Source organism: Peromyscus eremicus, chromosome 11 (assembly GCF_949786415.1).
Source record: "Peromyscus eremicus chromosome 11, PerEre_H2_v1, whole genome shotgun sequence".
Classification (NCBI taxonomy): domain Eukaryota; kingdom Metazoa; phylum Chordata; class Mammalia; order Rodentia; family Cricetidae; genus Peromyscus; species Peromyscus eremicus.
In genome coordinates this window covers 8,429,142-8,573,320 of record NC_081427.1, presented here as the reverse complement: position 1 = coordinate 8,573,320, position 144,179 = coordinate 8,429,142, and the positions used below count along the sequence as shown (strand labels likewise).

The 144,179-nt window shown below is 46.7% G+C and overlaps 1 protein-coding gene and 1 long non-coding RNA gene across 2 annotated transcripts; both read left to right on the top strand.

Annotated features, from left to right (window-relative positions):
- The first annotated feature begins 26,356 nt into the window (after positions 1-26,356).
- On the top strand, positions 26,357-30,517 carry LOC131921541 (uncharacterized). The gene is made up of 2 exons (XR_009382026.1): positions 26,357-27,728; positions 30,085-30,517. It is a non-coding gene; the product is annotated as an uncharacterized LOC131921541 (long non-coding RNA).
- Positions 30,518-71,502: 40,985 nt separating this feature from the next.
- Dap (death associated protein) lies at positions 71,503-126,006 on the top strand. Its single transcript, XM_059276336.1, has 4 exons — positions 71,503-71,625; positions 83,031-83,127; positions 124,207-124,249; positions 125,315-126,006. The coding sequence occupies exons 1-4, from the start codon at positions 71,571-71,573 to the stop codon at positions 125,426-125,428; spliced, it is 309 nt and encodes a 102-aa protein (XP_059132319.1). The 5' UTR covers positions 71,503-71,570; the 3' UTR covers positions 125,429-126,006.
- Positions 126,007-144,179: the final 18,173 nt, after the last annotated feature.

The following is a 144,179-nucleotide window of genomic DNA, read 5'->3' as shown; positions in this document are numbered from 1 at the left end:
TGGCTGGCTAACATGTATTTTCCATGTAGTTCTAGTAAGTTAAGGCACCTCCAGAGTTCAGGGGGATGGCCCACCAGTGCTCTTGCATATGAAGGCTCCAAAAAAACAATGAGACTTCACAGATGAGAAATCCAGAGTGCAGAAGTCACTAGAAAAGGTGAATGAATTATTGCCCTTGAACACAGCCCCCTATGGATTTGAACCTGCTCCTATTTGAAGGAGTGTAATGAACACCAAGTGAAATATATTAAAAAAAAAAAAAGCTATTTTCTCCAAATCTCTGTGTGACAGTGAGAGCACAAGGCAGTAACTCCTAAGGATTTCTGCTCAGTGAAGGATGCCAAAGCAAGGGAGACAGATGGTCCACTCAACAGAGGTACTTTCACTGTATAAAACAACAAGGGATTAATGTCTAGAATAAACAAAGACTGTCTTTAAATTATTTTTTAAACCTGTAGGTGTTTCTATAAGTAGGGAGCTATCTGATAAGTAAGTGCACATAGAGACACTGGAAGTTCCCTGCAATATGGAGAAAATGAAAACTATGATGAAAACGCAGAATATAGGCCACCGGGAGGGGCCTCTTCCAGCTGTAGAGGGCACGTGAGGGAAGCATGTCACTCGCGTGAGCCAGTGCAGCCATGGGGAGGCATCTGTGGGGTTCTGTGAAGTCAGGCACACTGTGCCCAGTCTTGGCATGCACACCTGATGACTGCTCACCCAGGCATCTGTCACTCCAGTCCAAGGCTCCAGATGCAAGAAAATGCATAGAGGCTGCATCTGTGGTCACATCAAGGAAGAGGCAATATGTTGTCGTTTGGTAAGTGGCTGTATTCAATGGTAGTTCCACTTCGAACAGGAATGAGAGAGCTGGATGAGTGAAAAGCACCAGGAGAGGTCCTGGACAGATAAAGCTCAGTGGGACACACAGAGAGTGTGAGCATGAAGAATAATATTCAAGTAGGTTTTACACACACATACTTACACACACATACACACTCACACATATACACTCATATATATATATATATATATATATACTCATACACACATACACACTGACAGACACACACATACACAAACACACACACACACACACACACACACACACACACACACACACTTACACTCACACATGAGTACACATTCTATGCAGATACCCTCTACTTGAGGTCCCTAGAAGCAGATCCTGAGAGAGGGCTGGATGCTGGCACCTCCCTGAGGAAGGCCTGCAGGGAGAAAGAAAGAAGGGAGCAGCAGAAAGCAGAGGAGCAGAGCAGCAGGGGTATGGGAGAGGGGCTAGAAAGGCCTCTCGGAGCAACTGTGGGGCATTAACCACATCCCAGACTTGTCCTTGTCTCAAGGGGACTGGCCTTTCTCACCCTTTATCACAGGAGGCTCTGTTGCACCCGGGGAAGGACTCCAGCAAGGGTCACTCTTGCTGCAGCCTGGAGTCAGCAGCTGTGAGGGCCCCTGGAGCCAGCTCCTGGGACAAATGGGGAGGGCACTGGGAAAGGACAGAACTGCAGAAACTATAACAGAGCAGCCCTCAGGCAGTGGGGTGGTGGGAACATGCCAGAAATAAGAACGCAGTTAACCTCAGGACTCAAGCCCCTGCCTTGTAACTTATAATAGAGAGGGAGGCAGTCAGGACTGACAGTGCTCAGTGCAAACCCTGGAAGCAGCCATCAAAACAAGCAGAATGGACGCCCTGCCACCTGCTGGCAGACGGCACAGTACCGATTCTGTGCTTCTGGAAGAAGCAGGGCTCCGGGCCCAGGTTTATTTGTGAACAAAGAAATCGGAGAAATCAAATCCCCTCTGTATGAGGTAAAATATGTATAGCCTCAAAACAAGGGACCACAGAGGGGAACAGCAGCAAAGGCAAAAGGGTTCTGAACTTCCCTCTGTGTGACCCACACAGAAAGGCAGAGCAGAAAGAAAGGCTGACTGGGGAGCTTCGCTGGGTCAGTGGGAAGCAGCAAATGCAAGGTCTTCAGGAGCCGAAGATGAAGAGATCTTTCACACAAAAATAGATGCCACAAGTGGAGGGCAGGATAGATGGATCTGCTTGCCTCAGGGTGGGGCTCTTGCAGCCTTGGTGGAGGGGCTGCAGGGGCTGGTGGCTTTGTCTTGCCCAAACAAAAACACTTGTTGAGACTGCATTATGCCTGTGTCATCCCCAAAACATGCCTGCACACAGGTGTCTGTGTATTCCTGCACACAGTTGCATGCTTATCCACATTCACGTGCATGCATGTGCACCGGATACACACAGTGATACATGTGTGCACACATGGAAATTCACCTTCCTTTTTTATGAATCAAACCTTGTCTTGTCTGCCCAAAGGGGTTGTATTGGGGACTCCTGGTTCATAGAAACCATCACTTCGAACTTCTGCCCAGTTTTTTTAAAGACAGACACAGGTCCGGGAGCTGGGCTCAGAAATCAACCTTTGACATCATGGCAGTCTCAAGGCACACACAGACTTCAGTATGATTTCCCAGCATCAGAACTCCCGCATGCAAATTAGTCTCTGGAAACCCCTTTTCACAGACTTGCCCTCTCAGGCCGTCAGTCCTGCCCAGACTCGACCTGGTGAGGTCCCATCAACCCAGGTAGCTCAAGCCAGTGAGGCTCCAAGCGTGGTCCCCAGATTAACAGCCACAACAATAGAAACTTGTTGGAAGTGCCAGCTCTCATATTCCACCCCGGACTTAGACTCTTTAGGGTGGGGAAAGTGTGAGCCTCAGAGGGAGAGAATGGGCTGTCCTCAGAGGACAGCTTCCCTGGAAACCTAGACAGAGATGAGGATTTGGGTGCTCAGAAAGGACCATGGCATTGTTGACCCTCCAAAAAAAGGAAGAGGAGGAAATAGGCGGTGAGGGAATATTGGAGTATAGGCTCTGCAAGAGAGCATTTAGGCCTGATTCCTTGGGGAGCGGCTAAGTATGACCTTACCCAAAATCTTGTCCCACAAGAGAGGAGACAGCCTCTGTCATCATGACAGCCAGTGGGTCGTGGGCTAGAGGCTGCCCTCCAGGTTCTGCAAGACCTGGGTAGGGCAGCTTCCATTCCTCGGCATAAGGACCGCCAGCTACAAGAATGTGTGGACCAGCAGCAGCAGCAGCAGCAGGCACATGATTCAAAAGAACAAGTAGTCCCTCAGATCTGTGTGTGGCAGCATCCACAGGACCAATGACATCCTGTGAAGCCAGAAGCCTGTGGTGGTGAAGAGGAAACAGGTTCGCTTCATCAAGAGCTGCTGAGCCCCACACCCCAGAAGCAATAATGAGTCCACTGAACCACCACCAAAAAAAAAACAAAAAACAAAAAAAACAAACTAACCAAAACCATAAACATGTTCTCTCATGGTTCTGGGAGTCTGAAGGCTGAAACCATGGCATTGACAGGACTCTGCTCCCTTCCAAGTCTCTTCAAAATTCTGGGGCTCCCTGCCCCTCAGCTTGTAGATGTGTCTCTCCAATCTCTGCATGCCTCTGCCCAAGCATCTCTGTCCATATGTGGCCTCTCCTTTTCCTCTGAAAGGAAAGGTAGGAACTCTCTAAAGTTGATCCTTTACACCTGCAGAGACTCTATTCCAAACATGTTCTATGGAGTAGAACTTCAGCCTGTCTGTGGGACAGATACAATTCAGCCCAGAACAATAAGGATGGCTTGAAATGCTTAATAGATGCAGAGATTGCCATACCTCAGGGGACACTACAAGACATTCAAAGTTGGTTCTACAACAAGAAAGCTGCTAATGGAAAATATGAGGGCTGGTTTTAAGTGGCTGACCTTCTGGAAAAGATGCTTGTGGGGTGGGAGCACTCCTTCCACGGTGATGCTCCTTAGGAGAGCAGGCAGAGTTTGGCCCCACAGAGTTTCAGACAGACAGACAGACAGTAGAGGCAGTTACTAACAATCAGGCCCCACGAGGAGTGAGATGGGCTAGCGCTCCCAAGGCTGGGAGAAGACTAATGACTTTCAGAGCCAAATCATGCTGTAATAGCTCTAGAGTGCCATTCCTCCTCAGTAATTCTTCTGCGTTATCATTTCTGCCCTGAGATTTCCTGTCCACTAAAACATGACAGTGGGGGCCAAGGCTCCCAGCTGCAGGGAAGAGCAGGTCTTGAAGAGGCAGCAACATGAGCAATTGACCTTTCCACGTAGAATCTGGATAACCAACATCTGGAGATGGAGAATAGAGGCGGGGTCATGGAAACCAGGGATGTGGCTACAAAGTGCAGGCAGGCAAGACAGAAAGGGGGGCTTGTATTCACGTCAAATCAAGATCCACAGTAAGGAAACCTAGAGCAAAGAATCCAGCCCAAGACACATGTGAGGACAAATGCTCTTCCTGGGCTTAGAGAGTTCAAGGGGGCCAGAGCATAGCAGATTTGTCTGGATATCAGGAGGAAGGAAGCTGTCTCCCAAGGTCCCGATGGCTGTGCCCTGGTTTCACTGGGTCGGGAGCAGAACCAATAGGAGATCCAAGTGTACATGGAAATGAGAGGGAGGGCAAGGGACAGAGAAAGAAGAGAGGGGAGAGAAGAGAAAGAAAGAGGAGAGAGAAAACAGGGGTGGTTCCTGGGGGACATAGAGCTGCCGTACCTAGCAGACCCAATGCCTCTCGCCCACGTGAGAGGGACAAAGACCGAAGTCCCTGGGGTTAAGGTGGAATGAGAGGGCTAGGATGGGGAGAGGACTTTGCTGGGAGCCCAGGGATGACGGGAACCCAAGCTGGGCACAAGAAGAGGGCCCGTCAGTCTGCAGAGGCTAAGCTTGGACGTAGGCAGGAGGAAGCCTGCAGGGATAGCTGCGCAACTCCGCTGCATGGACCGCAGCCTGCTGTCCGACATGGTCAGAGGTCAGCCCCCCCGCACAGGGAGTTTGCCTCCCTGCCATGCTTGCTAGGAAGCACATCACCCCCGCCCCAGGAGGAAATGATTCAGAATCATGAACTAACTTATTATCCCCCTAACAGATACTGAGCTTTAAGCCAGGGCTTGCCAGAACAGGCAGGAATCAGCAAGATAAGTTCTCTGCCATTTGTAGACATGAGGGTCTGTGAGCTAAATTAGGCTCAATTATAGAACAATAAAGAAAGTTGCATTTCTCCAAGCCAGAGTTTTATGGTCATGAAATTTGCACCTACCATGCAAAAGGACTGGAATTATAAGTCAAGACAGTGTGATGTATACATACCACCTCTACCAGAGAAGCAAAGTGGTTTACGAATTCAGGAAAAGGGGAGCATGTGCCTAGCAGAGCTTTAGGACCTGTCTCTGCTTATAGTTCAGCCTCTCCGTCTTACAGATTACCTGACACATTCACTCAAACCCAGCTTCCCATAACCGTATTAGTTATGACTCTTTTGGCTGCAAGTGACAAAATCCCTAACTCAAATAAGCTTAGAAAAAGAAAAAAGGGATTTCTCTGCTCACAAAACTGAGGAATCCCAAGGGCACTGTTGCTTCAGGCACAGCTTGATCCAGGCTGCACAAGGCCTCTCAGGGCTGGAGCATCTACCTCTGAACTTCTCATTCCTGATGAGTCTATGCTCAGGACCCGTGTGCTCACAAGAAATCGGCCACAATTCTAGCCAGTGACCCTTTCAGATACATGCCAACAGGAAAAACAACTGTGCCTTCCTGATAGGTCCAATGAAAGCCCAGAAAATAACTCTTGTCAAATGTGGGTATCAGGTGACCACCAGAAAGCCAGCCTCTCTGGTGCCAAGGGATGGAACCTGCTGATGGGCTTAGACAGAGAGTTCGCTTTGCCCATGGGCCTCATTGGAGAATGATGGAGCATTGACTCTCCAGGGGGGATAGGGGGTGTGTAGGGACAAAGAAAGTGTCTAATATTCTATCTCAAATTACAGTTCAGAGTTTGGTTACTTACTGCTTCAAGATAGACTACTCCTGAGCCCAGGCTACGTCCCAGTTGTTTGATCCAGATGAAGCTGGGATAAAATACTGGAGAGTCCCTTGGATTTGTTAATGTCACTGGCTGAACAGAAACACCCACCAGTGCAGGCTACCTTAATGAAAACAGGAAGGAGGATAGATGCAGGGAGAGGGGAAGAGGAATGGAGGGCGGAGAACAGGGAATAGGAGAGGAGAGAGGAGGGCAGAGGACAGGGAGAAGGACAGACAGAGAGCAGAGGGAAGAGAACCGGGAGGGGCACACAGGAGAAAGAGGAAACAGACATATTGTCAAGTACAGAGGAATCATAGGGACTCAGACTGGGTCTTTATTGAGCCCCAGGTGCCAGGCCACAAGAACCTTTCTCTCATTCTTTCTGTGTGTTCACGTCAGTCTTCCTCTGTGTCTCTGCATGGTATCCATGGCTCCTGAGGGTTCTGGACATTTAGCAGCTAAAGCAGTCTCTTGATGTTGCTTTTTCTGTTTTCCAAGCTCTGGACTCCAGGCCTAGTTCCAGGTGGGCCACTGTCAGAGCCTCACATCTTCCTAGCTGCAGGGGTTGGTGTAGGTGTGGGCAGGCGATTTGAGCAAAGCCAGTGAGGTGGGAGGACATTCTCGGTGGGACTTTGGGGAAATGACAATGCAGTACACAATATGCTCTTTAACATGGGAGTCATCAACTGGAACTTCTGTAGCCTCCTTGGTACCAAAACCTGAGGTTTCACCACCCTGTTGAAGACAGAGGCAAGAAATGGAGCGAGTCTTTCATCCTGGCATGATTAATTTGGCCCTTGGATCGAGCTAAGGCTCTGGGGAGTCCACATTTGGGTGTTTTAGTCAGTCTAGAGATCTCTTTCAGTGTAAGCCACTCAGACTGGACACCAGTCTCCTCCACCTGAAATAGCGCTTTATAGATGTGTTCCCACTCCAGTGCCACATGTCACCCCCTGCTGAAAACACAAGTTCTTGGTGAAAACACCTAATTGTCCCAGTAGAAGAAGATGCCCATACCCTGTCCATCCAATTTGGCCAGAGGATTTTGTAATGCACTGTGGTAGGTACGGAGAATTCCTACAGAATGAAACACACTGGCGGCAAGGAAGACAGCCTTTTGTATGCAACTCATCCTGTGTGTTTAATGCTTAGCTGTCCTTTTTGTATGTGAGTGGAAAGGGTAATTCTTCCTACTACATTTATATTCTGTCTATTAGTGAATCCCACTGCAGGAAATCATGAAAACCAAAACTGTAAGTGAAAGAGGTATAATGTGATAGATAGATAGATAGATAGATAGATAGATAGATAGATAGATAGATAGATAGATAGATGATGCATACATGATTGATAGATAGATGATAGATAGATGATTGATAGATGATAGATAGATAATAGATAAATAGATGACAGATAGATTAGATAGATGATAGATAGATAGATAGATAGATAGATAGATAGATAGATAGATGATACATAGATGATTGATTGATAGATGATAGATAGATAGATGATTAGATAAATGGATAGATAAATGATAGATTAGATAGATGATTGATAGATGGTAGATAGATAGATAGATAGATAGATAGATAGATAGATAGATAGATAGATAGATGATAGGTAGATAATAAAGAGATTGATGATAGATAGATAGATAGATAGATAGATAGATAGATAGATAGATAGATAGATAGATAGATGATAGATAATAGACAGCCAGATAGATAGAACCGTACAGAGACATTTCCCTTCGTGGGCATCTCCACTAGCAGAGAACTTGGTTGCTGTATTTTACTCTTCATCATCAGCATATTCCCCACTGGTGTCCCTGTCTGCAGTGGTTCCTCCTCCATGAAAACACTTTGCAGTTATTACATAGTATGTTTCTCACTGTGCACAACTTTCCTCGGCCTTAGGAAGCTGGAGATGTTCTCCTTCAACTCTAACCCCCCTGCCCAGTAAATATAGCAGAGATGCCTATCAACAGACAAATCCCAAATGCACTCAGCCATGAGGAAACATTTAAATCCTTCATCAGAAGTCTCCATAGGTTAATTGAATCTGCTTCTCTTTTTAAATTTCATTTAGAATCAGTGTGCTAGAGCGTGTGTGAGGGCACATGGATGACAGTGTGCATGTGGAGGGCAGGGGACAACTTTTTGTTTTCTGGTTTTCTCCATTCACCCTTGTATGGTTCTAGGAACCAAACTCAAGTTGGCAGGCTTGCATGGCAAATGGCTTTACGGGCTGAGCCATATCACCACCCCTGGATCTGTTTCTTATCTCTTGTGATGGATTGAGTGTCTGTATTCAACCACTACCCAAAAAAGTTTATATACGGAAACTCCAATCTCTGACACAATGGTATTTAAAGGGGAACTTTGGGGAGCAGTTAGACTTAGGTGAAGGCACGAGGTTGTGGCCTTAGTGATGGAATTGATATCATCAGAAGAGAACAAAAACAGCTCCCCTCCCCTTCCTCCCCTTCCTCCCCTTCCTCCCCTTCCTCCCCCTTCCCTTCCCCTTCTCCTCTCCCTTCTTAATTTTCTCTCCTTTCCAGTCCCTCTGCCCCTACCTCTTTGCTCCCCCATGTGAGGACACAGTGAGAAATGAGCCATCTACAAGTTGGGCCACAGGCCTTCTCCAGGAACTGGCCATGTTAGCCCCCTAATTATGAATGCCTAGCCTTCGGAATTGTAAGAAATACAAGTTGTTTAAGCCACCTGGTCTCTATAATTTTCTCAGAGAAAACCAACATCTCTGGGTCCGAAAAGTTAAGAGTCATCCAGGTAAAAGGAAAGAAGGAATCTTTTTTCTTAATGTCAGTATTTTCAGGGTCAAATTTAGATATAAATACATTCTGATATACCAAAGCGAGTTTTTCTCAGACACAGCTTGCATTCAAACGTTATTTAAATCATCAAAATGTATTCAGCTTTGCAAATCAGTGAGGATTGCAGCAGTTCCGATGTAAACAGGGAACAGGTGCAGGATGCTGGGAGCAGTGACTAGAGGCAAATGGTTGTGCGATGCTGAGTGGCAGACTGGAGGGGTAAAGTAAAGCAGAAGAAAGCCTCACTATTGAGATACGTGTGGAGGCAGTTGCTATGCATGTCAGTCAGGTGTCACTCAAAGAAGCAGACCCCTGGGAATGTATAAAAGTACCTACGTGTGTGTGAGTATTTACACTGCATATTACATGCCATGAGCTGCATTTATATGTTAGACAGCATGTGTTCTATGTTTTTCTTTTTTTAAATTTTTATCAGTTCTTTGAGAGTTTCATAGGCTGTGTTTTGATCACATTCTTTCACTCCCCAACTCTCCCACAATTCGTGCCCTTCTCCTTACCCACCCAACTTGGTGGGGGTTTTTTTCGCATTTAAGACCAATTTGTACTGCCCAAATATTCTTGGATGTGTGGTCTTTCACTGGAGAGTGATTAACTTACCAGAGAGAGTTCTGTAGCATGAATCTTAAGTGGTCTTATTAATAAAAACAAACCTGGAGCCAGGTATTGGGTGAATGCTGGAAGAACAGAGAAGCAGAACAAGCCACAGCCACCTCACCATGCCAATTCCTCAGCTGATCCTGTTTCCTCAGACTGGAAGCTTCCGAGTCCTCATCCAAATGGATCTCAGCTGAACTGTGCTGCTCAAAGCCTAAAAGCTTAACCAGGCTCTAGTTCCTGGTTTTCACGCCTTAAATACCTTTCTCTTTTCTGCCATCACTTCCTGGGATTAAAGGCTTGTGTCACCATGTCTGGCTGTTTCCAGTGTGGCCTTGAACTCACAGAGATCCAGGATCTCTGCCTCTGGAATGCTAGGATTAAAGGCATGAGTGCCACCATTTTCTAGCCTCTGTATCTAGTGGCTGTTCTATTCTCTGACCCCAGAGAAGTTTATTAGGGTGCACAATATTTTGGAGAACACAGTACCACCACAGAGTTCAGATCAACTTTCACCAGACAGAAAAGATTATCTCTTCCTCTCCCAGCAGCTACCAATTGTCAATAACGTCATGGCCTGGGGTGGGACTGTGTGCCCAGCTCCCCTCTTCATGCTGGAATTTTATCTGGCTTGGGCTTGACTAGGCTTTGAATGGGCTGTTACAAGTGCCATGAGTTCATCTGAGCAGTTGCTTGGATGTGTCTAGAAGATAACGTTTTCTTGTGGAAATCTCTGTTAGTCATGGTTCTCTAAAGGGGCAGAACTACTGACAGGATGAATCCACACATATATGTAGATATATTGTATATATAATATAGAGAGGGGTGATTTATTAGAATGACTTACAGGCTGTGGGCCAGCTAGTCCAATAAATGGCTGTGTACCAACAGAAGATCCAAGAATCCAGTCGTTGTTCAGCCCACTAGGGCTGGATGTCTCAGCTTGTTTTCAGTATATGCCTGAATCTTGGAGAAGTGGGTGCTGTGGGATGTATGGCAAATGTGTTGCTAATTAATCAATAAAACACTGATTGGCTGTTGGCTAGGCAGGAAGTATAGGCGGGGCAAGGAGGAGAATAAAGCTGGGAAGTGGAAGGCTGAGTCAGAGAGACACTGCCAGCCGCCACGATGAGAAACAGCTTGTGAAGATGCCGGTAAGCCACGAGCCATGTGGCAAGGCATAGATTAATGGAAATGGATTAATTTAAGCTGTAAGAACAGTTAGCAAGAAGCCTGCCACGGCCATACAGTTTGAAAGCAACATAAGTCTCTGTGTTTACTTGGTCGGGTCTGAGAGGCTGTGGGACTGGCAGGTGAGAGAGATTTGCCCTGACTGTGGGCCAGGCAGGAAAACTCTAGCTACAAGTGGGATCTGATGCCAGTGAAGAAATGGACTGGCCAGGCAAAGAGTGAAAGCCTCCTTCTTCCACATCATTTACACAGATTGCCAGCAAAAGGTGAGGCAACCTTTTTACAGTAGATCTTCCTACCTCAAAAGATCCAGATTAAAAGTGTATCTTCTCACCTCAAAAGACCCAAATTAACAGATGAAAGGTGCTGACCCTCCCCCTTACCAGCTGCAACACTCAGGAAAGCGGGCCCTGCTCCTCGCCTAGGCAGCACAGCAGAGCTACCCAGTAGTTGGAGGTGAGGGTGACCCAGCCCCAATGTTGTGAGCAAAGGAGAACTGTCTCCATTACTCATCTGACATGTGGCAGCATGGGCGGAGGAGAGACGCGCTCTCCCCAACTCCCTGCCCATCAACACCTGAGACAGGTAGAGGAGCTGGCCCTGTGGTCATAAGAGCAGTAGGGCTGTCCCAGCTCCTCACCAGCTGCAGCACTTGGGAGAGTGGCCCCTGTAACCTCCCCGAGGCAATACAATAGAGCTAACCCTGATGGCGTAGGTGTGGGAGAGCGAACTCTGATGGTATGAAAGCAGGAGAACTGGCCCCATTCCTTGCTCATTGTGGCAAGAGGTGAATTAGCTGGGACAATGCTGAAGAGCTTACCCTGGTGGTGTGCAAAGGGGAGAACTTGAGAGTGGACCAATCCTGCAGCTGCCCAGGCCATAACCAGGGTTATGATTTGATCCACCCCAACATCCACCCCATCTATGATCTGCTGGAGTATGTGAAGGGACCTGATCCGAAGACCCAAAGCTGCAGGATCTCCACAACACAGGGAAACAACAGGATATCCAAGAAGAGTTCCAGTGAGGGCCCAGCACCCATAGGGTAGTAGAAACCAGAGACCTTTAACCAGACCAGACTCTTTGCAATGAACACGTACAAGTAAAGATATATGGACAAAGAGGTTCAGGGTGTGACTCATAGTGTCACACTACAGTTTCCATGATGAGATTTTTAAATTTTTTCTCTTTTCTTCTTCTTTTTTCTCTTAAACTTTGTTTTATGGGGAGCGGGGTGCAGGGGAGAGGTTGGATGTAAAGGGGTGGGGGAAATGAATGGTTTCAAGATACATAATGTAAAAGACATGTAGAAAAAATAAAAAGAAAGTTTTTAAAAAAAAATTTTTAAGATCCAGATTTAAAGTGAGTCTTCCCACTTCAAATAATTTAATTAAGAAAAAAAAAAAAAGCATCCCTCACAGGAGTACTCAACCACTTGGGTTTTAGTTAATCCCAGATGCTGACAACCATAATAGCCATTACAGCATTCACCTCAGGCTCTTACATTCTTCCCACTCCTTCTTGGAAACAATCCCTGAGCCTTGGGAGGGGGGGATAAGATATATATATATATATATATATAATAATGTAATTATAATGTATATATATATATATATATATATATATATATCCCCTTTAGAACTGAGCATTCTTGTCTCTTATTCTCTGCCTAGTAGATGTCGGTGTTAATCACCATCTACTGCAAATAGAAGCTTGGCAGACAAGGGTTGAGGAGTGCATTGACCTATGGGTATAACAGTAAATCATTAGGAGTTGGTTCAATATTATGTCCATTTAGCGGAGAAACAGTAGTAGGTTCTCTCCTAGGGTCTATGACCTATCTAGTCATAGACTCCTACACAATAGTGGTTCCAGATGTGAATTTCATCTTGTGGGGTAGAATGTAATTCCAATAAGAAAGTGGTTGGTTACTTCCACGGTGTTTGTGCCACTACTGCATGAGTGGGCATATCTTCCCGGGCCAGTCATTTCTGTGGCTTGCACAGCCCATAGGTGGGTATTATTGATGATTATCTTTCTCCTCTAGGAGCTTGTGTAGCACCTTTCAGCACTGTGAAAGCTAGCCCATAAGAATGAAGCATCAAGAGTCCAGAAGTCTAAGATAAAGGTATGCATGGGGCTGATTCCTTCAGCCGCTGGGATGTGGATCTGATGCAACCTTGCTCTTGGCTTTGAAAGTTGGCTGGCAATCTTTCTTGACTTAGACAAAGAACATCTCACTTGCTGCTTTCATGTCCACGTGTACATGTGTGTGTGTACATGTGTGTACATATGTGTATGTGTGTGTGCATATATGTGGTGTGGTGTGTATGTACTGTATCTCAATTTCTCTTTATAAAGAAGTCATTCGTGTTGGCTTGAAGCCAACTGTAATGCCTATTTACCTTTATTATTTTCATGGGGATCCTCTTGCTTTATAAGGTCACACTCTGAGGTTATGGCAGTTAAGGCCCCAACCATTTGTGGAAGGGGACACAATTCAATCCATGTTCTCATTTCAGAGTAGAGAGGGTTTGTGTCTGATGTGTAAGCCCACTTAAGATACAGTCAGTATGGCCTAAAATCAACAAAGTCTAGAAAATTCTCAACGAAGACATTTATTTTCTTTTGGATGCCATTAACATTTTAACCTCTCACTGAAAGAAAAATTCAGTAATTCTCTACTGTTAACACAATACGACCATTGCATGTCTCTTAGTTGTACAGCTTTTATTTAGACATTGTATAAGAGGTTCCCATTTCTATAGTACTAAGAATGAGCAAGCACAGACCCACCTAGAAGTGAAGGAGCCAACAGTACCTGTGTCAAAATAATAATAATAATAATAATAATAATAATAATAATAATGTCTCCATACTGCAATTAAAGTCTGTGTTATCACTTAGCTACCACGTGTTGAATAAGTCACTGTGATCTTTATTTATTTGCAATTTTTATTAGTTCTTTGAGAATTTTTTCAATGTATATTGAACATACACTCTCTCTCTCTCTCTCTCTCTCTCTCTCTCTCTCTCTCTCTCTCACACACACACACACACACACACACACACACACTTCACCAACACCTCCCAGATCTACCACCATCCCCTTCCCTATCTACCCAACTTTGTATGAAGACAATACTCTACCACACAACCACCAGATACTATATTATATGAGATTGCTTCAATACTCTACCACACAACCACCAGATACTATATTATATGAGATAGCTTCAATACTCTACCACACAACCACCAGATACTATATTATATGAGATTGCTTCAATGCTCTACCATACAACCACCGGATACTATATTATGTGAGATTGCTTCCATGGACAAGTGACTCTGTCTTATAATAACCTCAAAATCACCACAATCTTGGTTGTCACTAAACTGTCACTTACCCATACTGAACAATCTCCTATAAAGTATGTTATTAATGTATTAAAGCAATAGGTATTTTTGTAGGATACAAGATAAATAAAAAATACATCATGGATATGTAACCTGGAAAGGAATCATGTTGTTTCCTCTGTGGTTGTGACCATTGATTTTCTTTCTTTGGTGGGGAACATGGATCCCCAAGATTATGTTAATTCTGCTAAATCTATTGGTCATGGAGTCACTGTTCCCAGCAGTCGGTGATAGATTCTCATTGTCACACACAACTGTGATTATTTGCTAAACAGCATTACTGTGACACGAGATGACAGCCCCATCATGGGAAGCAAAAGAAGAGAAGTACCACTATGTATGTATTCAAAAAGGAAAAGCACAGAAAAACACATGGAGTCTCCTTTGTGTTGGCCAACTACTCCTGGGAATGACTGCCCAGAAGTGTGGGTGACGGACCCAGTGTCACTCCATTGGTGCAAACTGGTTTTTCCGTTCCCAGCGGGTATTAGTTACAAATGGCATCTTAGTTAGGAGTGGGACTTTGTGCCCATTTTGCCTTTTCTGTGCTGGGATTTTGTCCGGCTGAAACTTGTGTGGGTATTGTGTGTGCTGTCACAGTCTCTGCAGTTTGTAGAAGCTCCACTGTATCTGGAAGATACTGTTTCTTTGGAGTCAGTCTCTGCCTCTGGCTCTTACAATGTTTCCGCCTCCTCTCCTGCCTAGATTCCTGAGTCTTGAAAAGAAAGATACGAAAAAGACATCCCATTTGCGACTGCCTGATCCAAGGTCTTTTACTCTCTGCACACTGAATAGTTGTGGGTCCCTGTGTTAATTACTATCTACTACAAGAAGAAGTATCTCTAATGGGGGTTGAGCAATGAGCTCATTGGCACAGGAAAGCTCTTTCTAAATAGTACATCAATACTGCAGGCATTTAGGCCAGCAATTAATAAATGGGACCTTATGAAGCCAAAAAGCTCCACAGAAAAGGACACCATCATGTTAGTAAAGACGCAGCATACAGAATGGGAAAACATCTTTACCAACTATACATCAGACAAAGAGTTAATATCTAGGATACACAAAGAAGTAAAAAAAGCTGAACATCAAGAAAACAAATAACCCAATTTTAAAATGGGTTATAGAACCAAATAGAGAGTTCTCAAAAAATGAAATGCAAATGGCTGAGAAACATTTAAAGAAGTGTTGAACATCCTTAGCCATCAGTGAAATGCAAATTAAAACTACTTTAAGGTTTCATCTTACCCTAATCAGAATGGCCAAGATTAATAAAACAAATGACAGTAGATGCTGGCAAAAATGTGGGGAAAGGAGAACATTTTTTTCATCGCTGGTGCAGAGCAAACTTGTACAGCCACTATGGAAATCATGGTGGAGGTTAATCAAAGTGCTGAAAATCAATCTATCCCAAGATCCAACTGTCCCAGCTCCCGGGCATATACCCAGAGGAGTGTGCACCCCGCTAGAGAGACGTTTGCTCCTCTCTGTTTGTTGTTGCTCTTTGTTTATCAGTTATCATTTATCAGTTCCATTCTTCAGCTCAGCTCAGCCAAAATCTCGGTGGTTGATTTTGGTCGGCTAGTGGCTACCTCCACCCTCTGACGCCAAGCAAGCTTTATTTGTCAGAACATGATCAAAATATCACACAGCATTTCCCCCTTTTAGGAAAGGAGCAGGTAGGAGGGGACTGGTGGCTTCTCTGCTTCTCTGATCCTTCAGGTTCTTACTCTAGTATCTGACTCCTGAATGTTTATTGATAAAGAATAACTAGAATAATGCTTCAAAACCAACCATTATTATTCTGCTTAATGAACATAGCAACAAAATGACTCCTATTGACATATTGCTATACCATAGATTTCATATATAAAACTGTAAAAACAAGCAAAGCAAAGGTACACTGTTGGCACTCAGAGAAAAGTTGACCACTCCCTTCGGGCTGCTAACTTTCTATTTCTGTTCAAGACTGAAGACGCATGAGTGTGTTCCGTCATTGAACATTAATTGCATAAATTTTTTTCTATAATTGGTATATGTTAGCATATTTTTTCTCATTTGAGTTGAAGTGAGTTTGGAATGACCATATTGGAGAGGTTAGAGAATTTGATGCAGAAGGCATTTATGGCTCACATTTTGACCTTGCATTACAGTTCTGTTTGAAGAAGAAAGAATTGAAAGCTTAAGACAGTGAGGCTCTAGTCATTCCAACTACTCAGGAAGCTGAGGTGGAAGAATGGCTTGTGCCCAGGAGACTCTGTCTCCAAAACAAATAAATTGTAGATGAATTTCTAAATGTTCTTATTAAATAAAAACACGGAGCCAGATATAGGAGTGAAAGTCTGGGAGAGATCAGGGAAATAGGGAAAGCCACAGCTAACCTTACCTCACCAACTCTGTAGCTTCAAAATGCAAGTTACTTCCTGTCTACCCACGCCTGTATGCCTTGCTGTTCTGCCATCTGATTTGCTCTCTCTCTTCAGCTACATCACTTCTTCTTCCTTCCCAGCTCTGTCACTTCCTGTCTGTCTGTACAGACCTCCAGACCTCCACGGTAAACTAGTGTTGAAATTTAAGGCATGTGCCACCACACCTGACTGTTTCCAGTGTGGCCTTGAACATACAGAGATCCTGCCTGCCAAATGATAGGATTAAAGGTGTGTGCTACCATTGCATGACTTCTGTGTTGTGGTTGGCTTTTTCCTCTGATCTCCAGGCAAGCTTTATTTATTAACGCACAGATAAAATATCACCACAATAAATGACTGTAAACACACCTTAGAACAGGAAGAGAAACAACATCCTTTATAAATTACAGACTTCATAAAAGACACTCATTTGGCTCGCTGGCCTTTGTGGAGAACACACACACACACACACACACACACACACACACACACACACACACAGGAGTGGAGGGCATCGTTAAAGGAAAGGAATACAGGCAACATCACTCCTCTGCATGGTAGGACACTGCTAAAGTCCAGGAGGATCTTCAGTCTGCAAAATGCACGACTCTGTTCAAACCCTAAATTTTCAACTCCCTCACTATAAAATAAAGCTAAGAACTCCTCCCGTGCAGGGTCGTTTTAAGGAACAAATGGCATCAGCTGTTAGAGGGTATCTTTCAACTACAAGGGACCATGCAATAGAAGGTATCCACTTTAAGAGGTTTTATTTTGTGCTTTTTGCAAACCAGATGAAAACCAATAAGGCCACTCTTGGTCACGATGAGCTTCTGATCTGAATGCTGGAGTGAGCTTTTGTACTTGAAGTTAAAATTATTCATCCCAAGCAATCCAGCACAAGGCATTGGAATGCCGTTCCATCCCTCATTCTCTAAACTTTTATTTAAGACACAAGATGCCAAGACTTCGAGACAACACCATTTTAATTCAGAATTGCCCTTGCTAATCCTTCAGAGAAGTGAGAGATTGCCTCATTACCCAGCGCTGTACGACCAGTTCCATCACTTGGTGATCAGCATTGCTTGCATTTTCCTTTTTTACGAGGCCCTCCTTCCAAGACTGTGGCACCTAATTCTAATTTAGTCTAATTTTGGAACCACAAATATAAACTTGTGTGGCATTTCACTTACCTCCAAAGGAAAGTTATTGCTCTGGTTCTAAGTTCCTTTTTAGAGCACATTATTGTTTGTTGAGTTATTGATCTTACTTGGAAAATTAGAATATTAGCGTTCGTGTCCTTTACATTAAAATGTCATTTGTTAATTTGCATTAAATAGCTGGCATTATGGGCCCACTGTGAATTAATTTTGCTTCTAGCTGTTACTAATTATTAACATTTTTTATCTTTGTGCTTCAAGTGTTTGTTTTGATATCCTACTTTCCTATCTGTTCCAAGTCATAAGTCATCGGGGAGGAAGCAATTAATCCACCAGATTGCCCGAATGGCATTCGTCCTGGGAGACCATTTATATTATGAACTAGAGATTACCTTTTAACAACTGGTAAAGATCAATCTGTTTCAATATTGAGAATTGAAATACAGAGACTTCTTGATGCTTAATTATCCCACGTAGGAACGGCCAGGGCCTTGGGCTTGACTTTGATTTCTGTCAGTTGGGGGAGAACAAGCTGCCGGGGACATCCACTTCCTCCTAAACTACAGAGAAAGCCTGGGGAGTGTGGACAATATTTAGATGAGTTCACAAGTAAGAGAAGGGCTGGGGGGACGCTCAGTTGGTGAAGCGCCTGCTGTGGAAGCTTAGGGACCTGAGAACAGCCCCAGAATCCATGTAAGAGACAAACACGGAGCCATGAACTTCCTGGGAAGGATGAATCTCGGGAACTCACTGGCCAGTCAGCCTACTCAAACAAGAAGGTCCAGGCCATGAAAAATCCTGTCTCAAAAAACAAGGTAGACAGCCCCTGACAACTGACCTCTGGCCTTCACATGCATGTGCACACATGTTCATATGCATTTTGTACACATATGTACCACATGAATGTGCACACACACACACACACACACACACACACACACACACACACAAGGGAGAAAAAGAGGGAGGGAGACAGACAGACAGTATGTAATATCCAGATGTTTCTAGACACTAGGAAGAGGTTATGTGATGCCCAAGAGGCAATCCATATCCTGGTGTCCCATGGCTGAGGACCAGTCCTAAATGCTTGTGTTTAGAGAGAATGAATTCTGGCACCTTTGGAAGATGGAGATAACTGGAGCTTGTAGCTTTACTCTTAGTCAGTGTGCTCAAAGATCTTTTGCCTCCAAAAAAAAAAAAAAAAAAGTGGTTCTGTCATCAGAAGTAAAGTTGCTTAAAGCCAGGATCATGAATGATCTCACCGTTTCTGTCAGCTCTGTTTGCATCCTGGGGTGGCTGAGTGGGGCCTTCCACACAGTTTCTCTTCCAAGGCTCCACTCAAGGTATGAATGGACATGGATCTCTTCCCAAGATGGCTCCTATCGGTAGGGCTGATTCTTCATCACCTGTAAGGCATTGGCAGCCACTGACTAAGGCTTTCCTCTGCTCCTCACCACCGGGCTTCAACGCAGAGACCCTTGCAGCAGAGTAGCCAGCTCCCTTGAGAGTGAACAAGCAAGAGGAGTCAGTTGAGACTCATCAAGATGGAAGCCGGAGCTTGCTGAAGCCTCGTCTCAGAAGCGGCATCCCCTCCCTTTCCTTCTGCTCCCATCCAGCAGTTGCAAGTAGCAGACAGAGATGATTTGGGTCTACCCAGCACGGGCAGCTACCGCCCATCACACGTGTGTTCTCACCCAAGGATGAGATTATTAGACACTAACATCCTGGATTAAAGTCCACACACAACTGGGATGCAGACCTCAAAGAAAGGTGCTACCAGCTGGCACCGATGTCTCTGACGCTGGACTGGATACTTTGAAAAGAAACTGGAAACCAGAACGTCTGCCATCCCTGAATGAGCACTGTGACTGAGTCAATGGGTCGGGTATAAGGACAGCCAGCAGGTGGCAAGTCCTTTCTCTCCTTCCTTCCTCCATTCTCACTCTGAGGACCTATCTGGCAAAGCTAAATGAGAGTTGGTAGTGAAGGGTACATGCTACTTGTAGGACTGCAACCCTGGGGTCATAATGCAGAGGGCAGGCCGTGAGGCTGAAGCTAGGAGCTAGCCACTTAATGACTAGCATGTAAGGTAATGGGAGGGTTCTTCCCATTGGCCCAGTGATACTGGTCTCTGTCTGGGGATCAAGGCAAAAGATAGAGGTCTTCAGCAGGAAGTCAAAGCAGCAACTGTGTATATAGCTTAGGTGTAGAGTCTGAATTGATACTATCAAAACTGTTCGAGGACCTCAAAATATAAGAAAAGAACAACAAACTTCCCAGAGCAGTGAAGCCCTGAGATTCCCCATAGGGACAGCTGTGAGCTTCTCCTGATGCCAAGGTGAGTGGGCCTTCATGTCAGAAAGGAGAAACAGGCCAGTCGATGTGATAGCAGTGGTTCAGCGATCACTAAAAGAGGCAAAGGAGAAAAGAGGACAAGAAGCATTGTCAAGACCTTGAAGGACTAGAAAAGCAAGGTAGAAATGGCAAAGTGCATCAGCTAAAAATGATCAACGACATAAACCAGTGGGATCACCATGGAAGGGCAAGAAAAGAGGGAAGGAGGGGATGGGCTCTCCCCACAGGACAAACAGGGCTTCCAGAAGAGAGAATACACCTGAGAAAGGTGACAGGCCAGTGGCAGGTTAAGTGACAGATTAAACAAAACTGGAAACGGGATCAATGGGAAGTTCGGGATCTGAACAAATATCCAGTCTGTGGCAGAGGATGACCAAAAGAGAGACCATGCAGAGAGAGATAGAGACAGAGACAGAGACAGGAAGAGGGAGAAGGAGAGGGAGAGGGAGGAGTTTCTGTAGGGTATGTTGGCACATACCCCTAGCACTGAGGACACAAGGGCAGGACTGGAAACTTTAAGCCATGCTAGGATACATACTGAAATCCTACCTGGAAAAGTATAATGTGTATATATGTGCATATATGTGTGTGTGCATGTGCGTGTGTGTGTGTGTGTGTGTGTGTGTGTGTGTGTGTATAGAGAGATATTATATATTATATATATATATATGTACATAGATACCATCACACACACACACACACACACACACACACACACACACACACACACGAGTCTCTAGCTTATGAAGTTTCAACTTGAGTTTTCAACCTTATAATGAATGCCTCTAAAACAGTATTTATCCAGTAGAAAATATGTGTCCAATTTCGATCTTTCCCATGGCTAAATATGTGTGGTGAGGTGCCCTTCAATGAAGTGCTGGACCCCATCAGCAAGCTGTCCCTTCCCATCAGCCCTGAACTCATGAAGGGGGTCAGCCAGCTAGCTACAGTGTCCTGTGTGATGAGGGCAGGTGTTCTGTGGCCAGATAGACTGAATGCATCTGCAACTTGTGGTGAGTATCTGAATATATCCTAAAAGTGTTCCTATGAGGCATGCAGAATAAAAACAGGGAGGTGCTGTACATGCCCACAAAACAAGTGCATCGGTGGAAAGACATCTCGGGGCTCAAAACAGGAAAGGGGAAACTGGAGAGGCAATGATGGCATTTTCAAAAAACAGACTCAAGTTAGACAACTCAAAACCCTACAAGCCCAAAGGGAAGTGTCCTCTACATCCTGGTGACATAGAGACAGCTAACCACTAAGCCCCCTGGTCCTAGCCAGGTCTGCTGTCCCTCCTCCATCTGTGACACATGCAGAACCCCATGAACTGCAGCGGTGGCCGTGGTGCTTCTCAGTAAAATCTCCCTTGTTCCCCTTATCTTCATTCCTGCAGCAGAACTAAGCATCGCTTCTTCCTGGTCTCATGTCCAACACTCTCTTCCCATGTCCACCCTCTCTCTCCTCAGTCTGCTTCCTGGGCTCCTTAGCCTGCACTGACCTCTGCATGATGAGTGTTTCTCACTCCTTCTCCCCAAACACCCTAAGCTCTGAGCACTAAACCCACAGACCTGGCTTCAACTGTTGCTTCACGCTGACGGTGTCTCCTGCCTTTGAATGGCACCAAGCTGAACACCAAACCTTTAACCCATGGGGACATTCCAGATCTGAGGACTCAGTCAGCTCTGTAATCCTGAGAGTCCCACATGGCATGGAAGTGTTCGGGTGTGTGGAGCCCGTGGTCTAGAAGCACATGTACCAGAGGCAGCCAGTACAGTTCCTCATAATGGGGGCGCCTGGAACAGCCAACAGACAGGACAGTAGCTCTTCCATTCCTCACTCACGGTCCAGAGAACTGGCCCTGTGCCCCAAGCCACTGCGAGCTCACTCGGCAGCCAACAGCACTCAGAGGAGCACAGAGCAACGAGCAGTGTGGCCCAAGGGGACAGACGAGAGAATTCTGAAACAACCATTTTCCTTTGTTTGAAATTGTATGGCTCTTTTTTTTAAACATCATTAGTTCTTTAAAAAGTACTTTTAACTTAAAAAAAAAATAAAGCCTGCTGAGTTTAACAGGATTTTTTTTTTTTTTTGCAGACATGTAAGGTCCAAATGTATTGTATCTAATGTTTGCCCAGCACTTTCAAACCTGCAAATGTGTTTGGATGCTTACATTTCATTCTCACAGTACTGTGAGTTAAGTAGACCTAGCTGAGCTACTTTCGTTCTTAGATGAAAAGACTTGGACATGGAGAGCTTAAGCCCATGGCCTCAGATCAGGTGACAAAGGAGCGGTGACATAAATAGCCACTTTGAGATTGTCACTGCAGTCTTGTCCATCATGCCACAAAGACTGCATTGACTGAGCACAGGTCTCCATCATGCCACCATGATCAGGTCTCTGCTCCTCCTGAGAATCTGGTGTTCCGAGAGATGGGAGAGAGGGAGCAAGCATATCAAAAGCAATAGATTCTGTCTGAACTTGAAAAGGTAGAACAGGAGGGGGGCGGGACAAGAAAGACAAGGCAGAATACAATTGCTCGAGCAAAATCACATAATTCTTTAAAATTCCAGCTAGACAAATATCCATATGTCCATCAAATTTTAGACCGATGTGAAAGCATTGGGAACTTAGCTATTTGCAGATGGGTGGGGCCGCAGAAAGCCCCGGGAGTTATCCAACAGATCCTGGGTAGACGCTTTGAAAAAGGAGGGAAGTTAGAGCATGGCTGAAGGGTCTGGAGAAACTCAAGAGTCCTCAAGGCTTCCCAATTCCTTGCCCTCTCGTCCCTCATATGCGATGACATGTGCAGAGCCCCGGTGGGAAGATAGTCGACGGCTTTCATTTTGAGATGTGGCCTGTGGGAAACATGGGCTGCAATGGAAAGAACTGTGCAGATCAGGAGCCCCACTGGCCCCACTTCTACTTTTGGCCAAGCATCATCCTCTAGAGATGTTCAGACTTCACTATAAACGGTGGATTGAAGCAGCTGACCTTTAAGGTAACCTTTGCTTTGAACTTCAGTAAACCAGGGAAGATGAAGAGAAAGGAGATAAATCCCTGAGATTTACCCAGGTCCCTAGGAGCTCTAGCTTTCCTTTTTCCACCTTTGTCCAGGCAGTGTCTTTACTTTCCCCTCTTAAAGCAGGCTAGGGTCCAGCTCCAGCATCTGAACATGGACAGACAGCCTTTCGTCTCCCACTATGTTTATATTTATGTTATAAACTCTTGGGTCTACACTCAATTAGACCAAGGGAAGACCAAGAGTAGGAACTTGATGTACACTATGAAAGGCACAAGAATGATGTTTTAGCTCTTTCTAAGTTTTATCCTAAGGGCAACCTGGCTGGGATCATTTCAGAAAATCTGAGGCTGAGCCAAAGAGAAGAGTGGAAGAGGGTTGCTTTTTCTTGCCTCCCCTGCTTTTCCCTTCTCCAAACCCCATCTGTCCCTAGAAAGATGCTGCAGAGAATAGCATGCATGCAGAGAATTCCGGGTACCCGGACATGTGAAGAACCTTCTTGCCCTTGGAGCTTGAGTTTCTAATGTCCATCATCCCAGGTCCCCTGCATCTGAAAAACTGTGTGTCTACGCTATTCAGGAGCTAGGCTGGTTTATAATAGACTTTTGCCCTGTCAACTGGAAATAATAAACCCACCTCCTTGCTCAGGGGCATATAACAAATGCACTGAGATTCCAGGATGCTGGTGTGTCTCCATCAGAGTACATGGCCTATCCAATCCCAGCTTTTCCACATGTGTGTCTGTCTGTCTGTCTGATCTTTCTTCCTTCCCTCATCATTTTGGCCAGGTCAATCTCTAAAGCCATGCAGGTTGCAGCAGCTGGTGGATATTTTTTCTTGCCATTTTTCACTATTTAATTCCAGGATCTCATTTATACGCATGTCTATACCCCCAAACATAAGGATTGAACTATGTGTGTGCACGAAAGTTCCCTTTCACAGAATTTCTGCTTCCTAGGATTTTCCGTGTTCTGCTTTAGGCTGCCAAGCACTGTCTTTCACACGCCTGAGTCTTCCAAGCTCTACCCATGTACTCAAATAGAAGAGATTTGTGTTCTTGCCTAGAGATTGTCTTACACCAGCCCCACTAGGGGCTCTGTTCCCAGCTCACTGCATGTGGAATTTAACTAGGAGATGATCAAGAAGGAAGTGTGTGGCTCACAGGAAGATGGTGAGACTCCAAGGCTTGGAGGGCAAGGCGCTGTCCTCTGATTTTTGCTGGGCCTTTCCCTTAACCTCATTTCATTTACGTCTCTCGTTTTCTTTTTAGTGCAGTAGCTGCAATTAACTGAGGAAGTGTGTAAATCAAAACACCTGGGTAATTAAGAAGAGTATAGAATTCAACCCCAACTCTAGAATCTGGTGGCTTCTTGGGAAACTGTTCCTTACAGATAGATATTCATTTTAGACCCAGTGATCAGCCGTAAACAATTTATCCACAATGATCAGAAGGGCATCTTTGTAGGAGTGTACAAGTTCATAGCCCAGCTCAAAATGGAGTGGTCTACAGGAAAAAACATTGGAAGTTGGAAATGAATATAGAAAGTTTTTTTTTTTGAGGGGGGTATTGTTTGGTGTTTTTTGGTTTTTGGTTTTTGGTTTTTGAACTAAAGAGGCCACTCCCAGTCTGGAAGCGACTTTGTCGTCATTTTTAGAAGAGAAGCAGCGGGGATGAGAGAAGATACTATGGACTGTTAGTAACACAGATAAATAAACACACCTCCCAAAGAATAAGTGTGAATTCTCCCTTTTGCTAGAAATAGAATATTTAACACTTACACTCATACAAGAAAGAAAAAATTAAAAGAGAGGCATAAAAATGAAAAATAGACACATATCAGAATCTTTTAAAATAAAGCAAAAACAGTGAATGCGTATTAATGAACTGGAGATGCAGCACATGCAGCTTCCCGAATAAGTAGTTCATAATTTCTGCACTTAGAGAGCAGAAGCAGAGGGGAGGTGTCGCCTCAGACTCAGCGATCTAAATAAAACAGTGTTTAATAAAGCGTCGGCAGGCTCCCGCTGTGGGAGTGCACGTGGGCTCTGGGACCCTGGAGGAAGCAGGAGCTGTAGGCACACTGCAGTCTGAAGAGTCTGTCTTCTCCCTTTGCTGAGTCATTCCAGCTCTGAGAAGAAAAGACAAAAATGACAACTGTCTCCAGTTTACTTCAGAAACATCAGTGCTGTCTGTCACAGCCATCAGCGGTTCCAATTATGATACAGAGAATAGATTCTGCATGTGTGCACATTTTGAGTAGAATCTTAGTTACAATATTTTTACAGCACATTTCTCTTTATATAATTGAATATCCAGGAGGCTAACAAGATAGCTAACATTTCAGGGTCAGAATTTCTATCTTTCTCACCCCTCTGTTTCTTTCTCATTTGTGTGCCTATACATTTACATACACGCGTGTGTGTGTGTGTGTGTGTGTGTGTGTGTGTGTGTGTGTGTGTGTGTGAGAGAGAGAGAGAGAGAGAGAGAGAGAGAGAGAGAGAGAGAGAGAGAGAGAGAGAGATGCAATGTATGACTCCTTTCTTCCACACACAGTGTGGGAAACTTATTCCAGTATGTCTGGAAACCTCAGTTTTGGTACTGGAAGTTTAGACATGTTGCTCACCCTAAGCCTCTATCTTCCCATGAGTTACCCACACTGTAGCATACATTTCATGGAGGAAGTCCCCCCCCATACCTTAAGGAAGATATATTCATTCCCTGTCCTGACAGGACAAACCTACACCTACTTTACTTTGAGGGAACTGGAGGCAAGCTACTAGAAGACGTACAGACAGTTCATATACCTGCCCCACACTTAATCTCCTGGGTTCACAAGGCTTCACATTGTCTACTCTTCACAAGCTGTGTAGGATGCTTAAGGCAAAACCCCATCTAATCCTTCACAAAATTCAGGGAGTGGCCATGACAGGTTCTGATGACCTGGTTCTTCTCTTGGTTCCACTCTAAGTAGTTGTGTGACTTTGATAAAAATTGTTTCATCAATGGTTGACTGGGCTCAGGGTTCTCTTCTCAGGTGCCTAACCGTGGATTATCCTTGGGCAGTTGTTCAAAGATATTCAAACATTATTTAGATGACCTTGTTATCTGTGTCCTGCCTGATTCATTGGGGAGATTATACGTGATACTAAATATCATTGATTTTATGAAAACTGTATTCCAGAGCCATATCTAAATCCAGACCATTTAAAGTGCTAGGATGTGCTACTACTCACAAAATAAATTGCTCCTTCTATTAAGTATCTAATCACTGTTTCATAACCTGATGCGTTTCTCTGCGCTGTTGAACACGAGACAACAATACAGACCTTCACTAAGACATTTTTCTTCAAACTGCCGATGAGGCTCCAGGGGGGTGATGAGGTTACTGACCAGCAGCGTTCTAGAACACCAGTTGGCCTCACCATCTCTCTGAACACTCTAGGATGTCAACGTCTTCCACATGGCGACAAGTCACCGACTGACACAGTGCCTCTCTGTTTGTCACTAAGAAAGAGACGGCAGTGGGGAGACAGCCAAGCAAAGCAACAATAGGATGGCCTCTGTGACGGAAGAGCTAACACTGCAGTTTCAACCCGTGACCTTTACATCCAGGGCTCTCCTGTATTTTTAGCTTAATGTTGTGAACTTTTTCCCATTAAAACCCGATTCTCCTTGTTTATGTCACAAGTCTCAACATGGCCTCTCATCTGAAATTAAGCTTTTCTCACACGAGGTCGAAGTGATGCAGAACTGAGATGAACCTGTGTCCCCTGTGGCTGGCCTTCAAAGCTGCAGGTCCCCACGCCCTACAGCTCTGTTCAGAGTGAAGGGAAGCAGCTTCTTTCCATCTTCACACCCGGCTTCAGAAGCTCCGAGAGATGCCTTCCTCATCTCTTCACACCTATTATGTTGGAGGAGGAGTAGGTCAGTGGAAATTAATTAAAAGAGTTACTTAAGCATAAAAGTAAAATTTACCAAGCAATTTCCCACTTCTCAGTGAAAACCTCATCCTAGGCCATGTCCCCTGAAAAAGTGGCTTTATTTTGTGATTTAACCGTAGGACAGTAGGGTGTTTCATAGCTCATCCAATCTGCATCCGTTTTCACACTGACTGAACAAATGCAATTAGCTTGCAGTGAGCCAAGTAATGGTTTTCTTCAAGGACTGGGAACATTTTCTTAGAGTCTCCTGTGTACAAACGTCTGTGGTGGCTTCTTCCACCCAGGCTCCTGATGGTGTAACCGCATGTCTTTGCCACTGGACCAACACAAAAGTGTTGTTGCAAGGAAACAATCCTATGGGACCGGAGAGCCAGTTGAGATTAAGAGGCGATGGGCCTCTCTGCCATTCCTAGGTTGTGTCTTGACCTGGAAAAGAGAGGAAATTAACACTGCTAATGCTGGGCACTATGTGCTGCCAAAGAACAGAGGAGCACTCCAGAACCTCAAGTCTACCGGGTCAGAGACTGCATCTGACCTTATCACCATTGTATCTACAGCAGGCGTGGGCAAGTCCTCAGAATGTTTACCACGGAGCTGTTCCCAACAGCCAAGTCCCAGTGGCCTTCATGGGATGAGTGAGTAAAGGAAGTGTGGTGTGTATACACAATAGAGTGTTATTCAACCTCAAAGAAAGAAATCGTGTCAATGGCAAGAAGCATGAGCATAATTAGAAATTATCAAGAAAAGTGGAAAAAAATCTAGATACAGGGGAGCTGAAGAAAGAAAGAAAGAGAGAGAGAGAAGAAGAAGGAAGAAAGGAAGGAACGAAGGAACAAAGGAAGGAAATTGAAGGTGATTTTGGTTTTATTTCTTTTTTTTTCCCCTTGGTTGGGGAAGTTAGCCTTTCCTGAAAGGATTTTGTATACAGATGCCAAAGACAGGATTCCTAATTGTAACATCTAAGGCTGAATCTTATAGATTTTTAAGGTATAAAAACTTAATGAGAAAAGTAAAGCATAGTTCTTGAAAGGCTCCTGTAGCAGTATCGCAGCAGAGACACCGAGAGAGAGAAGCAATAGGCAAAAGGATGACACTCCTGAACCCCCAGCCTCCCCCAGCATCAGTATGGGTGCCTTGTGTAAGCGCTTGATATCTATGTAACGAATGAATGGGTGGAAGAATGAATGAATGCATGCATGCATGCATGAATGAATGACTTGAACATTCAGTAGTGTAAGAAACAGCTTTGTTAAGCAAAGGATAACAGTTCCCAAACCATACAGTATTAAGAATAACTGTTCATCGGGATGCATGATGTGAAAACCACAAAGAATCAATAAAAGTTAATTAAAAAAATAATTTAAGTGAGCCAGGCATAGCTGCACACAACTTAAATCCAAGCACTCAGGAGGCGGAGGTAGGAGGATCATGAGTTCAAAACCAACCTGATCTACACAGAAAGACCCTATCAAAAAAAAAAAAAAGGAGGAAGGGGGGGAGAATAAAACCCATGTGGATTTTCACTGTAGGGAAAGACTTAACTGGCTAAGATGGCTGTTTCTGGGATGGCCATGGGTGGCGTACTGTGATCTGTAGAGTGAGAGAATGTGAGTGTTCACATAGACTATGGAAGCATACCAAGCAGAATTGGAATGAACTTCCTAACAAGGATTTTAAGAGTTCTAAAAGTCAGGTGCTATATATAGTCTTCTGGTATAGATTTTGCAAGACACAAAAGAAGCCCACAATGCATTACAAAGCTAGAGGACATCACCATTCATTTCTTGGAGAGTGCACAGCCCAAGGGAAGACGATGGTCAAGATCAACGTCAAGTCCATGAATCTTTACCGAGACTATGCTCTCCAGTAGAAGGTGCTTTCTTGGACTCCTGCCGTTGGCCTCACTGTCAGGTCTGAGTCCTGAGAACAGCTGAGATAGTGGCCACAGGTGATCAGCAGAGTCTCTAGACTTAGTGTTCTCTGTTGGTCATGTCTCATCTCTGCATCAAGGTGTGGGCTGTAGATTCTGGCCTTAAAGAGTGGAGCCCACTGCGTGAAGCTGCCGGTGAAGGAGGGAGTCGGAGGCCCCAGCCCATCTCCTTTTCCTGACTAACACTTCGCCCCCTGGGAACTGCTGAGCTGGTCCAGGCTTTGCCGCAGGTGTTACAGACGGCACTGTCACTTAAGCAGGGATTGCTGAATCTTTATTCCTGGCAATGAGGCGAGAAATAGAAAGTGCACAGCTGGATTTTCCGATCACAGGTGGGGTTCGCGAGGCTTAGGGGCGTGGAGAGGAGGTGTCTTTTACTGTGCTGACTGAACAGTCAGCCTGGGAGTCAAAATCCATAAAATCGAAAAGGAAATCCCACGTTTCTGCACGCTTCCCCTTCTCAGTTGGGGAGATTCTTGGAACAGAAGTGGCAATTTTGTTTGAGGTAATTAAATGAGACAAGCAAGAATCCCCCCAAAGTGAAAATCGTTGAATATAAATAATTTCAATATAACTCCTGTCTTCTCTTTACAGACAGTCTATAAATTTCCTGAGAGAGGGGATATTTGTCCACCTCTTTTATTGTCCATGCTACAATTTATCATGACACACACACACAGGCAGGAATGAATATTTATTTTTGGAAAGAGTGAAAAAACCACAGCTGAGACACAGCCTCCCTCTCCACCAAAAAGGGGAAAATCGTAAAACAGAGACATTGGAAGTATACATAATAAAGTGCTTGTACCTAATACATTAGGGAAGAAACACTGTGGCAGACAGGACAAGGGCTTCAGATAAGTAGACCTCAGTTCAAATCCCAGCTCCATAAAGAAGGTATTCTGTTTCCATGAACCCAGGCTAATGACTCTGCAGGGTTTCCATGTTCTATGGGAACATAAGTAAGAACTGTCAGGACCCTGCTCTAAGACCTCCTCCAGTGGCTTCATATCTCCCGGCAAGTAAAAGCCAATGCTACATCAATAATAAAAGTCAAGAATAGGAGCTCATGTTTGTACTCTGTACTTGGAACACTGAGGACGTAAGTTCAAAGCCCACCCACATCACATAATGAGTAAGTTATTGGCTAACAAAATGAGAACTTAAAAGTTTTCATTTGATCCACCCCTTACCTCCCTAAGTTCATCTGATGTATCTCATCCCCTTGTGCACTCTGACATCCCTTTCGGTCACAGACTGCCTTCTTTTCTTTCTTAGTCGACCTCTACATCTGCCTCATCACCATTCAACAGACTGAGAAACCAAGAAGCACAATCCAGAAGTGAAATGGACTTAACACCCTGTGGCGACCTATCAACAGAAAGAGTGGGAAGAAGCCAAACTAAGGGATTCTGCTCTTCAATGAACACACCAAGAAGCTGTTCTCCTCTGCACTTCACAGAGCTCTGACCTGCTGAGGAGAATGCAACCTCCTGTGCTGTTGGAGACTCGTGATCCTGTGGCCAGCTGAGGGCACTTGGCATTGTTCACCCGGTCCCACACACATATCTCTCTCTCTCTCTCTCTCTCTCTCTCTCTCTCTCTCTCTCTCTCTCTCTCTCTCTCTCTCTCTTCCAGCTCTGGCCTTGCACCTGCAAAAGCCTTACCCTGTGGTCTTCTTCAGCATATAAAGCATATAATTGATCTTCTATATTCTGCTGGTTTGCTATTATCTTCTATCTTCCCTCTAGAAAGCAAACCCCAAAAGGGCAGAGGCTTCATCTATCCACAGCAGGTAGAACAGCACCTGGAACTCAGCATTTGCCACTGAGTGGGTGAGTTCATGGCATTACATTTGCCACTGAAGATCTCTTCCCCAAAACTGAGACTGTTAACATTTCCCGAATTTCGGTGATATTCAGGATAAGTTATACCATGTATTATGTCCTACACACACACACACACACACACACACACACACACACACACACACACGTTTTTTCCTAGGAGTAAAATAAAGAATGTGTTAAGAAATGTCTTCATGTTTTTTAAGACATGCTTTTGTCTTTTTATCTTATTCTTAGTTGTATATTATCCCCAGTATTCTTACAATTGTATACACACACATGACCAGTCAAAGGGGACAGAGCATCCATCGTCCTGTAGACCAGTCCTTGGGAGGCCAAGAAGCTAAGGGCGGGGAATTTGGAGACAGCCCTGGCGACGCATCAAGACACTGTGGAGAGAAAAGGAAACAGGAAACAAAACCAAAGAGTAGAGAAGACCTTGAGTAAGCTTCGTGGAGGAGAGTTACTAGGGTCCATGAGAAAAGAACATTCCTGACTGCTGGTAATCTATATGAGGAAAGAGAGAAAGCGAGGGAAAGAGGGAGGGAGACAGACAGACAGACAGGCAGGCAGACACAGACAGAGGGGAAAGAAAGAGAGAGGAGGGGAGACAGAGAAAGAGAGATTTGTACAGTGTTATTTCAACTCCACAAACTTAATGTTGTAATTTGAGCACTTGAAACTTGCTTTACTTTTCTTAGTGTTCTCCTTGTGTTTCCAGGAGAGTTCAACAGCTGCACTGGCCCCACTCTCCAAGAGGCACACTTTCTCAGAGATTCAGATTCCAAACATTTGAGTTCATAATACAAATACGTTTATGATACACAATAAATAATAATATATAAACTTATTAATATATTGTTTATTAATGTAAATATAACAACTAAACAATGTAAATAGGTTCTTGATATAAATAAGGTTTTGCTTTATGATTGCACATGCAGAAAATTCAAACACATCAAAAGAAAAAAATACCATGACATCAAAAAAATTTAGTGAGATTGCAATACTTAAAATTAACAAGTAAAAATAGTCATTGTATATTAAAAATGAAAAATAGTAAAAATATGTAATAAAGACTGTATTTCTATTATTTTGTCTGTTTAATTCTATATTTATATTTGTTTTCCTGTTGTTGTTGTTTTTTTAAACAAGATCTTACTGTGTAACCCAGGCCTTCAACTGCTTAGTTCTCCTGCCTCAGTCAGCCAACTGTTGGGATTGCAGATATGTACCTTACCTGCACTCCTGGCTTTGAAGACCACATTAATGACAGGGAAAGACACACAGTATCTAACTCTTACTACGGCGGAGTTCAGGTCTATGTGAAGAAAACCAGTAAACATCCTGAAATACACAAAAATGCACTTGATCCAATGGGAAGATGCCTGTGTTTGTCCATGGGAACACTGTGCATAAATAAAAAAAACCCACTCTCAGTTAATACGTAAGTCTAATGTGATTCATATTTGAAGTTACCAGGAATCTTAGGTGAGCCAATGCAGTCAATCTGAACTTATTAGTAATAAACTGGAAGTCACCAATAATGAGTTGGCACCACGTTACAGAAGAGTGGCCCAGATTTGATTCTCTAGCTCACTCTTTTCTGTCTCCATCACCCTGTCTGTCTGTCTGCTGCGTGAATCTGAATCTGTGCCTGCTTGGATACTGTCTTGTGAGTCTGTCTGCCCTTGTCTCTGTCTGCATGTGTCCCTGTGTGTCTGTCCTTAACAAAATTTCTTTCTCTCTCGTTTATTGAGCAGCACAGAAAACATCGCATGAGGAAGTAAGAAGGGATGCTTTACAAAAATCTCATTAAGAGTTTTACAAGAGCTGAAGTCTCTGACCCAGATAACACACACACACACACACACACACACACACACACACACACACACCAGCAAATGATTATCATAACACACATGCGTGCATTACTCTTGGGTCCAGGCATGGAAGAGTACATAATTTAAGATTACAGCTTTTCACGGACTTAGGTTGTAAATGTTAGTTACTTTGGAAATCCAAGGCAAGTAAGGTTGATTACAACATTGTTCCCTTAAAGGCAGGTTAAGCCAATAGGCTGAGTAGCAGTAGGGTAGCAGTCTTAAGTGACCTTAAGGTGTGTTATTAACTCTGGCTGTGAGGTCCAGCCAGAGTTCCAGTCTCTTAGAATGTAGGAGATGTTTTCCTAATAATGCATCACCACAGGCCAGGGAGCCTGATTATACAGTTCATTTAAACAACAAACGAGCATGCCTAGCATCCAGAAAGACTTTTCAGGTACGAAAACACAGTGTGAAGCTTCTGTCATTCAGAAAGCTTTATGTAGGTGCTCAGACAGACAGATTCAACATAGAAGAGACAATCCAGACTTACATGACTGAAAACTTAGCACACAATAAAACCTGACATCTCACTAAACCTGTAGAAACCATCTTTCTTGCAGGTGGAAAACCAAAAAAAAGAAAAAAAGAAAAAGAAAATGCTGAACCTTTATTTATGTTGTAAATTAGGACAAATGTCCAATGTTAGGTATTTAAATGAACATATATATATATATATATATATATATATATATATATGACAAAAATGTGGATAAATTCCTTTTTAAACTGAGAATAAGGAAAATTTCTGTAATTATGATCTGGAATCCAGAAGAAATGAAGGAAATATCCACAGATGGAAGAAGAACCAAAAATTCCAAGACCTAACCAGCTTTCTCTTGAGTCTGACTGTTGATTCTGTGAGCACATCATGCTCCCGCGAGGTCACACACACACACACACACAGTTAGTGTATGTGCAGCACAGACTGGAGCTGATGGCTGAAGAGAGAAGAGGGTGTGGCGTTGGGTGGGTTAGGAATGAGAGTGGATCTGGGAAGGGCTGGGGGAAGGTGAAAATGATCAAAACGCATTGTACAAAAATCCTCAGAAAGCTAATTAAAAATAAGGGAAATTTAGTTCATTTAGTTATCTTTAAAACCTTTTTGTTTCCCTACTCACTTTTGAAAACTTCACACATAGTTTACAGTTATATTATGATGATATTCCCCCACATTGCTTTCTTTATAGGAAAAAACCCACAAAAATGAAAACAGCTAATACACTCAGAGGATTACAAAGATCCATTAACTTGATGTGTAAAGAAATTCTAGTAAAGCAAGAAAAGACCAACACTGGTACTTCACAGTAACCTAGAAATATTAAGCAGAACATTTGTGGGGAAATGAATGCAGCTGACCCACTGACAGATGAGATGTTCCACTTCACTTACAATAAGACAAATGCCAATTAAAATTGTCCCAAGATAACATGGGATTGAGATGCATTGATGCTAAATGCATATGCTTATGACAATACAGACAGACAAGAGAAGAAGAGCGTCCTCGGTCGCCTGTGGAGGATGCCTGAGAGCCGATTCATTACAGTAAAAGTCAGCCAGCAAAGACAAAGACTCAACCACCAGCCCTGACTTGATTAAATGCCTGTCATTGGGTGCACTCAGAGATGTGATAAAGGGAATCTTCTCCAGATTATGAATAAAGAAAGATGGAGTTTCAACATCACCATTTGGCAACCTCTAATGAATTCATGCATTGGCAGAAGCCCAAATTGACAAGATAAGTACCTTTAGCCCACTTTGGGGATCTAACCCAACGAGCTCCTGGCAAGAATTTGAAATAAAAATTCCAAAGGCTATTCATTGCAGCATCTTTTGTTAGATGCACAAAGCTGAAAACAACCCAATTGCCTATCTATCAATTTCTCAGAAAATTATTCGGGGACCACAGTACTGCATAGTACTCAGGTATTATGCAGCTATACAAAATGATGAGTATATTTGCATTATGAGATGATTTCTACAGTCAAGTAGGAAGAGTAAAGATGGAAAGAACAGTGAATGTAGTAGGCTAAGGAAGGAAGAAGATATGAATATATGGAAAATTCACTTAAATTCTTTTAAACACAAGAATATAAACACTTATAAAGTCACCTATAGGGGAAAAAAGAGGTAATAAAATAGAGGGATAGAAAGAGAAGCTAGAATCTGTGGAGGTGGTTCAGTCAGTAAAGTGCTTGCTGCACAGTCATTGGGACCTGAGTTCAATGCCCAACACTGATATTAGAAAGAAGGACAGAGAAGGGGGATGGAGGAGAGAAGGAAAGAAAGAAAGCTGGCCACAGCAGTGCTCATTTGTAACCTTAACACTTGGGAGGCAAAGACAGGAGGGTCCTTGGGGCTGGATGGCCAGCTGGTCTTGCGTTATCACCAAGCTTCAGGTTTGGAGAGAGACCCTGTCTCAAAAAATCAAGTGGAGAGTGATGGACAAAAGCACCCAATGTTGACTTCTGTCCTCTGTGGTGATATTGTGTTCCCCCAAAGTATTATGCACCCTAATAAACTTATCTGGGCTCAGAGAACAGAACTGCGACTAGATATAGAGGCCAGAAAATGGTGGCACACACACCTTTAATCCTAGCATTCCAAAGGCAGAGATCCATCTGGATTTCTGTGAGTTCAAAGCCACACTGGAAACAGCCAGGCATGGTGACACATGCCCTTAATCCCAGGAAGTGATGGCAGAAAGCAGAAAGGTATAAAAGGCATGAGGACCAGGAACTAGAGCCTTGTTAAGCTTTTAGGCTTTTGAGCAGCAGTTCAGCTGAGAATCATTTGGATGAGGACTCAAAGACTTCTCTTCTGAGGAAACAGGATTAGCTGAGGAATTCACAAGGTGAGGAATCTGTGGCTTGTTCTGCTTCTCTGATCTTCCAGCATTCACCCCAATACCTGGCTTCAGGTTTGATTTTATTAATAAGACCTTTTAAGATTCGTGTTAGAATCCTCCACACACATGCACGCAAACATGACCTTCTACCCATCCATATATACACAAAGAAATAGAAGCTAGACTTATTTAAACAAAACATATTTGGTAGACTTAACTTTAAGACATAATCTAAAACACTAATTTTAAAAAATAATCCTTAGAAATGGAAAAGTAAGTGAACCAAAAAGAATTCAATAGCATCCTGTCAACAGCAGGGACACACGGGGGGACTATCCAAGTGCTGCTGGACTTTCCATCTGCACATCTCTAGCAACAACTTCACAGTGTGAAAATAACTAACAGATCTGAAGCTGTTTTCAGTCACAAATTGCTCCTCGAGTGTTGATGTTGTGAGGACTGTGGTATGCGCATGCACCCTCTATGACATACACTGTGTCTTTCCCACTCATCTCTAGCTGAATTTTACAGTACATGAGCCCACGTCCTGGGCAGCCTCATTCCACAACATAGAACCACACATACACACACACACACACACACACACACATACACACATGCACACATACACACACAGACAGACACACACACATACACACACTCACATACACACACATACACAAACACACTCACACACACACTCATACACACACACATACACACACATACACAAACACACTCACACACACACTCTCACACACATACACAAACACACACTCTCACACACACACATATACACACATACTCACACAATGTTGAAATGTGTTTGCTTTAGTCAAGGGTAAATGGTCATTCTCCCCGTACTACAACAAGTCAGAGTGTGTTGGAGTCCCAACCCCCAGATTTCAAACTGTGACCTTATTTAGAAATATTGTAGAAAATTATCTTCAAGCTTTGTTTAAAAGGTATGTAGGGACATAAGTGTGTTTCTCGTTTGAACTTGGGTCTCATCTCCAAAATTTCCTAATATGTGTGTGTATGTGTAAATATTTCAAAATCTAAAATAACACCCAACACCTAAACACTCTTGGTCCCAGGCACTTCAGATATACTTCGTGCTAACAGCCATGGCAGAAAAACACAGCCAAGAACTCCCTATTGTTCTCTTCCCTGACTCATGTTCCACCCCACCCCTGGCATCACTGCCAGTGATGTGACCAGCAGGGACAGGTTGTGTGGCCTGATTCATGATGCAGTGCCACTCTAGGACCCAGGAGAAGCTGATCAGACACCCTTTGTGTACTTAGCTTCCTGCCTGCTCCGTCCTCCCTTCTCCCGAGGGCCTTTCCTTTATAGATCCTTTGCACAGGCCCCCTGACGGCTTACAGTCAGGGAACCAAGTTCTGAGCAGCTGGCCTGTAAGTCAGGCCTTTTGGTACCCACAGACGCTTCCCAGCCCGGAGGCATCTGCCTAGTCCTGCTGTTATACCAAGCCTATCTCCAAGTCTCCAGCTTGACATCCTCACTGCCAGCTGTCCTTCTTCCCAGCAGTCCTTACTCATATGACAGGCCAGGGGAGACAGAGAGGAAAAAAATTGTGGGGAGGGGTCCTTAAAGTCATGCTAGTTTCACACTCACTGGAGCAGGAGGGGGAGCGGGGGAGGGGGAGCCAGAGAGAGAGCAAATGATGCATGTACAAAGACTCACAGTTCAATCCTGGAACTTGAAAGCTGGGTGTGGCAGCACACGCTTGTGATCGCAGTGCTGGGGAGGTGTGTCTCCGCTGGATCTCTAGGGCTTGCTGCTCCGCCAGCCTAGAACACGAAGGCAAACTCCAGGCTGCTGAGAGAAACGCCCTGGAACAAAAAGGAAAAACAAAGCTGGATGATGCCTAAGGAATGACGACCAAGATTTTCCCTTGGCTTCCACATAGGCGAGCACACGTGTGCACAGAGAGGTATGTATAAAACAAAAGTCTTCCTGGGACAGAAAATCCACCTATCTTCCTACCAGAGCTCACAAACCCACGTGGCTAAGAGTCCAGATCACAATTTACTTCTTAAAGAAGTGAGGAAAGTGTGAAAGTGTGCTTGTTACTCTCATGCCTGGGCTCTGAGTAGGTTTCCACCCTAGGGAAACAGCCGGGGAACAAACAGGAAGGAGATTCTGCAAACTGCTCTGCCTTTGATCAGGTCTGGGCAGTCTGCATCGGCACAGTTAACCGCTGTTTTCCGGAGTCCGTGTTAGCCCTCAGAGCGCTCCTCCTTGCCCAGTCCCGGTGCTCGCTCGGTCTCCACCAGGACACCTCAGAAGCAAGTCTAAGAGTAAAACCACTTCAGAACTCCTCCAGCCGGCCAACCAGCTTTCCAAGGGAGGCTTCTGTTGAGCCGTCTCTGGGCATCAAGTGTTTTCCTTCCAGAACAATAGTCCACACGTCCATCTTCAGCAGCCTTAGATACATTTTGATAAGCCGCAGTCAGGGAAGATGTGACTCTATTCTATCCAGACAGAGTTGCCCCTGTTCAGCCCCCGGCTTGCCCCTGCATGGTCCTAGAAGCCTTCTCTCTCTCTCTCTCTCTCTCTCTCTCTCTCTCTCTCTCTCTCTCTCTCTCTCTCTCTCCCTCTCTCCCTCTCTCTGTCTGTCTCTGTCTCTGTCACTGTCTCTCTCTCTCCCTCTCTGTCTGTCTCTCTGTCTGTCTGTGTCTCTGTCTCTGTCTCTTTCTATCTCCCTCTCTCTGTCTGTCTCTCTGTCTCTCTGTCTGTGTCTGTCTCTCTCTGTGTCTCTCTCTCTTTCTCTCTGTCTCTCCCTCTCTGTGTCTGTCTCTCTGTCTGTCTGTGTCTCTGTCTCTCTCTATCTCCCTCTCTCTGTCTGTCTGTGTCTGTGTCTCTGTCTCTCTCTATCTATCTATCTATCTATCTATCTCCCTCTCTCTATGTCTCTGTCTCTCTGTCTGTCTCTCTGTCTGTCTCTCTGTCTCTGTCTCTGTCTCTCTCTATCTCCCTCTCTCTGTCTGTCTGTGTCTGTGTCTCTGTCTCTCTCTATCTATCTATCTATATATCTATCTCCCTCTCTCTGTCTATGTCTCTGTCTCTCTGTCTGTCTCTCTGTCTCTCTCTGTCTCTCTGTCTGTGTCTGTCTCTCTCTCTGTCTCTGTCTCTTTCTCTTTCTCTGTCTCTCCCTGTCTCCCTCTGTCTGTCTCTCTGTATCTGTCTCTCTCTGTCTCTGTCTCTCTCTTCCTCTCTCTGTCTGTTTATCTGTCTGTCTCTCTCTGTCTTTCTGTTTGTCTCTCTCTGTCTCTCTCTGTCTCTGTCTCTCTCTCTCTCTCTCTCTCTCTCTCTCAAACCCCAGCACACTCACAGAGTCTTCAGACAAAGGAAGGGTGGCAGCCGAAAGCCCAGCCCCACATTCTCCACAGCTATTGCAGCCTCCTCCCCCAAAGTTACCAGTCACCCAAGTCCCCACCTGAGCACTCAGCTTTGACTGTACTCGGCGGTCTCATGTGTTCACTTATGGTGGACACATCATCACCCCTCACCTATAATCTATAAAACTTCCCTGCCCTGGCCTGGGCACTCGACTTCTCTGGACTGGATCTCTGGGACCAGAGAACCTGCCCGGGAGTTGCTTTGCTCCGTTTACCTGTTACCCTTTTTCAGTTCAGCTTGATCTGGCTTACTGCATGGGCGGAGAAGCTCACTATGGGGGAGGGCGCAGTTTTTCACTTTCTCACGGATCACCCTAAGGTTGACCTCACTTTAAATCATGGTTGCTACTTCCGTTTTCATTTCTGGCCTGATTTTTGAGCCACTATTCTGGTCAGGCTTGCCATTTCATCACCCACATGTGTGAAAATTATGCTACTCGTCCCACCCTTCTACACAGACTAAAAGACGGATGGAGTGAGAACCTGACCTTGAGAATGGCAGGAAATAGGGAGGCAATCTGTACATCTGAAAGATGAATGGGATCTTGAGCATCAGATGGATGGCTGTCATGGAATTTTACCGAGGGATGCAGGGGAGGCGGAAGAATGATCTCACTCACTGTGGATTTAGGAAAATGGCGCTGGGTCATTCTGAAAGACTGATGTGTTCCAACAGATAAAGATGGGGAAAAGCAAGGAAATGAGGACTGTTTCCCGTGAAGAGGACAAGCTACGAAAAGGTGCAGGGTCAAGTCCAGCCTGCAGGAGTGTAGACAGGATCCCAAGGACAGAATGGGCGGGTTAGCGCCAAAGCAGCAGGGCCCCCAGACTTCAGTGGGCATTCAGCCTCACTGTAAAGAACTTGGGAGCTGTTAAAACACCTTGGAGAGAAGAGTAAAGTGTGAGTCTCGGCTGCCGTAATGAAATGGCACAGGCTGAGAGACCTGGACCACAGACACTTGTTTCTCACAGTCCTGGAAGCAGGGAGGTTGCATACCAAGGTGTATGTGGGTCTGGTTTCTTCTAAGCCTCTTGCCTGGCCACGTGGGTGACAGTCTTCTCCCTGTGTTTACACATGGTCACCCTAAGCATGCCTGTACCCTAATCTCTTCTATAAGGATGCTGCTCACACTTGACTCAACAACACCTAAAGGCTTCAACAGCCTTCACTCCATTTTCAAATATAGTCTTGATTTGAGGCTCTGGGTTAGAACGTCTACATTTCTCCTATCCTGTGATGACTTTATTAAACTGATAAATTACAAGAAACTAGACATCGTAATACCGAACAATCCAATTAAAAAAATGGGCTACAGAGCTAAACAGAGAATTCTCAACAGAAGAATCTCAAATGGCTGAAAGACATTTAAGGAATTGCTCAACATCCTTAGTCATCAGGGAAATGCAGTGATATTTTATTTGTGCTGAAATGTGGTGATATTTTATTTGTGCTTTAATAAAGCTTTCCTGGAGATCAGGGGGAAAGGCCAGACATTCTAAGTAAACAAGAAGTCAGGCAGCACACACTCTAAATCTGATCACTTATCAGGCACGGTCTCTGTGTGTTCAAGGCCATACTAGGGAACAGAGCCAAGTGTGGTGACAAACGCCTTTAATCCCAGTACCAACCATAGAGACCTGGAGGTCTGTATAGACAGGCAGTGACAAGGAAGTGAGGTAGCTGGGCTAAGAGCCAATGAGAGGGCAGAACAGCAAGGCAATAAAGGCATAGGTAAGACAGGAAGTAGCTCACATTTGGAAGCTGCAGAGTTGGTGAGGTGAGGTTGGCTGGTGGCTTTCCCTATTTCCCTGATCTCTAAGGCTTTCACCCCTATATTTGGCTCCATGTTTTTTATTTAATAAGACCTTTAGAAATTTGTTTACTGGGAAATATAAATCAAAACAACTCTGAGATACCATCTTACACCTGTCAGAATGACTAAGATTAAAAGCACTGAAGACAGCTTATGTTGGAGAGGATGTGGAGAAAGGGGAACATTCCTCCACTGTTGGTAGGAATGCAAACTTGTACAACCACTGTGGAAATCAGTATGGTGGTTTCTCAGAAAATTGGGAATCAATCTACCTCAAGACCAACTATACCACTCTTGGGCATATATCCAGGGAATGCTCAATCATGCCACAAGGACATTTGCTCGATTATGTTCATAGCAGCATTATTCATAATAGCCAGAACCTGGAAACAACCTAGATATCTCTCAACTGAAGAATGGATAAAGAAAATCTGGCGCTGGGCATAGTGGCGCATGCCTTTAATCCTAGCACTCGAGAGGCAGAGCCAGGCAGATCTCTGTGAGTTTGAGGCCAGCCTGGACTACCAAGTGAGTTCCAGGAAAGGTACAAAGCTACACAGAGAAATCCTGTCTTGAAAAACAAAAAAACATAAAAAAAAAAAAAAAAGAAAAGAAAATGTGGTACATATACACAATGGAGTACTACTCAGCAGTAAAAAACAATGACATCATGGAATTTGCAGGCAAATGGAACTAGAAAATATCATCCTGAGTAAGATAATCCAGACTCAGAAGGACAAACATGGTATGTACTCACTCATAAGTGGATACTAGATGTAAAGCAAAGGATAACCAAATTACAACCCACAGCTCCAGAGAAGATAGCTAACAAGGAGGACTTTAAGAGGGATGCATGAATCACCCTGTGAAGGAGAACTAGATGAGATCTCCATGAGCAAACTGGGGGGGGGGGGGCAATGGAGGGTAGGGGATGGGGGATGAGAACATAAAGGAACGGGATATTCGAGCTGGAAAGGGACAGAGTGGGAGAGCAAGGAAAAAGATACCATGATAGAGGGAGACATCATGGGGATAGGGAGAAACAGGGTACTAGGGAAGTTCCCAGGAATCCACAAGGATGACCCCAGCTTAAATTACTAGCAATAGTCAAGAAGGTGTCTGAACTGACCTATTCTGGTAATCAGATTGGTGAACACCCTAACTGTCATCATAGAACCTTCATCCAGTTACTGATGGAAGCAGATGCAGAGATTCACGGCCAGGCGCCAGGCCGAGCTCCAGGGGTCCAGTTGATGAGAGAGTGGAGGGATTCTGTGAGCAAGGGACATGGAGATCATGATGGGGAAACATACAGAGACAACCAGGCCAAACTAGTGGGAACTCATGAACTGTTTTTGTGGATCAATAGCTGTGGAGCTCCCATGGGACTGGACTAGGCCCTATGCATAGGCAAGACAGTTGTTTAGCTTGAACTTTTTAAGGGCCCCAGGCAATGGGATCGGAATTCATCCCTGGTGCACGAGCAGGCTTTTTGGAGCCCAGTGCCTGTGGTTGGACACCTTGCACAGCCTTGGTGCAGGGGGAGGGGCTTGGACCTGCCTCAGTTGAAGGTATCAGGTTCTGCTGACTCCCCATGGGAGACCTTGCCTTGGAGGAGGTGGGAATGGGTGGTGGGTTTGGGAGGAAGGCTGGGGGGGGGAGCGGGAGGAGGGAGGAGAGGGGGATCTGCGGTTGGTATATAAAATGAATAGAAAATTTCTTAATAATAAAGAAGAAGAAGAAATGATGAATTAACTAACTCTGGTCTTCACCAAGCTCAGGACATCTCTGTGAGGGCTAACTAGTGGCCTCTTTCCTGAGCGATTCCTTGTTAATTAGTCTATTATAGCCCACAACACCCTCATTGGTAGAAAATCCTTTGCTTCATGGGAAAATCTCTGGGTCCTCCTTGGTTAATTTCTCCCTTTGTTTTCTTTGCCCAGATTAGGGGTAGATCTGAAGGGTTCCTGGTGGTCTTCCCAGGAGAACATGTTGTGTGCCCATGAAGCATCCTCTTGGAAGTGTTAGCCACTGCATACAATGACCTATGTTTGTAGCGACAGGGCAGGAAGGGAGGGCCTCTTAACTAAGGACTGTTGACTCTCCTACAAAGTGCCTTTGGGTTTGTTTTGGCTTCAGTTATGGCTCTCCAGAGAAACAAGAAACAAGCCCAAATCCCTGAGTCACTCTGACTCACTCTTTGCATGATCTAGGTCAACTCGGCTTATTACTAATGCGGAATTTTTTACCCAGAGGCCAGCCACAATTCATCATCTTTTCAGCATGGATGTATGACCTTTACCTGTGCATGCTGACTTACATGCCTGCTTCTACATTTGCCAATCAGTCTTTCCTAAGAGAGTATGTGTGGTTTCCCCTCAATAACAGCCCCTGGCTTTCCTAGTTTGAGGGGTACGGCATTGAGAACAGTCCTTCCTTACTGCAAGTAATAAACTCTGGCCCACTCCAGCTCCCCTGGCTCTGCTTGTCTGCTATGCCCTCAGATAGAGAAGAACTTGAACAAGCCAGCACACTTTCCTGGTAGTCAAAACACATCTGCTCTGCAGTAGCTGTGTTGAGTCTCTCCAAGGGACAGTGTAAAAAGAGAAAGTCAAAGGATCAAGAGAAGGAAGAACTCCCTCATCCTGGGATCTAATTTGTTTCCTGCTGGCCAAGTCAAGAAGCTCCACACAACAGACAAAATCCAAACTCCCTACACAGACAGTGCTTATCTTCCTAAAGACATCTCAAACAAGGGTGTGTTAAAAATCAATAAACTATGTCTACTTATGGCCAGAATGTTTGTGGCCTTGTGTTTAATTGTATTAGTAATCCACCTTACAAATTCATTTTCAAAGGGAAATTCTTTAAGAGAAGAGAAATAACCTAGGGCTGGGGAGACAGCTCCGTCAGTAGAGTGCTTGCCTGGACAGAATGGGAACCTGTCTGTGGTCGGCAGAGCCAATGTAAAGACAGCAGGTGTCAATGAGTATGCTTGTAATTCCAGCACTGGGAGAGGCAGAGATAGACAATTGCTGGGCTCTCAGGCAGTCAGAGTAGCCTATCTGTTGGGCTCTTGGCAGTGAAAGATCTGTCTTTAAAAAAAAAAAAAGGGTAAGACATCTGAGGAACAACATCCAGCATTGACCTCTGACCTCCACATGCATGGACACACACATTCACCTGTACACATACGAATATATACCCACAATGAAGAGAAGATAAACAAAAAGCTCATAGTTTTCTCTTAGCTCATTTTTAAGCTTTGTTTATTCTTTAACCTTGTTGTGGATTGCATCCTTGAAAAAAATGTAATTAAAAAACCAGTCATATATGTTTCTATCATAAAGACTGTGAAACATAACACTTTTGTGTTTTCTCTCTCTCTCTCACTGTCTTGCTCTCCAGATCCATTTGTTGGTGTGCACTGTACTTGTTGCATGTGTGCGTGTGCATGTGTGTGTGTGTGTGTGTGTGTGTGTGTGTGTGTGTGTGTGTGTTCTAAGTGGCACTGCTTAAATCCAAAACGTGTTCTATCCCTCATCTCTACTCAACAAACTCGCTAACATGATGTCATTCTGACTTTTTCCTAAGTTGTTTTCAACAGAGCAAGATCCCACTTTGCCTAAGCAGAGGTCCTAAGGGATGCTGGGAAGCACTCCTTGGGATGCTGGTGGCACTGCTCAGCTGCATCTCACTGCTGTGACTGACACTGGGACTCCTCCCCACATCTGCATTACCCAGGAGCCCAGGTTCTAAAGCTGAGACAGAGCTCCAGCTGTGATTGGTCAGCTTCCTGCAGCTCTCCGTGTCTGCCAGGCTGTTTTTGTGCTATGAGCCAGGACGTTTTTCCATTGAGAGGCAAGTAGGTAGTCTTGCCACTCTGCCACCACTGGGCCACATGCTATTCTTCTAGGTCCATTCTCCTGGTGCGGACATGAAGCAGGAACAATCATAGTAATACTTCACGTCGCATCACACCGTCCCTCCGTAGTTTACAAAGCTTTTTCACACATGCCGCTGAACTTCATCCTCAACGTGATGACCAAGTAAAGCACACGTGATTGTTCTTATTTTACAGAAGAAATACATTGGTAGAGGAGGACTGGTTGGACAGAGGTTGAAGGGTAAAGATTTGGAACAAGTAAAGAGCAAATCCAGAATCATTCCGTTTCTGCCCTCCAGCTCAATTCTACTCCACACACACTCAGCCGATCTCCCTTTCCTACTCAGCACTTTTGGGATTGCCTGGGATGTCTGTGAGGAGGAAAGTGATGCTCGTGAGGAGGAAAGTGATGCTCGTGTCCTGCTTCAAAGAGAAAGAAGGGGGTCGGGTTGGTGCCAAACAGTGGCAGCCTTGCACGTTGATTTGGTGTGCTTCATTTAATATAGTTCCAAGAACTGGTATATTCTATTAAGAATTCCTTTGAGCTTGTTTGTTCTCGAGCTCTATATAGAAATGGGGAGCAGAAAATAAGGCTAGGTAGTGTTTATAAAACTGATGAATGCCTGTGCTTAGCAGAGGATAAACTCTGCAGAAACTCAAGAGGAGAGTCACAAGGATGGGGTGGGGGCACAGTGAGGGGTGAAACTAAGATTTATTAGGGGAGAAGGGGAGTCACACAGTGATGAAACTAAGATTTATTTAGTAAGCTGACTAAACAGCAGAAAACATTAACTATATTTACAAAATGCTTACCGTTCTTCCAGAGCATCAATGAGTTATTCATAATTAACCACATGCCTCCAAATTTTGTGCCTGCAAATCAGACTCAACCGTTCTGAGTTGGATAGTTGGTTCTGCTCATCTGGGGAGTTTTATTTTGATTGGTTCATGCACCTACAGCAGGCAAGTGGCTAGTAACAGGCTGGTTGAAGCTAACTTCGCCTGAGACAGCTTGGTGCTACTTCCATCCTCTAAGAGGCTGGCTTGGTCTTGTTGTCATGGCAATCCACGGGCCATGAGAGTGAGTGGATATTTGTCAGACATCTGTAAGCCCCTGCTTAGGTCTACTACACTGCCATATTTTTTGCCTTATTGGATCAAATGCAAGTCATAAGCTGGGATGTACCCAGGGGTCAAGAAACTAAGTCACCTCCTGATATAAAGAGCTTTAAAACCTCATAACAAGGGGCTGGGGAAGAAGGAGAGGTAGGAATGGGGTATTGATGGGCATGAGCTGAATTTGAGGGCCAGTGGAGCACTGTGTAAGACTGATTGACATGATCTTTTTTACTCTATAGAAAATAATCATAGTCAAGTGGTGGTAGCACATGCCTTTAATCTCAGCACTCAGGAGACAGACAGGTGGATCTCTGAGTTTGAGGCCAGCCTGGTCCACAGAGTGAGTTCCAGAACAGCCAGGGCTACACAGAGAAACCCTGATTACAAAACAAAAAGAAATAACAAAACAAAACAAAAGCCAGAAAAAGAAAAATCCCAGAGCCAGGAAGTAGTGGTGCACGCTTTTAATCCCAGCACTCAGGAGGCAGAGGCAGGCAGATCTCTGTGAGTTCAAGACCAGCTTGGTCTACAAAGTGAGTTCCAAGATAGAGTTGTAACAGAGAAACCTTGTCTTGAAAACCAAAAAAAAAAAAAGAAAGAAAGAAAGAAAGGAAGGAAGGAAGGAAGGAAGGAAGGAAGGAAAAGAAAGGAAGGAAGGAAGGAAGGAAGGAAGGAAGGAAGGAAGGAAGAAAGGAAGGGAAGAAAGAGAATAATTACAAGTCACTTTTGTGACGTGTTAATGCCCACTGAGGAAGACTTCCTAAAAGGGCACCAATGAACACGTTCGTGATGGTTAGTAGGCCAGGGATAGGAGACAGCTAGAGAAATGGCTCAGCATCTAGGAGGACTTGCTGTTTGTGGAGGACTCAGTTCTGTTCACAGCACCCACTTCAAGTGGCTCACAATTGCCTGTCACTCCAGTTTCCGGGGCTCAGATAACCTCTAGTGGCCATGTGGGTACCCAGGCATACTCTCAGTACACATACAGGCACACGGGCAAAAACACCGATATACATAAAAAGTAAATTAAAAGTTAATCAGTTTTATATAAGAGAATGCAGTGTAAATTATACCCCGAAATAAAAGAACAGACCAAGAAAGCCATTGTAAGTCAAGATCAGGCTATCAGCAGCTCCTGGTATATTGGCATTTTGGGACTTCAGCCAGCAGCCCATATCCCAACATGGTCTGTGCTGTGTGAAAAGTGTAGCTGGAGTTTTTCTGGCTGGCCCATGATCAGGACAAATTTCTCTCACCCGCCAGTCCCGCAGCCACTCAGAACCAACCAAGTAAACACACAGAGACTTAGATTGCTTACAAACTGTATGGCCGTGGCAGGCTTCTTGCTAACTGTTCTTATGTCTTAAATTAACCCTTTTTTATTAGTCTATACCTTGCCACATGGCTTGTAGCTTACCAGTACCTAACATCTCGCTTTTCATGGCAGCAGCTGGTAGCATCTCTCTGCCTTAGCCTTCCACTTCCCAGAATTCTCCTCTCTCCTTGTCCCGCCTATACTTCCTGCCTGGCTGCTGGCCAATCAGTGTTTTACTTATTAACCAATCAGAACAACACATTTAACATACAGAACATCCCACAGCAGAAAAGGGCTTTAAACACATTGTTGTGCGTGTTGTTTGTTGTCAAAGCACACAAAAGCAAGAAATATTCTAAAATCTGTTGCTGGGTTTCACTTACCACCTTTCTGAGAACCCTGATGCAGAGAGCATACTTGGGTTTATCTGAGATGTGTAGAGGAACGTCTCCTCTACAGAAGTTAAAGAGAGACTTTCTATGCTTTGTGTTGCACAAAAGGGAGTGTTGCTATTTCTAACCAGGCCCCTCAGAGCTATCAAATATTTTAAAGTTTCATATCCTTTTATTCAAGACCAAAATATATGGTCAGAAAAAAAATAAGAGTATCTGAAACAGGTTGCTCTGAATATATTTTTCATTGTATAATTACAACTAGTCAACGCTTTCACGGAGTGCTAAATCTCAGACAACCCAGAAACAGCAGAAAATTGGTCATCTCTCAGTGAATCCAATCCCACCTGTGTCTTTGTTTCCTGTGAGTAGTTTTCTGATTGACCAAATAAGACATACATTTGCAGCAACTGTCAATAGATGGAAGGTATAGATATAGCAGGGAATCCTTGGGGAATGTTTTTAATTATGAAAGTCACAAACATGTAACATTCAAGCATGTTTGCTTCTGGTAGCCAACAATAAAATGCCATTGCATGCCCAGACAAACAAGGGATTGCAACTAAGAGAAGGAATGTAGTCAAGTCCTGATTTGACCTCTAAGAAGATTCCTGCTTGGGGGGGAGGGAAAGTGCTTCTTGCTTGATGGAGGCAGACAGATGGCACTGGACACTGCTGTTGTGTCTTTATTGAGTTATTTGTTCTTTAAAATGCTGTTTGAGCACCTGATTTGTACAAGGCAACCCTCGGAGATTCGCCCCCATGTCTGAAGCTTTCTGTGAGGTCAAGGTGTATGGGAGCGCAGCGGTTGACCTCAGCAGTCATTAGCATTTGCCTCACTTCAACTGTGCCTACACGAATGTCGGTCGTCGCGTCTACAGCCCCAGCATGCATTGGGACATTTTTTCCCTCTGTTCAGATATGTTCCATGCCTCTTCCTGTAGCTCCTCCCATCAGCCAACAGTCACATTTTGTCCCCTGCCAAGGAGAACCCTTGCACACAGTATCCACCCACCAGAAGAACCGTCTGTATCCTAAATAAGAGAAGAATATGGAATAGACAGGAGCTGCCTTCGCTGAGCCTGGGGCCTGGTCTCTCTCTGTCTCTCTCTGTGTCTCTGTCTCTGTCTCTGTCTCTCTCTCTCTTTCTCTCTCTCTCTCTCCCCCCCATCCCCACTTGTAGATGTAACCAACCATCTTATTAAATAAGAAACACAGAGCTGATTCAGAGAAGAAAGCCAAGAGGTCAGAGCTAAGAGCCTTACCCTTCCTGCTTCAGCCAAGAAAGCTCTCTGAAAAGGGACCTACTTCCTGTGTGTATGTCTTTATATAGTCTAGCTGTTCTGCCTTCTCATTGGTTGTAAACCTAAGCACGTGACTGCCTCGTCACTGCCTGTATGTACAGCCCTCCAGGTCCTCTATGGTATTGAGATTGAAGGCGTGTGTCTCCAATGCTGGCTGTATCCTTGAACACACAGAGATCTACCTAGCTCTGTCTACCAAGTGCTGGGATTAAAGGCGTGCGCCACCACCGCCACGCTCTTGCTATGGCTCTAATAGCTCTGACCCCCAGGCAACTTTATTTATTAACATACAATTAAAATCATATTTCAGTACAAGTAAAATACCACCACACCACCTCTCTCCCGAGGTAGAGCAAGAGGTTGACTTAGCCGACAGACACTTCCTAGGGTATTAATCTGTTGACTGGGCATGAAAGGATTGCCCTCTTTGCTCCAAAAACTCAGATATCAAATGGTGCTAGTGTCCAATCAGCACAGCAGGATCCACAGTGATGGAGTCCATGCCCGTATCCTCATCCTTTCCTGGAAAGACAGGACCCACTGAGTGCACTTGAGTTACAATATTGGTTAAGAGATACTCACATTAGAGGTGATAGAAAGTAGCAAATAAATGGAAATGTTTCTTCTGGTCCTTAAATAAACTTAACTGAGAACTTAGAACTTTGGTTTCCAGTTGTTTCTGTTGCCTGCTGGCTATGAACCAGTTACTTCCCCTCTTTTTAAATTTTCCACAGACTTCTCAAGAGTCCGTAGGAATTTTAGTAGCCTTCCCCAGTGGGTCTCTGTAAGGTTTCAAGTGATTATCACCCATAAAGACTATGGAGAGAAGAGCAAGCAAGAAACCATAAGCACACTCCAGGGCAGAGCAGCCTGGTCTCGGAGCACAGAGAGGGGTCTAGTGTTCCGGCCCATGTCTCTAACAGAGACCTCCACTCCTCCCAGCCCTGAGGGCGGAGACCACAGAAACCAAGGACTGGGCCAAAGCTCGGGTCTTTGAGGCCAATCTAAGTTCCACTGGTCAGAAGTCAAAAGGCTTATGGAAGAGTGCAGGGAACCTGCAGGGCTCTGACACTGCTGTCTACCCACAGACTGCCCAGCACCGAAAGCTAAACAGATGATGTTATCGCTCTTGACCAGATATCATTTCCTCTTTGCAGTTCCTAGATGTGCTTTTGAGTGGTAAGAGAGGAGTGGAGACAAGAAGAGGGAGAGGATGTGGAGGAGTACTTCCCATCTTCCCATTCTTCCGAGGATCTCCAGCCCTCAATGTCCCCTGCACCAAAGACTCTGAGCAGCTGTTTCCCCAAGCTAGTGGACTCCAGCTGGCCTGACACTCTAATGGGAGAGAAAAAGAGAACATGTCAGGGAGGACAGAGGCTGCTGGTACTTGCAGATGCAATAGGGCATGCATGTTCATATGCTTATAGGTCCACATGCGAGCATTCATGCATGGATTTGCCTACACATAGGTCCATAACATTTTCATGCATATACATGCACACATACTCATGCTATAAAGAAGCACTCATGCACATGAGCATAACCACACATCTATGTGTCTAGACATAAGTACACATGGGCACAGTGATGTACAGAAGTATTTTAACGAATGAACACACACATTCAAGCCCATGCAGTTGAACACAGACATCTGTGTACACATATGTACAACTCACACTCACATATATGCTCACATAGGTACACAAAGATAAATACAAACTCTCATATACGGGTACACAGGCATACAGACACACAGACACAGTACAGACACAGGTACGGGCAACTCCCAAATGCACAGTGACACACACAGGAGGCATGATGAACACACACATAGACTCCCGAATTCATACAGACACACACGGGTATGCTCACACAGGTATACTGGAACAGCTTCCAGCTGAGGGTATGCTCACACAGGTATACTGGAACAGCTTCCAGCTGAGTGTATGCTCACACAGGTATACTGGAACAGCTTCTAGCTGAGTGGTGGACCAGACCGTGGCAGTAGGAATGTCTGGCTTGTGACAGTTGTCTTCATCTGGTGATGAAAACCCAACTCCATGTGACAACATGTGACATTCAGGGTTTGAAACGTAAAGAACTGATAGCCATAGGCACTGAAGGGGGTTACCATCTAGAATCCAGCTCTCCGGGTTAGGTGTGAAGCAGCCTTGGCTTTGGTATTGTAGAGTTGGCTTATTTCCATGCTGTAGATAAGTCCCCCGAGGACAGGTTCAAGCTATCAGTGTGAGGTCACTGAAAACAGAGCTAAAGACGCTAGCAATCAGCTCTTGTGAACAGCACCAGCTCACGTAGGTACCCAGAAGCCATGTGGCAGGAGTTAAAAGACAATGTCTAAAACCAACAGGAAACGGAGATGCTACACCCTCTCATTTGCCAGCTGATGCTTACTTACTCTGTTGACACTGTTTATCCAGTAAACCAAAACAGTAGGGGAATCTTTTGGAGGAAAGCTTCCCTCTGACTCCTGGCACAGTGTACAGCTAACAAATGCAGCAAATTTTCCACGCAGAAATTGGCAAAGTGACAAATAGTACCGAGTAAGGTCTGAGAGACAGCCACTCTGGGGAGGTTGGCTTGCTTTGCTCTGATTTTGTTTATAGTAACTTTGAACACCTTTATGTCGTATCAAGTTTAGAGGGAGTGCAAAGGAAATCATATTAGAAATGCAGCTCCATCCGGAAGACACCAATGTGGAAAGTCTCCACAGCATGTGTGAGGTAGTTTTGCAGATTGATGGTCACCTGAGCCCCCGGGAACGGCCGACTATGTGGACAAAAGCAATAGCCCCTGCCTAAGAAATTGACTCAAGCAGCAGCCTTGCACTGTTATTTTGCAAACTGCTCACGAAACAACTTCTCTTCATGCCTCTGCTTCCCCAGGATTGTCTGCAGCTCGCACTATTAGGCTTTCTGGATGCAAAGCTGAGATGGTTCCCAACACAAACAGAGAGAGCGAGCTCCGTTACAGTCCATTTAAAAAAGATGCGCACTGGAATAGGGGAGTAGAAAACATACTCTGTGTTTATCCAAAAGCAATGGAGCCTCAAACAGTAAGTTAAGATTGTATTCTTGAGGGAGACAAAATCCTCAATTCTAATATAAACTACACGGCTGGTTATCGCTCTATATCATTAACGAAGTTCCCCAGCCAAATGAACTAAATATACTCTGGATAGAGGAGATCCTTCACAGAAAATCAGTCAGGTCATAGACAAAGGAGAGATTAAAACCAGAGAGCCTCAGCCTGCACTGACCTCCAAGCAGAAGGCTCAGGCCCAGATAAAAGTGTGTTAATACAAAACAAAGCTCTTGACTCAAAGGAAATAGAGATGCTTTATTCTGTAAGCTCAAATATGAGTGACCATGCCCCAGGAACATCAATTTAGGTAATCCCAAATACAATGTTCCCACATGGAAGGAGTTTCATGGAGTTTTTATGGTAACAGAACAAAGAAAGTTATAAATCAAGGCTGTTTTTAAATAGATGGGAACATCAGAGGTAGATTGCCATAGGATAGGGGAATCTTCACCGAAGACTTCCATTGTTACTGGATAGCGTTCTTAGCCCTTCCGTCAGTGGAGGATAGGGCTTTGTTAAGTTAATAGACTCCAAAAACGCTTACCTGTTTATTAGGACGTTAGGTCTGACAAAGAGGTGGGCAAGGATCGGCTCTTAGTGTGGAGGGTGAGGAGGCCAAGATAGTCCAAGGGAAATTGTAATTAGGCTTTCAACCTTACAATACACCAAACTCTCCACAGTCATTGGAGCTTTAATTGGCCTTTGTAGACATGGCTCCCTCTCTGGAATTCTACTTTACAAGTGTGAATGTAGCCTACTGTACCCTAGCCATTGGTTAAAGGATCTGTGAGCCTCAGATAAATATTTAAACCTCATTCTGTCAGAAAAAAGAATTCAAGGACGTTGGGTGTGACCACTTGAAGCGACACCCAAGCCTCATGCCCATAACCACAAACAAACAAGGAAGGGAGAGTAAGGAGCCAGTTCCTTTGGCCTTGGTCAGGTGCCCAGGGGGCACCGTAATGAGGAACCCAAGTCTTGGGAAAGTAAATTTCCACTAAAACACCCATAGCTGGGTTGGCCTGGCTATTAGATGAACTCTTTCCATCTGCTGATGCCATGTGCCATGTTATTAAAATATTCTCTAATTGTCTCTTTAACAATAATGCCCCCTTCCTGGCTTTCAAAAGAGCAAGCCATTAGGTCCAAAGGAGACCCCGGTTCCTAAACTCCAAAAGGCAGCCCAAATATCCAGAAATGGGCTTAACCTTGGCTGTAGGAGGATTTCTGGTGGTTAGATAAAAGCCAGGTTCATCAGGAACTTGTGAAGCCGGTTCCCCTCAACCAAAAGAAGTCATTTCCCTTATCACTGGCAGAAGGGACAAACGGCTACCTGTGGTGTCACAAGTACCTGTTACACATTTCAAAGTCCCTGCTAACATCCTAGCTCTTCTTGCCTCCTTACCTACACTAAACTCCCTCTAGCCCAGGGCTTCCAACCTCCACAGATACTGTCTCCTTATAACCCCCGCTATTTTCATACTTTCCTCCTCACTCACTTTCTCTGCTCTACCCCTGCTTCTCTGACTACGTTTTCTCTGTCCTCCATTCCCTGTTATTCTCCCCTCTCTTGTAGATAGCACTGGTCATGTCCAGTCTGCTGGCCATGCTCAGCCTACCTCTTTCTCTCTCTGGTCTGGACTCTTTCAGATGCCTCTGGCTGTTCTCCAACTCTTATAGCTACAATAAAAATCACCCCCTTCACCTGACCAGGGAGCGGTCATGTCATCAATTTACACACAAGCATTTTATTGTATGGACATTCTAGAACCTGTGCTTTACACAAACTGAGACGAACCACCTGTCTTTCTAGGTAATGGGTTAGTACAGTGCGGGGCGGGGGGTGGGTAGGGGAAGGAGTGAGTTAGAGATTTGTAACCTTGAGTTTACCAGAATGCTGAGACAGAGAAATCCTGGGACCTTGAGGGGGTTCCCGTTCCCAAGCAGGGACTTGTGGACCTTCCCTTGACTTCAATTCACATTACATCATGTCTCTCCTAAACTCATTAACTCAAAGGTGCTACCATGATGGGAGCTATGAAGCAAACAGAGGAGGAAGAAGGGAGGATAAAAGATGAGGTTTAATCGAGGTAGACTATGTGCAAGAGCAGAAACATCACACTAAATCCCATTCATTTGTACAGTTAATACGTGTCCAGAACTGAAGGAGCTGAGATGGAGACACTAAGGAGGTCACTAAAAAGGAGGCCTCACTCAATATGGCTGATGCCCTCATAACACAGAGACATCAGACAGAGGTGTGCATTAGAGGAAGACAGTCAGGATGTACAAAGGAGAAAATGGCTTCCTACACCTCCACGGAAATGTTAGCACAGACTCTCCCTCAGAGTGAACCAACTGTTGCTACAGTTTGGCACTTGACTATCCTCAAAACGCCCCTGTGTCAAAAGCTTGGTCCATAGCCTGTGGCACTTGGGGATGTAGTAGAACATCTAAGTGTAGCCTAGGAGAAGGAAGTGAGGTCACTGGAGGGATGTGCTCTTGAAAGGGATATTTAAACTCTCCTCTCTCTGGTGATCATTGTGGCTTGCAGCTACCATGAGGTAAACAATCTCCCCTACCACGTGTCTCTTCTGTCATGATTTAGTTTGTTGCCGAAGGCACAACAGGGCCAAGAAACTATGACAGGAACCTTCTTTACAAAGTCTGTTGTCTTGGGCATTTTGTCACCATGTGGAAAGCTCACACATCTGCTGACACATTGTTCTCAGACTTCCAGCCTCCAAGTCTGAGATACGATCAACTTCTGCTGCTTCAGCCACCAATCCGAGAGCTATAGATAGTATAGACTGGGTATGTCTAACACACAGCCCCCAGCAGCATGCATCCTAGCACAGCAGCATGGATGTGGCCCAGTGCTTTTGAAGATTACAATTCCACATCGCAGTGTTGAGAGGCTGAATACCCCAAGAGATGGCCACTAGACCCTCTCACCCAACCATGTCCAGCCTGGGCCCTGACTCTGTATTTTTTACCATCTTAAGCTTACAGAAAGTGAACAGTTGGCTTTGTCTTTGCTATCTGTGGACACAGCACCAAGAAGGAAGGTGTGTCTGTGTGCTACTCCATGTCTAGATTGCTCTAAGTTCATGCCCATTTCAAGTATCTTCATTTCCATACATGTGGATAACTAGAGAAAAACAAAGAGCATAGATTGGGTTGATTTCTCCTTGTCATCCTGGTCTCCATGTAGACCCAGGCCACAGTGGCAGCCCTTAGTCCTGCTCTTCCACCCTCACAGCTCTAGCTAATGGCCACAGAGATTCCATCGACTCTGCTGGCCACTGGACATCTGTCGGGGCCTAATAAGCAGCAGGAGCCAACAGCATGTGGGGCTGGCAAGGACACTGGGCAGTGACAGTTGCATAGGCCTGGTTGCTGTGGCTTCTCTGCCAGGCCACCAGAGGTTCTAGGAGCGGAGAGATGGAGCATGAGAGCTGTTCAACAGACTGAATACAGGTTCCAACTTGAGTTTGTACACAGTCCAGTTTCTGGAATCTGTGATGTGCGTAGCTTCATTATAAAAAATAGATACAGCCTCTTAGTCCAAAGTGGGCATTTTCTGACAATTTGTTCCACATAAAATTAGCCCATTTTTGTGCATGAGGCTATGATCCTACATGTGTTATAAAATTACATCTGTACATAAAGACTTGAAAACCTGCCTGAGACATTTGCCCATTTTCAGAACAGTGTGCAACTGTTCTGAAGGAGAGGAGAGTTGGGCCCTGGGCATGTTTGACAAAAGGTGGAGACATGTGAACTCATGTTGTGACAGTATCCACGGATCCACATCCATGGGTTCAATCAACTATAGTTTGAACATATTCAAAACAGTTTTAAAGTGAAAACTGATCTGGATTTTAAAAACATAGCAACTGACTACATAGCACTGATACTGTATTAGGTATTACAAATAATTATTGTTTAAAAGCATAACAGATGATATGCATAGGTTGGATGCCAATGCCAAGCTGTTTCATGTAAGGGACTTGCATGGGGAGGATATTCATGTCTCTCAGGGGTCATAGAACTGATTCTCTCTGGATATCAAACTATATATATGTATATATACTATATATACTAAAATATACTATATTATATAGTATATACATATGTGTGTATACATATATACAATATATTGCTTTATTATACTATATAATATTGTATGTTATAGTATAATATATTTATATAGTATATAATAGTATATAGTATATATGCATATATGTGAATATAATTCAGAAGAGTGATGTTCCCAATACAAAGACCTACAACTGTACCATGTACAGAGAATAGGAGACTTTGGAAAACCAGTTCTACATGGGATATCTCCATCAAATCCCTCCCCTCAGGGGTCAGGGAACTCTGCAGAAGAGGAAGCAGAAAGATTGTAAGAGCCAGCTGGGATGGAGGACACCGAGGAAACAAGACCTTCTAAACACCGACAGATTAACACACAGAGACTGTTATAATTCCCAGCCACCCCCCAGCTTCATGACCGCACGTGCACTGTCAGTCAGTCAGGTAGAATGCTTAGTCATCCCAGGACGTTGTGTCCTAAATAATCCGTGTGTTATGTGATCATGTAATCCATAATCCATGCGTGTGGCATACCTATGTAAGCCCATATGCGCAAGCGGGGGGGGGGGGGGGGGGCTGGGATGGAGGCGGGGGTGGGGGTGGGGGTAGAAGTGGGGGGGGTAGAGAGACACACCTATAAAAGCAGATTCCACCCGTTCCCCTGCCCCCTTTTTCCACACCGTTTGTTTCTAGTAGACTTACTGAACAATCCCTCTTTACCCTCCTCTAATAATAACTCTTACAGTGGGTTTCGTTGTACCTTGTGTTTTCTCTTGCATGGTAAATAGCACCGCAAATAAATAACAGAGACTGTGGCAGCATGCACAGAGCCTGCACAAGTCTAAGCCAGATGGGGGTTCCCAGTGCTGAGAGGGAAGTATTTTTTGCTAGAGACCTGCTTTGGCGAGGGAGGGGGGCTGCCAGTGCATTAAGTGAAAAGAGACTACACTTTTTCTACTCTGTAGTTGCACATAGGACTAAACAGAGACAAGAGGCATGTGAGCTGGGGTGTGGCTTAAGATTAGGGGTGAAAGACGCTAGTTTGACCTTGACAATAGACACCAGTTATATGTTAATGGAAGGGCCACAAGTTCCTCTAGCCAGAGATAAGAAGAATGACTGTTTTATCAAGCAGGAACTTTCCTCAAACCCCCAAGAGAATGGAGACCCTTGTCCAAATGTCTGACCTTGGGAAAAGGACTTCTGGGGAGCAGACACTATACTATAGTTTCTTAGCCTTACTATATGGGCCTGTTCCCCTCATAACACTCACGCAAGGAAGGTCCTGATGTCTTACTCTTTTCGCATTATATCATACCATTCTGATTTCTCTGTATTTATTAACTGAACTCTTGCCCGTAATGGCCTCAGGCTCTGGATCTGAATTGTAGGCATTTCATCCTTGGGATCAGGTATGTCTAGTAAATCTCTAACTTTCCTGTTCTTGGTGTAATTAGGAGGGCACACTGGAATTCCTGGTTCTACCTTGGCGGGGATTTTTTTTTCCAAAGTATTATTTTGTTTAGAGAAGCTACCAGTGTACACATTTTTATCCTTTTACCAAAGCCCCCACAAAATTTCTCAGAGGAAAACGCATTAATATTTGAGAATCATTAAAAATGAAAGTTAAAAGGTGCTGGAGAAGTGTGGTCTGTAATGTTGAATTGATGGAATTTTGTCAAGAAGCAATGGTCACCATGCAGTCCACGCCAATTTTTTGAAGCGATTTTTTTTTGTTTGTTCTTTGTTTTTGTTTTTTGTCTCATAATGCCTTGTCTGTTTTTGTAACCTTACAGATAATTTACTTATAAAACGTTATGTTGCCTATGTGATATTTTTCAATTTGTATGTTGTGTGTGTGTGTGTGTCTCGCATATGTGCAAGGGTGCGCAAGTACACACCTGTGTATGCACATGCAGGGCCCAGAGGAGGATGTCAGGTGTCTTGCTCATTCTTTCATTAGTTCAAACTGAGCTATCATTAGGTCTAAGGTTTTATTCAAAGGCTCAGCTGGGGTTGTGAGTATGGAGCTGCTTCCAAGGCCACTCAAGACTACCTGGCCCTCATGGTGCCCTAGGGTAAGTCATGAATACATGTAGAATACTACAGCCTGTCTAATTTATAATAATGTAAATTATGAGAACAGCTCCCAGAGGTTTATATGTTTGAATACTTGGTCACCTGTTGGAAAAGGTATGTCACTGAGGGTGGGATTTGAGGTTTCAAAAGACTGGGTCCACTCTCAGTGCCTTCTCTGCCTCCTGGCTGCATATCAAGATATCAGCTCTCAACTGTTCTTGCCACAATGCCTATGTTCTGCCATCATGGACTCTAACCCTCTGAAAGTGTATTTTACTTAAGGTTTCTATTGCTCTGAAGAGACACCATGTCCACAACAACTCTTATAAAGGGAAACATTTAATTGGGGTGGTGGCCTACAGTTTCAGAGGTTCAGTCCATTAGCATCATGGTGGGTGGCATGCAGACAGATGTGGTGCTGGAGAAGGAGCTGAGAGTTCTACATCTTGATCTGCAAGCAACAGGAAGTGATCTGTCTCACTGGGCATGGCTTGAGCATAGGAAACCTCAAAGCCCACCCCCACAGTGACACACTTCCTCCAACAAGGCCATACCTACTCCAATAAAGCCACACCTCCTAATAGTGCCACTCCCTATGGGGGCCATTTTCTTTCAAACCACCACAAATCATAAGCCTAATTAAAAGCTTTCTTTTAAAAGTTGCCTTGATCTTAGTGTTTTATCACAACAATAGAAAAGTAACTAAGACAGACAATTATTGGTTCATAGTTCTGGAGGCCAGAAAGTCCAGGATTGAGATGCCAGCATCTGATGACAGCCTTCCTTCTACATCACCCCATAGTAAAAGGTAAAGGAGTGGGTAGAGAGCAAGACTAAGGACATGAACTAGTCCTTTTGTGTGGAACACATATATTCTAACACCGGGTCAGACTTATCTTGCGGTCCCTGCACAGACAATAGCATGTATTCTGTATGAAAACAAGGCAAAATTTAAAGTTAAATGTCCAATAGAACTAATGCACCACAGCTTCTGACAAAGCATTAAGCGAACACACACTTTTAAAAATGATTTACCATAAGGAAGAAGAAAGAAAGTTTACCATAGCATCTACAAATTTTATATCAAGACGCCGTATTAGCAATCACTGTCCAAATGCTGCAGGTGTGACCCATGAGCTCCATCATCTATAATCATTTAAAAAGTGGTATGAAACTGTTGAACCCAAGAGGTGCAGGTGGAAAGATCTGGAATTCAGTCTAATGATGAATTTCTTCCTAATCAACTAGACCAATGGAGTGATGGTTAATCTCGATTTGATTGCATGGAGAGCGTGGATGGGGGCAGTAAAGCACACCTCTGGGGATGTCTGAGAGGATATTTCCAGAGACGATTAACATGTGGGGTAATAATTGAGCGGGGCATTGATTGTCCTGAATGTGGGTGCCGTCAGCCTGCAGTCTGGGGGTGGTGAGATGAAGCAAAGGCAGAAGGAAGCCCATCAGTGCAGACCCCCGTCTCTGCTCCCTCTGCCTCCTGAGCACCAGGGGATGAACAGCCTCCTCTCCCACATACTCCCTGCCATAACATTTGCCTCACTACACCAAGGCCCCAAAAGCGATAGGTTAGTAATAAGGTTAACATCTCTAAAACCATAAGTCAAAATCAAATTCTTTCTCTCTTGTTATTTTCTCAAGATGATGTCATGGTGACAGAAACTACCAGAAGTAGTGCCACTGCATTGCTTCAGAGGATCACATGACAGAGAGTCATTGGGAGATCCATCTGTTTGGGGGGGGCACAGTTAACGTAAGTGAAGTCTCATAGTGATAATTACGAAAGCCGTGAAGACAAAGGAAGAGCCAATTTGGACAACTTCTTTCGAATTTTAGTGTCTAGAAAGAAGAGTTAGGCAAGTCAAATATTCAACAAAGTCTGGAATCTTCTCACTCATTATCTATCTGTGTAACCAGAGAAGCTAGTTATTTCAAATAATGACCCAATCACCTATCCTTCTATTTCCTCATTCTGAGTGTGTCTTCAATATCCCAGACTTCTAAACTCAGTTTGGTATATCACCATGGTGTGATTTCTCTTCTTTAGAGGAGCACGCTGCAGTTTGAATGCGTCCCTCAAAGTATACACATTAGAAAATTAACCTCCAATGCAACTGCCGTATTGAGAGGCAGGCTCTTTAAGAGACAATTAAGACTCTAGACAGAGCCCTCCTGAGAGGGTTAATATGATCAATGGAGTACATTCATTATCACCACTGTTTGTGTAAGAGCAAGTTCAGGGCTCCCCGTGTACTGTCTTCCACCATGTCCTAATACACACAAGGCCTCACCTTGACTGTGATCTTTTGTGCCTCCGTAACTGTAAGAAATAAATCCCTTTCTCTGTGAAATATCCGGGCTGTAGTACTCTGTTACACAGGAAAAGGTGAGCTACGACCAAGCACACTCAGGAAACATCCTTGGATGCAGTATCATGAATCATCTCAGCCAGAACTGATGTCTGTGCCTTTCCAGTACCTTTCACGGGAGTCTGTGAACCAGACTCGTTCCCCACCTCCCAAGACAGTGTAGGGAGCTGTTACAATCACTGCACACTAACACACAGCCTGTTCTCATCTTCTGAACTGTAACAAAAAATGAATTGAACAAGCCTTAAAAGGGACATGAGTATGATGATGCTCATATACCAAACAACTAGATGTCAGCCTGTATGCTATAGAATCAACTAATTATTTGTGGTAAACACATTCTCAATCACTCACACCATTATATCTGTCATCTCTAAAAGTAAGGCGACACCTACCAATCCCAAACTCCTGCAGGCTTCTCACTTTGTGAAAGTTCAACTCTCCTGAAAGCTATGGATTGTGTGATGTTCTGTAGTCCTGAATCCTGACCACAGACCAGAATCACCAGTGAGTATCATACAGTGAGCATCAGAGTTTCTGACTCAATAAGCCTGAGGCTGGATGAGAACTTGGAGAGCTTTGCAAGCTTTCAATGACATGCATGCTGCTGGCCTGGGAACCACACTCTCAGGACTACTGATGGAAGAAGACAACTGCAGACTCAGTAAAAAGCCAAATAAACACTTCAGTGTTGCAGCCCAGACCACCTCTCTTGCAACCACTCATGCACTGTTAGCAGGGGAAACCACCGTTGGCAGCACATGTGTGTGGTGTGTCTCTGCTCCAGCAAGCTTTGAGTACAAGCAGAGGCAACAGGTTGAATCTGGCCTCATGCCACAGTTTACTGATCCCTCCAGGGAGAATGAAGGACACTTCAAAAGACTCACGTGGAGGGGCCACTGAATGGGTAAAGTCTACGAAGGCAGTACCTCCCTACCCCATCCTTCTTCCTAAACACATACAATTAGAACCACAAATGCAGGGGCACCTGACTTTTACCTTTGAAACTCTGTCCCAAGGAACCATAGCGTTTGATCACAAACAACTCACCATATTAATGTCACAAAGCTTCAGAATGTGAGGTGTTATTCAGCTTTGAAACTTGTTTCAGAGAATATCATAGCCTATTTCTGTCACTTGTCAACATGCCATGTTTGAGCCTCCAACGATCAAGACTATAAAGGCAGTGAAAGTGGAAGCCTTACTTCTACTTTCTAAAAAGGCTCTTGGCATTCAGTGTACATTAAAAATATTTGTTGAATGAAAGAAAATCTGCAAGATCAATATTCTAGTCTTATGATAACAAATTTGGCCTTAGAGCCTGGTAGCCAACTGTGTTTCCTGCCTCCTCACCATGACAATCCCAGGATTATAGGAGAAAAAGGGCCCATAGGATCGGGTGTGTTTATATAGCCAAGACCACCACATTCAGAGATGACAAGGACAGGGTTCCTTTTGTTCTGGAAAGTTTGGGGAGCCCCACATTAGATGATATATGTCACAATGGGATTTGGAGTTTCCTCTGTAGGTCCTTGGCCTCACTAATAAAAGAATTCAAGAACAAGTTCAGAAGGAAGTCATGGACAGTTTTCTTATTGTTTAAAAGAGAAGCAGCAGGTCAGGCAAGCTGGAAATCTCAGCGGCTGTCAAGACAGGGGAGACAGAGAAGAGATAAAGCCATGCCGTTTGAGTTAGGAGGTCAGTCATGTGGGAGACAAGTAGGCACATGGCAAGGATAGAGTGAGCTTCAGAGGAAGTGTGAGCACACCCAGAGGGTCAGAGACAGAACAGCTAGGCTCTGGCAAATATTTGAAAGAAAGAAAAAGAGATACGGGCTGGAGAGATGGCTCAGAGGTTAAGGGTTAAGAGCACTGGCTGCTCTTCTAGAGGTCCCGGGTTCAACTCCCAGCAACCACAAGATGGCTCACAAACATCTATAATGAGATCTAGTGCTCTCTTCTGGCTTGCAGGGATACATGCAAGCAGAACAGTGTATACATAATAGTGTTTGGGAGGGGAAAAAAAAGGAAAAGAAATACAAGGAAGGAAAAAGGAAAAGGTGTACTTTTCTGAGTAACTCTGAATAGCAGGCAGGCTTAACAAAGCCAGAGGTAGAAGATCTGCTAGCAGCTGGGCTGAGGGCAGGAGTCTGGGACAAAGGCTGAGACCCTAGGGCCGTTGGTGGGCAGGGCCTGGAGAGGTGTGCAATCCGATGGGACAGGTCAGACTCAGGAACAGAGTAATTACGCAGCTGCGTAATGCTGGCCGGTGGGAGCAAGGGAAGAGTCAGTTGCCCAGAAGCAAGAAAAGATAATTGAGTACATAGAGCCGTTGAAAAAAGGAAACATACCCTATATGTAAAAGGCGCAAAGAAACTGCTTGTGGAGGATGAAGGCCTGGAATCCCTCCTTTGTTTTACATCTGTCTCCTTTGTCTTATTCTGCCCAACTCTGCCTGCTGGCATGCTACCCACTCAAAAGGTGACTTCTCTAGATAATGGGCTGCCTGGCTAGCTCAGCCAGTGAAGCGTGAGGCTGAAAACCTAGAGATATCTAACCTATTTCGGCCCCTTCAAGGATGAAAGCACAAAGATAAGAGTAACCGAGACGTCTTCCCATCGGCTTTGACAGTGTGTGTTCCATCCTGAGAGTCTGCAGTCATCCTCCTGCTCATGCATCTCCCTGCTGTTCTAGGAACAGCAGAGCCTCACAGACAAGATGATGCAGAGCAGCAGCAGTCATCTCGTGGAAAATGGGTCATCCCCTTGAGAGATGAGAACAGCTTCAGATCATCTTGCATAACCAGAGCTGAGATAAAGACTACTCAGCCCACACTGTGACCAAGACTACTTAATCGTGCACACCACTCACCTCTTACCTCAGTTCTCCCTGTATTTGAACCTAAATCAATACTCCAAAGGTGGGCTGAAGTAGTCATTTTTACTGAAACCCTGTCTTTGTTTTTCATCACTACTTTTGTTGGCTTTCTTTGAAGGCAGCTAGATCCGGCATTTTGGAACCAGCGAGGAATGTAGTTACATATGCAACCACTTAGATGAACCTGGAAGGAACTGTTTCAAGTGAAATAAACAGTCATAGAAGGGCAAATACTGTACAATTCCACTTAAAACAGAAGTGTAAAGTAAGTTGGTATGGGCTGGTGGAGGGAGGTTCATGGAGATGCCAATCAGCTTGATTGGTATGGGGCTACATCTGTCCAAGATGAGTACATTCCCAAGTGCAACACTGGGCCTGTCAGGGACAATCCTGTGCTGTACACTTGCTTTGTTAAAAGGGTCACTATGATGTTTAATGTCCCTACTATATTTTAACAAGCCACCAGAACTTCATTTTAATTCTGTGAGGTTCCAAAGTTAGGAAAGGGTTGGGGGGAGCTAGACTCTGAGGTCTGAGAATCTTTTAATTATCAAGAGGATGTACACCGACGTATAATCTAGTGATTAGCCAAATAACTAAATCCAGTGAGCTAGCTCTTCATTAACAGTAGGCACCCCTGTGAATAAGAACAGTTCCCCACAAGGACCTCATAAAATGCTCTTAAGCTTACTTTCCTACTTGGAGCTACACAAGGTATGATGAGGTCCAGGAGTTATGTTCCTAGAGGGTAAAGGCAGCCCCAGAGGACAGAGGTGTTCTTATCTCCCAATATCAAATTACAGAACAATCGGATAGGGTGCATCAGAACCTTAGAAGAGATCCCCAGGGAATAAGCAAATCCCGCGTGACCCGAGACCTGATTAATCGGCTAACGAGGCTCCTGCCCTTGCTTCTGTCACTGGGTTGTAAGTGTTCTGCCTGCTTCTGCTTACTACTGATTAACACCCAGAAAGATGACATAGCGTAGATCTCCAGTGAGCCAAGGCCCCAGGATGCTTGCTGCATGCTCTCTGGAGTAGAATGGGCATTTCAAAGAGAGGAATGGAATATATGAGTAAGGGTTCTCCAGAAAAGCAGGATCAGGAAGGATGTGAGTATGTGTATTAGGCACATCTACACACACACACACACACACACACACACACACACACACACACATACCCCAATGGTATGGGTAAAGAGAGGCAGAATCAGATCCCGAAAGACACTTCATTAGCTGCTTTTCTCATCGCTGTGACCAAATACCCAGTAAGAGGAAACTTAAAGAAATATTTATTTTGACCCATGATATGAGAGTACAGTCCATTGTGGTAGAGAAGGCACAGGGACAGGAGTGTAAAGTGATCAGTCATACTGTGTCCACAGCGAGGAAGCAGGATTATGGGGGTGTCTGTAAACGCAAGAGGGTCTTCTGAAGTGGAGAAAAGCCCTGCATCCTTCAGCCTGAGGAAAGCCCAGGAATCCCTGAGCATGCTAACAAGCGTGTCTACTCTCTAAGATATTAGATATTGGACAAGTATTTCTTTTTTCTTTTACTTTTTGAGACAGGGTTTCTCTGTGTAGCTTTGGAGCCTTTCATGGAATTCACTCTGTAGAACAGGCTAGCCTGGAACTCACAGAGATCCGCCTGCCTCTGCCTCCTGATGGGATTAAAGGCTTGTGCCACCACTGCCCAGCTTGAATAAGTATTTCATGAGGTGGAGCTGGACTATAACTTCAAGGCTGCAGCCCAGAGACCCACCTTCTCTACCAAGTTTCTACTTCCTGAAGATCCTATAACTTTTCAAAAGAGCCCCAGCAGCTGTGGACCAAGAGTTCGAACACAGGACCCCATGGGGACACTTCACATTCAAACTTCAACAGACACCAGCAGAGAGAGTTGTAAGAAGCTGGTTTGTAGCATTGCAGTTGGGTGTTGTGGGAATCCATTCTGTTCAGCCAACAGCTTTGGGGTAGAAAGCCCTAGGGCATGGTCTTGCCCGCATATGTGACCGCTTAAGAGCAGAGGAATAGGGGTCTGCACTCTCTCAGGTGGTCGGAGGAGAAGCAAGCCTTCCAGTTGGTCCCCATCGCCTTGGGCAGAACGACAGGAGAGCAGCAGCTGGATCAGCAGGATCAGCAGCAGCAGCATCCTTGTTCTAGTTAGTGAGTCTATATTTCCATTGTATCCCTTTAACAAATTATTAAACAGACTTCTGTGGGTTCACAGGTCACTTGGGCACACCTTCACCATGGCACCATGGAGGGTCATCACCTTTACTCCAGATTCACCAATTGAAATACCCACCCCATCTAAAAACTATCTCTACAAAACCTCAGGAATCACGTTTGACCAAATATCTGGGTACAGTGGCTCAGTTAAGCTAACACTTACGATAGAGGGCCACATTGTGTCGTCCACTGGCAGTGTCCTGAGAGAGGAGACTCATGCCATGTCCAGAGCTTCCTGGTCATTGCTGAGGCTGCAGGCATCTTTCCTTAACCTGGGGAGCCTCGGCTGTGTTCTACAAAACTTCCCATAAGGTTCAGAATGTTCTCTTTGAAAATGGGCAAGTGGAGAGAAAATGAGAATGGCGGCGCCCCTAAGGGACAAGAAATCGGTAGACAAGCGATCTAAGACTGGCCCAGGACATCACTCCGTGCTCTTTGCTGAGGGGTGTCTTGGTAAGCCATATCTTTTCCGAGGCTTTGCATGGAATGCTCAAGTGTAGCATTTCTTCCCCAGATGTCCCATGGCTCTTCATTAAGATAAAGAAGATGGTAAGGTACCCAATGAGCGACTGAAACTGCATCTTTTCTCTTCTGTGGTCAAAGGTAGTCTATTAATTTGTGCCAGGGAAACGCTCCAGAATGGCACCCAGAGGGTCCTTCCACCCCAAAAGGACCGGTGGAGATTTGTCCTTCTCTGGATTAATAGCAATTGTATTTCCCAAGCTTGAACTTTTTCTAGTATTGAACAAGCACAAAACGGGCTTTGTTGCAGACACCAAGGACCGGGATGTGACAGAAGTCATTATTTACAGTCTTCCTCAGCCTGCAAAGTCACACAGACACTCTGGTGGGAGCAGAATAATTAATCAAGGATGGGAAATCACCAACAGAGAAGAAAAATGGTTTTGAAAGAAACCCAAGTAATTTCAGCAGGAAAAAAAAAGGCTTTAAATTTGTTAGGGATATTGCTTTGCCACCTCTAACCTCAGGAGATAGAGGGAAAGGAAGAGATGAGGAAAGCCACAGGAAGTTTCTTCCAGAACTGCATCCAGAGATAAGCTTGTTAATATAGGCTCTGAGCAACTATTATGGGACTTAAACTAATATCATGTTAGTCTGTTTTTTCATTACTAACAAGAAATTTCTGAGATGGACCTTTTTAAGTCACAGTATAAGATCCAGAGGCCTCGTCTAACAATGACCTTCTTTGTTGGCAGTCTCTGGCCAGCACATGCATTGTGGATGAGAGATGAGCACCTTTGTGTGTGTGTGTGTGTGTTCTCAACTCTCTTTATAAATCTGCACAGATACAATGGTGGGGCCTCCACTGTTACGAATCCGATCCCTTCCTGGATGTTCCACCTCTAAACAGCAACCTCCTGTTAAGTCTTCATCCTTTCTATGAGGATTGGAATCTCCATCCATGAAGACTTGAGAACATTCACACCATATCCAAACACAAAAAGTCTGCCACCTCACGGTGATTAATAAAACAGAGCTGACCACACCAGTACATTAACTTTCATCCTATAAAATTGCCATATTTTAAAACCCTCCCCATCAGTGGGGCGATAAAAGGTCAGCTTCTGTGACTAGACACGCTGACAGGATGCACTTCCTTTCCTAGTGTGAGGACAACGTCCCCAGGGCTTCCTCCCCAACCCTGCAGCCACTGTTAAAAGGAAAGCATCCAACAGCAATGGAGGGACACTCTACAAGACGAGATAATGGGAAAAGGATCTTTGCTCACCCTTCTCTGGTGGCCTGGATGGGCACACGAAAGGACACAGTGGTCAGCTCCATGGGTTGATGGGCCGCTGACCAAGTGCTGGCTTACTCTGCTGTTTAGATTTGGCAAAGTGCCTTGTTTTGATGTGTTCTTCCAAAGTCCACTCATAGCATGTCCCTATCTTCTAAACGCAGTCCAAACATCCATGCGGCAAGTTGAGACAGGGCACAACACAGAGCTTTGAGGGGAGCAAGGCAGCAGCAACCTCATGGTGGAGTTCTTTCTCTCTTCCTCTCAGGGGAACCCTGAGACAGGGAAGGGGGCACACTAACACACTCAGAGCTCTGAGGCTGACAACCCACCACACAGAGGTACAGAGAAGGGCCCAGAAACATCTGAGGCACATGGTCAAACATCTGGAGCTGCAGCAGAACCCATGCAGCCTTCTCTCGAAGGGGTTGTCAGACAACTGTGAGGCTGAAGAAGAGGGGAAGATCTTAGAGATCACCCATTGACTCTTGTTCACTGGCTAGGGTGCTGATATCCCCATGGCCTCCATTGTTCTTAAGCTTTTTCTATTTTTTTGTGTGTGTGCCTGTGATGCACATGTATGTGCTTGCATGATCTTGCATGTGTGTAGGTGTGCATGCTCACATGTGCATGCCTGTGGGTGTCTGAGGTTGATGTCGTCATCATTCTTCACTGCTGTTCTACATTAGTCATTGAGGCAGGGTCTCTTGATCAAAAACCCAGAGTGCACCCAAGTAGCTAGTGTTGCTAGCTGGCTTGCTCTAGGGATCCTGTCTCTGCCTTTTGAGACTGGAATTGTAGGGGGCAGATATACCCACCCAGGCATTTACACAGACTCCAGTCCTCACGCTTGGGCAGCAACTGCTTTCCCTGCCACATCATTGCCTCAGTCTCTAGATTCATCTTTATTCTGCATCTTCAGTCAGTGTCAAAGGATTGATCTACAGTGATGATTCACAAACTGTCCTGGGGAAATCTGGTGGCAGTGATAAGCGGCTAGACTTATCCAGAATGACGAGGAGATCACGTTTATAATACACTAAAATCTTATTGCTTTGCCACTCTGTCTCAAGGGTACAGTGGAGCTCCACGTGATGGGACAGGTTGAGGTAATAAATGCAGGTATAGAGATGATGTGGCTGTCTTGACTAAGGCAGGACCTCCTATGTCTGCTCACTACGTTCTCACATCTGGTATGGTGAGAACGTGGTCCTCTGTCATCCACCCGCTCTGCCTCTCTGTGCTTCCCCTTCAGGAACACCCTCCCACCTCCAGCCAAGTGGAAAGGCTCATGCTCTTGAACATCTTTCTCCTCACCTTTCCCTGAACCAGCACAAAACAATGGGAACCTGTTACTATTCTAGCATGCTCATCACATTCTGCCTTGTGCTGTCAAGGTTTCGCTTATTTTTTTTTTTCTTCTAAAATCTCTAACAAGCAACATGCTATGGGTAGACTTATGCCCAGTCCTTAAGGCTTACACAGCATTCCCAGTATGGTATATTATCAACCCACACACGTCTGAGAGACATCCTAGAGGGTACATTACTATCTCTGTGTTAAGACTGGGACACTGAGCCTCAGGAAGGGTGGCATTTTCTGGAATTCATAAATTGATGTGTGGTCAGGATGAGTCCCAATGTGTCTACAGACCTCCTTCATTGACTCTTCTTTCTAGTCTGCCCACATAGGAAAAGTCCGAGCGGAGCCCCACGGGCTTGAAAAGGTCATGGTGACCTCAACACCCTCCTAGTGCTTGTCTCATATCTATACTCTCCGAGATGGATGGGCTCACAGCCAAAGAATCTTCCAGAAGGGTTTTATGTGTTTTTAAGGGCAAAGTTATGTCTTAGTAGCTCTCTCTCCTAGATGGATTCTTTAAAAAGAAAGTAACAAAAATATTTTATTATTCAATTTTAGATTCTGGGCTCCCCTGAGATTATTTTGTCTTCCTGAAAGCCTCTTTATCCTCAACGTCTTTGTCATGTTTATTTTTATACTTATAGCAATTTATATACCCTTGTAAGAAATTTTATATAAGGAGATAAATGCTAAGCCATAATATTGAATAACTATTTGAATCCCTAAGATAAGTATTATTGCCTCCAATACAGAATCATAATCACAGACTGTATACGGAGCTTCCACAAGGTCAAATCAGGGCTCAGAGGACAAGCTGAAAATGTCATTTGTCCACAGCCTTCCCCTCGTTTCTCCATTAAACAAATCTTTTCATAAATAATCGACAACATGCTTGGAAGTTCTGCAGGGAATCAGTATTCATAGGGCCACGAGCCTCATTTTCTTTATAGCTTCTATTTTCTAACTTCCAAATAAAGATAAGAGGAATATTTGCCAAGGTTCAGGTTGGTCATTTCTTTCTTCAAATGTCTTTTACTAAACTATAAGTTCACATGGGGCTGAAATTGACTCCACATTCTTTATTAGCTATTGAAGAGCTTCTGAAAATCCCCTGCATAGTTTCTCGATCACCTTGTAACTGAGGACAAGCTGAAACCCAAGTGAAACTCTCAAGGATTGCTTGCCTCTGTGCCTGTGCGTGCGTGCGTGCGTGCGTGCGTGCGTGCGTGTGTGTGTGTGTGTGTGTGTGTGTGTAATATATGCCACAATCTCACTTTTCTTTGGCTTGTGGAACCTGTGTGGGATTTTCTCCCCCATGTATTCTATGCATGGATGTCAAATCAATTATACTTAATTTTATTTATAATTTCTATAGCATAATAAAGAAATATCTTTAACGCCATGAAGCTGGGTCAAGAATGAAAGCTACCCCTGTTTAAGAGCCAAATCAACAATGTGAACGAATTCTGTGTGGTGAGTAAGACTATAAAAGTTCTTACCCATAAGGCAGCCTCACAGGAGAACAGAAAGTAGAGGCCAGCCTGGAATAAGAAAGCTGAACTAACTGATACCCAGGGTTATTTTAATACACGATGGGGCAATTCGTGTATTTTATACACAGTGGTACAAAATTCTATCGCAGGAACCAACATATACTCTCTAGGGTATTATGGCTTTCCAACATGCGTGCAATCTGAGCCATGGAAAGGGCGGGGTTCTCTCCGGCGATCTGACATTACAAGCTGGCTGTGTCACAGGAAGGAGTCGATCATGCAAGCGTCTGGAGGACACCGTGCTCAGCGATGGAAATGGTAGATGCTGAGACTGGAAGGACTGGCCTGTCCCTCTAAGGAAGCACCAGAACCGCGAGTGTGGGCCAAGGAGCCATGAGCAATGAGCTGATAGTTTCCCAGGCCCCATCACGAAAGAGCCTGATGGGCGGGCTGTATGTGCTACAGGTTGCATTTGGTGTCCACAGGGCTTCAAACCTGGGAACCTCCTCTACTAGGAATTTGTCTTCTATACAAGCCTGCAATCCACCTGCCTCTTGAGGATTGTGCGTTAAATAAATACGTCTTTTATGAATTGCCCAGACTCAAACACTATTACAGGAGAAAGCACCCAAGGAAAGTGTAGGGAAGAGGGGCTGAGATTGACGCTTGGGAGATGCAAACATTTACAAGTCTACAGGGAAGCCAGCTAAGCTGAATGGCAGCCAGGGTGGCCCCCGGCCTGGACAAGGCAGTGTGGCACAGCATCCCTAAAGCTAAAGAGAATCCGCAGCTACTCAGAGATCAAAGGGCACTGGACAAGTGATCTTTGGATACAGCAGCATGGGGTCAGGGAGGGGACTAGTCAAGGTGTTGTGGGTGGGGTGTCGCACCCAGCCCCTTTGAATAGCTGTGTCGTCAAAGGCACATATGCAGCCCAAAGGCGATGGTGGCAGGCTTTTTTCCCCCTAAAGACAGGAGACGTGCCATTGCTGATCTTGCAGAGCTGCGAGTTCTGGAGAGGTCCCGGATGAGTCGCGCAGCCGAGTGGACCCCTGAGCGATGAACTGATAGTGGAGAGATGAAGCCGGCCGCTGTCACTCTCCGCACGAAACCCGGCGGCGCTGAGGTCTCGAACCACCGGCCGCCGGCGACGTCTCCCTCAGCGACAGCTAGCCCGGGGACCCGCGCGGCTCGCCCAGCTCCCCACCGGCCGCGGAGCCGCGCGCCCTCCACGGACACGCGCCTCGTCACCCTTCCCCGCCAGCGGCCGGGGTGGGCAAGAGAGAGACGTGGCGCTGGCCGCGCTGCGCATGCTCCACAGGGATGGGCGAGGCGGGGCGGGGCGGATCGCCCAGCACGGGTGGGCGGGGCCGTGCCACGCCGCCGCCCGGAGCCACGCCCTCGCCCACCCCTAGGGCGGCAGTGCGCGTCCCCGGGCCGCGCGCGCGCACGCCTCCCGCCTTCCTTCCCGGGGCCCCGCGCGCGCACAGCCGCTCACCCCGCCGCCGCCGCCGCCGCCGCCCCGCAGAAAGCCAGCGGCGCCATGTCTTCGCCTCCAGAAGGGAAGCTGGAGACCAAAGCTGGACACCCGCCCGCCGGTACTGACTGGTTTGCACTTTGTCTCGGGGCGCCGGGCGGGGGCGGAGCAGGATCGGGGTCCCCGGGTCCCGTCCCAGTGCGATGCGCAGGCGCGCAGGTGAGCGTGCACCCCGGGGCGCAGGTGAGCGGACCCCGGGGCGCGCGGGATCCAGCCCTCCCCGACCGGGACACGTAGCCACCTCCGGAGTCGCCGCCGCGAGTGCCCGCGCTCAGCCCAGTTGTACAACTCAAAACTCAGACGTAGGCAGTTTCTACCGAGCTTGCACAGATGTTTCGGGGAGCGGGAGAGTGGGGGGAGTCCCCCAACAATTACAAGGCAGTGTTATGTCATGATGATTAATCGTGGGCTGACAGCACTTCACACTGACAGACCAAAGGAGCGGAAATAATTCTGATCATTAATCACCCGGCATGACTTCCTTTACTCACATTTTCTTTTCTCATCCAGCTTGCTCTCGAAAGTGGTTGAAATAACGTTTTTAAAGCAAACCCTCCACTTCTAAAGCCAAGGCAGTTAAGTCCAGGAAAGAGCAACCTTTCTTAGGAAACGGCAAGCAACCTTTGTGCGCCTTGGGCGCCGCCTCCACTCAGTTCCTGTTTATTCCTCCCTGGCTGCCACGCTGGTGGGGTTAGGTGGCAGTGATGCCTATGAAAGCCCCACGGAGAGCCGGCTCGAAGGCCGCGGGTCCCAGAAGCCAAGTCTACTGGGCTCCTCCAGGTCTTGATTGCACATGCCGGTGCTATAAACCAGGGCTTCTCAAAGCAAACCTTAGAGGAGGAACGTGTCATCTTTCTGTTGTGAAAAGTCACACTCTCCAGCTGCTGGCCCCCACTGAAGGGCAGGAGTTAGGGGAGAGAGGAAAGGCCTTTTTCACTATAACAGCGCCTCTCAACTGACCTACCTGGGTTTAGGAGTTAGAAAAGGATCCCCCTGTGGCGGAAACAGCTATGGAAGCCTTTGTGTTTGCTGTGAGGTACCATCATAGAGTATGTAAGGCTCTGGGTTCAACCCTCACTTCCAACAAAACAAAACTACCCGTGGAAAGATTTCCTTTAAGACCCTGGCTCCAACCCCTAACCAAATCAGCCGGAGACAGGGACAGGCTTGCAAAGGAAAACTTAGTCCTTCCCAATAGAGTCTCACTGAGTGTATAAATCACACTTCAGGGCAGGGCCCGTGCCCAGGAGGTAGATGGCCAAGGCAAAAATGAACTTGGTGGTGTTTTTGTAGATGTCCTGTCTCATGTTGCTTTGTTTGGGCTTATTTATTTATTTGTTTGTTTGTTTATTTATTTATTTGTCTTATTCGTCTTATTAGTCTTTTGCTTGTGTATTTTGGTTTCTGGTTTTGTGTGTGTGTGTGAGAGAGAGAGAGAGTTTCTTAATTTCCTGTTTTTTTAAAAGAAAGAAAAAGTGTGAAGTTGGGTGCGAAGGAAAGTTGGGGAGGATTTGGGATAGGGGAAAAATTTTTTTCTGTAAAACAAAAAAAGGGGGGGCAGAACAAAACAAAAAAAGATTTCCGTTAAGGAAAACCTTGACCTTTAATTCTTAAAGGAGCAGTCTGAGTCCACCTGCCTGAGGATCTGTGCTGCTTGGCATGACCACTGCAGGATCCCAGGCAGAGGCCATGGCCTGACGTTATTGATTCTCCCAGAATAGGGATTTCATTAGTGTGTGCCTGTTAGAAAGACGTTGAGTCAAAATAGCATTAGTTAAATTGCAGGTACAGACATTATATGCACGTCTTAGGTCAGGGGAAGAAAAGGTACATACAGGAGAAACTGGTGAGTGCTGGTTTTCTTGGGTTTGCAAACAGGCTTTTAAGTTAGAAATGAGATACCTTGTTGTGCCTACAGAGAGAACCACCTTGTCTGTGTCTGTGGAGCAGTGCCCTTGCGCTCCCTCCGAGTTTAGACTTTTGAGGCAGACCACTGTGCTTTCCTGGGACTCCGGGCTTCCTCACCCGACATTAGAGGCTGGACCAAATGGTCTTCCTCTGGGCTAGCCATTGGTTGGGCTCGGCCTTGGGGCGGTAACTCTCTTCCTTTGCCTGTTGGTTCCTCTGGTTAATCAAACAGATAGACTCAGGTGACCTTAGGGCAAGCCCTTTAACTCACCTGACCCAAAAGTCCAGCTGTAATGAAGCAGTCAGTGTCACATACCCCATATCCCAAGGCCAGCTAGACCTGTGAGCCCAGAGGTGTGGGTGGGCAGGTGCTGTTGGCAGGCTGGGCTTCCCAGCAGGATCCCTCCTGTGCATGTTCCTCCCGGTCTGCAGAAATTCCTGGAGCAGCCTTTCTGTGGCAGGGAGGCCAGTGTGTGCTTTTTTTTTTTTTTTTTTTTAATCTGGCAGTACCAGAGAGCAGCAGTGTTGCAGAATAAATATTTTTTCAAAAGAAGAAAGGGCCACCCACTAGTAAAGAGTAATAAAGGATTGCCAAGAACTCAGTTCAGTAAGTCAAAATGACTGCCTTAAGAACTTCGGGAACACTTCCATTAAATGCTCACGATATGTAACAGACTTGCACTTACATCTTTAATTGGAAATAATAAAGTTCTCTCACCACGACTCTTCCGCTGTCCTCTCTGTGTCTTCTCTGGATTGGCCTCTCCAGTCTCTCAGTGCCCCACTCTCCCCCTTACACCCACCCCCTACTCTCTCCTACTCTTCTGGCTTCCAAGCTCACTGACATCTTTACCTTGGGGGATGGCAGAGTACCTGGAGTGAGACACTTAGTAAACAGCTCCAGGAAAGTTTCCTCAGGGCCTGCCCCCACCCGCCTACCTCACCTCCTGATAGCATGTCTGCAGTCTCCCTGTCCTCCTCATTTGCACAGGTGGCTGGATGGTGAATATTCAGAACGGTGGAAACAGTAACCAGAGTCTGGTCAATGTAACAACAGACCAGCCAGTATAGAAGTGCTAGGCACGTTCCTTGCAGTGGCCTACCATCAGGATACTGTGGGCAGTGCCATTTAAAACAATAGGCAGAGCTATTTGGGGTGACTGGCTCACCTCTAAGAGCTAGTTATGGGGGATGCTGGAGGGGGGACCCGTCTGAAGGACCTCAGCAGCCTGACAGTCTTCCGGCACTCACCAGCTGCCACCCCCCCCACCCCACCCCACCCCCCCACCCCCCGCGCGCGCGCTGTGAGATTCCTGAGGTGGTTTGTGAAGAGGAGGGTGGAAGGAAGGTGTTTCACAGAGACCTTCCTGTGACGGGTGGCACTTCACTGAGTTCCGCACACATCTCCCTGAGAGCAAGCCAGTCAGCCCTGACTGTAGCCCGTGCTGCTGCTCCTCCTCGCCAGAGAATGCGTGCAGAGAAATGGGGGTGAGCCCGTTCATTGTCAATGCTGTCACTAAGGCAGCAAAGTATGAAAACAGTGTCCATCCAAAGCCTTCCCAGCTGCGCAGATGACACCCGATTGATTACTCGTCCCTGCCCGTCCCCATGTGAACTGGATAAAGATTTGCTTGGCAAATACACGTTTCAGGCCTCTAGCCCCAACCACATGCACCCGTTGCCCAGGGGGAGCCAGAACTCCAAGTCAAGTTTCATAAATCTGATAATGGGATCCCATCGAGTGTTGCTGATTTTCTGTAAGTCTTTTTTTTTTTTTTTTCCTGAAAGTTGTTCTCACATCCCCCCACAGAATCAAGTCAAATGAAAACATAAACGTGACTGTTTATGTCGGGTACAGCGGGAAACAAACCACTTGCTATTTTCAGCATCACAGATAATTCGGCTCCATTACATTAATCATTCAGACACGGCTTCAGGATGCATTAAAGCCTGTGGATGATAATTGACCCCGAAGTACCTTCTTGCAGGAAGTTTTTGGATTATCCAGACTGTTCTGTTGCTAGAGATGGAAAGTGAATCTGCCCTGTATTGTAGCGAGCATCCTGTCCTGTCCGTGGTAAGCAAGTTCCTATGCTCAGCCGGTGAGCTCAGTCGCTGAGCACAGGTTGAAGGGAGCAGGCACTCTCTGCTTCCACTGTCCCTTTAGGTACAGTGAGTGAGCCAAAGAAATCCAAGTGTCTTTTTCTCCTGTTGAACCTCCAACAAGGAGCAGTGTGCAGTCCTGGACACTTTCTGCCCCATGGTGCTGCGGTGTCTACACAGGCTGCCTCTGCTTTGCTGTGTTAGTTTCTGTAACTACTGCAGGTAATTATAGTAAGCTTAGTGGTTTTGAACCACTGTGAACTTAAAGACACCAGACAAACGACCCTGTTTATTTAAAGTCAGGTGGGCAAGAGTGCACTTTGCTCTTTTCGGTCATACCGTTTTGCTTTTTTTTTTTTTTTTTTTTTAAATCTCAGTAAATGCAAAAGAGTTAGAGTCCAAAGTAGGTATCACAATGGTGAGGTCAAGGTTTGAGCGGGGCTGGTGTCTTCTGGAGGCTCTGGGGAGAGCCTTCTTTCTGGACCTTCTCCGTGTTGAGTTCACCCACATGCCTTGGTTTGTGGCCCTTTCCTGTGACCCTGACTCTTCTCTTTCCTGTTTTCACATCTAAAGACCTTTCTGATGACATGGTCCACCTGGCTAATCGAGAGTAATCTTAAATTCAGATGATTAGCTTTCTAATTCCATCTGCAACCTTAATTTCGCCTTGCCATAGAACACATTTTAAGTTCTGGGGAGAGGGGACATTATAGTGTAACGTTAAAAGTAACATCACAGTTTTCCACGTTCTGTTGCCCATGACCCAGCTAAATGGCCTTGAGCCCATTGCAACAGCATCCAGAAGTGGCGTCAACCCATACCTACCAGTCCCTGCCTCCGGGATTTCTGATGACAGTTCTCCCCTGGACCTCCAGCAGGGTCCTGCTTTCTCTTCTGACTCATGAGGCTGCTGTGCGGCTGCCTCTGCACTCCGACGCCGGTGAGGAAGAGGAACACAACCTCCCTAGATCATGCCCTGTCTCTGAACTTCAGTTCCGCCCTGGAAAGTGAAAGGAGTTGCCTGTGTGGTTTAAATCACTTAGCGCCTCAGCAGCCTGAGTCCTCAGTGCAGAGTGTTGCTTTCTTTCATTCTCTTCTCAGCGTCCTTAGTGAGGAGCTGTCTGAGGTACAGGATCAGGGCGTCAGGGAGGGGCTTATCATTTTAGCACATATCACAGAGAGCCTCTGTTGGGACCCTACATGGTCTGGGGGCACAGGGTTCTCGCTGGAATCTCCCACAACTGACAGGTGATAGGCCAGACACCAACACCCAGTGTCCACACATGGTTCTGCCCCTTCTTCTTTCATTCTCCACCTTCTCCTTCCAGAGCTCACACTCTGAGCTGCATGAGCATCCACTGAAGGGAGGCCCCTGCCTTGCCCGGCAATGTAGAGACATGCCTCCTAACGAAGACAGGCTGCGTTCTTTTGCCCTGATCCCTTCCATTTCAAGCTCCTGCCGCACATACCTTAGGGGAGGTCCAACTCCATCTCCCCGTGCCTATGTACCTCTCCAGTGCACGGTCCATGCGAATTCTAACCTACAACACGCTGGTTGTTTTTTTTGTGTTCTCCTCACCAAAACAGTCGTCAGAACCCTTCATCTCTTAAGGGTGGATTAGCCTCCTTCTAGATAACATCTCAGCAGCTCTTCTCAAGGAAGAACAAAGGCAGCTGCCCTTACGCAACGTGTTTTCAGATCTGCACTCAAGCTTTAGAGGCATCAGTGTGTTATTAGGAGCTAAATCCACTCACCGTCAGACGCTGCGCCCAGTGGCCTGCAGGATCCTAGACCTTTCTCTCCTCTGTCTACCGTCCTGCTGCAGATCTCTCCAGCCTCTTGCTGAGCCTTAGCCATAACTGCCAGTGACTCCTTCTGACGCTTGGTACTGTAACAGCTGAGGGGAACTTCGGCCAGGGATGGCAGGTAGTCACAGGCCCCTCCATTTGCTTCCGGGGCCAGTCCGACAAAGGAAAGTTCCTCTACTCTCCTTCCCTTTGGGCAGGAAGTTGTTCCACAGATTGCTTTTTTTATTATTATTATTTCAAACTTTCTTCCCTCCTACAGGTGATCTAATGATCAGGACTGACCACAGTCTCTCTGCACACTGTGCTTGGAAAGGTTCCCAGTGATTGAGGACCTAGATCATCTAATCTGTCTGGTTCAGCTGTGCCTCTCACAGGCTGTGCCCCCCCCCCCCGGGGAAACTGGGCCCTAGCACAGGGTGACTAAAGTGTGATGGTGGTGTGGTTAGTTCGGTTTTGCCTAGAACATCGTGGCAATAAATAGGCCGACGTGGCAGAATCACCCAGGATCTGAGAGTCTCTGGAAGCATCCTTACCTAGCAGTGGTTTTGTGATGAAGGCCTGCTGATTGTCAGCCATCACATGTCAGCACCACAGTGGTCGCCTTCCCTGTGGGTTCTGTTACCTCCACAGTGAGGACAGAATTTGAGCACAGAAGATCTTTCTGAGCTCTGAATTCTCACTTCAGTCCACACTTGGTAGAGTGGAGCATATCGTATATGCCAGGCGCTCTCAGGAGATGCTTCCGGAGCTAATTGAGTTATCCTCAGATGTCTCCGGAAGGGAGGAGGAACATTGCCGTTCTTTTCTTCACAGAGTGAAGGCCCTGAGACACAGAGAGTGTCAGACACACGAGTACACACATTCATACAAGTGTAGGCAGAGCTGGGGTTGGAACCTGGAGGCCCAGAATCCAGTCCTTAACCTCAGCATTACACTCAGCCTAAGGAAGCTGTCATGCTCCAAATGTGAATCCCTGATTTCAGTAACAACCACAAAACAAAAATCTGGAATTTTCCTTTTCAAGTGTCTCAAAAAGAAAAAGAAAAAAAAAAGAAACAACCTAGATTTGCAAATGATTCTACAGATTTCTAGTTTTTCAAACAGAATTCTAGATAAGTTGAGAGAACCATGCAACATGCTGTCATAACTTTTGGCATTCTTGCAAGCGAAAATCAATCTGCCTCAGCCTTGAGTTATTATTAACATTGCCACTTTTTATTGCTGCATCAATCACAAGCATACTGAGATGGATTAATGAAGTTAATTGTTTTTGGAAACTGAATTAAATGCAAGTGCTAATGCTAGGTGACTGAGCTCTGGCACCATGGGCTTTGCAGAGGAGTGGGCAAGCTGTTCCATTGGCGCCTCCCGAGATGTGATCGTTTCAGATGTCACCTTGACATCCATTGCCAGTTCTCTTTGTCTTCGTGGCATAGCCCTTTTCACTCATAGTTTATGGGACATGTCTGCGAACTGTCACATTGAAATATTCCAGAGACATCATTGAGCAGAGATCATGCCTTTGCCACCTCTCTGTAGCAGAATGCCACGGCTGGGCAGCTCCTGCGATAGACATTGCTTTCTCGTGGTTCTGGAGGCTGGAAGTCCAAGATGAAGGTGTCAGACATGCCTGGTTTCTCCTGAGCCTGCTTTCCCCCCCTCTCTCCCCTACCCCCCATCTGGCAAATGAACTCACATGACCTTTTCTCCATGCATGTGCACTCCAATGCACAAGTTCAGTTGCATTGGAATTCACCTTCAATTTTAACTTATCTCTTTAAAGGCCCTGATGCCAAATACCATCACAGTCTTAAGGCTATGGCTATTAATACTTCACCATACGCATTTGGTGACCGTATGTACTTGATAGCAAATACCATCACAATCTTAAGGTTATGGCTATTAATACTTCACCATATGCATTTGGTGACCATATGTACTTGATGGCAAATACCATCACAATCTTAAGGTTATGGCTATTAATACTTCACCATATGCATTTGGTGACCATATGTACTTGATAGCAAATACCATCACAATCTTAAGGTTATGGCTATTAATACTTCACCATATGCATTTGTTGACCATATGTACTTGATGGCAAATACCATCACAATCTTAAGGTTATGGCTATTAATACTTCACCATATGCATTTGGTGACCATATGTACTTGATGGCAAATACCATCACAATCTTAAGGTTGTGGCTATTAATACTTCACCACATGTATTTGGTGGCATAACAGCATCTTTCGTCAGTTTCTGGTAGATATAGGCAGGAGGAAGGAAGCCCATTCTAAAAAGCACTTGTGGGGCAGTTCTAGACTCTTCATTTTGTCAGAAATGTCCATAATTCTCAGATAGAAACCCATAACAGACCACAGAATTTTAATCTAAGTCCCCATTTCAAGAGGGGCTGGAAGTCTTAGGCTAAAATTTTGCCTACAAATGGTGGCTCTCTTGTGTTCTTTAGTTTTGTTCAATCTGAACTTAAAGTGAGGGCAATCCCTAAGGACCAGGAACAAAGAAGGATCTGAAACTGAGACGTGAGACTTGGGCCTTTGTGAGTGGGGTGTAGCTACCCCAGCTCCCAACATAAAGCTGGTTCCTCAGAGTTCTAACCATGATTAGAAACAGAGGAGGAAGTCCGCAACAAAGACCTGATGACGGAGACAAAGCTGAGCTCTTAAAGAGCAATAAAGTTATTAAAAATCAGTTGTCAAGATAAAAGGCAAATTTCTGGGAGCATTGTTAAATAGGATCCATTTTCCCCCTAAAGTAGCCTAGTGTCCCTGCATTAAAGGGTGAGATACCAAGGTTTTAGTTTCCAGCCCAAACTGGCAGATACACCATTGAAGTGCAGCCCTCTGATCTACTGGCCCGTTCTCTTGCCCTCTGTCATCAGCTCGAGGGTCCTGCTGGCCATGAGAAAACAGTATCCTTGTCTTTCCAAACCTAAGACTGGCCATGTTTCTCAGGGAAATCAGAGTATGAGCCTGAAAAGACCTTCCTCTGCTCCCCCGTGTCCATTCCTTGTGACCCGGCAGGAACCATCCAAACCAGGACCACCAGAGACAGCTGACTACTCCACTCCATGGGATGTTGGCTGTGTTGTGATAGAAAAGTAGATAACTATCCTCAGGAGGAAGGGCAGGGCTCTGTGAGTGCCACAGAAACAGCCCATGCCAGGGCTCTACTCTGTCCTCATTGTAGAGGTCTCTATCTTGGAAGTCCCCGTCTCTGAAGCTCTGTGCTGGCAAGTGAGTGCGATGGAAAATAATTCTATTTTAAAGAAAAGAGTTTATCCTGAGCCAGATTGGCATAACTGTGTCTCAGGAGCACAGATTTAGGTGACTGACATAACCCCTGTGAAAGACGTACTGAACTTTTGTAGCCACAGAAGGAAGTCATAAGTCAGTACAGTCAACAGATGCCTTGTTGTGAGTGTCAGATGGGGGGGGCTGTCTCCAAGTAGGAAATCTTTCCTATAGGCTTCAGATGTTACTTCAGTCTTAGTTTTAGGTCTGCTAGAGGCTACAGGTCTGCTGAGCTTAGCATAAACACAATCTTAGAGAGTTATCCAAGTCTTGAGAACACTAGGTTAGAGACAGAGGTTGAAAGTCAATGGCTGTTAGTGGCTGAATGTAACCGAGGTAATTTTAACTCTCAGCCTACAAGATTCCATCTGTGCACTGTTACAGCACTGAACTCGGGCTAGATCCGGCATTCTCCAGGGCCTTAAGACAGATCGGCTTCTCCAGAGAACTTTAGCTCCACACCATGGTGTAAGGCTTGGTGAGCATAGGGCCGCTACTTTCAGGCCACGTCTGGAACAATGCTACTAGACGATGATACCCAGGCTTGTTGGTGGGGGATCTGCTGTCAGATACATTGGGGGAGACTTCATGCTCCACCCCATCACCAAGCTTCTTGATGCACATTAGCGCAGTGAAGGCTCATAAAAATCTCTTCTGGACCCATTTGGGGGTGGGGAGATGGCCGAGTTGGTACCATACTTGCTCAGAAAATCCGAGGATCTGAGTTCAGGTTCCTGGCACCCACATAAAAGCTAGTTTGTGTCTGTAATCCCAGTGTTAGGGAGGTGGAGATCGACAGCTCCTCAGAACTCATCTGTCTCAAAAAAAAAAAAAAAAAAAGCAGGCGGAGGAAAGACAGAAAGGCCCAGTGTCCGCCTCCAGCCTCTACACTCACACACACACACACACACACACACACACACACACACACACAGAGAGAATAATCCACTGGGTTCTGTCTGCCTGGCATTTCCCTCGCTCATTTCTTCTATCCTAGACTCTCCACCTCCACCCATCTTCCATCATGTTGCAAGGATTTCCCACTTCACACTGGCTAGCTTGACTACAATTAGAAATAACAAGTGTGGGTGCACATGTGTAGAAATTAGAGGCCTCGTCCTGGTGTATACCTGGTCATTTCTCAGTAGGGCACACAGTGTTCCTGTGGGACCCAGCTATCCCATTCCTATATACGGAGCCAAGGAAATGAACAGAGACACAGAAAATGACATACATATTATACATATACATGTTATCCAGAGCTTCAGTGCTCGTAACAGCCCAAACTGCCAACAACCTACATGCCCATAACCTGGTGAGTGGGTAAATCAAAGCATGGTATATCCATGCAGAGAACAGTCGTATTTGGCATTAAGAAGGAAGGAATGAAGCCCTAATTCATGGGCTGACACAGGTAAACCTTGAAAATAATGCAAAGGAGCCAGTGACCAAATTCTGTGTGTTTTATGATTTCTTCTCCACCTAGATGTCCAGAGTAGCAATAACTGATGGTTACCAGGAACCAGGGAGGGATGGACGGGGAAGACCGTTCATGGGTGGGGTGACGAAAAGCAGCCATAGCAATGGTCACACTGCCCTGAATATACTCAGGCTGTGTTAGACAATCTACGCAGGTGAGCGCTGTTGTACATGAAGTATGTTTCCATAAAGCTGCTTTTAAAAAGAAAGTAGCATCTGCCAACAGTGGCCTTTGTAGCACAGTTTGGGAAGGATTGTTCTGCATGGCTTTGTGAGCCATCACTGGGCTTCGAGATTCACCCAGTAGCCGTCGCTCTTGAAAAGAACCTGTCAGGAGCTGGGAAAACAGCCCAGTGCTTCCTCTGAAAGACTGGGGACTTGAGTTCAGATCCTGGCACCCACCTAAAAGCTGGGCAGGATTCATGTCTGTAACTCCAGTACTAGGTAAATTCCCAGAACTTACTGGGTAGCCATGGCAATGTCACCCTGGCCAAACCACCGGTGTTTGAAGAAATAAGATCACTAGGCAGGGTTTAAATGGCCCATGTTATGTCCATTATGACATAGAGAGCCTAAGGTAGCCACTTTGTCATGTGACTTATGTTCTGCTCACACTGCTATTCTTAGAAAGTACTTGAGAGGTGATTAGAAGGAACACAGAAGCCTTGGGAAGTTTCTACAATACAAGAGGGCACGGAGGCCTATATCATGTCCAGTCTCCTCTACATCACACTACCCTCCCCTTGTTAATGATTGCTACTGCTCTTGGAGTCCATTCAATAACTGTGGCCTTCCATCCACAGGCAGATGCACCTCCACCCTGCTCACCCCGCCTTTGTTTTTATTTCAGTGAAAGCTGGTGGAATGCGGATCGTGCAGAAACACCCACACACGGGAGACGGGAAGGAAGAGAAAGACAAAGATGAGCAAGAATGGGAAAGCACCAGGTGAGAGACGTCTGGTGACTCGAGCAGACTCTGCAAATGACCATTTGGTTAAATAGTAATGTCTGTTCTGTGCTTCTGGTACCTCCTGGACTCCCGGCCCGTACGCTGTGTGTTTTTCTTTCCCATCCTGAGGCAGGGTTCTGTGCTAACAGGAGGGAGACCATGCATCTGAAGTGTACCGTCTGGCTCACCTCCCCAAGCACCCTGTCCTCTGGTTTAGTCAGGGCTGCTGAGCCCTGGAGCTGAGCAGGAGCATAGCCTCACCCTGTAGCACGTTAGTCTGGGACTGGGAGACACACAGCTTCCACCTCTCCTGGCAGGTCACAGTGCTGGAATGGAAGATAGATTCTTGTGCTTGCTTGATGGTTCTTTGCCCAGTTCAGAGACATGTGTACTGCCCATCTGTGGCCAAGAGCTCTCCACTAGGGCCGCAGCCTGAAACGCCCTACAAACTCCTGTGATCACCCACACTAGTGGAATTTTAGCGTCTACACGGGCAGGGTAGAGAACTTAAGACTTGAGAGGTGCTTTGCAGGCAGATCTGTAATAAGCAAGGCTCCCCTTTCAAGTGACCATGTGTGTCCTTCCGTGACATCTCTGCCCCAGCCCTCCTGGGTCCTGCATTCTGTTTGCCTCTCTCTGTCGACCACCTGTTTTCCTTGAAGGTCCTGATCTCAAAGTTTGCTTTGAGGGCTGCATCCTTCATCGTGGGTAACCCTGTCATAACATTGTCACCAGAGACACAACCGTGAAGACATCCACATGGAAGAGCATCGGCAGTAAGGTTCTGTGCAGACAGTGTCTCCACTATAGCAAGAAGGAAAGGGGGTGGAAAGAAAAGGTGGTCTAGCCTCTAGATTCTGAGGGATGGAAAGTTACCTGTGTGTGTAGGAGGAAAGGCGGGATGGTCCCTTGCATTTCTTTCTGACTTTCCTATGAGAGGAAAGAGAACAGCTGCAGGAGATGAGCATCTTAAATAACGGAGGATGAGCGGTGTTGAGAGAAAGACTGGGTGTGCGCGCCTTAGATTACAGCATCCTCGTCGCCTGAAAGAGGAATCAATCTCCTCCACATCTGTAGAGTCGGGAAAGCTGAAGCAAGCTGATTGCAGCGTGGGGTCTGCAAGAGTCTCTGTTGTGCTTTTCTGAAGTCAGATTGCTGTGTTCCCTGTGGGTCTATTGGCTTTGGCTTGGCTCTTCACCAGTGTGGTTTAAACCATGTGACCTAATGGGAGCATATCCCGAGTGGGAGAAACCTAAACACTAGGCTGTTGGCTTGTGTTCCCTGTGCAGGTATCAGTCCTGGTGCCCTGGTGTAAGTTTTACTATTACCACACTCCCTGCTTTTTTATTGCTTGACTGAACAATCATAGCATCGTTAGTAATGATTATTGCTGTTGCTTCTTTGGGGACTTTGAAAATACTTTTTATTACTTTTCTGTGTGTGCACACATATACCACAGTCCACCTGTGGAGGTCCAAAGACAACCTTCAGGAGTTGTTTCTCTCCTTGCACCAGGTAGATCCCAGGAATTGAACTCGGGTCATTGGGTTTGGCAGCATGGTCCTTTATTCACTGAGCCATCTTGCTGGCCCGACTTTTGGTTCTTTTTGGGTTTTGTTTTGGGTTGTTTTTGAGACAGCTCAGGCTGGCCTCAGGCTCACAATCCTGTTCCTGTCTCTTGAGTGTTGGATGTGCAGGTGTGTGCCACCACACTAGCTAATCATGGCTGATTTGTGGTGTGTAAGGAGCCTGCTTGTTCTGGACATTCCATCCACCTAAATCCATGGGACTCTCGCCACTCTTGGTTATTCCCCTGTTTCAGAGTTGGCTATTGTCCCCATTCCAGAACGCCCCCCTTAGCCCTCCAGAGAGTACACTTAGCTTCCGTGGGCTCTTAGCACATAAGTGGCAGAGTGCAGGCAGCTGGCTCCTTGTTCCTCAGGGTCAGCCTCCAGGCTGTACTGACCTGTGCCATCCTGTTTGGGGATGGGCGCTTGCTGACTGATTCCCATCGGGTTTGACACCACCTAAAACTCAGTCTCACTGTGCCCATTATATGGATGAAGAAAGCAAGGCTTAGAGAGATCGTTCACAGTGATGCTCAGCCAGTCAGTGTCCTAGCCAGACTTCAGCCTGAGAAGCCCAAGGGCCCCTCATCAACACAGACTGCAATCTGGATCCTTCTCTTTTTAAGCTGAATTAGTTCTGGAAGTCCCTACTTCTCAAATCCATGATCCTCCCTTATTTCTGCACCTTCACGGTATCAGTTTTCAGCAAGGCTCCAGTTTCAGGGCCAGCTTCACTTTATATATAGAAAGGCCTGTTTGTTTTCAGAATATATAAAATATGTAGTCATCCTCCTGGGAATGGCATTTGGTGTGCACTCTGAGCATACACATTCTCATACGCCCAAGCTTTTATACCGGCTATGAAAATAAGCATGCTGTCTACGTCACATGCCAGTTTCCCCCCAGATCCACGTTTGCAAACTCCTTTTTAAACATTGCCTGGATATTTAAGACTGTTTACCGACTCATTTCTGGTGTCTTCCTCCTTCCTCTTGAAGACAGAGCAGTGATTACAGAGAAAATGAGTATTCAGGGCCCTGAGGAGGTCATTTTGTGGCCCAAAGAATCCCACAACCTTCCCTGGCAATTATTTTCTCATATAATCGTATGCAGCCCTTACTTCCATAATCTTTAATTTCCTGGAGATTTAAAAATGCCTTATGCTGCCAGGCTGTTTTGAGATATTACATTTGAGGGGCAAGAAAGACTATATCAAAACCATGTGAATCGGAGCTGGAAAGATGGCTCAGTGGTTAACAGCAATGGCTGCTCTTGCAGAGGAACCAGGTTCGATTCCCAGAACCCATGTGGAGGCTGACAACCATCTATGACTCCAGCAAGGCATCCGATGGCTCTTCTGGCCTCTACAGGCACCAGGCACATGTGGTACATACCCATACATGCAGAGAAAATGTTCTGCACTAGGCACATTTGGTACACATACACACGTGCAGACAGAATGCTTATACACCTAAAAAAATAAAAGGTGGGAAGAGAGAACCTTGAGACTATTCTGAGACCGCGTTCTTGGTGCTCCTGGTATTTTCTCTGTCCTCACCACTCGCCCACACACGCTCTCTCTGTGCTCCTGTACTCTTGATATAGTGTGCCTAACGACACCTCTCCTGAGAACCAAGCCTTGGTTTGTAGCACTTGCTGTTTTTGACAGCTAAATACTCCCACCACAGCCTGTTTTAAGTAGAAACATGATGTCACTGGCATAGACATGTGAAGAGGGACCTAGCCAGTGCTCACACCAGAGTTAGCTCAAGCATGCCAGGGAATCCTGCCCTTGTAACATAGTTTGTTGTTGTTTATAGGCTATAGTCTTGAAAGAGGTTAAAGATAGGAAATACTCTATGATCCACGGTAGATGTCCACGTGTTTATCTGTCCAGTGTACTCTATAGTGAAGGTGTGCAGCTTGGAAACAGGTTAAGTATGCCCCTCAGACACTCAAGTGTTGAAATTCAGCCCCCACTGTGAGGCACTGAGAAGTGGAAAGGTCAGACCAGCGGGCTTTAAGAGGTGATTAAGTGAGTCACAGCCTGGACCCCATGACTGAATTCTAGTGGCTTTATATTAGACAAGATGAGGGCACAGGAGAGTGACACATGTGTGGTACCCCCAAGCTGCCCCGCACCCCCTTGGGACTGTCACCAGAGACGGCCCCTGACCTTGGCCTAGACCATGAGGTAAAAGCTCTTTTCTTTAGAATTAGATTACTCCATTGTAGCAACAGAAAATGGACTATGACAGAACGTCTCTTGAGGACAAATTCTTTCATCTTATCTGTCTGAAAATGTATAGTTCTGCTTTAACTTTGCAAAGATGGCGTCTTCATTAGCCTCCTTGTCACTGTGACAGAGTCCGTGACATAAACAACTTAGAAAAAGGAGAGATGTGTGCTGTGCTGGAGGGGTCTGCTGGCGAGGGTCTGGGTGTGCTCATTCAGCTCTGTGTTCTCGGGCAGCGCGTTGTGCTGGAGGGGTCCGCTGGTGGAGGTCTTCTCCTCGGGGTGGGCAGGAAGTGGAGGGGCTGTGGACCACAGCAGCAGTGTGCTGGTTTTTCAGTCTTTCCCCTCTCTGTCTCATGGCTGTGGTGATCCAGAGCCCTCTGTTCTACCATGCCCTCCTCTCCATGATGGACTGGGCTTTCAAAAGTACGCCCAAATCAATCTTTCTTTCAGTTGTTTCTGGCAAGCGTTTGGTCACATGATAAAACCAAGGCGGAGAACTGGAACTAGCAATGGGGTCATCGCTGTGACGGCCCGGCTGTGTGGACCAACAAGAGTGTGGAGGTGCAGAGCAGAGACGTAACTGTGGAAGACACGTGGCCCTGGGGCTTTACGTAGGAACAGGGGGGGTCTCCTGAGCATCCCCTCCTCCCCCACAAGAGAACTCTGATCTCCTGAGGTCTGTGGAAGTGATCACAGTTGCTCCACTTCAAGGTGGCACTGGCCATGTCCAGCCTGGAGAAAGCCCGCAGTGTCTGATGTCCCATGGCTTGTAGATGTGTGCCTTGAAGCTCTGCCCTTACCCACACTCGGCCTTCTCCCATTATGTGTCCCCGTGTCCACATTTCCCCTTCTTACAGCCTTAGGGGCTCACCTCGGTGACCTCCCTTTACCTATGTCTGCGAAGACCCTATTTCCAAATAATGTCGTATTTTGAAAACTTGAAGGCTTAACACTGCACCCCCTTTTGAATGAGCCCAAAACAAATGCCAAATGATGGTTCATTGCAGTCTTAAGGGTTCTCTCAGGAAGCTGTCTATGGGGATAAGAAATAGGGAACTCAGAACTTGTAAGTCAAGGGATAGCACGGCTATGTGCCACTTAGATCGCAAGGCCCCTGCGTGAGACTGTGTATGTTTGAACCTCAATGGCTCTGTGTTGGACAAATGTGAAAGTTGTCCGTACGTCCAGTGTTGTCTTTTGTGTCCAGGCCAGTCCCCAGCTGCCTTTGGAAAGTGTGTCCGCTTCCCTGACATACGTGCAGATACAGGCAGACCAGGCTTGCTTGGTGCTGCAGACCACACTCAGTGTAGTATTGGGGGGCCCCCGTGACATGGCAGCAAGAGCTGATCCGGTGGGCCCTGGAACCGTGTCCTCCAGCAAAGGCACAGTGTCCGTGTATTCAGGGCCTTGTGTGACAGGAAAGGTCTGTACAGAGGACTGACCCCGTCTGTAGGCTGAGATGACAGAGCTGTCAACAAGACCCTCAGCACCAAGTGTACCTGTGGTAAAATGTGAGCACAGTGGAAGTGAGCAGTCAGTTCTGCATGGGTATGGCCAGTGGGAGATGGATAGCCCTGTCGGTCAGCTCCTCATCAGGGCTGCCTGGGTGGAACTGGTACATCGTCATTCTCAGTCTGCAGGTAGAGCAGAGGCAATGTGTTTCAGTCACACGCCAGCGAAGGTAAGAGTCACCTTTTACCTGTGGCTACTCAGAAGGTTGGCAGAGGCAGCACTGGCTCCATACCTCAGCGGGGTCAGCTCGAGTATCGGCTGCACTCTGTAAAGCTACATTCACCAGCATCCGGGAGAGAGGTGCAGCGTGATGTCTGCCTGCCTCGGTGAGTCCTCAGTCTGTCCCATGGCTGCCACCCAGAGTGGCAGACGGTCGACCCGCTGTCATGGCGACGAAGCCATTGTAGGTGAGACTTCCTCATAGCTGCTGTGTCCCTGAGTTTCCTGGGCTCTAATGGTGATATGCCACAGGCTGGGTGGGTTAAACAGCAGAACTGTCATCTCTTGTTTTCTGAAAACTTGCGGTCAAGTGTCAGCAAGTCACACTCCTTCTGATGTGCCATGGAGGTGTCTGCTGCAGTGCTCTCGGCATCTGATAGTTGGTCAACATACTGACAGAACTCCAGACCCCGTGTGACATTCTACTTGTCACAGTCCGTCCAAATTCCTTTTTCAAAAGGACACTATTTGTGGTCGGAAGTTTCTGTCCCACATGCCGCCTCCAAGTAACCACACAGAGGCTTAATACTAATTGTAAATGCTTGGCCAATAGCTCAGGCTTGTTACTAGCTAACTCTTACATTTAAATTAACCCATATTTCTTATCTACACTTTGCCATGTGGCTTGGTACCTTTTCTCAGCATGGCATGTCCATCTTGCTTCTCTCTGCGTCTGCTGGCAGCTCCTGACTCCGTCCGTCTCCTTCCCATCATTCTTAGTCTGGCTCTTCCACCTAACCTTATCCTGCTCAGCTCTTGGCCAGTCTCCTTCTTTATTAAACTAATCACAACAACGTATATTCACACAGTGTAAAGGAATACTCTACAACTAGTCGTGATAGAGTAGGGCTCACCTAACGTTGTATGACCTCAGTTTAACTAATTACAAACTGTGGTGACGCTACTTAAAAGTAAGACCACATTCTGAGACACTGGGGCCGAGGACTTCAACAGACGTTCTTTGGGAAAAAAATCCCCCAAAGACAGTGTCAGTGAAATAATTTAACCATGAAGTTCCCATGGCAAAGGAGCCCCTCTGCTAGCATTTACTGTTTGTTTTCCTGGCTGAGGACTTTAGCAGCCTACCTGTCTTCCAGGCCACATGGATGCTCGGTCCCGAGGGTGTGGCCCCACACTTTGATTTCATGCCCCATCAATTTTAAAGAATATTTTCTGTATTCATTCTGTTGGATTGTTTGAGAAAGGTCTCATTATAGAGTTGAGGCTGGCATCAGACCTGAGATCCTCTTTCCTGAGTCTCCCAAATGCTGTGGTTATTGGCTTGTACCACCATGCCTGGGTCATTTTTACATTACACACACACACACACACACACACACACACACACACACACACACAGTTTAGTGCCATATCTCCCTTCTGTAAGTTATATAATACCTAATATAATACAATAGATGGCAACCTAACTAATAAAGGCGAAATAAGGAATAGCAACTTGATACTATCATTAGCTAATATCTCAAGGTCCAACTACCCTTGTAGTGAAGTTTCCCATTAATGATTCAGGATGGGAGTTTAAATTTATAATGACCTTCTGGGTAATTTCAGGTTCGGTGGGGGCAGGCTGCTTCCTGTCAAATCCAGTTAGATCATTGGCATTTGCCACATCGTTGGTGATGAACTGAGATGTGAATATTTCCTTCCCTTTTTGCTCACTAGATTGTGCATTTAGATTAGCTTCATTGTAAGACACTTGTCCATTTGCTGAAAACTGGTTTAAATTCATTCCTAAGACAGCATTTGAGCACAGCTCTAGGCACTTGGGATGTGCTAAGGATGAAGTGAGACAGTTTGCCTCAGCAGACCATCAGCCACACACACTGTACGTATATTGCAAGGTGCTGAGGGCAGGTAAAGGGACATGGGTCTGTGAGGGGTCACCCTACCTGCTTTCAGGGGAGCCCTCAGGACTATGAGACCTGGTGATGATAGACAGTCCATGTGTTAAGTGGTGTCCGATTTAACTTAGTATGGTTTGTTTCTTTGAGGCAAACAAGTAAATAGAATGGGTTCTCGTGTTCATCTCTCTCTCCAAACTAAACATAAGGCATCCTAAGCTCAAGGCCCACCTTCTTCACTGATTGGCTCACACCCCAATGTCCATCTTGTCATTGTGTACAGCAGAAGTTAAACCTTTCTTCCCAAACACATGAAGTATGAGTTTTACATGAGCGACAAGATTGTAACTGCATTTAAGAAGTTCTAGTTAGAATCTCCTCGTGAGCAGAGCAGGGCATGTGTGGCAAACAGCAGCATCAGGATTTGGCGGTTTCCCCTCATCCAGCCTGATTTCTCTCCCGAGATGGGCAGCTGAGGAGGGTTGCATTTGGCGCACAGCCAATCAGCGTGTCCCCACACAGTGGTGAGGCATACATCACAGGATCCTGGCTGAACTCCTTGGATCTGGGGATGAGAAAGGAAATAGGAGGTCTCGGCTGTCCTCGGCCACGCTGCGGTAACGGGCTTTGAGGCAGCATTTATCCAACATCTGGCTCCGTAGCAGGTGTGGAAACCAGAAGTGGTTTGTCAGCTTCTCAGTGGCCCTCAGAAGCCAGATGCACCCTCTGTTCTAGGAGGGCTCTCTCTGCACGTGGAGGAGGGAAGAAAGAATATGTCCACACCAGGGCTGGCCTCTCTGTTCTGTTTATGGAGACTACAAGAGTTGCTCTGTGTATCAGGAGTGTTTGCTTACCATGAGCATGTGAGCCAAGCTTGGGTTTATAAAATAAAATGTGTAACAATAACTACACGGAAACAAGAGCCTTGGTTGAGTCTACTGCCTCATCGTTACCTGAACCTTTCAGCTCTTTTAAGTAACGCTGTTGGCTTCAGCTGTTCAACAACACAATGCTCAGAAAATGCCTGGCAGACTCTTGAAATTGGAATTTCTAAGAAACCTACTAACTCGATGACTTCTTCCAGCAGGTTGGGACAGGTGAATGGGCTGTGCCTGTGGAGGGGAAGAGCCTTCTTCACCTTCTTGGCCATGTTCTGTTGTTGCTCAGCTCTCTTGGCAAAGCATTCATTGATTTTGCTTATATTCATCCCTTGGGACAGGGCTTAGTCATTAAAGGTGAATTATTGTGGATTGGAAGACTAAGAGTAATGTCACACTCAAAAAGGTCCCTTAGCTTTCACAGGACAGTGACTGCCCCTGTGGATGCTGCCCCAGGAGAAGAGTTGACACATCCCCTCTCTTCATTTATTATTGCAACCTCTAAAGGCTGTTTGTGCCAAAAAAAAAAAGTGTAGTTCTATTAGAACCTACACTCAAATATTATTTAGAGTTTTAAAAGGGAGAAATTGTGTCTCCTGCCCCAGCACGAGAGGATCTTGAACACTGTGCCAAGTGAAAGAAGCCAGGGGCAAAAGGACACAGCCTGCAGGATTCCATTGGCAGGTCCAGTGCAGTCCCATTTGTAGATTAGGAAGTAGAGTGGAAGTTAATGAGGGGTGTGGGGAGAGTAGGGAGGGATTGTTCAGTGTACGGTCTTGATGCTCAGAGGAAAAGGCTTTGTCTCAGCACAGTGAACACAGAACTGTACCCTTGAAAATGGCAAAGGTGGTCAGTTTTATTGTTTCTTACCATTGTAAGTGCATAAGCAAGCACAGCAAAGAGGCCTCGGTGCCGTGGCAATGCGTTGGCAGCTCAGAAGCTGAACAGCACTATCCTGTGACTCAGCAGATCTCCCTCTAGGTGTTTACCCAAGAGGATTCAGAATCAGGGATCAGACAAAAGCCTGTCTGTGGATGGTTGGTGCACCACTGTTGACAAGAGCTAAAAGGTGACCCTGTGCCAAGTGTCTATCATCTGATGAACAGGAAGAGTGTGCTCCATCCACATGGTGCAATATTATCTAGCTGAGCGAATGAGTGGGGGCTGAGCCTTGTTAGAACAACAGGTTCCTTGTGGAACTTGGAAAATGTTTGCCAAGTAAGGGAAGCAGACACCAGTGGATGGTTCTGGTATCATTTGTGGGAAATGTCTGAAGGAAGGAAATCTATAGAGACAGAAAGTAGACTGGCCACTGATGGCTGTGGCAAAAAGAGGGCCCATACAGAATGGTGGTTTAATGGATATGGGTTCCCTTGAAGATGATGGAGTGTTCTAGAATGAGATAGTGACAATGGTCCCATAAGAAAATGAATTCAGTGAACGCTGTCACATTGTATAATTTAAGGAAATGATGATTCTTATGTCCTATGGATGTTACCGCAGAAAAGGCGAGGGAGCCCTGGTTTGTAGTCCAGCCTCCATCTTTTCTTAGCTGGGAAAATGCACGCTCAGGTGTTGAACGCATTTCCTATAGGGCTATGGCTGCCATCCCAGGGGGACCAGGACTGTTCTCACAGAAGGGGAAAGACGATGCTTGGACACGATAGTCTCATTGAAGAAGCGTAGTGGGAATTTGCCCCGCCCATGACCTTGGGCTGTCTGGCCTGATAGAGGCGGTGCTTCTTACCTGCCTATGTGACCACTTAAAAGGGAGGAGAAAGGGGGTACTGTCCTCTTAGGTGGTAAGGACCGGATCAGGCGGCATGAAGCAGCCTGTGATCAGTCCCCAGCTTTCCAAGGACTCTGCAACTGGATTTACCTTGTCCTGTATCAGTGAGTCTGTTTTCCTCATAGAACCCCTTAATAAATTTATATATATATATATATATATATATATATATATATATATATATATATATATATATATATATATATAGAGAGAGAGAGAGAGAGAGAGAGAGAGAGAGAGAGAGAGAGAGAGAGAGACCGACCATTGAGGCTCTTGTTACAAAGAAGGGCCAGGGCAACTGGGCCAGGTGCACACTGATGTCCTGAACTCATCATACATTTGTTTCCTTAGGCTCAGAGGGCTGGCTGCCAATAGACGGCCACATCCATACAAGTGGCACCTGGAAGGTGAAGCAGGCATCTCTGGTGTCTGGTTTTAAAAGCAAGAAGGTGCTATGACAGAGCCATTTGTCAGAACTGGGTCACATGACTGTCCCTAAATCCAGTATGCCTAAGATTCTCTTAGACCCACCATTCTCAGCAGAATGAATGTTTGGCATAGGGCTACAGTCGTAAAGATGAGTCCTAGGCACACTCGGCACTAACTCGTTAAGTTGCTAGAATGTCACTGCCTCCAGTTTTCTGGTAGATATGCGTGGGGGACAGAGATTTGACGTCCCACTGGCCTTTCAACAGTAGCTTTCAGCCGTCCCCAGGGTACACACAGCCCTGCTGGGTGTGGGGGACTTCCCTATGCAGGGCACGCTAGTAAGCTTGCATTCCTTCAGTGACTGTAAGCCTAGATAATTGAAGTTATGTTTATCACCAGAATGAAGTGTCACAGCAGAGGGCACCTAGGGTGCTTCGGCTCCTGAGAAGCAGCATGTAGAAGACGGCCCGACTCAATGTTCTTAACCACCCATGATGACAGCCAGGGCCTTGTTGGGGATGGGCGTGGACAGAGAAGCCATGAAGATGAGTGCTGCTGTCTCAGTGGCTGAGCAGGCAGTATCTCATGACCCTGCCTGTATGGGAAGCTCACCGAGCCAGGTTCCTGCGAGTGCTGGAAGACTTTTCTGCTAAGGAGAAGCTGGGATGGGACCTTTGCAGACATGACTTCAAGAGTTATGGTGAACCCAAGCCTAAGTGTTTGCAAATGATACACGGTCATCGTCGTCAGAGCTGCATGGTGTGTGGCCCGGGTGCGGTTGGCTCAGCCTCCCCAGGATTTCACAAAGTAGAGCCCCGTGTGGGACAAGCACAGCATGCTAGAGAAAAATAGAATATGCCTTAGATCTTTCAAGTATGTCTTCGCTATTTCAGTCAAAACAGTTGTACTGCCACCGCTAGCGAGACGTTGGGTGTGTGTGAGTCACAAGGAAAGAAGCTGTCGATTGACATGTGAGTCTCAGAAGCTGTTTCCGTGTTTGAGTTTGAAACCGGTGCTCTTGTGCAGAAAGGCTTATTGGCGTCTCGCGATCTTAGTGCACTGTGCATTTCTGCAACCACACTCCTGAAATGATGGGTTATGAAGCAAGGCTTTGTTTTGGCAAATGGTTGCAGAGGTTTATAGCTGAGGGACTGCATCTGGCGATGGCCTCTGCAGAATCACAAGGTGGCACGGTGCATCCATCCCATGGCAATAACGGGGGGGGGGGGGGGGTTGTACGTGTATGTGTGCATGTGTGTGCCCTCTGTGTCTGTCTTCTGGCCTCTGCCCCTCTCCTTACAAAGCCACCAGTGTTCAGTCATATGCTTGATGACCTTAGGTAGTGCCAAGCATCCCCTTTAGGCCTCAGCTCTAAATACCATAGACACTGGGACTTGCCAGTGGGATTAAATCTCAGTACTCGAACCCTCAGCCAACGCTGAAACCACAGTGTATTGAGTCCAAAGCTAGGACAGCTGACAGGAATGTTGTTAATGGACACGCTGTTTAATTTACATCAGGACATTTGTACTCTCTGGACCTAGAAGCACATAGAAAAAGTTTAATTACATTTTGTGAGTGTGTGTGTGTGTGTGTGTGTGTGTGTGTGTGTGTGTGTGTGTGTTAATGCCACAGTACATGTGTGGAGATCAGAGGACAAATTGGGGCACTCAGTTCTCTCCCACAAGGTAGGTCCCCAGGTTCAAACTTAGTTTGTCAAGCTTGGCAGCAAGCACCTTACCTGCTAAGCCATCACACAGAATTTTGATGGGAAAGTGTGAGGATTAGGTGTCAGGGAAGGGGATCAGCATTGATGCTCCTTCTGAAGAGGCAGAGTCATGCTGTTGACACCAGATTGAGGCCTGGATCACCTCCCCTGCCCATTCTTCTCTTCCTGCTCCTTTTCCCAGCACGCCACCATCCCCTTTTCACAGCATGCAGCTCCCCAAGGCTTCCAGGCTGATGCTGTGGATCATGGTCAGGCATTCACTTTTCAAGCAGGATCCTCTTCTGGTTTGCCATTAATTTGAGCCTAGAAGGCTGGTGATTTTATGCTTTGCTGAATAGACTTAACACAGTGGAGAAAACAAAGCCAGTGGAGGACATCAAGGATTGATCAGCCCCTAAGCAAACCTCATGTGGGGACAGCCAGATGGAATGTTCCTAACCATCGAGAGTGACAGCCAGGTCCTGGGGGGGACGTACGTGGGCACCGAAGCAGCGGAGGCTGGTGTGTGTTACCTGGACTGACTGGCAGGCTGTCTAGGTGACCTCACTGACGGAAGAGTGTGTGTCGGTGAGGTCATCCCACAGGGTCTGCTTTCCCTCACCCACTCTGGAACTGCACTCCGTGCACTGGCTTTTAACTCATTTCCCCAAAGCCCTGAGAAAACGGAGCAGAAGGTTGTGGTGCCCTGGAACCTAAATCCTTCCAGCACCTTAAGGATCCTCTGCTTTGATGTTTCGGAGCATAGCTAGCTCACTAAAACCGAGGGCAAACTGTCAAGACAAGTAGAAATCCATTAGAAATGAAGAAGAATGCCAGATTGCCAGTAGGTCAAAAGAACACAATTCATAACAGGTTAAATGTTTGTAAACAAACACCAGTGGCAAAGAAATAAAAAGAAAACCACACTTTTCTTGCCTAAGAGAGAGAGAATGGTAACCTGATAACCGGGGCTGGGGAGACGGTTCAGTCAGTAAAGCCCTTGCCACATAAGCATGGAAACTGTTTTCAGTCCCCAGCACCCTCCTAAAAGCTGGGCGTGGTGGCTTGTGCCTGTAATCCCAGCTCTGGGGGACATAGTCGAGAACCCTGGGGTTACTAGCTAGCGCGCTGGCTGTAGAGATCTAGATTCAGTGAGATGCCCTGTCTCAAACACAGTAAGGTAGAAAACCATTGAAGAAGGTACTCAGTGTCAACCTCCAGCCTCCACAGGCTTGTGCACACCCAGGGCAGGGGAGAAAATTTTGATACTGTGTCTTTTCTGTTAACTGCATATTAGCTGTCTCAGTCTGGATGCAGAAACATATCAGCCTGCCTGCACACTGAGCATGCCGTTCTGGCCTTGAACTTCCTCTCCTTCCCAGGTGCTTTGCTGGGCTCTCAATGCTAGAACCAAGGAATCAGCACTTCCTCCTGAAGGTCAGGAGAAAATCTCCTCACTGAGAACAAGGCCACAGCCCACCCCTCACACTCCTCACACCTGATGATTGTGGTCCCACCTTAGGTCTGAGCACTGTGGCCCAGCAGATGGGGAAACACTGGGAGCTGGGGTTTCACATCAGTACCTGGGCCCTCCTCTGTCGTAGCACTGACTGGATCATGGCCACTTCTCTGCTCACGAGCTCCTGAAGCTACGCCTGTCATATCCTGCTGTGTCAGCCACCTGCAGTCCTGACATGTTGAGTCAGTTCCCCTGGATACCTCCCAGTTCTGCAGTCTGGATCCTTAGAGTAAAGACACACCACCAAGACGGCATTGCTGTGTCCCGAGGCATTCCAGGCCCCGGAGGCTTAAGCACCATCCCTTCCCAGATCCATCCATAGTGGAGAAGGGAAGACTTCGCCCTTCACCCCTGAGATGGCTGCTGGCGTCCGCAGTCAGGGAGAGCTGTCTCCCTGTCCCCAGAGAAGACAGAGGGATGTCACCAGAGCCCTGTGCAGCATCAGCCTGCCTCATTTCAGGGGTTCCCTCCTGGGAGGACCTCACTGCATGCACAGGTGACACCTGGTCCTCCCGACACCGCTGTCTCACTGTGGGAATTGATGCTCGAGGGACCGCTACTACAGCGTCACTGGCCTGTTTTTCTGGAAATGATGGTTGTTTTTCTCTCTTTTCTGAAGAGAAAAGAGAGGCCTTAGATCTTTGTTCTCTCTCCCTCTTTCTCTTCTTTCTTAATTTTCTTAAGTGTCTCTCTCTTTCTCTTTCCTACTCTCTCTCTCTCCACACACACACACACACACACACACACACACACACACACACACACAGTGGTAGACTATGTTGGGGCCAAGGCTGAACAGTACTCAAGTCCTGGTCTCCTTCGCCCTGGGCCAGGACCTTACCAGCCATGGCCTTCCTCCTCTGGATGACAGGGAACAGGCAGAACCTCTTAAACTGATGGGATTGCAGACCACAGGCCAATCTGTATCCGTGGATCTGCTGGACCCGAGACGAATTTCCTCCACTCCCAGGGCACTGAGATGTGGAGCCGAGGTGTACACATACCCCAGCCTGTGTAGTGTGCACTCTAAGAGGCAGAAGCGCCTTCGTGAGAGAGTTGCTGCAGCTCCCCGTGGACTTCTGGACTTGCAGGCTCTCCTGAGGGCAGGAGGAGGCAGATGCTGGAGAACTGGCCACAGAGTAGCGTTGAAAATGTTTTTCGTGGGACTCTAATCTGCTTTGCAAAGTATGTCATTCAGCCTATTGAATTTGTAATGACATGGCGTCCTCCCTGGGCCCTGGAGGATAAGAGGTTTAGAAGATTGTCGTGGGTGTTAAACAAGCAATCCGGCCTTGTTCAGAAAGTCTCAGGACCAAATAATGGCAAATGTAAACCACCCTCAGACTCGTCTAGTTAGTTTTTTCCATCGGCACATCCTGCAGGGAAGCTGATGTGGCTCCATTTTATGGTTGAAGAGTTCAGCCCAGAAAGGCTAAGGACATGTTCTCCATCACACTGAAAGAACTGGCGACGCTGGGATTTGACTCAAATGTCTAGTTGCAGAGGTCTTCGCCACTCTCCAGCACACCACCGCTGTTCTGGTGACTAGTGGTGTTTCCCCAAAGACCTGGGGCAGATTATTGAGAAGAGTCGAGGGGAGGGCGTGGGAGGGGGTTCCCTGTAACTTTGCAGTTCAGGAACATCCTTGCAGAATAGGATTGCATTACTGGACGCTGGATCCCAGCTCGGGTCATCTCAGAAGGGACACTGCTGCTGTTTTCACTTACCCTGAGTGTCAGCTCGGGCTCTGAGGGTCACAGGGCACTGGGGCAGTTGGTGTGCAAGTGTCCGTGCAAGTGGCACCGGCTTGTGCGGAGACAGCTTTCTCCTCAGCATGCCAGTGTGATATGACAGCTCACCTCTGAACCGCCCAGTCCAGGATCTGAGACCCTGAGACTCCAAACACTGGTACACAAGTGGACACCCTGATACCAGAGACTGGAAATCCACACGGCTGTTGCAAAGAAAAGAAATCAGGAAGGAAAAATACCAATAGAGGGAAGTGTGAGTCAGGGTAAAAACTGATGACTCATTGCTGTTGAAGCCTGTTATGACCCTGAGTGGAAAAACAGAACTTGCCTTAAATGAGAAGGCAGCTGAGGATGCAGTGTGTTTTCCTTGGGCAGAATCTGTTCCATGCAGGACTTGGATGGAAAGGAAGGCAGAACGTTCTGGCCCTGGCAGGACAGCGCCCACGAAGTTCAAGTAGCAGAGAGGGAGGAAGCAGGGAGGATAGGGCAGGGTGGCAGGCCACTCTGGAATCCCCAGGTGTCTTTGGGGTAGTTTGAACCTCACCTCCCTGCTGCAGCCTCTCCCTGCAGCCCCACCCCACCCCACCCCCACCTCCTCCCGCATCACAGGCTTGAGCTTGATTCTCTCCTGTTAGGCTTTAGAGTTTCTCTTCAGTCACCGACTTAAACAACTTAGGGGCACGTCACCTTCAAGAGTCAGAGTTATGCATGGACCATTTTCATCCTAAGCAAAGTAAAGGATCCCTGAGCTGCCTGGGATCTGGCCCCTAGCCCCCCCAGTTGTCTCTGGGGTCCTGGCCTGTGACTGCCGAGTGGCCCCAGGCAGATCACTAAGCTTTGGTGCCTGTTTCCTGGTCTGGGGCCTTTTTATATGTGTCTCCTTCTCTGCTGAGACGTTTGTGGTGGAACATGGGAGATGAAAACGAGGATCTGTAGTTCTGAAAAGCGGTCAGAGCTCAGCATGCTTTAGTAAATTTCCGTATTCGCAGGGCTCCTGGAGCCCAGCTAAAGAAAAGCAGAAGTTGGTTTACAGAAATCTGCCGGTTGGTCCTTGCAGAACCATCTCTGTTGGGAGACTAGTTTCCAGAAGTTTAAAATTTACTCCACTCCAGAATTAGAGGTGCTGTAGAGTTTTGTAATTTAAAAATGTTGGAATTTATTTACTTATTGTGCGTATGAGTATTTTGTCTGCATGTATATGTGTGCACCACGTAGGTGCCTGAAGCCTGCAGAGGTCAGAAGAAAGCATCGGATCTCCTGGAACTAGAGTTACAGATGGTTCTGAGCCTCCGTGCGAGTTCCGGGAACCAAACCCAAGTCCTCTGCAATAGCAGAAAGTACTGTTAACATCTGAGCCAACTCTCCAGTCTCATGCTGTAAAGGCTTCACAGAAAATTATTGTGCAACATTTGTACAGAGCACAGGGAGTGCGTGCTGTGCCCAGTAGTACGCTAGTCCCACCTCACGGGGTTACTTTCGTGCTGCACATTTTTGTGCACCCAAACAACGCAGCATTTGTGGTTCGGCATTTGCTGCGGTCATCTTCCAAACTGACGCCTGGCAAACACAGTTTAGCAAACAGCCCCTGAGATGCAGAGCTGGATGGACGCATCCCCTTTCCGGTGTCCGACATGGAAGGCATTACCATTCAACATTCTAATGAGAGCAAGATAAAGGCATGTGATAAAATGCAGCCACTGCAGTCCAGAGAGTTAGAATGAGATAGGAGCCTGATTTCACATGTTTATTCTTTTACCTGAGTGTCTGGCCTGGAGCCCATGACAGTATCTCTCTTCGGAAAGGGCTGTGTTAATTAGTGACTATAGTTTGCGTCTCCCCGTACTGAAAATGCTCAGGACCTCTTGTGGATTTTTGTTTCTTTGTTCCTTTATTTGTTCAGCTGTGTGTGCGTGTGTGTCGGTATGTATATACGAGTGCAGGGAACTGTGGAGGCCAGAGGCGTCTCTAGAGCGGGAGTTACCAGTGGTCATGAGCCACCCAATGTGGGGGCTAGGAGCCAAACTCAGACCCATGGGAGGAGCAGGACATGCTCTTAACCACTGAGCCATCTCTCCAGCCCAGGAGCTCTTCTTGTCTCGTGAGTTTATCTGGGTCTTCTTAACGGTAAAGCTGCAAGTGCCTCCTCTCCTTGTAGGTTCTACCTTTCCCCAGTGTCCCAAGGACATACGTGACACACACTTAACACCAGGAAGTCATGGTCCTTGTAGGGTGGCCTAGAGAGTAAAGGACTGCTGTTCTACAAGTTGAGTGGCTCTTACATAAGGCATTGTGGAGACATGCAAGCCCTGTTAGAAGACCTGGGTTGCCAGCGAACAATGAAAATCAAATTATAGGGGTGTGTGTGTGTGTGTGTGTGTGTGTGTGTGTGTGTGTGTGTGTAATTAAGTGTCCATGGGTTTTATCATTGTTTAATTTTTTTATCTGAGGAACTATTGATACAGCATTTCCTCTCTCAGTCAGGGTAAGAGTCTTCTCACACACAGCCTCAGAGGGACTACATACTCAGCTGCTTTCAAGTGCTTGCTCTTAGGGGTCACTGTGGTGGCTGGAGGAAACAGAGCCATGGCTGTGCAGGGCATGTCTGTCTGGATTGCTTCACCACTGACGTGCCGTCAAGGAATATAGCTTTGAGGGGTGGCTGTCCCTTACAGTGTTGGGACTTTATGGCTGGGCACATAACACGTAAAGAGGATTTCTTGGGACATGGAACTCTGGCCACCTAACGCTATGGCTTTGGTGACTGATACCGGCTCTGTGGGCTTCTTCCTCATTGATGACCTTAGAGGATGGTGGGGACTCTTCATCTCAGAAAAGGGCTGTCAATCCCTGGGTACTAGGGTGAGAAGACCATTCCTGTTAGTGGTTAAAGCGTCTTCATAGACGGTGACCAGCCTGGGTGCAGTGTGGCAGCTGACAGCCACCCTCCTGCCGAATTTAATATTTAGAGTTGCCATGATAGAGAGGAGCTAGATTTAAAAGATACTTTCTTGGTGCCCAAAGACATCTAGACTTCAATTTAGACTTGCACACTGGCTGTGTTTCTGAGTTGGATTTTTTTTTCCATTTTTGGCCCTATTCAGCCTCATTTTCCCACTGATTCTTCATGAATGGCATATAATTTCTGTATCTCACTGTCATACCCTCTTTGACCCTAAAATTTGGTGTGCAATAATTACATAAGCCATTTGGATATCATGCTTGCAAAACCCTGGCCACAGTGTTCACTTAGCCAGGGCGACGTTGCTGTGAGGTGGACACCAAGCAATCCTGGGCCGATATGTGTTTCCCCTGTTGGAGAAATTAACAACGTTGTTTATCTCTGCTAAATCCGGGCATGATGTATCAAGAGACATGCTGTCAGGCCCAATTTAGGATCATCAGATTAACTATTACTTGTGACAAGTTGACGTGTGCAGAAAGTGATAAATAGCTCCTGTTGAATTCTGCGGCAGGCTCTCATGGTTAGGGGCACAGGTGATGAGCTAGGCTGACGTCCCCCACTGCCTGATGCAGTCTGCCTTCCTCTTCCCGTGGCGTCAGAGAACTGGTCCTCCAGACTCGGTCCCCCACACACTCTGGTATGCTTGTGTTTAAGCGTTATTATATTGCTTGAGAGGCTGTTTACCTAGTTTTGCCCCAGCTGCTATTTCCACAAGTATTGGGGGGAGGGGACAGAGGGCTAGAAAGATGGCTCAGAGGTCACAAGCACTTGCCGCTCTTCCAGAAAATCCAGGTTCGATTCCCAGCACCTACCTGGTAGCTCACAACCATCTCAAAACTCCAGTTCCAAGGGACCTAACACCATCTACTAGTCTCCGAGGTCATCAGGCACATGTATGTGGTGCACAGACATAAGCAGGCAAAACCACCATGCACATAAAATAAAGGAAAGGAAAAGAATTTTTAAAGATTTTTTGTGGGTGGTAGAATGTTTGCCTAGCACCACCAAAATAAAAAGAAGGCATCTGCCATTGTCAGTGGAGGGTCTCAAGGTCAACAGCTGTCTGCTGTCACCACTGACCTGCTTCTACACCTCCGAGTGGAGTAGGCCCCATTGCAGGGCAGGCACATTGCCCAGTCACAATTCCCCTTTTCATTTTCGAGCAGGAAAGCGCTGAGCAGACCCAGGAGCTCCCTGAGCAATAAGTGTGCTGTGCTTTTTTTTTTTCTTCTTCTTTTTCTTACCATCCATCAGAAGGCTTGCCTCTCTCCCTGCCCTAGTGATTTCTAATTGAGGAGCAGCCGCTGCCTCCCTGGCTCCAGGACTAGGTCTCTCTGAGTACACTGAGCATGCCTGCTGCCTGGAGCGACTGCTCGTGGTGTTCAGCATCCCCTCCACCCCTGGGGCAGAGTGCATGATGGTGGGTGCATGGCTAGAAGAGGAAGAGTTGGGTGCTGTTAGCCCTGTGGGGCCGTGGAAAGGCATCCCATCTCCTGGAGCCTGAGGTTCTGGGTCAGAAGTGAAACAAGATAAGACTCTCTCATGCGGAAAGATGAGCATTGTATGGGTGGTGGTCACTGGTCATTCTCAGCTGTGCACTGATGTCAGCTCTAAGCAGCTCATCCACCCACAGCTGTCACGTTGTCCCCTGAGAGGAGCTGGCACTGGGACCACCTGTGTTGAAAGCACAAAGGCACGGCAGCTAGCAAGCAGCCCAACCTAGATTTCCAGCCTGGCTTGCCCTTACCACAGCCTGGGCATTTTCCCCTGGCCAGGCCACAGGCTCCGTCTGCCCCCAGCCTCCAGCTAAGCCAGGCACAGGGCTGAGAACATTCTTTGTACAGCATCATCTGAAGCCGGCTTCTTAGCATGCTGGGCCTAACAAGCACCCCAATAGAGAGTCTCGTGATCAAGGGGTCCAGGACATCCAACAAACACCCTCCTGTGGCACATCTCGGAAGTTCACAGTGCACTATGGCATGGAGCCTGGTTAAGGGGAGGCCCTTGCCTCAGAGAAGGCCACACAACCCTGTTCACCCAACAGCGCTGCTCTACTGCGCAGCACCTTCTGGCAGGATCATGGGACACTTCCGATCACTCCTAAGAGTCGAGGGAAGGTGTGAACCTCCAGTGGTGGCATCTACGTGATTGTCATGCCCCTGTCTGGGAGTCTGCTGCATCTGGGTCTTGTACACCAGGCAAGAGTGACATGGTATAGACAGGACAGCTGCGCACTGCTGGAACTGGGCGTCTGTGTGTCTTCTGTAAAAAGCAGCCCTCTCAGTCTTTGTAGGACTGTGTGTGTTTCAACACAAACGTTGGCAAGGTACACCCTCAAGGTGCAAAACCTCAGCAGCTCGTGCTACTACGGAATGGCGGTCCGATCTCTATCGACTGCCCAAGTGAGGGAGCAGTGTGGAGCTCTCTTTCAGATTGCAGGCCAAGCCTGTCTAAGGGAAACGTGATTTACACAGGAGTAGAAGTGTTTGTAATAAACATACCTGTTCTTTGTGTACAGGTTCTTATTATGGGATGTTTCTAATTTTCTTCCCAAGTCTTGTTTTCTTAGGGGTTTTTGATATCCTCCTGCTGTCTCGCTCATGTTGTCTGTAGCCTCTCTCCTGACAAACACAAACTTCAAATTAGTTCAAGAACTAAGCTTGTAGTCTGTTGGGAAACCGGTCCCCCTGTTGGGGACACACCACCCTTCTGTGCTACGGTGTGTCTGGTTACAGGTTCTGGGAACCCGTTATTGTGGTCACAGACATTCTCCTGTCACAGATCCACCTTCATGGCATTCCTGTAGTGGAGATGTACTAGTCACTTTTTCCATGACTGTGACAGCTGCCAGAGGAAACAAGTTAAAAGGAGGAGCTGTGTATTTCGGCTCACAGTTGCTCTCCGTAGTCCTTGGCACCATGGAGTCGAGGCCTGAGGTCAGGCACAGCATCGTGGTGTCAGGAGCATGGGGCAGAAGCCACTTACTTGTGGTAGATAAGAGGGAGAGAGGGAGGCTAGGAACAAGGGCCAGCCCCCAGGGCATGCCCCCAGTGACCTACCTCCAGCTGGCCACCACCTCTCACAAGTTTCCAAAACCTCTAAAAATAGCACTTCCAACTTGGGACCAAGTCTTCAGCAACGAGCCTGGGGGATGTTTCAGACAGCGTAGCAGGAACTTTGCTGCATTTCAGAGTCTGAATTGTGAAGAGCATCATCTGTGGCTGGAAGCCTAGGCTCTGGTGGCAAACCTGTGCGTTTGGACCCTGAATCTTTCGGCACTGTTTATGTAGCAATAGGCAGCTACTTTTTTTTTTTACTTATTTGTTTGTTTGTTTGTTTGTTTGGTGTGTGTGTGTGTGTGTGTGTGTGTGTGTGTGTGTGTGTGTGTCCAAGAGACCAGGGGTCCCATCACTCATACCAGAAGATCAGAGAGACCAAGAATTAGGTGTCTTGGGCCACAGTCCTGAGGCTGTATATGCAACAGCTACACAGTCCTGTGACCACAGGTAAGGTCCCTTCAGCTCTCAGCTTCCTCTGTATCTGGATGGGATGAGGTCAGTGCTGTGTGTTCTTGACCTGCATACATATGAGGCTGAAGGACCATGGGCAGACAGGCACAGACATCGGTGAAAGGCCATAGAGCCACAAGCCAGAGTGTCTGTATTCAGTGAGGTCAGTGCAAAAAGAGCAAGCCCAGGCTGGCAGTTCAGAAGCCTGTGGCGGCCCCTCTGCCCGGCAGGTGGTTTTAATTGAGAACCCAGGGTTGCTCTTTGCAGATCGTGTGTGGGACTGCCCGTAAGTTTTCTAGGCAAACCCAGGGAAAGGCCTCCCGATGGTTTTTCCATCTTGTCTCTGCCAGGTCCGTTCCTCTGTCTTAATGGGTGGGATGTGGCGTAGAAAGCCGTAGGATACAGAGAGCAGAAAGGGCCAGTGTCACCGGGCCAGGCAGCAGGTGAGCAGTGCGGAGGACTTGGAAATCGGCGCCATCTCACATTTCCAAGCTAAAATGTTCGCGCTGATGATGGGGCACTGAGGTGAGCTTCAGGGCCCTTATTTCTCCTGCTTAGGGTAATGCTGTGTTTCTCTGTAGACAATGGATGAGTGTTTAAATGGAGTGCTGTGGAGGCCCTTCTCCCAAGTGTGTTCTTCGCACTTCCGGAACATGTGCCATTATAAAATCTGAGGTACTAGGGGCCAGTGAGATGGCGGTGTGAATAACAAGCACTTGCAAACCTCATGAGCTGAGTCCAGTCCCCAGAAACACCCCCCCCCCAACACACACACATACAAAATAAACAACCTAGATGCAGTGGCATCTGTAATCATAGTGCTCCTATAGCAAGACGGGAGGTAAAGACAGGAGAATCAACCAGAAGCTCATGAACCAGCCCACCCGGAGTACCCCAGAGCAGCCAAAACAATAGATCGCTTGCCTCAAAGAGTAGAAAGAGAACCAACTCCCAAAAGTTGTCCTCTGGCCTCCACATGCACACACGTGCCTCTACAACACCACACCGTGATAACACTTTTTTTGTTTAACTGAGAAGCAGCCCTGGAAGCAAGCCCTAGTGGTTCCTGGGAGAAGAGATTGGAGCTGTGATTAAAACTGAGGCTGAGAGCTGCGAGCTAAAAGTGCCTTTTCCTGCCCTGAGTGGTGGAGGGACACGCTCTGTCCCTCAGTTCAGCAAAAGGCTCTCATGTCTGCAGTGCTTCTCACCGGCATGTGGGGAGTGCTGAGGACCTCTCTTCTGAGGCTCTTGACTCTCCTGCACCCACGCTTGTCTGTCAAGAAGCCATTGGCACGTGTCCCGGGATGCTAGCTGCTGCTACAGCCAGCAGGGCCTTGTTGGACCCGTCCATTATGAATTATTGAATTGCATGCATATTTATAGCAACTTCCTAGTAGTTTAATAATTTATTCATCCCGTATGGCTCCTTCGGTCTATTGCTTTTAATTGTTAGGGGAGTCTTTTTAGAGCTAACTCTACCAGGTTACTCTCGCGCAGTGACACTTCCAGAATTCTAAAATAGAATCCCACACACTTGTCCCTGGTTGGAAGCACCTGCTGCACAGTAAATAGGACTCCACACAGGAGTCCAAAGCGTGTTCCCTGCCTACACACATCGCTTCTGCTACGAGTCTGTAAAGACAGCCAGCTCTTCTCCTAGCCCTGGAGGTCAGTACACAAACATTCAGTATCCTACACTTGGATTTTATGTAAGATGAGACAGATGAGGGACATGGAGAAAAGGGCAACATAGATAAGAAAAAAAGATCCTTCTGTGCCCCAACAAATAAGTTTCCTGTTGGGGGAGCATCCTGCCTTGTCAGCGTGACCCCCAAACAAGCCATTCCTCAAGACCCTGCACCTCCCCCCAGCTCTTACCACTCAGTGACAAACAGAGATCCGTGGAAATGGCTGTCTCCTGTTTCTGGGCAGGTAACTGAACCCAGTAGTTGGAAGATGTCCCCAGGTAAGAAGGGAGTCCTTGGTGTTAAAGATTCTGGCTCTGGAGACAGAACACACCAGATTTTCCAGCTGAAGACAAGGCTAGCACCCACCCACACCTCTTTGTCTTGAGAACGGGCCTTGGCCATAGTGGTCTGTTTTGCATCAAGTTGAGTTTCTTGTCATGAATGGCATCACACAGTATAAAGACGTCAGTTTCTTTACATGACAAACATCTTCTATCTATGCCAGAGTCTGATGCTGGTCACCTGGACTTTCAGAACCATTCCAGACTTTTAGGGACATACGGCAAGAGTCCTGTGGAGAGAACCAGCCATTGCTGGCCAGTGCCGTGAGTTAGCATACAGCATGGAGGCAGGATTATTTCCTAATAAATTTAACTCAGTCTCTTGAAAGAGACCTTCAGTAGGCACACACTTTGTCTGCTCTTCCTTTTTGCCCTCACCTACTGTCCTTATCATGGATTCAGCTCCTGGCCCTGGCCCCAGTCTCCAGTCCTCCAAAGAAATGCCTCTCAGCCTGAGCTCATGGTAGGAGGCAGAAGGCTGAGCAGAAGGCTGAGGAGAGAACCTGTTAACTTGGGCTCTAGGGTAGTGCCCCATTGCCCCTGGATCCACCTCGGCCAGGTCATCGGGTAACAAAACGGAAGCCACACGTCTCTAGTCACTCTCTTTCGAGTGTTGGAGGCTGATGCAAGTGCGCGACTAGCCACATACATTTCTAACAAGTGAGCAGGGGTTCGCCACCTCTGATTTCTTAACTCCCTCTGACTGAAGGCCCCTGCTAAGCTTAATGCCCCTCTCTGATGATGCCTCTGGCACCTGAGGAGCATCTGTGTGCACCAAGTGGTGTGCTGGGCACTAGGTGCACAAACTCCCCGTAGGTCCCTGACCTTCAGAGGGAGCCAGGGTGCAGACGCCTCCATCACATCAAGTTTTGGTCAAGTGGGAGATTCTTGTGGAAACACAGCTGGCTTGCATCAGTTCTACCCTTGGAGAGTCAGGGAAAGCAACAGAAGGTAGCGTGTGTGTGCTAGCCTTTGAAGTCGGTGTTTACTAGCTGACTCAAGGATCAAGGTCAGAGTGTGCAGAGGAAGCATGAGCATTGGTTCTACAGAAAAAAAAAAATGGAAGTCTTAAGAGTAAAGGTGAGGATTGTTCTAGACTTGTGTTTCAACTTGGAATGGCCTGTAATGTATTTAGTGTGGTATGCCTTTGAGAACAAAGAGGGCACCGTCAATCATTACACCTGGACAGACTGTCCTGGAGGCATGGCCACCCTGCAGGAGACTCTTCAGTGTGTCCCTGAATCTCCCTCTGCTGGTCGCCGGGGAGACGGCAGGAGTTAGGAGTGATTTCACTTGTTAACTGTTTTAGAATAACAGGATGAAGACAGATGCAATGCTGTCTGCCACTGCAGTCGTTTCTGAACACGACAGCGCCAAAACCGTTCATGCTCAGGTCCCCATAACCATCTCCCGCTTCTATCTCAGCCCTGCTGCCGAGCCATAAAGATGCTGGGGTTTCCTTTCTGTTCCAATTGGTCCCATATATTGAGGCAAGTGCCAAGGCAATGCACCAAACAGCATCCTGAACGTGGACAGCATCCCTGCTTCCCCTGCGTTCCTGTGTGTGACAGAAACAAGTTCGGGGTTAGTCCTCCTGGTCCATCTTCACCAGCCTCTATGAACAAGCACCAGAGAGGCAGGCATTCTCCTCTGGGAACATCCACTCATAGGCATCATTTTAAATGAGAAACAAATCATAGAAAAGAGACTCTTAGGCTGGTGAGATGGTTCCGCAGGTAAGAGCACTTGCCACCAAGCCCGATGACCTGAGTCTGATCCCTGGGACCAAACTAATGTTAAGAGAACCAACTCCTGCAAATTTTCCTCTTATACGTGTGCCGTGGCATGTACATGTCTACACATGCACACACAGCATATACACACAAAATACATGTAAAAGAAAAACTAAGAAAATAAATGTTTCAGGCCACAGCTGTATGCCCATGCATCTCATCAAGCTCTGGTTCTCAAACTGGTGTTGCGTCTCCCTCCGGTCCTTCTTTCTGAATGTCCGGTTCACTTCCGGGAGGTCCATACAGTGCGGGCACAGGAGATTCACACCCCTGCCACTACAGAGCAGGGGACACAGCCATGTTTTCAAGGGCTGTTCCAGTATCATTGTCCCTGACTGTCCGCACAAGACCTGAGGCAGGTGGTCACTCTGGGGATAACAAAATGCAAAACTGTAGGATTAGCTTCCCAGTAGAGTGAGGCCCCCACCCCCACAGAGAGACAAGCCCTGAGTCAGTTTGCACAGTGGATAAGTCTGCCCTGAGTCCACACCACCCTTAGATTCCAGAACCTTCCTGAGGTTGTACTCCGTTAGGTCAAACCTGTCTGTGGTGCGTTTCTGGGTCTACAGCACCCAGCACCGTGGTGATCACTAGGTTTGCTCAGTGACTGTGGGTGCATTGGGGGAGCACCGGTCCCCTCAGGCTGGCTGCTGTGCTCCACACACCAGGGTCACACTAGAGCCCCACAGGCAAGGTACGGCTCCCAGCCAGAAGCTGCTCTTCCACCGAACCTACCCTCTCCCCAACCTTGCTAACTCCCTGCTTCCTGTTCAAGTTTAGCTCCAATCTAGTTTCTCTCTCTCTCTCTCTCTCTCTCTCTCTCTCTCTCTCTCTCTCTCTCTTTCTTCTTCTTCTTCTTCTTCTTCTTCTTCTTCTTCTTCTTCTTCTTCTTCTTCTTCTGTGTGCCCTGACCAGTTTCCCCTCCCTCCACTCTTCCCAGCCTCCTTCCCACCTCTGCTCTTCCCCAGATCCACACCTCCTCTGTTTCCCTTCAAAATAAAAGAGCAGACTTCCCAGGGATATCAACCAAACATGGTATAAGTTTCAATAAGAGTAGGCGCAAACCTCATATCAGGGTTGGGCGAGGCAACCCAGTAGGAGAAAAAGGATCCCAAGAGAAGGCAAAAGAGTCAGAGACACCTCCTAGTCCCTCTGTTGGGAGTCGCATAAGAACACCAAGCTACACAACCATAACATATGTGCACAGGACCCAGCTCAGACCCGTGCAGGCTCCGTGGTTGCCACTTCAGTCTCTGTGAGCCCGTGAGCCCTGCTTAGTTGATTCTGTGGGCTGTGTTTTCATGGTGTCTTTGACCACCCTGGCTCCTACAACCCTTCTACCCCATCTTCTGCAGGGTTCCCAAGCTCTGCCTAGTATTTGGCAGTGGGTTTCTGCATCTGCTCCCATCTGTTGCTGGATGAAGCCTCTGATAGCAATTGAGCTAGGCACCAATCTATGAATATAGCAGAATATCATTAGGAATCATTTCATTGACTTTTTTTGTTGTTTTTTTGCCAGTCTTGTTTGGTTCTATCTTAGGTCTCTGGGCTATCCAGCCTTTTGTTCCTAGCCACCCAGGAATAGGTGTGTCAGGCATGGGCTCCCTCTCCTGGCATGTGCCTCAAGTTGTACCAGTCATTAGTTGGCCACTCCCACAAGTTCTGTGCCACCATTAAGACAGCACATCTTGCAGGCAGGACAGATGAAGATTAAAGGTTCTGTGGCTGAGTTGATGGCCCAGTCCCTCCACTTGAGGCCGGTTCAGGCCCTGTATCCCCCATTACTAGGAGTCTTCGCTAGGGTCACTCCTGTAGATTCCAGGGAGTTTCCACAGCACTAGGTTTCCACATCATCATAAAAATGCTCTCTAATTGCTGTCATCTCTCCCAGTATTCTCCCCCTCCACGCCCCTACCCCCACTTGATCCCTCATATTCCCATCCCCACTGGTCCCCAGTCCACCTGCAAAATCTATTCTATTTCCCCTTACCAGGGAAATCCATGCGGTCTCCCCTTGAGCCCTTCTTACTTAGCCTTCTGGACCTGTGGATTATAGCACAAGTATCCTGTACTTTACAGCTAGTATCCATTTATAAGTGAGTACATATCATGTTTGTCTTTCTGTGTCTGGGTTACCTCACTCAGGATGATTGTCTTCTAGTTCCATCCATTTGCCTGCAAATTTCATGATGTCATTCCATTGTGTAAATGTACTACATTTTCTTTATCCATTCTTCAGGACATAATAGGTTGTTTCCAGTTTCTGGCTATTATGAATAAAGCTGCTATTAATATAGTTGAGCAAGTGTCCTTGTGGTAGGATGGAGCATCCTTTGGGTATGTGCCTAAGAGTGGTGTAGCTGGGTCTTGAGGTACACTGATTCCCAGTTTCCTGAGGAACCACCATATTGATTTCCAAAATGGCTGTACAAGTTTTCACTCCCATCAGCAATGGAGGAGTGTTCCCCTTGCTCCACATCCTCATCAGCTGTGCTTGTTGGCAAATGTCATCAGCTCACTGATGACAGTGATGGTAGTTCATAAACTCCTGCAATGCAGCCACACTGATCTTATACTTTCTTCCTCAGAATGGGTGGGCCTGAACAAGCAGAAAACAGGAAGCACTCCAGAGGGAGCACAAACACTTCCTGGATTATGAGTATACAAACCCACCTTAGGGCCTTGAATATTGATTGACCCAAAGTGAGCCAAGATCAGAGAGCATCACGATTGGTCTTGGGGAGAGAGTGCACCTTTCCCTAGGCTCTGAGTGCACTCAGAACCAGACTCTGAGGGGTTTTGGTTCTGATCTGCACCATGGCCTGCCCTGCTGCACCCCATGCCTGGCTCTAAACATGAGGGTGGCAGGGCGCCTGGGTGGGATTGAAGTTGTCCTCTTCACTAGCTGCTTTTAAAAAGGGAGCAAAACTGGTGGTGGGTTGGGTCTTCTTCAGACTTTGCTCTCTTCTTTGCTGATTCTGGAAGAAGCACACGCACCTGTTATGATCTAAGGAGGGTTCCTGAGCTAGCATCATTGAGACACACCCACACACCCACATCCAGAGAGAGGAGAGAGAGAGAGAGAGAGAGAGAGAGAGAGAGAGAGAGAGAGAGAGAGAGAGAGAGAGGCAGCAGCAACAGCAGCAGTTGAGTTTGAGTATCGTCAGACCACGACTGATCTGTCATCTCAGAAGCCCGGGAGAAATTGATGATCTCAGCTCACCCAGTCCCTCTCCACCACAGGTGAAGAAGAGGGTTAGAGACCATCATCATCCTGTGCAGCCAGCAGTAAAGGAGTCAGAGCCCTCCCACTGGGTGGGTACTCGGCAGGCCTACAGCCAGGCTTGGACCCCAGCTGTGTTTTGTCCTCTTGGCCGTGGTGGATTCTTGCTAGATGCATAGCTTCCTGGCCTAGTGGTTGGGGGAAGCTACCCCAGGAGGTGAAACCATCATTGCTCTCATTGCTGGGTTCCGCCTCCTGGTGACCGCTGACCTGGAGATGGAAGCGATACGGGTGGTTTATGATGTCTGGGTTTGATCCTCATGCCCTTTCTGGTGGGAACTCCGTTAGCCATTGTCTTGTCAGGTTTTCTCTTTTAGGAGCCACGGTAGAGCTTGAGTCTAAAGCTACATGCTTTGTCCCTTGAACTGTGAATACCACCCCCGCCCCCCAGAAACCCTGTCGTTGTAAAGCATGACCCTGGAACCTGAATTTTATGTCCAGATGTAACAATTAATACTCGAGTTTTCAGTACCTGCCTCATCAGCTTCGGCGATTCCCTGGTACTTCCTGGTAATTGAAATTCAAAAGAATGCACCTAAAAACATCGCTGCTTTCAGAATCAAAGATGGGAGAGCTTTAAGTGTGCTGCTTACTGAAATCAAGGAACTTGTAAAGCTTTTAATGCATGTGTGGTTTTATACACAGTCTGATGATCACACAGACTAGTCTCAGGCTGCTCTGAGTAGCAGCACACAGGCAGCTCCTACCCCGTCGTCCCAGGATGCTTTCCAGACATCACTACAGACAGGTCCAACTCCTGACTCAGCATCTGCAGGGGCTGCCTTCCACCAACCAAAACCCTTGCGGGGAGGGGCAGGGGAGGGCTGTCCTGCACTTCCTGCTACCACGCCGATGTGTGATAGAACACAGAACGCTTACAAATGTGGTTTGATTTTTAAATATGTTTCTTCCTTTTGATGGTGACCGAATTCTTCCTAGAAGTTGTCTTCCCTGGAACCCTGGCAAAGTAAAGCAACTTGCCAACTCGTCCTGTTGGAAATACAGAGCAGGCTGGAGTATGGCAGACAGGGCTTTGAATTCTTGAGCACTGGGGGCGCCTTTCTCCTTGTGCCTTCTGCCAGTCCTTTGGTACCAATGATGCTTAGAGTGAAGAGTGAGAGAACTTAAGGGGGACATCGTGACACCCCTCCGATGAGCCCTAAGAAGCCCTGAAATTCTTTAGTCGAGGAAAGAACAAGGGAGGAAGACAGGAAACGAAGAGAGGGAAATTACCCTTTGTAAAGGTTTATTTTTATTATATGGTATGAGCGTGTGTGGGTATATACACATCAGTGCAGGTGCCCCCGAGCCCAGAGGCATTGAATCCTCTGAAGCTGGAATTACAGGTGGTTGTGAGCCACCCAGTGTGGGTGCTGGGAACCAAACTTGGGTCCTCTGCTGGAGCAGTGCATCCCCTTAACCATAGAGCCATCTCTCCAGTCCCAGGGAGGAATTCCTAAGTCACAGTTCAGAGGACAAAATTAATTCCATTATTGCCCCCAAAGGTGAGCTTGTGAACAAGGATGTGCTACATACAGCCATAGGTTTATTTAAGGTTCAGCTGTTGTATGAGGCGGATCTCACTCCCATTTTACAGATAGATAATGAAGCCAGGAGGCCCCCCATCTGCACCCAGAGCCGCTGTCTCCATAACCCACACCCTCCAATGCCCCCTCACACACTTTCCTCTGCAGTGCTGGACTTTCGTGGCCAGGGGTCTCCCCTCTGTGGTGGGATAAAGGCAGTGATTCTTGGGCGCCAAGGTCACCACCACATACGAAGTCTGTGAGGAGAGATCAGTCATGGAGCAGCGATGATGATTGTCCTCTGTGTTAGGGAAGGAGGAGAAGTAGGTAAGAAAAGGAGGAAAGAAAGGATTCTGTTTTGTAAAGAGTCCTCGCTAAGAGCAGCTCTCCGGAACAGTCTAGAGATAAAGTGAAGGTCACAGCCCCTCCTGAAGCAGCTGGCAGCTCTCACACTGCGTCCTGAGGGAATGCACAATGAGGTATTATTAAGTAGAAGCCAGGCTAACCCTCACTCCGCCCTGGGAGGTTTAGCTTCTGTTATGTGGAAGGAATAGACTAGATTCAACCCTCAAGATCCAGTCAGCCAAGCCTTGGAGAGAAGCGCCTTAGAGCCCTACCCCCTGCCCCCCAAGCAGGAGCTGCTGCATCCCACGGGGTCCTGGCCACCTCTGGACCATTGGGAGGATGGGCTGGACGAGGTTTTGCCCTGCAGAGGCAGGCCCTGGACTTGTGAGGTCTACAGGAAGGAGCAGGCACTTAGGACCGGTTGCAGTGAGGAAACTTCTCCTCAGTGCCAAACAGCTGCTGTAAGGCCAGACTGAACACGAGCCTCGCCTCTGCTGGCCATCGCCGGCTCGTGCCCTCTTGGAAGACACGACCAATTGCCTGTGCCAAAGCAGAGGGCTTGGGTCCTTCCCTCACACTGGAAATGCTCAGGCTGAGTCCCACCTCCACTGAGACTCACTCGCCTGACAGGGACTCCTTTAGAAGACACTGGGTTTCCTGGTGCTGTGCCTGGCCACAGCCTTCACCAGCTCTGAGAGGACCAAGGGCGCCATCTGGTGGGGACGGCAGGCCGCAGGCCGGAAGCAGCCTCAGCCGGCAGAGGTGTCTGGGTGCAGCGGAGTGAGGAGACAGTAGCCTCCACTCACCAGCCGTGCTAGTGATTATTCAGGCGTCCGTGAAATTAATAACCTCAATAACAGAAAACCAGGCCAGGAAGGTATTAAAAGGACGGAGAGTGGCAGGAAAGGACTCATCTTCCATCTGTTTGCTAGGAGATGCTTCGGGAAACACCCCAGGTGGGAACTCTGGGAGCACACAAGGCCACAGGTTCAAAACAGAGCTGAAATAAGCCTCCAGGGTTTGCTTCCAAGTTGTCACAACTCTGCTTCCCTGCAAAGGGTAGCAAGAAGAGTTGCATTCCATGAGAGATGCCCAGCCACCCAGCCACCTTCAGTTTGTCCTGACAAAGCTACAGCATGCCTGCTTCTTGAGTGTGCTCTGACCTCAGCATGGAGTCCTCACATCGGTCACAGAGATGCACACACTCACAGAGCTCAACCGTAACATCCGAGGGTCAGCACTGCCCCCTGACACACACACACACACACACACACACACACACACACACACACACCCCGAGGCCACTGAGCCCTGTCTGCAATTGAGCCCCACCCTGGCAATAGCTGTTCCCCTCAGCTCTGCCTGGCTGGTGGGAAGGCGCAGTTGATTTCAGCTGAGGCGTGGGGCGTGATTTTGCAGCCCCTCTGAGGGACTGTGATGTCGTCTCCCGTCAGTGTGAGCCCTGTTGGTCCGGTAGCAGTAAGACATGCACCAGAAGTGCCCAGTGGCGCCACCAATTGACACTGGTGTCTTCTTTTACAGGGAGGCCAAAGCCAGGGCCCGGCTCTAGCTCTTCACGGCCCTTGGGCACCACGTCACTTTCATTTGTGTCTTGACCTCAGTAAGCTCGGAACTGAAGAAGCAGCTGTGTGAGTCAGGTCAGACAGACAGACAGACAGACCAAGTAGAATGAGCCCTGCAGAGCTTTCCTTCAAGTGCAGTGTGAGGGTCTGTGGTGGTGTCTGTTCTGATCTGAGACCTTTCTCCGCTTACTGTGGGCAGCCATTCTGTCCTGTATAAGCGGGGTGTGACTCCCTGTGTCCAGAGGATCTGAGGCTGGAACAGCGGGGCTGGTTAGAAGCACATGCCTGGGGAGCAGGTGGGGCCACGCCGCCATCACACTCCTGTCCTCTTAGCAGCCGACTCACAGAGTGCAGGCTGTCTGCTAAGCCCCGTGAATGCATTGCACATCCACACAAGCACCTGAGGAGGTAGGGTGTGTTGCCCATCCTTGTTACACACGAGGGACTAAGCCACGGCAAGGGTAAGCCACGGCCTGCCAGCTGATCAGCCGCAGAGCTGGGATCCCAGCATAGACCATCTGAGAACCGAGCCCCACCCTCTGGTGACAGGAAGCCACCTCCGATCCTGTCCTTCCCCTGGGGCTTGTCCTCTGTCCTGTGACTCAGTGCCGTTTGGAGCCCCTGCTCCACTGTGTTCCTGAGGCTCGTGAACTGAGCTGTTTGAAGCACTGGGGCAGATTGCCAGGTAAGAGCCCGGCCTAAGAACCCCTGAGCTCAGCACCAGGACTCAGAACAAGTCTGCAGTCTCTCAGGCCTGCCGTTCCCTCCGTCAGACTGAAGGAGCACTTGCCGGGGACACTCGATCCATGAGTTCTCTGTATGCTGCTTAGGTGTTGTAGACATAAATGGCAGGTTTTAAAGAAAAAAAAAACATTGCAAAGTCAGGAAGCAAGTGTTTAGTAGATCTGAATGACTTCTGTCAAAGAGGGGGTTCTTGGATTACATTTGCATTGCTTACCTTAAAAAGCTGCATCTTGAAGTCGTATACGAAGAAAATACCTCAAGTGGGAGGCCCATCAAACTAAGGGTGTCTATGATGGTGGCCCCGGGCAACCTTGGGTCCGAGTCTGGCTCCCAGCGCTTAGCTGCTGTGCATCCTCCCGGCAGTTAGCATGCTGCGGCTTGGGTTTACATGACTGGAGGAAAGCCTTCGCAGAAAAGAGCTTCGAAGTCTCCAGTTCGGATTAAAACTACCGACATGGAAATGGTTCTGTTAACAGAGCTCTAGAATGCCTGCGTTGCCATTTTGACTTCCAGTAGATCAGCTCTCTTGGTTTCTCTTTCTGACATGTGCGTGTGTGAACAGACAAACGTGGACATGTGTGCTCATCCCCAGATGCTCTGACATGGTGACTCTCCTACCAGGTCCTGCCAGGGAGGAAGGACAAGCTGGCTGTCAGGGATGCTGAGCCCCCCCACCACCACACAGAATCTATCCTGGGTGACAAAGGGCTCTGCATTTTTTAAAGTCCCCCAGAGTTAAAGGAGGAAGGCTAGGGCAGGACCCCACATCACAGCCTAGGGAGTGGGGCTGAGCCGGGTAGTGGATACAGAGCTCCCTGAGCACAAGCCGCCAGCAGTAGGTCCTGAGTGAAGGTGCTTAGCTCTTGGTACTTTCACAGCCATCCGTCCAGGGTCCGGGCTCACCTGCCCTCTGCAGCTTAGGGCAGCACAGTATGGAGACACAGGCACCTGGCCCAGGCCCAGTGGGTGTTGGGGCACCTGATGAAGCTCTGAGGAAAACTGCAGACCACCCTAAAGGGCAGATGGTTGACAGAGCCTAAATCAAAGAATGGGTCAGGCAGGATAAAATGTCCACAGTGCCAGGGAGGGAGCGACCTTAGAATAGGGTGTCCTGCAGGAGCCCAAATCTGTCACCTGGGAGACATCTGGACTGGCCAGTCAGGATCACCAGGCACCGTCTACCTTATTCCGTAAGGCAGGAAGTTAGGCCAGTCACCATCAGAATCCTGTCCAGCCCTCTCAGTGGAGCGAGCTTGTCACTCTAGCCTCTGAGTGACTATTACTGACAAGGGGGGTTATGAAGTCCTGTAAACATGCAAACGCCACGTGAAGTCAGCAGTCACTTTTAACGTTCATGACCTGTTGGGATAGTTGCATTTTGTATATAGTTTAAATGAAATATTGAAATTAATTTCAGAAATTGCTGTCCTAGAATCCGGGGGAGTTAGGAATGTGTGCTATAAGCCTTCCTGATGTCCGCACTCCCTGGGGTCACTGACTCCCTCTGCATTGTGGGTGTTTCATCCTGCCTTCGGCGGGTGCCGTGAAATGCCAGAACGCATAAGAAATGTTCAACAAGGAAGTTTAGGGAGTAATGGAGGAAGAACTCGGAACTCGGCTGACCCTGTTGAGAGTTTGATGTGGTCCTTGATGGGGACACAGCAGTGACCTGTGTTGTGTGCAGGACGCTGAGCAGCTGCTGCATCCCGATGACCAGGACATACTCCTGGCTCACATAGGAACTTCTTCTGGCCCACAGTTCCTTGAAATCTTAGTAAGTGATTTAAAAGATTGGAGAGGCTTGAGGCCAAGGAAGGGCAGGAGTGACTGTTGTTTCCTGAGAGAAAATAATGGTGAGTCTTCCAACAGCATCTGCCAGAAAGATTTCCACCAGAGGAAAGGAGGTCCCAAAAGTAGTGCATGTGGCTGTAGCACCCTGGACATTTAGGGACGCAGTGCACGAACCCTGGAGTGTTCAAGTACAGCTCCATACCGCACTGCAGAGCTCCATCTTCGAGTGTTCAGAATTACTCTGTAAATGTAGGAAACAATCACTCGGCAATTGAAGGTGCAGTTGGTGGTCAGCAGAAAGGGCAGTGAGCTCCGAGGCCTCTTGGCCAAGCTTGACAGAAGCTGGCAGTATAACAGGCCCCGCCCAGGAAGAGCCGGTGCCGCAGGTGGCACCGCCAGGCAGTGTGGAGGAGGTAGCCTGTTGTCTGAAGGAGGCAGAACCTCTGGGAGATGAAGATGCTAACAGAACATGGTGAATATACTGCACTAAACTGGATACTTCACAAATGGACAAAAGGATACACTTTGGTTTAGTTAACTAGCTAGAGTATCGAGGCCACATTAGAAGGCCTGGGACTCTGCTTTTAGAAGGCTTTCCTGAAGAGCAAACCAGAGCCTCAAGGGTGTCCCCACAGAACTCTGAAGGTGATTATATACGTCTTAAATCAGGAATCTCCACTGCAGGCATGTTGGGCTTGAGGATCTCTGTAGCTCAAGTTTTCCTGCCTGGCCCACAGTCAGGGCAAATCTCTATCACCTGCCAGTCCCACAGCCTCAGACCCGATCAAGTAAACACAAAGACTTATATTGGTTACAAACTGTATGGCCGTGGCAGGCTTCTTGCTAACTGTTCTTACAGCTTAAATTAATCCATTTCCATTAATCTATACCTTGCCACATGGCTCGTGGCTTACTGGCATCTTTACATGCTGTTTCTCATCATGGTGGCTGGCAGTGTCTCTCTGACTCAGCCTTCCACTTCCCAGCTTTATTCTCCTCCTTGCCCCGCCTATACTTCCTGCCTAGCCAACGGCCAATCAGTGTTTTATTGATTAATTAGCAACACATTTGCCATACATCCCACAGCACTTCCCCCCCCCCTTTTTTTTTTTTCAAAAAGGAAGGTTTTAACCTTAACAAAGTAAAATTACATATAATTTGGGAATTTGGGCGTAGCTTCTCTTACTACTTCCTGCTGGAAGGGGGCACTGTATCTTATGGGGAAACAAAGAAAATTTTAGAGTTATGGAATAGTCCATGAGGCTGTATTGTCTGAGCCAGATGCCTTCAAACCATTCTGGATGTTGGATCATCTGGGCCATGGTGTCATCAGAGATCTTCAGGGGGTCTTGGCTGGTCAAACCTGATGTATCTTAATCTGGAACAAATCCATAGCCTTTGGCTTTCTGTGGGAACAAAAGCAGAGACTCCTTTCCAAAGTAACATATCCTTATATCCAAATTTTGAAGTCAAGATATCTTTAAAATATACATATTGGTTTAACTCAGCTTCCTTTACAATCAAATATCTCTCTGCAGTTAAGAATCTCAAAGACAACACAATCCAGATTCTCTGTGTAATATTCATCTTTACGTGGCTTATTTTTATACTACCTTTACTGTCTCCTTAAAGACTTTATTTTTTAAAACTATGTATTTGTTTCTATAACTCTCTATATATATCACCTTTTTTGTCTCTTTCAAGCCTACGTATCTTTTACACACATTGTAAACTATTACATCTGAATCTGTCTTATTGTGAATCTATTGCCTTAAATTGCAGCAGCTGTGGCTGCTGGCTCCGCCCACCTCAGCTTCCCAACATGGCTACGTTTACCGCCAGCTCTGGGAGCTATCGTGGGTCTATGCTTTTATCCAAGCAGCGTGTAGCCCAAAAACCTCTTTTTTTTGTTTTGTACTGTCAAAGTCTAAATCCACCACGCAGCTTAATGTGCCACTTGCAGAGGCCTGATTCCCGCCATACTGCAGGTTGAGCACGCACGCCAGGAACCCACCAGTAGCTGAAACCAGCAGCTGCCGCTCATTTGAGAGAGACAATTAGGAAGCTGTTTTTAGCTCCGTTTTAGAATCTTTTTTCTCACTTTTTAGGTGGAAACTCTTGCCACCACGTTGGACGCCATTTGTAGCTCGAGTTTTCCTGCCTGGCCCACAGTCAGGACAAATCTCTATCACCTGCCAGTCCCACAGCCTCAGACCCGACCAAGTAAACACAGAGACTTATATTGGTTACAAACTGTATGGCCGTGGCAGGCTTCTTGCTAACTGTTCTTACAGCTTAAATTAATCCATTTCCATTAATCTATACCTTGCCACGTGGCTCGTGGCTTACCGGCATCTTCACATGCTGTTTCTCATCGTGGTGGCTGGCAGTGTCTCTCTGACTCAGCCTTCCACTTCCCAGCTTTATTCTCCTCCTTGCCCCGCCTATACTTCCTGCCTAGCCAACGGCCAATCAGTGTTTTATTGATTAATTAGCAACACATTTGCCATACATATCTCCCTGATTACTTTGGTACTCTATTTTTGGTTTTGGTTTTAGTTTGGTTTGGTTTGGTTTTGGCAGAGTTTCGAGTACCCAGACTGGCCTTGAACTCCCTCCTCTGCCTCCTGAATGCTGGGATTGCAGGTGTGTGCCACAATACCTGGCTAGGTAATTTATTTAACAGCATCAGATGCATCTGAGGTCTTAGGGATGGCCACCCTTTATCTCCAAGGTAAGCAGCATGCTCGCTGCTTAAATTGTGGCTGGAACTCCCTGCTGCAGGGTCAGAACCAGACGAACCAAGTGCTCACAATGAAGGTCCACGCTTTCCATTCTGAATCCCTTTGACTGGACTGCAGACCTTGGGTCACACCGACCACTTGTCGAGTCACAAACACCATCCTCACCAGAACAAACGGAGCCCTGCTGCGGCTGCGTGGCCAGAGACAGGGTTGATGTGGCCGCACATGTCTCCTCAGCCACTGTGGCAGGATCACTGTACACCCAGAGGCTGTGTGGCTCCTAGTGGCACTGGGAAATAAAAGGTGTCTTGGTGTGTGCTCATCACTAGACGTACGACATGGATGTAAACTGAAAGAGTGTGTTTTGTTTTGTTTTTGAGACAGGGTCGCCTGGCCCAAGTTGGCCTGGAATGCACCACATGACCCAGACTGCCTCCAAACTCCAACTCCAACTCCCAATACCTCTGCCACAGCCTTCCCAGTGCTGGGACTACAGGGTCCACAGCCTCTGAACAGAGCGTACATATTAACACATACAGCCACAACAGATTTGAAAAGATAATATTTGAACTTTTTACTTCGTGTTTTTAGTGTTTATTAATTTTTAATATTTAATGTTAATCTGAGAGAGAAATTTAATATTTACCTCTCCAGTGTGCTATGTTGACTCCCTCTCAAATCCCTTCCCACGGGGTCTCTGGCTATCTGTACCCCAGTGAGGCCAGGGCTATTGGGAATTTTGTTCTGTGTTCCCTCTTCTTGCTCCTGGTCAGTTTCAGGTACAGTGTTCCAGAAATTACCTGCCCTACCCCCCCCCAAAAAAAAGGAAAAACCTAAGTAGCTGCACTGTACAGGACACTGCAGAGCTGGCCATCACCCGCTCATCCCTGCACCCACAGACAGCCTGAGCCTTTCCCACCTGCCACCCAGTGGTCCCCACAAGCTCAGCTGTTCATCAGAAATGTCCCAACATGCTTTCTGGGCCACTGTCCCTTTGAGTACATTGAGATGGAGTAGTGACTGGTCCAGTGGCAGATGCATTTGTAGGACCTGGTCCTCAAGGACGGTGTTGTCCTTGAGCTCCCTGTGGGTCCTCAGAACCTGTGACCATTGTTCCCTCAAACCTTCCTGTGATAACTGGGATAGGAGAGGTCAGTCTTACTCCTCGGGTCTCCTTCCAGCCCTCAAGTCTTTGCTACCATTTAAGGTTAGGATGGCTGTTTCCTTGAGAGGCTCACAGAAGTGGTAGGGTGCTAAAGTGGGAGCTGGGAAAGGGCTCGTCTCCAACCTGCCCCGGAGCCGGGGCCACGTGTAGGCAGCTGTTTCCTCCTGTCCTACTTCTCACACCTCCTGTCAGTCATAGTGCAAAGCCCCACCCACCTGTCACGCTTGACTCAGCAAATACCCACAGGCCGTGGCTGGAGTGGAAAAAGAGGAGGCAGGCAGAGGGATGGTACCCAAGGCAGCCTTGGGGTATGATCAAATGTCCTTGATGCCCAGGAGCGGGTGCCAATGAGAGTCCCTGGTAACCTGGTTTCCAGGAGACTTGGGCAGCTATCACAAAGTAATTCAGAGTTCCAAGCCATTTTAACACAATGAATCTTGGGACTAGGATGGTAAGTTTTACGGGGTGCAGGAAGGGGTTAGACTCATCATTTCCAGTCTCTGGTTATTCTCTCACCTTGGTACCAGGACAGCAGCCCTCCCCAAAGACTCCTCAGAGCTGGCTGCACGTAGGATGGATGGGCCTCGTGCCTCTGCAGCTGCAGCTCCCCGGGGGGATCCCTGTGAGAGGTAGCCAGCACATCCGCAGCTCTTTCACTACATGAGGAGGCTTGGAATTAGCAAACTGACTGCTCTCTGTAGAGAAAACTCTAACCCAGTTAGCCCCACCAGAAGCACTCAGCGAACCCAAGAGAGACTGGGGTATTGGTGAAATTATTAATGGCTACCCACTACACTGGGGTTTCTGAGCTGTTTAGTAAGATGAAGTGTCTTCCGCTCATGACGCAACAGAAATTACTTGAGGAATTTCAAGTGGTTTTGAGGAAGTCTTTAGGATGTCTAAAGACTGGGGCCTTTGCCTACGTGCACACAGAGCCTGCCTGTGGCTTCCTGTGAAGGACCCCTGCAGCACAGCCAAGTAGCAGAGCTGTGGGAGGTGGGCTGGAAGCTCAGGACATACGTCCTCAACCTCTGTCTAGCAGGCCTGGGGTTGAGCACAACTGTGTCCCAAGGACCTCCCTTCAGTCCCATGTTCTGCCCCAGTCTTTCTGGGCTGTGACCTTGTCCTTACCTCCTGTCCCCTGTCTGCCTCCGAATGCCTCCCACATACTGTCAGAACAAAACACAGCTCCTGCTTCACACGGAGTAAGAGTTTATTCCAAGACGGCGAATATGAATTTCGTAGAAGTTACTATGGTCTAGGAACATGACTTCAGATTGCTCCCAATGACTTCTTCAACCATGGAAGCAGTTATCTGAACAAAAGAAACCCATAAATCAGTGCATTTGAGTGGGTTTGCCGTACAAGCATGAGGGCCTGGGTTCCAGAACCCAGTACAGAAGCAAGGTGTGGTAGAGTGCACTTGTAATCCCAGTGCTGGGGACGTGGACACAGGCAGATCCCTGAACTCACTGGCCGGCCAGCCGGGCCTACTCTACTCACTCTAGGCCAGTGAGAGGACCTGTCTCAAACAAACAAATAAGTGCTGCTTGAGGAATAACCCAAGGCTGGCCTCTGGCCTCTACACATACATAAGTGCACACACAGATGTACCAGTGTACCGATCGGGCACATCAGGTAGGGTCATTGCAGAACAAGACGTTTGCGCCGTAGGCTTCATTGTCTAACAACGTTCTTGGCTTCGGGGTTGGTGGCAGCTAGCGGTCCTGCTTAGTTAACACATGGGAAGCCTGTTTCCACAGTCTCATAAATTCAGTCTCGCTCATCTCAACAAAAGAGCTGGTGCTCTTATGTAACTTACCTGCTATTTGTTACAGTCCATTTCCTCTCTCACTCTTCCTGGACTAACCTCAGAAGTGCCCCGCAGCCCCACAGCCCCTGAGCCCCACAGCCCCTGAGCCCCACAGCCCCTGAATCCCACAGCCCCTGAATCCCACAGCCCCTGAGCCCCACAGCCCCAGAGCCCCACAGCCCGGTTGTTGACAAAGTAACAACCTTCCCCTCCTCGCGGCCGAAGCCACCACTGCTCATTCTGGACACAGTCACCTTGCTCCTTCTTCTCTTGTGTAAATCATTCATTGAATCCTCCTTTTCTCCTTTCTGTTTTCCAGCCCGCCTAAACCAACAGTGTTCATCTCTGGAGTCATTGCGCGGGTAAGTGTGACCTCTGCACAGGGACGGTGGAGCAGGGGCGGTCCTGCACCTGACCTGCTCCTGTGGGAGTGTGGGCGCAGGAACTCCCATGCGATCTCTTCTTGCCTGGTTCTTCAGTAAGCACCAGTGCTACCCATCTGACCTGGGGCTGGTGGCTTTCTTCAGTGATATACTTCCTTCTGGGAGCGTGCTTCAGTGGGTAGGAATCCGTGCTGCCCACAGCTGAGCACCTGCCTCCATGCTGCAGAATCACCTGTTCCTGACCTGTGGCCTGACCTGCAAATGTTTTCCCATCAGTACAGGGTACGACACAGGAGACCTAACTGAAATACCAGTTCAGTATTTGTGAGTGAAGGTTTAGTAGTATGCAGCGAGGCAGGCCCGTGTGTGTCCTGCCCGACTGCTCTTGTTTGCTGGCCCTCAGACTGCGCTCACGTTTTCTGCCACTCCATGTACCTTTGAGGAGCCCTCTTCTCTCAGAATCCAAGCTCCACTGTCCAAGGAAGCCCCCATTGTTGGGGACAACTCTGCTGACAGAACTGTCACAGCCATCTAAGACCTGGGGCCAGCCATGGCGGGTCTGCTGTGTGCAAGAATATTAGATGTCTGCATAAGGCCAGACTCACTCCTCGATTACATGGTCCTGTCTGCCCTGGTCCAGATCAAACCCCACTGCTGGTGTGAGAAGCCGAACACAGCCAGGCCCTTTCTCCAGGCCCCCGCAGGCTGCTTCACCAGTCCCTCCGCCCAGTGCCCAGGCCTGTTCCCAGTCATGCTCACAGATCCTGGTGTGAGACTCTAGACTTGTCTGCTTGCTCCCGATTCCCTTGACCAAAACAGATCCAGACAGGAAACCAGGCAGACGCGCAAGCTGTCCCATCGTGGGGCCTCATGCCACCGTCTGCTCCCTGGTTCTCTGGCCTGCAGGGCCTGGCCAGCCACAGCAGTAGCCCACTACTAACCCATCCCCCACCCCTGCAGGAAACTGGCGGGGCTGGGTTGGGAGGACTCTCTCTCCATGCTATTCATTGACTGTTAACCAGCTTGTCTATTGTCTCCTGGCAGGGTGACAAAGACTTTCCCCCAGCGGCTGCACAGGTGGCCCACCAGAAGCCACATGCCTCCATGGACAAACACGTTTCTCCAAGAACACAGCATATCCAGCAGCCTCGCAAGTGACCTACCTGTGCCCAGACCCCGGCGCCCAGACCCCAGCACCCTCTGCAGCAGCAGCACCCAGGCCCGCCTCCCACGATTCTCCCCTGACCAAAAGAACTTGCTCTTTCCGAGCAGTTTACTAAGTTCAGAAACCTAAGACAAAGCAAAGTGAACCCCCTAAGCAAAGTGGACCCCCATTGTCTCGGATCTCCGTATTTAAAACTAGAAGAGGCTCAAACCCCAAACTTTGTTTCTAAGAGTCCTAGTTGTATGTCACTGAAGGGTCATCGTACCCCCCAGAAGTGCCATTAGCAGAACTTGACAAGTCCTGAGGAAGTCCCTCACGCAGTCCTTTGAAGTCCTTACTCTTGGTCCTAAAAGGAAGAAGCCACTATGGGGAGATTTGATAAAGTTAGAAAAACAAAACACTATGATAGATATGGCTTTCATCAGTTGTGCTTACTTCCTGCCCTGGGACACGCTGGACTGCCCTCAGTTCATGGCTGCAGAATTCCGGCTTTTCTGAAAAGTCAGAGGGCTCCTTTAGCCAGATGTAGAACCTTCTAGAGTGCTGCTCATGGAGAGGGCCTCAGAGGAGTCAGCTGTGGGTCACGGCGGCTCCGTGTGTAGCATCTGCACCACCAGCCATTCAGGAACGAGTCACCAGGCCTGCGCCATTTCACCAAGGGAGGGACGGGCTCCTTGAATATTATACGCCATTTGGTGCCCCGGCAGTGGACTTAACAGGGAGCAGGCCATAAACCTCAAGACCCTGTTTGGTCGGTCTCTTCCTTCTTAATTACTGAAATGGTGGGGACCAAGGGTCACGTTAGCGACCCAGGCTTGGCCTCGGCACTGCCATGGAACCCACAGCCTTGCTCTGTGGAACCAAATGTAGGAAAGGACCTGAGAGCAGGCAACACCTGCTCCCCTGTGCAGCAGACCTTCTCACCTTCTGTTGCAGAAATCCTGAAGCACCCACAATCCCTTTTAGTCCAGCGACCTGGGGGGCAGCCTCGGGTTCCATGTACTCTGAGCTAGCTCTGGTGTGCGTCTGTGGGCTCTAGGTCACTGGATGTGACATGTTTCCCTAAATGAATTTCTTAATCATTGACATTGAGAATATGTTGATTATAATAAAGCTCCTGCATTCTGCCTTGGTCTCCTTCTTATGTCTCAGGGACTCCCTCTTACAGCTTCCCGGGGCTGCCAGCTGTTTCTTCAGTGGACGTACGAACAGGCACACGTGATGGATATCCTCAACACTGATGTCCCAGACACAGAGTTGAGCTGTTGGACACCTGGCAAGTCGAGCCTAGTCCCTTCTGTAACTGTCAGAAGATGGAAAGGTTTAATCCAGTTGATTGACATGTCCTGCTTGGGTCCAGCAGCTGGCCCTGTGCTGGGGAGGTCCTTCCGGGGGAAAATTAAATGAAAATTATTAGAACTAAGCCCAGGGGTAATGCTGAACAGCTTTTGATATGCAAGACATTTACCTACTTCAGATCTTCCTAGACAAGAAAATCATCCCAGTTGCTAAGCCTGGAGCCCCAGCACCAGGCTGCTGAAATTTTCCACCCAGAGCTGCCTGTAAGTCAGGGAGGACTTGAGAGGATCAGGAGTTGAAGGCCACCTTACATGTGACTGCTTCTGCGGCTCCCTCTGGCCCTGCCCTTCCTTGGCGAGTCTGGTCACCCATGGAGGCCACTGTTGGTATTCGTGTGTCCCGAGTCATAGAGAACAGCAATGTGGATCTTCATTTTGCATCCAGGGACAGAGGGATGTTCTTGGTAACTAAGTGTGGCAAGTAGACACCATAGCATCCCCTGTCACCTGCTGTAGGTTTCAGAACCAGCCCCAGAATGGACAGGCAGAGAAAAGACACGCAGGACAACATGCTCGGGCCCCACACCAAGCAACTGCCCTGGGTGCAGCCTCTCCTGCTGTTCGTGGTTCAGTCACGTCTGTGGTCCAGGCTCAGCTTTGCACCGAGTGACCTATCGGTAGGGGTGTTCTAGTGTGGGAGAAGACAAAATAAATCTCCATAGTCCGTGTCAAAGTCCCATTAGCAAACGGTTCTCTGATAAGATACACTAATGGCCAGTAAGCTCATAAAAAGGGACATGTCCTAGCTGGGCATGGTGGCACATGCCTATAATCCCAGCACCTGAGAGGCTAAGAAAGGAGAATCGTGAGTTCAAGGCCATCTTGTGCTACATAGTCATCAAGGAAATGAAATTTAGACCCACAATGAAATACTGCTGCAGAAAGATGGCTAAAACCAAGGTCAGGCAGTTACAAGAGCTGACAAGAACGTGTAGAAAATTCTCATACAGTACTGTTGGGGGTGTGAAATGGTGCAGCCCCTTGGAGAAAGAATCTAGTGGCTCCCTGAGCAATCTAGCATGGAGCTACCAGCTACTTACCGCTGGCATGTGGCCAATAGACGTAAAGACATGCCTATACAAAGCTTGCATACAGTGTCTATAACAGCATTATCCCAAAGGTAGAAATTACTCAAATGCCTTACCTACTGAAGAATAAATTTTTTAATTAGGTATATTCATACAATAGAAAATAAATCAGTAATAAAAAGGAATGGATGTGGTGCACTGCAACATGGATGACCCCAGGAAACACTACACCAGTCAAAGAAGCCCGTCACAAAAGACCACACATTACCTAAGATCATCCCTGTGCAATGTCCAGAATGGAAGTCTAGAAGGAGGGCCATTAGGATGTGGGCAGAGGGAATAGGGAAGTCACAGCTAGGAGAGAGTGTCTGCTGGTCTTGATGAGGACACAAGGTCAGTTCCCAGAACCCACAATGGATCACTCAGAACTGCCAATCACTCCAGCTCCAGGAGATCTGAGGCCCCCTTCTTGCCTCTGCACATCGGCATACATGCTTGCATACACACAGAAAAACACACATAGATAAAAATGTGTAGCCGGGCAGTGGTGGTGGCACACGCCTTTAATCTCCGCACTTGGGAGGCAGAGGCAGGTGGATCTTTGTGAGTTTGAGGCCAGTCTGGTCTACAGAGCGAGATCCAGGAAAGGCACAAAGCTACACAGAGAAACCCTGTCTCGAAAAACCAAAAAAAAAAAAAAAAAAAGAAAAAAAGAAAATGTGTACATTGGGAATCACATCTCAATAAAGATTGCTTCTTTAAAAGTAGCTGTCAGCTAATGGCGACACTGAGGCTTGCATCCACATGGTTCTGACTCCAGAGCCATCAGGTCCACAGAGCCTCAGGCCACGTGGCCGTGGGAAGGAAGAGCTGCTGCCCATCTGGTCACAGAGTGTAAGAGGCAGAGGGGCAAGCGTCTGCTGTGTTTTCAGGCCTGTAGCCAAGATGCTGGGGACAGTGATACTAACAGGAATGTCGGTGGAGAAAGAACTTGAATGGGAGAGAAGAGACCACTCATGGCCGACTCTTCCGTGGCCTCAAGCAGAGCTACTGATCAGAGTCTGACAGGTTGAAATGAAGACTGGGAGAGACGCCAAGGCTGGCTGCAGCCTGGGGTCCATTGGCATGGAAGTACTAATGAACACTGGGGTTTGGTGAGGGAGAGGGTATAGACATTTCCCCTGGGAACACTGCAGATGTGACCGAGGAGGTGCCAGTGAGTCAGGGGGGAGGTATGCCAGAATGCACACATGGCAGATGAAAGACTGAACAAGACCAGGAACTATGTGGGTGACCCTGGGCTAAGAAAGCTTCCATAAATAACCCTAGGAGCTAGAACAGGAAGGCCCGATGTTGCTTCCTCACCTCCAAGGAGGGCAGATGCCAAATGCAAATGGGTCCTGGATTTGTTCTAGATAGAGCAACACGCATCCATTTTATAGGTTTTCCTTAGCTCCAAGAGCCTGGGACAACAGAACTCAGAGCTCAGGATAAGCCTCTGCTTTAAGATCTACTTTGTCTGATTGTTACCCACAAGACCTTGGGCAGCTTGTCTTTTTTTTCCCACTAAGTCTCAGTTTTATCATCATAACACAGGGAACTTTGCAGAACCTCCCAGAAGTTCCCAGGTAACCCTTGCACATGCTGAGACAGTTCTCTATTAACCTTGATGTGCCATCGTTCTTATTTATAAAGAAGATCAGAGATGCTGTGAATTCTGTCCAATTATCAAATTCCAAGAGGAGGTTGGGTAACAGACAGGAAAAACAAACCTGAGATGCACCAGGAGCACAGTCAGACATCATCAATCCTGAGCTGCACCAGGAGCACAGTCAGATATCACCAATCCTGAGCTGCACCAGGAGCACAGTCAGACATCACCAATCCTGAGCTGCACCAGGAGCACAGTCAGACATCACAAGCTCAGCTGTTGCCCGGAAGGTACACAGTATTGCCTTGCACACCCACCCACCACTCTTCCATACGTCCAGGTGTGGAAGCCAGGTAAGCCTTTATGTGCATCCAGGAGTCGAGACACTGGTGGGACATGCCACAGCTTCTGGTAGCCCCGGCCACTGGACAGTGGAATGGCCATCAGCCAAGCAGGGTATAACCTGGCCTAGTGGAGCCTGGAACTCAGATGCCCTAGAGCTGGGTAGGGGGCAGATATTAGCAGACCCAGCAGGTTTGTGATTAATTAATTATTTTCTGAACAGCTGCCTCCTGCCACCACAGCAGATTCCCCAACTTCCCAACTGCTGTGCTGATTAAATGTTGCTTTTTACAAACTCAAAAGGAATTCTTCCCCAAGACGGGGCATCCTGCTGGCTTCTGCAGGATCAAAACACAAACCAAACAAAAACCTAGGCCTTTCACAAGGCTCCAGAGAGGCATCTATAGCCATGTGCTCCTGAAGAACCAGGAGACAGCAGTAGGAAATTTTCAGCACTTGAAATTTCATCCTAACTGTGGCCTGGACCAGGAATCCCCAGAGAACCAGAGCCAAAGGGTATTACCATACACGGCCACATCTCACGTAGTGTGGCCATGATGGGCTCATACATCTCGTTCTGTATTAACTGGGTGTTTCCATGAGATTACATCACCTAGGGACATTGCACCTGTCATTGCTGTGCAAGTACACATGAGGTTTGAAAATGGCAAGATCATGTCATGGCTCATTTCTCAGAACAAACACCTATTCTTAAGTGGCATCTAACTATGCATATACATGCACAAGCACATTCATGGAAACTTTTTTGCCCTTATTTATAATTTCATATCCATATACAATGTGGTTTTTTTATTTTTATTTGTGTGTGTGTATATGTATGTGTGTGAGTGTGTGTGTGTGTGTGTGTGTGTGTGTGTGTGTGTGTGTGTGTGGCATATGGGCACCTGGTGGAGAGCTATGCCCCTGAGTACAAGCAGAAGCCAGTGGAGGACATGGTGTCCTGTTCTCTCATTCTCTGCCCTAGTCTCTTGAGACAAGGTCTCTCACTGAGCCTGCAGCTGGGCTGGCAGCCAGTAAGCTACAGTGTTCGTACTGTCTCATTCCACATAGCACTGGAGTTACAGGGATACACAGCCAAGCCTGCATGTGGGTGCAGGGGTTTGAACTGGGGTCTTCATTTCTGTGGAGCAAGCCCTCTTGATGCTAAGCCAGCTTCCAGCCCTACACTGTTTTTAAAGTCTCACATACACAATGTATTTTGACCAGATTTATACTTGTTTCCCTGTCATTCTTGACCAAGCCCTGTCTTTCCAACTAGACTCTCTTCTACTTTTATGTCTTTTTTTTGGTGGTGGTGGTGGTGGTGGTGGTGGTGGTGGTGGTGGTGGTGGTGGTGGTGGTTCTGAAACAGTCTGTGTAGGCCTGATGGGCCTGCAATATGCTAGATAGACCAGGTTGGCCATCCTCCTGCCTGTGTCTTTCTTAGTCCTGGGATTACAAGTATAAGTCACCAGGTATGGTGGTGCATGCCTCTAATCCCAGCACTCGAGAGGAAGGGGCAGGCAGATCTCCATGAGTTTGAGACCAGCCTAGTCTACATAGTGAGTTTCAGGACAGCCAGGGCTATATAGAGAGACCAAGTCTCAAACACAAATAAGTAGACAGATAGATCATAGGTAGATAGATAGATAGATAGATAGATAGATAGATAGATAGATAGATAGATAGATACATAATAGATGATAGAGAGATAGGTAGGTAGATGGATGACAGATAGATAGGTAGATAGATAGATAGATAGATAGATAGATAGATAGATAGATAGATAGATAGATAGATAATAAATAAAAATACAAGTGTGAACCACCGTTCTCAGTAAAGAACCTTGTAAAAGAACCTACAGAAGCTCATGAACCTACAGAGACTGGCGGGGGCACGCTGCAGACTATGCTGGTAGGATGCATCCTTGGGAAGAGCTGAGGTGGCCATAGGAACCCAGGGTTCCTGTGATAGACCTCCATGACTCTCAGAAGCATCAGCCTTGCAGGAGGAACTGCTTGAAACTCAGCCACATGATTGGGGACAATCTGCTTTAGTCCAGGTCCACCAGTTTAAACCCTATTCAAAAAAGCCCCCACACAGACAGCGAGCATAATGTTTCACCAAATATCTGGATACCATGGCATGTTGACACAGAAAATTAACCAACATGAAATCGCCACAACTCATATTTGTCTGAATCTCAAAGCATTTTGGATCTGTTTCCCTCTGACAGCCCGACATGCCTGCAAGTCTTTGCGATGTTCTGTCTAGCATTTAACTTGCTCTTCCAAACAGGCATTCTAAAATTCAATTAAGTACATTCATGACAAGAGAAAAAGCTTTTCCCTCTTCCTCCCCTTTAATCCTAAATATTATGATAAATCCAACTGTCATGCCTTAAAAAAAAAAAATCCAATTTGTCAACTGGAAAAAACCCAACACCATCTGATAAAATAAACTAACATCATCGGGAGGATTTGGGACTCTACTCAGAAGCCCTAAATGAGATTTTTTATTACATTTTGGCATAGTCGTTATGCACCGCTGCAGGTCACGTGAGAGGGACAGGCCAGCATTCTCAGGCAGAAGGCTCAGTTCTTCACGCAGATCACAAGGACCCTTCATCGTCTCTTCCAGAGAGATTCTTGGGACTGCAGAATGTGTTTAGAGAATCAATAAGGACTTTCATTATCCCAAGAACAGTGGTTGGTACCTAGGAGTGATCTCATCCTACAGGGAACATCTGGCAGAGTCTGGAGGCATTTTCTGATGTCACAACTGGGAAGCTGAGGGAAGGGCTGTTGTAGCATCCCCCCATCCAAAGAGCAGTCCCACTCAAAAGGTCAACAAAGCCAAGACCATCAAAGTCATACGGGCCTGCCCTGTTCTAGAGCCCTTTGGTTTATTATAATGTACCTAAGCAGTCAAAGGCAATTTCCCCTCGATCTGGAATCTTGAAAACACATAATCTATGTTTCCGTGATGAAGGCACGTTCCGTGGAAGCGGCTGCCACCGCCTGCGCTCGTACGCCTTCGCAGCCCTCAAAGCACAGTAGAGCAAATTGCCGTGACGCAGATTCGCTCCTGGATGCGTTAGATAGAGAAAATCTCTTCCTTCTGGGAGAGCGCGCAGCAGAGCTACACTGTAATGGTTGTTTTCTCCGATGCTGATACAAAGAAGAACCGAGATAAATGTCCCCTGGTGGCTTCCCCAGCCAATTCACAGAGGGCAGCCAGGACAAGCTTACAGGCTTTTGGCTCAGCTATTTAAATTCTCTCTAAGAAAGGTCTCAAAACCTCTTTCTGAATGGCTGCAGCCTGTGTTCCACAGTGAACAGTGTGCACTCAAGCTGATTAACCTCAGGGCTATCAGGATTTATTGTAAAAAGACAAGTGACTAAAGAAGAAAACAGGCATCTCTCTGTAGAATGGGCTGCTGGGAAAGAAACTTGAGTAGGCAGAGTGCCTGCAAGTAGAGGGGACCTTGGCCTTGGCTTGTGTCCCTGTCTTCTAGCACAGTCGTTACCTATCACAGCCCTCAACACACCCTCATTTCTGTCCAAAGACCATTCATGAACTGGAGAAATAAGAATGAACCCTTAACCACCCCTGAGAGGGCACTTTTGACAGACCAAGGACATGATTTCATCCAAGTCTGGCTTGGTGAATTAGGAGTTTACTGGGCTTCCTCAAAGGTGCATGGGTGAGCATGGGTGAGTATGGGTGAAGGCCTGCTCATAGGTGCATGGGTGAGGGGTTGCTCACAGGTGCATGGGTGAGGGCTTCCTCACAGGTGCGTGGATGACTTGGCAGCTGAATCACTGAAAGTCAACCCAAGCATGGGTACCACTCATGAATACTACATCTCAGGAGCCCCCTTCGCAGACTGTGGGTCGCACTAAGACACGCCTCTCTCCTCATAAGTTGTTCTATTTTCAGCTGCAACAAATGTAGCTAGGGAAGTCCACAGAGCTGGAAAAGACAAGCTCCAGAGCGCCACACAAAGCCAACCGTAAATGTCTACTGCTTTCTCACCAATTTTACTTCCTATCATGATGTGGCCTCCACCTTCACCTGACAAGATCGGAAGTCAGTGCAGGACACCTCTGTCCTGAGGTGTGCTTCATCTCAGAACCTCAAAGTAAAGAGGATTGCGAAACAAGAACAACTGTCAAAAACAAGTAAAATCTAGAGTCACGTTTCTGTAACGTGTACTAAGGAACCTTCTTTGAATGTCTTGCAATGTCCTTCCAATGACTTGCAACGGCCTTCCTGCTCATTTAACACTCCCTGGGGGTGCTAAAGTAACTGATGACAGCTGACTGCCCCTCCAAAACTGATTGTTTTGGTATCACATCAAAAAAGTTCTTTCCCAGCTTTAATACTTATTTTCCTCAATGTAGCAAGTTAGATTATTTAACTGTTTTTATGGCTATTCTTATCACAAAGAAAAAATCCCCAGTTATCCCAGGAGAGTCAGAAAGATGACTCAGGGAGTAAAGGCACTTGCTGAACAAGCCTGGCAACCTGAGTTTGATCCCCAGATCCCACTTAAAGGCAGAAGGAGAGAACTGATGCTATAGAGTTGCCTTCTGACCTCCATATGTGTCCTGTGGCATGCATGCCCACATCTATCTCTCTCTCTCTCTCTCTCTCTCTCTCTCTCTCTCTTTCACACACACACACACACACACACACACACACACACACACACAGAGTAAATTTTTTTAAGCTAGCCCAGCAAACAACAACAAAGCCAAAAGACTGTTACATTGTGGGCACAAAATAGTTAGCATATCTAAGAAGGAGCGCTGACATTAGTTCAGTGAACAAGTATTTTCTCCAAGGACATTTAGTTAATGAGGTAATGATAAGTGGTGGGCACTTATTTGCTTTGTTTAAACTGCGTAAACTTAACCATGGTAACACCATATTTCATTAATCACAGAGACACTGAACTAGACAGTTATCCCTTGGAGGAAAGTCTGGGGCTAGACCACCACTGTGATCAACCACACGACTGCCGCCATCGTCATTAACATCATCATCAGAACCCTCCTGCCACCAACACTGGCATCTTCATCTTCGTCATCACCATCTTCATCAACCTTCCCACATGTAGTGAACTTACTAAGTACCAGGCCTTTTACAGCAACCTAACTTGCTACACATTGTTATTTTGGAGACAAGAAAAATAAAGTTTAGTGAAGCAAAAGAACAAGCCTGATTCACACAGGTGGCAAAGCTTTAGTTAATCTGACACTAAGTTCTATGCTTTCTAATGCTGATCTATCCTTCTTCTCCTTCTTCTTCTCCTTCTCCTCCTTCTCCTTCTTCTTCTTCCTCTTCCTCTTCCTCCCAGGCTATCCTCAAATTCACAAATTTCCTATATAGCCCTAGTTTATCTCTGTCTTACATGATTCTCCTGCCTCAGCCACCCCAGTGCTGGCGTTATAGGCATGTACCACCACACCCAGCTGTCCAGCACTGCAGTACAGGCTTGAAGACTGAACACCTAGCTGATTCTCAGCATCTCCTGTTATTAGTCCCAAGACCTCCTAGGTACTTGTCCTCTTTGTCTCTCAGTTTCCTGGTCTGTGAGATAAGAATAGTAACAGTCCCTGTATTTCAGTATTCTAACATGCCTGGCCTGTGGTATGTGCAGAAGATACTTTGTAACTGTATTGTTGTTATCTGCTACATGAAATTGGCCCTAACCATGCCTCATACATACAAATGTTCACAAAGCACAAGTTTCCATTTAAAGACTGAGATTTTGCTACCTCCTTATTCCCTTTCAGCTTCTCTGTGGAACCATGAGGAAAACCCACCAGAGGTTTCTTGGAAGGAGGATGCCCTAGTGTATGACCTGTTCTGCCACTGACTGTCCAGTTTCACATGAGAAGATCTTCAAGGGTGTGCAAGAGAAAGGAGGAGGAGAAAGAAAAGGAAGTCTAAAGTCTAAGGGTCAGGGGTGAGGCTGTGGGGAGCCAGGGCCAGTGAGAAATGGCTGGTGATGTGGCTGTGGGTGGTGCCTGTCATGCACCACAGACCGGCATCCTCCTAAGCTTTCATCAGCTCTGCATCACCGGGTGTGAGTGCAGCTCCCAGTTCTCCTGCTTCTGCTGTTTCCTTTGCTCTCTTCTCACATCCTGACCTTGGGACGTGATTTGAAAAGATCAGATAGCCTCCTGCAATTTCTTCTTCCATTTAAGAATGAATGAGGACACAGACCTCATAATTCACTAACTCTGGATACCAGGTGTACTCATAATCCTTGTTCAGAACAGTGATAAGAATCTGGGCATCAGATGGATACATGGGCCATATGGTAGCTTCTTTTGTCAGCTTGACACAATCTATAACCACCTGGGAAGAGAGTGTCAATGAAGGAGTGTTTAGATCAGGTTGGTTTGTGTCCATATCTGTGGGGTATTGTCTTAATTGTGTTAACTGAAGTGGAAAGATCTGCCCACCATGGGTGTCACCATTCCCTAGACAGGGAGTCCTGAACTGTACAAGAGCAAAGAAAAGGAGCTGAGGGGAAGCTTGAGTGCATGTATTCTCTCTCTGCGCTCGGCTGTGGCTGTGACCAGCTCTGTTAAGTTCCTGCTCCCTTACCTCCCCACCATGGTGGACTGTCACTGGAGCTGTGAACTAAAATGAACACATTCTCCCTTAAGTTGTGTTTGTTGTAGTGTTTTATTAGAGCAACGTAGACAAAATTAAGACAGACCAACTCAGGTCCTGAGGGAGAGGGGGCTCCTCTGTGCTTACTCTATAAAGGGGTCATGAATTACAGTTTTTCATGCACTCTTTAGTTGGAGGTAGGCATGGGAAATCACATGGGCTGTGTCTCAGTACAATGTAAAACATATTTTTTCTTTCTGTAGCATCCTAGCTGTCCGAAGCTTCTTTAGAAAAGTAATAAGAACATTGACTGCCTACAGGTGAGAAAAAAGGTGCAAACTAGTGGGCAGTTGGTCTGCTGGCTACTCTCTGGAAGAGCGCCTGGCTCTAACCGCAGGATCAGGCAGGGCTAGTGAGCAGGACCGATGGGTTAGGGGGTTAGCTGTGTCACGGCAGAGTGGGGGCTCTCCTACTCACAGTAGGCTATGTCTCCTTATTACCAGGCTTTGTGCCCTATTCTGAGTAGCTGGATGGCAAAGGGCAGGCAAGCAATGTGGCCTCACTTAGAGGGGCCCCTCCTTTCAGAAGGTCCAAAGCCAGCCGTCAGCCAAGCTCCACACGAAGCATGGGAAAATGACAGCTCTGCCATCAGCCACCCTTCCTGAGTTTCAAGACAGTTGGAAAGATATTGGCTCAAAGGGTTGGGATGCTGTCTCTGGTCCTGAGGATACTGCCATGGATACACAAAGTATGGAGTGTACAGTCCCCTGGACCATGACTGCAATGTGGTCCTGAGGAAAAGCCAAAGTTACATCTCCACCTGCAGGTAAATAGTCCAGAGCAACTCAATGACACCAGAGTTCACACAGGGCTGATACTGAGTGGGTCTAGCCTCTGTCTTCCCAGGGGATTAGAATTCAGGAAGCCTTTAAAACGCGCATCTCTCTTATGCTCCCCGTGGCCATATTTTGCTACTCTACTATCCATTAGGAATTACTGGGGGTCTTGGGAGATATCCCTGATGGTCTGAAGGGCCTGAAAGCAGAGGAGGGTTGAGGAATCCCTGGGGGCTCTGAAGAGACTGGACACTGAGTCTATGCTCAGAGTCATACCCAGAAGGCTACTCTCTGGGGCTCAAGCTTGGGGTCAGCATTTATGGATTCACTAACAAAACACATATCACAGAGGAAAAATGTAATCAGGACTGGCCTCCCGTCTGTCTGCCTCCAAAGACTTTCCTTACACAGCTTAGAATACGCATGGTGTCATTTGGTTTAATTAAGCAAGGCAAGCATCTTCTCCGTATGCCTCTCTGGGAGAAGAGCCAGGCCGGGTCTAATAAAGCTGGGTAGTTTCCACATTGTGTCTTCAACTGAGCTGACTGAGCTGGTTTACATGATTGTTCAACATTCTCCTAGCAAAATGCCAATGCCCTTATTAACATGGACCAACTGCAATGTCCAGACAGGCATTTCACAGGACAGTCACCAAATCCAGGGCAATGGATGGCAAGGCCTTTTTCTGACTTTTAGGTCAAAGGGGTAGGCAGACAATGGGTGCCTTCCTATGAGAGCTCACTACAGGGAATGATGGGAGCTCATCACAGGGAATGATGGGAGCTTACCACAGGGAATGATGGGAGCTTTCTGCTGGCAATGCTGGGTGCCAAAGAGATTAGAAGGCATCAGGATGACCAAAGAGAGCAGGGCCATGGAGGCCTCAGTGGGGGGTGAGGGATTCCCATGAGGCCCACAGGCTAGAGGAGAAGTAAGCCATGCGCTGGATTTCTGATGTGGGGCTGGGTCTTCCAGCTGAGGTGGGAGCCATGAGCAGAGCCCACCTTTTGTCCTTTAAGAAGCTGAAAGGCATGAACCACTGGTCCTGCCTGACTCCAGAGTTCATGCTGAATAACAGCTGGACTCTGCTTATGGCCCGTGGACACAGTGGACACAATGGAACAACTGCTACTAAGCCAACTCAGGAAGGGTAAAGACGTCACCACCAGCTTATGGTGGGTGGAGGGGCAGAAGGTAGAAGTACAGCCTGCAGTTTTCTCTGACAGACCACCGTGGCTGGTGCTGCTGTTCTACGGACTAGCCTTGGGTCACTAATGTCAGGTGAAATATGCAAGTTTCCACACTGTCTAAAGCAACCTAACTGATGAACTAAGGGGAAAAAAAGGGCTAAAAGGATAGAAAAGACCTTCTTAAATATAAATTAAGATATAAAAGTCAGTCTTGAAATTTTTGATTTAATAACCTCAAACTTTCACCTGAAACATCTGTGGGTAAAATGGGAGAAAAACAAAAAAGATGTGAGCGAAAACCATGTGGCTTTCAGAGCAAATGCTTACAAATCAGCTAAAACGGCATAAAAAGTAAAACCTAAAGCAACTGAAAACCAAACACCAGTAAGAACCAAACAGGAAATAAATGAGTGAAAAACACAAGAATCATAACCCCCTCCCCCCAGAACGGTGCAAATGAAAAGAGGCTGCGACATAGAGTGTCAGTCATGGGATCTGAGGGCAGAGCATGGCCTTTCTCACCCATGGCCGATGGCTGAGAGTGAGGCACAGGAAAGGGCCACAGGACAGGGACGGGGTGGGCAAGGGGACAAGGAGAGAGAAGAATAGGTCGTGAAAAAGACTAAAACTCATTATATAATTGTATGAACAGTCAAAGAATTTTAAAGACTGGAAATGGCTATGACTTTACAGAAGTTCAAAAGAGAAAGTGGGTTTCCTACTGTCATAGAAGCTTCCTAAATTATATACACACACACATACATGAAAGGAATTTAAGTGGAGTGGGTGTATAATGAGGGAGACAGTGATAGATAGCTGATGCCACCAAATAAAACCTCCAGTGCCAGAAATGGATTTCATCTTTTTGAGTCATTGGCCAAATGGGTCCCTGCGACACCCCCCACCAAGCAGCACAGGCTACTGACAAGGCTATTGGTTACTCTCTACAACTTGATGGGAAGACCCTATTGCTAAAGATTGCACTTACTTCTGTCAGTGAACACAGAAAAATTGAGCTGGTGCCCATCCAGAAGCATCACCCCTATTGGCTAGCATTCATGGTGCTGGAAGGTACTTTGCATGCATCTAAAGGAGAAAGGTCATCACTAATATCACCCAGTTATACACCCTATGACATCCAGTAGAGACCTGCCTGTGAGATATACTGCTGCAATGGTGGCACAGATGTTAAGGGAGTCACCAACCACTATTTAAAACTTGTATTTAAGCCCACTCCATGAGATGGAACCCATACCTGGGACTGCTAAAGTGGCCAAGAACTCAAGACTATGTAGGTTATGGGCCGAGGGGAAAACCTACTATAGTTATTCTGCTAAAGAACATAGAAAAAATGAATCCTGTGGTGATAATGTGTTTGTGATCTAATAAATGTAGTTTGTCTGAAGATCAGAGTGCAGAGCTAAGCCACTAGTTAGCCATAGAGGCCAGGCAGTGGTGGCGCACACCTTTAATCCCAGCACTTGGCAGAGGCAGAGGCAGATGGATCTTTGTGATTTCAAGGCCACCCTGGGCTACACAAGACTGATCCAGTCTAAGAGAAACAGAGCCAGGCAGTGCTAGCACACACCTTTAATCCTAGCACTTGGGAATCTCATGCCTTTAATCCCAGCACTAGGGAGGTGGAGACAGGAAGTGATGTGGCTGGGCAAAGAGAGGAATATAAGGTGGGAGGAGACAGGAGCTCAGTCCTTTTGGCTGAGGAGTTGGTGAGGTGAGTGGTAGCTGTGGCTTGTTCCTTTGTCTCTCTGATCTTTTGGCATTTACCCTGATATCTGGCTCTGGGTTTTTATTGTTAAGACCAATTAGAATTCATGCTACAGAACCCTAATGACTCATTTCTGTACCCAAAGAGTAGAATATCACTCAACCCTCACCAGAGAAGCTTCTTCTTGAAGTAATAGGACTTAACAAAGAGATCCACAACTGGACGATCTGCAAAGAATAACAAGAGACTTTGGAGCACTCAGCCTTAAATGAAATGTCTTCATCAGACTCCTCCCCTCCAGGTTTTAGGATCCATGAGGAAGAGGAAGCAGAAGGATTTTAAGAGTCAGAGGTAATCAATGACTTCAAGGAAACCGTGTTTTCCAGACACAACGGGGCTGAGACACATGTGAACTCACAGAGACTGTCAGAGCACACAAAAGGCCTGCACAGGTTCAAACCAGACAAAATCCCAGCACTGGAAAGGGAAAGTGGGTACCAAATCCTGCTCCTAACCAGGGAGCTATTTGCCATTGAAAGCTGCTGGGATAAGGAAAATTAGCTTTCTCCAATAGCGTGTCACCGTGTATGTTAACCATACTCTAATGTACCTTTCGTATCGCTTTGTATCGCTTTGATTTGCTTTTTGTCTTACTGATTTTCTTGTTTTAAGTTGGTCTGTTTTGATTTTCAGGTTTTGGTTTTCCTTTGCTTTCTTTGAGTTTTTTTGAGAGGGAGTAAGAACATGAAGTTGGGTGGGTAGAGATGTTGGAGGATCTGGAGGACTTAGGGGATAAAGAATACAATCAAAATCTATAGTATGGAAAAAATTCAATTAAAAAATTAGAGAGAAAGGAAAATGTTTTATTTTCCTTCCACCTAACAAATATTGTTTCTTTATTCATATATATTACTTATATGTATATACAAACAGGATATTTTATTATCTCTAAATGGTAATATCCAAGAGCATTTAACAGTCCATCAAGAGGAGATGGTTGACCAATCATAGTTCACTTCCACTCTGGACTATTATACAGTAAAGAGAATGGAGAGGATCTAAAATGTTCCCTGTAAGCAGTGTGTTCACAAAACCACATAGTCCATGACAAGGAGCTTGTTTGTACAACCAAGACACAGTTCTAGGGGCTGGTTCAGTTATTAAGAACACTTGTTGAAGAAAAAAAAAGGAAGAAAAAAGAAAACATTCGCTGTTTTTGCAGAGGACCTGGATTTGGTTTCCAGTATTGACATGGTGGCTCACAACCATCTGTAACTCCAGTTCCAAGAGCTATCATGTCATATTCTGACCTCTGAGGGCACCAGGCACACACATAATTCAGATGTACAAAACACTCTCTCATAGGGTTTCTACGCTGGGAAGAGACACCATGACCACAGTAACTCTTACAAAGAAAAAACATTTAATTGGGGTGGCTTACATTTTCAAAGGTTTAGTCCTTTATCATCATGGTGCAACACGGTAGTGTTCAGGAAGACATGGAGCTGGAGAAGTAGCCGGGTGTCCTACATCTTGACTTGTAGGCAACAGGAAGTGGTCTCAGACACTGGGTGTGGCTTGAGCACACAGGAGATCTCAAAGCCCACCCCCACAGTGACACACTTCCTCCAACAAAGACCACACCCACTTCAACAAAGCCACACCTCCTAATAGTGTCAGTCCCTTTGGGAGCCATTTTCTTTTAAACAACTACACACCCATATACATAAAATACATCAATCTTTAAAAAATTAAAACCTCAGCTCTATACATTGTAAGCCAGTGTCTATACAAAGGAGAGCATGGGCCTATAATGTGTACACACATATACATAAATCTGTGTGATTATGGGTAAAGTCCCAAAGTTTAGGAAGGAGACTGAGAGAGTAACAGTAGGTGATGAAGAAGGCAGGAGTACATGTGGGACACGAAGGACAGAAAGCTATTTTTTTTTTCTAGTTTCATTTCGGACATGTGAATTCAACTTTCTGTGTATTGAAATAGCAAGAACCATTTTGCATTTCGAAAGGATCCAGCATGTGCTATTCCTTTGAGCCAGTGAGTGTAGAAGTTGGGCTTTCTTAATTCCATTGACCATTCATGAAACAGGAATTAGATATGACTAGTCACACTGACCCAACTTAGGAAAGTGATTTTTAATTTTTAATTCATTCTGAGGGAGGTGTTTTGTAATCCGATTTTTTCTCTCTTCTGTTTAAAACTGTATTGATTATATTATATTTGACATATAATTTGTATCAATATAGATAAAATACAGTTTTGTTTTGTTTTGGCTTTGGTTTTTCGAGACAGGGTTTCTCTGTGTAGTTTTGCGCCTCTCCTGGAACTCGCCTGGCTCTGCCTCCCGAGTGCTGGGATTAAAGGCGTGCACCGCTACCGCCCAGCAAAATACAGTTTTTAAAAATAAAGATACAGGGCTGGATAAAACTGGCTGCTCTTCTGGAGGACCTCGGTTTGATTCCCAGCACCCACATGGAGGCTGACAACCATCTGTAACCTGTTCCAGAAGATCTGACTGAGGGCACCAGGCATACAAAACACTCATACACATAAAGTAAAATAAATAAGTGTTTAATTAAAAGTGAAAATAAAGATCCAGTTCTAGGAGGATCATAAGGAGCTGCTCTGGAGACAGCCTTCAGTGCAGGGGAGTCACTGTTCATCACAGACCCTTCACTGGGGCTTTAGTTTTTTCCTCCCTCGTCTTTATGACCTTTTGCTGTTGTTGTTGTCTTTGTTGTTGTTAAAACTAATTTTTTAAATATTTTAAATCAGTCGTGGTGGTGTATGGAAGCAGGATATGCTGAAGAGGCAGAGGCAGGAGGATCACAAATTTGAGACCAGCCTGAACTACACCTTGGGACTGGCAAGATGGCTCTGTAGGCAAAGGGGCTTGCTGCCAAGCCTGACGACTTCAGTGTGACCCCAGTATCTACAAGGTGGAAGGAGAGGACCAGCTTCCACAACAGTCCTCTAATCCACCACACCAATGGCAAATGTGTCACACCCACACCCACCCACACACACACACACACACACACACACACACACACACACACAGTTAATAAACATAAAAATACATTTCTAAATTATTTTTAAAACTCCACAAGGACATTTTAATTAATGACAAAAAATTCCTGAATGATAACCCATATCACAGTGTGCCACTCAGACCAAGGAAGACACAGGAAAACAGAGGTACATTCTGTCTGAGGGGTGCTCCTTCCCGGAAGGGTGACCATGAGTCAATCATTGTGAGGTATGAGGAAGCACTCATGAGAAACACCACATTAAAGACCCTGACCCTTGAAAAATAAAGTGGAAGTACGTGGAAATAAAATGTATAAAACCATATCAATAAAAACAAACGACAGGAAAGTGCCATACATTTCATAGCATTTTTAAATAATTTATGCACATAAGTTTATTCAAATATCACAATTTTATACCATGAGAATGTGTATTTTACAGGTGATTTTTAATTCTTTTACCATTGTTTTATTCTTTTCTAGTGTCTCTTTTTTCTACACTTTTAAAACAGAATTTGTCAGAAGTTAAAAGAGAGAAACACATTCTTCTTAATGAACAATATCACATTTAACTTAGAAGTTACATAACTTGTCTATCCAGAATTGAAGCTGCTGGGGTGGGGGGTGGGGGTCACACTTATTAGTGATTCCCAAGGTAGCCCTGAGGTCTAAATAGGAAAATATCTTGTATAAACTGTAGCAAAATTCCCATCTCAAAATAAAACACTCTGGAATTTACATTACTATATCCATAGTCAACATCTTTACAACATCCAGAAAAGTGGAGTTTTAGAAATGACAAAGGAAATCGCTTCACACTCAGGAAACAGTTCCAACCAGGAAGGCAGAACCTGACCCCTGGCTGTGCAGAAGTCTGCTCCATTCCTCACCCGTCAGTCTCCGCTGCTGAAGACGCAGATTCTCACACAC

Bases quoted from the DNA above. Each gene is read 5' to 3' on its own strand.
- Dap (XM_059276336.1), top strand. From the start codon at position 71,571: ATGTCTTCGCCTCCAGAAGGGAAGCTGGAGACCAAAGCTGGACACCCG. The intron at 83,128-124,206 runs GTGAGAGACGTC...TCTGTTTTCCAG, and splicing joins CAAGAATGGGAAAGCACCAG to CCCGCCTAAACCAACAGTGT. The intron at 124,250-125,314 runs GTAAGTGTGACC...GTCTCCTGGCAG, and splicing joins TCTCTGGAGTCATTGCGCGG to GGTGACAAAGACTTTCCCCC.